This window comes from Lynx rufus, unplaced genomic scaffold (assembly GCF_022079265.1).
Source record: "Lynx rufus isolate CCGP_SWC_20201006 ecotype Redwood Valley unplaced genomic scaffold, mLynRuf1.p SCAF_1, whole genome shotgun sequence".
NCBI lineage: Eukaryota > Metazoa > Chordata > Mammalia > Carnivora > Felidae > Lynx > Lynx rufus.
Genome location: NW_025814823.1, coordinates 196,654,185 through 196,793,032, shown reverse-complemented (window position 1 = coordinate 196,793,032; position 138,848 = coordinate 196,654,185). Strand labels below are relative to the sequence as shown.

Here is a 138,848-nt window from a genome sequence, read left to right as displayed (position 1 = left end):
TAATTTCACCACATCTCAAGGCAAAAGTAAAACGTGAATCTCCTTCCCAGCCTGAATTCTGACCTCAGTTCCTGTGGGCACTATGCCTCCCACAACCACGCCAGGCTCCCGGGGGACCTCGGGCCATGGTCCTGGAGAACAGAGCAGAGGCCAGGGCTGGCGATGACCCCAGAGTGATACACAGGGTGCCGGGGATGCCGATTAGATTTCCTACCTCTCCTTAGGGCCTGGATAGGATGATAGGGTGGATGGCCCGTGGGGGCCACTTTTCAGGAAACAGCTACCTTGCAGCTAAGCCCTAGCCCTTCTGTCTCTTACCAGCCTGCCCTTTCCTCCTGAGGTCATCAAAGGTCAGATGAGTTCAGTTCTCTCTTCTACTCACTGGCAGGAACAAGTGCTCACCCTAGGTAGCTTACTTCTAAGGCAAGCCTGATGGCATGAACACACACACACACACACACACACACACACACACTGCACACTATTGCCTTGGGCCTCAGGCCACAGTGGCTACCTGGCAAGGCTGGGGGAACCCTCCAGGGGACCCTCATCAGCAATCTCGGGTTTGGGGTCAGGCAGGGGGATGATATAGTCATTGTCACTCTCGTTGGGCTGCACAGCAGTGTAGAGCACAGAGCTGGTGTCCAGGGGGGATCGGAGTCCATTGAAGCCGGGAAAGCGGGCTTGGGACCGAAGGACGGCTGGGTGGTCGCTCCTCAGAAACTCCTCATCCACCTGCTGGTACTTCTGCTCCACAGGGAGGGAGAACCCAAGAGAGAGGGATGTTCAGACCAGAAATGCCCGTGGGGATCATCTAGCATCAGACTCTGACCTGGCCCCTCCTGCCTAAGGCAACTGGTGCTCAGAGAGGAAGGAGACCTACCCAAAGCCTCACAGCCGGGAGGCTCTCCCACCTGGCATCTCACAAGACCAGGTGAGCTCAGGGCCCCCCAGGGAGGGGGCAGTCGGCAGACTAGTGCCCGTGACCCTCACACTTCCCCTACTTCGGAGTAGACAGGTGTGGGCTCTCCCCCCGCCTCAACCTCCTTCAGTGGGGCCTCAGTTTCCCTAACTACTGAATGGTGACAACCCACTCCATCTCACCGGGCGCTGAGCTGGGACAAGACGTGGGGGGGGAGTGTGGTTAGGAACGGACAGGGGACAGGGAGCGTGCATCACCCCTCCCTGTAACTCCCTCTGGTGGACAGGCTCTACTGGCTTCATTGGCCTCAAATGAGCCCGCAACAGGGTCCAAGCGGTCCGGCCCTTAGCAGACATGGAGCCTGGGGTTGTTCAGACTTCTGAAGGAGACCCAGGCCGTGGCATGGGTGCAGAGACATGAAAAGGGAGCAGGATGAAGGGGGCTGTAGGCATCGACTTCCAAGCAGGACGTCATCTCAAAAACCTCTGTGCTGCTAAAATAAATTCCACTCGTAGCTCCAGCCCATCCCGTACTAGTACCAGCAGGGAAACTGAGGCCCAAGAGGATACAGGGTGGTCCCTCAAATACCCAGTGTCTGACTTCTGGACCAGAACTCTCCATTTCGCTGCCCCGACATACCTTCTTGTACCCCTCACCCAGCAGCCTCTCGAGAAGCAGCACCAGCTGGGAGAAGGGAGGCCGGATCTCAAACTTCTCTTCCCAGCACTTCTGCATGATCTCGTAGCTGGGGAGAGGTGCACAGGGGGTCAGGGTCTCTGGTTCAGAGTCTGCCGCCTCCCAGAACGAGGTGGGTAATGAAGGGAGTTGGGGAGGACAGGTGGATGGGACTGTTTTTCCCGCTCCCTCAAGGCCCTCCCTCCACCGGTGGTTCCATGGGGTTGACCACTCCTTGGTGAGCACACGGCCCAGGCAGGTCTAGCTGGTAGGAGTTTTCATGCCCTGCTCTGGATGGGTGGGCACGAGACCCCAGCTGAGCCCTTGACAGTCAGCTTGGGGCCTTTTACTCGAACTATGGTGGAAGCAGTGAGGAGGTAGCCGTGTGGCCTGAAATCCAGGCCAGCGCAGGGGACAGCAGAGACCAGGTAAAACAAGAGATTCCTGATGACGGTGTCTGAATGCCTAGATACAGCTATAGCAAGGTTTTTCTAGCTCCCTGAACTAATCTATTTTCACCTTAAGCTGGCAACATTGGACATCTATGGTTTGTACCCCCCAAAAAAACCCTCCCAAAGGCTCCACTCACATCTCATCGGAGGCATGGGCAGGCTGGGCCATTCGGTAACCCCGCTTGATGGCATTATAGAACTGCTCATTCATGGGCAGCTCTGGGTAAGGGGTGCCACCTGTCAGGAAGCAGAGACAAGAGATACACAGGCTCAGACGTGTTGGAAAAGTGGCAGGTGCCCTATTCTATGGCACAGGGAGAGGCACACCAGCCCTTGAGCGGGCGAGGGTGCGGTGGCCTCGGCACTGGGAGATGTGGCTCTTGTAGAGGCTCTGGACAGAGATGACCAGCACCCCCAGAATCAGAGAACCAGAGAACGCCAGAGTCAAATAGACTTTTTGATGTCACTTCCAGACCCCTCGAGAGATGGAGAGGTAAAGAGACCCAGGGAAGACAAGGGACTTGCCAAGCTCACACAGCAGCGAGACAGCAGCAGCACCGTGACTCGAGCCAGAGAGCCCTGACCCCCCTCGCAGAGCCTGCCCCATGGCCCCACCAGGCTGGGGGTGTGAGTGGCCAGTGTGCCGTGCAGCTGAGGGCTGGGGGAAAAGGAAGCATACCCAGGGTGAAGATCTCCCAGAGTAGGATCCCGAAGGACCACACATCACTCAGGGTGGTATAGAGGCTGTTGAAGATGCTCTCGGGAGCCATCCACTTCAGAGGCAGGAAGGTCTGTGGGAGGGCAAGACGGCACTAAGTACCAGGAGGGCAAGCCCCACTCTGTGCCTGGGCAAGGGGAGGAGGTCTGGCCTCCTTACTTAGTAAGGCCCCCGCGCCTTACTCCCCAGACCCTGAGAGCCCGCCTCTGCAGGCACACAGATCCCACGCTCATCCCAGTGCTGGCCAGAGGATCAGAAGGCCATGGTTTTTCACCCACAAGCTGGTCACATGGCAGCCTCTACCCTAAGGAGGAGCCCCAGGGTCTGAGGCCTCTTACAGAACGGCCCTTCTTCCTGATCCCAGTAGAGGCCCTGGCCAGGTTGGCAGACAGCAGGGGAGCCAGGGACATGCCAAGGTGCCACCCAGCTCTCACCCGGCCGCCTTAGATCTCTTGGGTCTAGAGACCCTCCATCTCTGGGGTTCACTGTCCCCTTATGGAAAGTGGGAACATGAGTGGCAGGCAGAATGGTCACCAAATATACACTTGACCTGCTTCCCTCTTCCCAGAACCCATTACAGCTGGTCCCTCGCCCCCTGCCATGACCAGTGAATCTGAGCCCTGGGCTCACCCGTACAACCTTAACATCTCTGCCCCCTCCTGCCCCATGCACAGCTGGTGGCAAAGCCTGTCACCACTGGGCAGGGTAAGCCATGAGGAACTCCGTCCTGACCTCCTATATGCCACAGCCACGCTGACCAGGAGGAAACCTGTTCCCAGGTCACACGGGTCAGGGAAGGTACTCACGCTGCCTTTGGAGATATAGTTCGAGTCCCTCATGATGTCACGAGCCAGGCCAAAGTCACAGATCTTGACCAGCTTGCCCTCACAGATGAGCACGTTCCTGGCTGCCAGATCTCGGTGGACGCACTAGGTTGGGGGAGATGGGAGCTGAGGCCTTGGGGGCAGTTGTAGGAGAAGACCTCCCCGTCAAGAGCTTTGGGGAAAATGCATCGCCACACAGGCGTGAGAGGCCACGCGGTGAGAGCTTTGACTGTCCTCACCCACCAGAGTTGTGGTGAGGGGACGTAGCTGCCATATGGAGCTGTGTACTTGGAGGACCCTGGCTGGCTTGGGTTGCCCACCTCCCCATGACCCTGCTCCGCTCGCTGCAACCATACGTACGTTCTTGGAGGCCAGGAACTCCATGCCATTAGCCACCTGGTAGCTGAAGCCCACAAGATCTGTGTAGCTAAGCACCGGGGACTCGTTGATCAGAGTTGCCCGACAGGTCCTCTCGGGAGCTAAGAGAGAGAGCAGAAGTTCACCTACTTACTGTCTGTGTCTCCACATGGCCCACAGAACCCCTGCCCTTTTATTCACCGAGGCCGAATGTCCAATACAGGTAACTACTAACCCTCTAAGTCTCCTGCAAAAGGAAAACAATTGCCAAATATCTAATGTAAACCTCTCCTACCTTATCAGTGCTCTCATTGGCCGGAAAAGCCTTTGGCATTAGCCCGAGGCCTAGGCCACCTTTTCTCAGCCTGACCTGCCCGCTTCTCAAGGATACTGGGTCAGCCTTGTGCCTGTGGTGTGCCAGCACCCCAGGAGGCCAAGTACTCCTCCAACCCAACTCCTCCCTGCTGGATCCAGAAACAGAGGCTCCCGATGGGGCTTCACCACAGGACAGCTTTGGGCAGGTGGCTAACCTCGGTTTCTGCATCTATGAAATAGGTACAAGGCCACCTTCCTCCCAGTAAGAAAGGCTGTGATAAGAAAGCATGATTACATAGGCAAGGGGGCGGTGCATAGGCGTGCACCCACCTGTGGGGACGTAGTTGTCATAAGGGGCCACGTAGCTGGAGGACTCAATGTCTGCATATTTGATTCCTCCTTTCATGTCCAGCATGGGCACGTAGTCCACCGACTCGTCCTTGCTCATGTCCATGTAGCCGCCGTCACTCTCCCCAGGCAGGGACACGTGGCTGGGGGAGAGAGGAACATCCCAGGAGGAGCCACAGGCTGTCCTTTTCCTTCCCTTCCCGTCCCTGCTCGCCCCCAGGGCCCACCGGGCACTATCACTCAGGGATTTCTTCTTTCCACTCATCCTCCTTCAGCTAGTCACAACTTGAACAGCCACGCAGTGAGCTCTCTCAGCCAGCCGGTGGGGCCCTAAGCTGGGCACTGGGGTGCTAAGAGGACACAAGACCCAGTGTGTGTCCTTAGGGAGCTCACACCTAGGCATGATCACAGCACCCCAGCATGAGGGTCATAAGAAGAGCATGAAGCACGTGCCTTTCTGTGACACCATCCAGCCGTGATGTCCTGGGAGGCCTCAGCCACAGCCCAGAGAGCTATGGGACCGCGTATACACGTGTCTCTAGAGGTAGGGAATTGCCCTAATTCCCTGCAGCACCTGCTCCCCAGAGAGCTATGGGACCGCGTATACACGTGTCTCTAGAGGTAGACCAAAGACCGGAAGGAAATCGATCAAATTTGGGGAGGACAGGGGTGAGCCGTAATGTCTTTTAAGGATTTTCTGAAGTTATGCTTGTCTCTGCAATAAACCCATCTTGCTGTTGTCATCAGCAGAAGTAGGAAAAGTTACTTTTGGAAAAGAAGAAGAAAGACGCTGCATTGCCCACGGGACACCGCACACCAGAGACTGCGTGCTAGAGACTGGTGTGCCCAGCAGGGTGCAGAGCACCGTGCGTTGCGATGGGAGTCGGGCCTGGGACCGGAGAGCCCCAGGTGCTCACCGTGAAAGGAGAGGGTGTCACGACACAGAGGGAGGGGCCGAGGGGTCACATCCACAGAGAGTGCCCAGCCCAGGGCGGGACCCCTGTAGGCAGTCCGTAGGTGGCAGCCGATCCCACCAACACCATCACCAGAGTGATAAGCCAGGTCCGGGGGAGGCCAAGCCCCGGGTCCCAGACTGACCCGTGCGTGAAACAGCCTGGGCTCCTACACCCTGTCTGCCCACCCTGGCCTCGGCTTCCGCCCCAGCCAGGAGGGAGCGAGCAGGTGCTCCTCGGGGCTCCCCGAAGATTCGGGTCCCCGGCCTCCTTTGGTACCTGGGCAGAGGGAGCCCCGCGGGCAGGGCGTTGCTGTAGAGCTCGGCGCTGGGCGGGCGGCGCTTGTCAGAGCAGCGCTGCAGGAAGGTGTGCTTGTTGCGGTGAAGGTAGTCCACCAGGTCACCGTAGCGGCAGTACTCCGTGATGATGTAGATGGGTCCTAGGGGGGCACAGGCTCAGCGACAGTCCCCGGGGGGCCACAGACTTCCCATCGGGACCCTGAGGCCGACCACCGGCTGCACGTCGGGAAGGCAGTCGGGTAAGACGGCCGAGAGGCTTTGGCACCAGGCGAACCTGGGTTCTCTTCCCGCCTCCGCGACCATGAGCGAGGTACTTATTCTCCCTGAGCTTCACTTTCCCCATCTGTTAAATGGGGCTAACCGCACCCACCTCCAAGGGCTGTCCTGAATGTTCATAAAGTAACGCCTTCGTCGGCACGGCTCAGGGCCTGGCACATGGCAAGTACACAATGGTACATATCACTAACTTATTCTGGAGTCCCGTATATAAAGGAAATCAAGGCAACTATTTATTATCAGGTTATTGGATCAATTCAAATGCAACACATTTACTTGAAGCCAATCAGTGGGAACGGGAAGATATTGATGAAAACAAAAATTTTGAAATGGGTGATCTTGCGGACATAAATTGGCCTATGTACGCAATGTACTTCTGTATTTTATTTTGGTTGCACAATACTGAGGAAAATTCCAAATCTCACAATAAGCAGCTGCAAACAACGATAGCATTTTTTTTCTTTTCTTTTTTTTTTTTTTTTTTTTTTTTTTTTTTTTTTTTTTACAGCCTAACTTGCAATCAGAGCTTCAAATAAACACACTGGCTAGAGAGGCTTTATTCTGTGATCTGAATGAAAGCCACTGCCAATCAGCATGCTGGTGGCCTCCAATTGTAGGGATATAACTCACCTCACAGGGGCCGTGATTGATCAGTTTGTAAAATGTATTGTGAAAATTTAAAAATGTCAGAGGAACTGGGGCGCCTGGGTGGCTCAGTCAGTTAAGCGTCCGACTTCGGCTCAGGTCATGATCTCTCGGCTCGAGAGTTCGAACCCCACATCGGGCTCTGTGCTGACAGCTCAGAGCCCGTTTCAGATCCTCTGTCCCCCTCTCTCTGCCCCTCCCCCACTTGCGCATGCATTTCCCCCTCTCTCTCTCTCTCTCTCAAAAATAAATAAACATGTGGAGAAAAAATGTCAGAGCACCCCCGGGGTTTGGAAACGGCTGACCCGAGGAGTCTGTGGGCCTTGAAAGTGTTGTGATTCTGTGAGTTTGTAAACCCCACACCCGTGTGGGTCTGTGAGGTGAGGGCAGGATGGGCGCAGACCCTCCAGCTGGAGTGTCTCGTTGTCTGTGGATTGAGGAGGGGTGGGGAGGGGCCAGGCCTGGGCTGCTGGCATTTTATAGAATCCTCTGGGGGAGTAGTTTTGGTACCTCCTTTGGTGCAGGCCCCCAGCAAGTTGACCACGTTCAGATGGGGCCCAAGGTGACTCATGATCTTCAGCTCTGACATGAGGGCCTGCTTCTCGCTGCTGCGGGCTGTGGCTGAGGGGGAGACGGGGCCTCAGGCCTGCCCTGTCACCGAGGCCCCAAGGAGGCCCTTCTGCCCCACCCCGTGCTGGAAGACCCAGATGGCCGAGGGTGGTGAGGACCCACGTGCAGGGGGAGGAGAAAGAGGATGGGAGGACGGTCAGGGAGGGAAGGAGGTGCCAGGAGGAGGGGGCAGAATGAGGAAGCCTCTTAGCCAAAGCAGAATCTGGAGTGGTGCTGGCCACCAGGTGACCGGACCACTTGCGCCCAGCAAATCAGAATCAGGGAGTGCCTGGATGTGCGGGCAAGGGGCAGGGGAGATGTGGGGCCCAGACGTGAGGGAGGGGCAGGCTCCCAGGACTCACATTTCAGCATCTTGACCGCCACTTTCATTGTGGCCTGAGAATGGCTCAGGCCGTGAGCTGTGGCCTCCACCACCTGCCCAAAGGCCCCAGAGCCGAGGGTGCGTCCTGGGGTAGAGACAATCCCTCAGCTCCTGGCCCACCAGGAAACGGCATACCCCATCCTCTCTGAGGTCAATCCCCCAAGCCACCTGGAATTAAGGTGTTCCCCTAAAGGAGTCTCCTAAGATAAGACCTCAGTGTTTGGCAGGCCTTCCTGGTGTCTCATCTAAGTTCTGCCTGCTTTCTGGACCATCTTTTGTCCCTGGAAGCCTTCTTCCCACCCCAGAAGGGTGCTCAGCTCCTCTGTATGCCTCACCCTCTCCAGCTAGTCTAAGCACAGGCCTGGCATGCAGGCTGTCTTCGATGAATACTTCCTCTCTCGCCACAAAGGTCTCCCAGCTCACAAAGGCACAGGATCATAGACCTCAATGCTGAACGGTCCCTAGGGGACCACCTTGCCCATTATATGGCGGCGGGGACACTGAGGGCCAGAGAACGCAGCACGGCAGCCCTAGGTCTCAAAGCTAGTCATGGCAAGGCTGAACCACACCTCAGACAGTCTTCCCCCCCGCCTCAAGTACCCAAACTGCTCCACGACTACTCCCTGGACTGACCAAGCACAAGCTGGTCCCGTGGCAGCTCCCAGGTAGAGTCATAGGGCAGCTGCATAGGGTCCACGTAGATGTACTCATGGCCATCAGAGCTCACAGATTCAATCACCTTCCATCGGATCTCATAACGTGGCTTCTGTAGGACCGACACCAGGGATGGATCGTCAGAGGAGTTCTGGGCTTTGGGGCCCACGAGCCTATAGCCCCTTACGGAACAGATGGAGCAGGAGCCCCTGAGGCCAGGGAGGGGCAGAGGCATATTTGAAGTCATGCAGCAAGTTACTGATAAAGCTCAGCTCCGTGGGCTCAGTGAGAACAGATGACAACAGGCCTTAGCTGGGCAGTGGCTGAAGAGGGGCTAACGGCCAAGGGCCCGGCTCATCAGAACCTCTTCACCAGCTTCTCCCAGAGCACTGGCTGCTCCCCAGATGGGCATAGAAGGGCAGGCAGCCCCGGAAATGGACACAAGCTAGGGGCACTCGGCTGGGTATGGACAACCCCTCCCCATGCTGGGTCACTCGCAGCAGGAATCTCAGAAGGATGTAAGCTTAGAATGTCGAAATCATAGCATGTTGGAATCATAGAATGATAGAATCATGGGTGCTGCAATCTTAACTCGGGAATCCTAAAATGTTGGGATCGGAGAATAATGAAGCCACAGAACAGGGCATTGAAATTACAGGTTAATAGGACGCGAATGCGTTTCATTAGAATCCTGGGAGTCTCTGGGGGTGAGAGGTGGAAGAATTCTGGAGTCCACGGTCCACCCAGAAAGTGCCTTGCCCTGTGGCTGGGAGGGGCAGGGCTGATGTCCAAGTAAGACCCAGGAGGGCAGAGCAGGGGCAGGGGACCCTGGATGGCCTGGACCAGGCCTGAGATGGCCCTTGCTGCTGGGGGTGGAGGCAGCTCGGACACCGGTGCCGTTCTATATCATTTTACACCTGCCCTGTGTGCTGGGCTGGGACGTGGACAGATCCTGTAATATTCAAGGATGGCAGGGGCCTCCGTGCAAAAAAAAAAAAAAAAAGAAAAAGAAAATGGTGTACCAGTCTGCACCCATTAGGCAAGGATGGGAGATTACCTTCTGCCAGAGCATGATGAGGATGATGAGGGAGATGATTGTGAGGACCACCAAGGCCAGGATGGCCGAGATCACCACCACCTTGAAGGGCAGAGCTGGAAGCAGAGACAAGAGCTGGCCGTAAGCAAAGAGGGAGCTTAGCAGCTGCCCTGGCCACCCCTCACCCCACCTCCAGAAACACGAACCCTCTCTGCTTGTCCCCCTCTCCACCAACCATGCCCGTGACATCAGACTCACAGCCCCTCCCTCTGGGCCAGAACTTCAGCCTCTCCCATAAGTACCCACGTCCCTAAGTAACAGCTGTAGCTCAGCTCACTGTGGGCCCCCATATACCTCAGCCCTTGCAAGGATCAGTCTGGCCTGACCACGTGTGACATGTCTGACCAGGCCTGACGTGTCTGCCATGGCTTCAGACTAGATGCCAGCTCCTGATGACTAGACTCACCTCGAGTCTGAATCTCTGCCCTTGCCGGGGCTGTCACAGCTGGGACAGAGCCTGACCAAGTGGCCAATGGACTGAGTGACTGAGCTCACACAACCTGATGAATCCAGACTGTTTCCTCCTCTGCTTCCCCTGAGTACCCAGTGGCATTGGGGTAGTGACAGTAGTTATAAGGTGTATCCCCCAGGGAGCAGGGGTAACCAGGTAGGGCTAACTCGGGGCCCCCAAGTCCCAAGTCTCCTCCCTAAGGCCTCAGCCTCTTTGCTGCACAACTTCCCATTCTTTCCCCCTCCCTCTGCACCCACCCAGGCCAGACCCTCATCCCCCCTGCCCTGACCCACTGGCCACCCATGGGATCCCTGAAGAACTCATTCCCTCCCCCTCTGTCCCCCACCTGCCCCTCTCGGCTCCCCTGGAGGCCCTGTCCTTCCTCCCCAGGGTCGCAGACCAACATCACTCCTCTCCTCCCTCTCCCCACCAGGTCACACATCGCAGTCCTGGGAAGGAAGACTGAATCTTCCAAGGAGCCATCTGAGTACAAAGAAGAGGCTTCATCCAGCCATGGTCGTTTCCCCATGAGCTGGTACACAGCTTCCCCTCCGGGTGGCACATGAAAGCTTTACTCCTGTCTCGCTCCAAGTTGGTCGGCAGGTGCCCACTTGCTCAGGGATATGTGTGCATGTGTGTGCGTGTGAGTGAGATAAGGTATGAAAACCTCCACCTATCCCATCCCAGGGTGGGGGGCTGGAGGCAGCTCTGCGTACGGAGACACATGTGTGGGCCAGCTCACCGACCTGTCAAAATGCCTCACACAGCCCTCAACGCTCTGCTTGCGCTGGCTTCTGCCCACCCCTGCAGCTCCTCCTTTACCACTCCCTTGCCTCTGTCTCCTCTCTCCAGCCCCTAAATCACACACATACTCTGTGCTCCAGCCAAGATTTCTCTGATCCCATCATGCCTCTGGGCTCTTGCACAGGCCATACCTTTTTACCGGAACACCATTCCTCATCAGCTAACTCCCAGGTTATCTTTTCAGGTATTGACCTAAAGCTTCCTTTTTCCAGGACACTTTCCTGAATCCCATAGCTGGACACGGAGCCCCCTCCTCTCTCTAGGCTTTCCCCCACAAAGTACTGACCCCGGCAGTGGGACTGTCTGTTTTCTTCTCTGCCTTGTCTCTGGGCTGTGGGCACTAGAAGGGCAGGCAGGGCTGGGCCTTCCCCAGTGAGAAGCTGGGGATTACTATTCCGTTATTATTTACTGAATAAGGAAACGAGCGGGTAAACGAAGTACAGACAGGTAGATGCACACACAGGAACTAGCAGGGAGCAAGAGCATCCAGGTACTGGAGGAGACTATTCACATAGACAAGAATCATGCACGTCTGTGTATCTTCTAACAGACGTGCATTGTGCAGCAGGCATCTGTGTGCAGATTGTGTTTGCACGCTCTCGCGGAAAGGTGTGCTGCAATTCCATGTTTACACAGACGCACACATGCGTAGGAATTCTACATGCATTGTTTGCACGCCTGCACGGGGATTGTGCATGCGCACGTACGTGCATACAGACATACACTCCTGGACTTATATACGTGTCTGGGGATTGGGCATATTCATATACGCGGTTTATAAACATACACTCGGTGGGCTGACACACAAGGTAGGTCTCATGCACGCTGACAGACATGCACTCCAGCTTTACATGCGTGTCTGGGGGTTGGGCATTCTTCATTGTGTGGTTTACAAATCTACACTTGGAAAGTTTGCACCTGCGTCCAAGGATCAGGCCTACTCATATGCATGGCTTATGACATGCATACAGCGTACATATACTATAGCCATGATTTATATCAGAGACCCATGGATGTACACACACATGCCAATACTGTGTTGTTCTGTGAGTGCGTAAGAGCACACACTCTGGTGGGTTTCACACACTCTGGTGGGTTTCACAATGCTCCTGAGTGCCTACAGACACACTGGCTGCAGCCCACTGGGCTCACAGGCACGGATCCAAGTATGGCAGGGTTGTGATGGGGGTGAATGGTCTTCAGGGGCCACCAAGGCGGGAGGACTCACAATGTGGCACCACGGTGACCTCCTGCATGTCGTGGCCCAGCAGGTTGTGCAGAGTGCAGCGCACGGACAGAGGCTGATCCACACGGCGCAGGCGGAGCGTGCTCACCACCTCAAACTCCTGATCCTCAGGCCAGTAAGTCACGTTAGTCTCCAGCTGGCTGTCCTCCTCGGAACTGTTCCCCAGTGGGGTGGGCGGCAGCTCGCGCGGACATCTGCCGGGAGAGCCAGTCGGGTCAGCTTCCAGTCCCTTCCCTCTTCGGACTGGGAAACTGAAACCAAAGGCAAGCAGCGCCACAGGGCGGTAGTGGAAGGAGGCTCCCCTTACCTCCACCCCTCTGCCCCCCCCCCCAACCCCCCTCTGGTTCCTGCTTCTTCCCAATGCCTGGTCCTGAGCTCGTTCCTCTTGTGGCCCCTAGACTGACCGGCAGAGGGCGCTCCTACCCCAGAACGGAAAGCCCTGGATGGCAAAATCCGCTCCATTCATTTGATCATGAGTCAAGGTAAGGAAACGGACACTTTAGGTCATACAGAGAATCTCCAAGAAGCCACATCTCCTAGGACTGGGCTCTAGCTTGGAACAATGTGCCCAGAGAAGGGGCTGATCTAGACGAGCTCCACTGGGTCCTTCCAGCCAGCTGTGGTTACCCTGGGAGACAGAGGCCCCAGGTCTGCTCACCTTTTGAGGTCACTGCAGGTAGACCAGGTGAGGTGTGGCTGGGGCATGCCCCGGCCGCGACAGCGGACTGTCTGCTCCCCGCTGGCAGGATGGTTTTCACTTAGCTCCAGCACACGGACAGGCACTGTGTGGAGAGGGCAGGAGGCCAGGAGGTGGGGAGGTCAGAAAGGACAGTGAGAAAGGCCCTCAGGAAGGACCTGGCCCAGCCTCTCCCCCCGGGTTTGGGGAAGGGAGCTTCAGGCTGCAGGTGAACATTAAATACCAGGAATCACGGTGTGAAAACTGACAGATTCCCCTTCTGGGTACTTCAAAGGGGAAGCCTCAGTGGGGTGCTAGTCTGTCTCTAACACCTCTCTGAGACTCGCTAATCTTCCCTTTTAACAAAGACAAGAGCAGGTCTGAGGGTCAGAGAAAGCCCTGGGAAAGAGCGAGCATGGAACTAGAATTTAATAGCATTGCTTTGTTTCCTCAGAGTTTATTTTAGTGGTTGCTTTCTATTTATGACATGTGATGCTGATTTTCCATCTACAATTGAGAGGTTAAATTCTCTTTCAAAATAAATTTATTTTTAGACAGTCAATTGACAAAACAGTAAGTCTTCAGTGTGTCATTCCCTTGCTCCAAACCCTGCAGTGGCTGGTCATTTCCGTCATAGGAAAAGCCAAGGTCCATACGGCAGCTCTAGAGGACTGTACTGTCTGCCCTCCTCCCAGCCCCCGACTGCCAGGCCTCAGCTCTGACCTCACCTCCCACCACTCCCCCCCGCTCTGTTCCAGCCACACAGGCTTTCTGCTGTTGCTGCTGCCTTCGTACAGCGTGGTGGGCCCTTTCCCACCAGCCACTTGCCTGATGGCAAGTGCGTGAAGTCTTCACGCAAACGTCGCCTCCCTGAGGCCAGCTCGATGAGGCTATATGCGCCCTGAACTCTCAGTCCTGTCTACCCAGTCTCTTTTTTTCTACAGCATTCCTTACCTTCTAACCTTCTATGTAATTTGCTGTGAGGTTTTAGAAACACCAGTCTAGCCCAGTGGCCTCCTTGTATAACTTGAGGCCCAAAGAGGGGATATACTGAGTTCATCCAGCAGTGGAAGTGTTGGAGCTCAGCCTAGAAGCCAGCCTCCTGAGTCCTCAGCTCCTGCTCCTGCTCCCCCTATGGGTGGGTGGACAGTGTAGGGAGGGAGAATTGATGGAAGCGGGGGGGTTGGGGGTTGGGGGTTGGTGGGAGGCAGGGTGGAGGGCCCCTCACCATTGACCTGCAGCTGGAAGGAGATCTGGGCCTCTGCATCCTCGTGGAAGGCCCGCATGGTGTAGTAGCCAGCCTCAGCCACCTTCACCCGCACCAATGTCAGTTCTGACACATACCTGGGGAGCAAGACAGACCCAGCTGAAAGAGCTGGAAGGACTCTTATGGGAACCACCCCCCCCCCACCTCCTTGTACAGACAAGAAAAACAAGACCCAGGGAGGGACAGGGGCTTCCCAAAGTTACACAGGCATCGGTAGCAAAGCCAGGACTCTCATGAATCCCTACCTACAGGAAGCTGGCTCCACTGAGCCAAGAGGGAGTGTTGGGTAGGAGGAGGAGGGTGGGGGGAGCACCCCTTCCCTCTCCCCCTCCCCCCCCACATCTCCCCCTTGCAGAAAGGCCTGGCATTGCTTTATCCTAACATAGTGCGCCTGTGTCAGCCTGCTCATCAGCCTCCCGGCCACCATCCATGCACAGGTGGTAGTGGCCTGCCTGGCACCCTCTTCCCTAATCTCTGGCCTTTTTCTCCTCAGCTGCTCCCTGCTGGCTCCACCCATCACAAGGACAACTACACATCTGGGTGATCGTCAGAACAATGTCTGTTTCCCCCATAGACAGGAAATTCTAGGAGGCATGGAGCAGTCTATCTGGATCTCTGCAGCACCCCCCAGTGCCTGGCATGGCACCTCGCACATAGTGGGCTCTCGGGAAAGGTGGGTCTAGGTTTATCCAGTGGCTGAAGGCTGTGGGCTGCCTGGCAGCTGCAGAGAGTAACTTCAAGAATGGGGTGGGTGGGTTGCTGCTCACCGGGTCTCAGACACATTGCGTGTGGACAGGGCAATCTCGCCTGCGCTGGAGTCGCCTAGCGTGCGGTTGTCCTTGAGCCACATGACAGTAGGCGGCGGGTAGGCCTCGAACAGCACCTGCAGAGTCCGGCTGCGGTGCAGCTCCGCGAATTGTACGGCGTCCAGCTCTCCCAGCAGCTGCACGTAGCCACTCTCTGCAAGGGGCGGCTGTCAGGGGCGATGCCCCGGGGGCGGGGCTATGCCCGGCTACCAATAAGGCAGCGCCTCCTGGAGGCGGGGCTCCCGGAGGCGGGGCATCAACTGAATGCCAAAGGAGCCCAGCCTTCTGGGGGCGGCGCTTCAGGCTTTAGGAGCCGGAGGAGAGATGGAGTTACAGGAGCTGGGGTTGACCTTGGAACTGAGACGGAAGCAGGGGCCAAACTGAGGGGTGATACTGGTTTGGGAGCCAGGTTTGAGATTGGGACTGGAGTTGTTCTTACCGGGCGTGTTCTGGCTCAGGATTGCAGCTGAGGTGAGTTGCAACATGGTTGAATTTGAGGAATGGGCTGCCTGGGCCTGGGATGGCAGTTAGGTTTAGAAATCTGGTTGGGGCTGAGGTTCTGGCTAGGCAGAAAGCCTAGGCTGGGATTAGAGTTGGATTTGGGGCTGACATTGTGTTTTGGTTTGGATTTATCCCGGAAATAGGCTCTGGTTGGTACTGAATGAAGCTAGAGCTGTCCTTGAATGTGACTGACAGTACCCCGGGGTTGTGACAGTGTCTAGGTCCGGCACAGAAAGAGGGTCGGGGCCAAGCCCAAGGCACGCACCAACCACAGTGACATTGATGGACTTTTCATCTCGATGGTCATTCACACTCTCCGATACATTGCAGATGTAGGTCCCTGAATCGCCAAGCTCGGCATTAGGGATGTGCAGGATGGAGCGTATGTGGGAGGGTACATTGAAGAGGAAGTCAGTCACTGGCTCCACCAGCCGCCCACTCTGTAGGGACAGGTGGGGAAAGCCCCCCAAATCAGGCCGTGTCCAAGAAGTTAGGCTGCAAGTCAAGATATCCATCCCTCCTTGGCCCTTCCTCCAACCCCTGGCCCAGCGTTACCTCCATGCGTGGGTATGTCCATTCAAAGTTGACCACCTCATTTCCGGTCACAATGCACATGATGGTGATGTTCTCACCCTGGCGGACCACAGTCTGCACTGCATTCACTGAGACATTGATGGACGACACTGATGGAGAGAGATTGGCTTAGGGATGAGGAGGCCACCACCAGCCACCAGCACTTCAGCTTGGGGATGGAGTGGGGGTTCCGAGAGAGAGAAGGGATGACTGGTGTAGAAGATTCATTCATTCAACAAATATTTATTAAACATTTCCTATATGCCAAGTACTAGTCTAGGCACTGAGGCTTTAGCAGTAAACACGACAGACAAAATTCCTGTCCTCATGGAGCTGACATTCTAGAAGGGATAAGAGACTTGAAACCAATGTCCTCTCTGGGCATCTAAGTATAGGAGACATGCATTGAGCACAACCACGCACCAGGCAGCCTCTGTTTTTAATCCTCACAATAATCCCACTAGGCGGGCAGTCACTATTTCCCCCATTTTACAGAGGAAGAAGTAGGCTCAGAGAGATTGTATGCCTTGTGCAAAGTCACTCAGACGGGAAGCGCACGGCTGGCCTTCAAACCCACCTGGCTCCAAGGCCTGTGCCTTTGCCTGACCCAGTGTACAGCCCAGCCCTGCCACTAACACTTCCCGTAACCTCTGAGTGTCAGGTTTTTCCTCTGTAAAATGGGGAAACACCACCTGCCTTCCAAGACTACAGTGAAAATCCAGTGAAAAACGGAATTGCACGCTTTGTAAAACTGGAAAGGGCTATACCTCTGCGGAGGGTCATACTTGCCTCTGCTGAGCATCAGGCCAGAAAGGGGGCTCACCCTGGAGACTGTAGACATAGTAGGCTTCAGAATCCACTTCCCTGTCCCCGATGATGGTTTTGCAGACATAGGTCTTGTCCTCGAAGATACCAGAGAAGCCACGTTGGTGGTCATAGGGGATGGGCAGTGGAATATCCACTTTCTTCTCGTGCAGTGTCACCACCAGGCTCGGATCCGTCACTCGGCAGGGAATTGTGATCTCAGATATTTCCGTGAGAAAGATGAACAGGTCCTCGGGGAAGACGGGAAGAAAGCCCATAGTCGGATCTGCCAGGTGTGGAGCCAAGAATGAGGGTCAAGGTGGCTGGTTTTCTGGCTATCCCCTGAATTTCTGTGTGTGACCTTGAGCAGGTGTCTTCCCTTCTCTGGCCCTCAGTCTTCCCATTATAGAATAAGGCTGCTCTCAGAGGTCTCTTCTAGCTTTCACATTTGATACGGTCAGCACCAGGGTGAGAAAGAAAATCAGCCACAAGTCAAAGGGCAGCTAGTACCTGGGGCTTGGAGAATGGGAAAGTTAGGACGTGGAGGCCAAAAGAGAGCATACTGGAACCTGCTGAGAATGAAGAGTTCTTGGGAGCCAGGAATGGGGTGGGCTGGCAGGGAGGAGTCAGATATCCAGACCAAGGGGTGGGAGTAAACACAGTCCTGGACTGAGCCAGGCTGGATTCCATGATTTGTCTGCATTTCTAAGCTGGCTGTGCCTCACAGTGTTCACTAAGCACTCTCAGCTTCCCCCAGATACCTGCAGTTGAGAAGTCAGGGAGTGAGCACACAGGGGGGGGCCCTTACCTGGCACAAAGATGTAGAGCCGTTTTCGCTCAGCAGGCTCCGGCCCGAGGGAGTTTTTGTAGGTGCAAAAGTATTCTCCCGTGTCTAGCCCAGTGACATTGGTCAGTGTCAGTGTGCTGGAGAAGGTGCCATCCTGGTTCTTGGCCGTTTTCTGCAGGGGCTTCTGGGACATCCGTTCCCACACCACCGGAGCTGCACCCGAACAGGTCAGAACGAAGGTGCTGGAGATATTGAGGACAAGCTCTGGCCCCGGAGGTGTGATGACCAGGCCCCAGGAGGCCTGTGGTCCCAGCAGCAACAGCAGGGGCAGCAACAGCACCTGGCCTTTGGGAGAAAAGGCACCGGATGTCAGGGCACAGGCGCGTCAGCACCTCCCCACCGCGGCTGACCCTGGAGGAGGCCATATCTGCACAGTCCTTGAAGAACACACCTCCCTAATCCAACAGAGACTGGAACCCGTGGCTCTGAAGCCTGCTTGTCCAGTGCCTGGTCCCCAGGGACTCCTTCTAGCCTCCTGGCCTCCTGATCTTAGTGTCTCTCCATCCTAAGCCTCAGAGTCCTTCAGCTATGCTGTGCGCAGGCTGTGGGCATGTTCTCCCGAAGGCCTCAGGAAATCCTCGGGAAGCAATTCCCAGGCCTCCAGTTCCTGCATTACTTCCCAGGTCACTTTCTGAGCCCCTTCCCTGCAGCTGCCCCAGCTGCCCGGGTTCCATCCAAAGCCCAGAGGTGGCCTTGCTCGGGGAGGGTGGAGCACAGTAGTTCAGAGTAGGTCAGACTGGGCAGGAGAGACTCAGCAGCCGCTGGGAGCCAGAGGGAACCGGGGTGTGAGCGGGAGGTGGGGGGGCGGTCAGGTGATTGGTTCCCCTCCCCCTGCTGATATCCTCCGGGAAAGGTTCTATAAGCCACGTCCCCCAGACCTATGGGTGCTCAGCCAGCCAGTCAGTCATCCTTCATCCTTGGTAGGCTGTCAGCTGGTCACTGATTGCCAGTGACCATTGATTGACTAGCTGGTCGGCCGCCCAGCCCCTGGAGCACCGACGGCATGTAACAGGCAGCAGTGAGGGAAGGGTGTGCTAGGAGAAGCCCAGCCAGGCCTTGGGAGCTCGCAGCCAGTGAGAGATCCAGGCAGGGGAGGGGAGTCCCAGACCGGAAGCAGACCAGCCAGGCTGATACCAATGAGTCCTCAGAAGAGGTGGGAGACGGAGGTGACTGTTAGCAAGTGGGGTGGGGGCAGCCGGTGAGGGGCCACGGGGTACGGAGGACCGAGCAAAGGATTTGAGCTAATGGCTCTGGACAAGCAGGGGTCCACCGAGGTTTCTGAGTTGAGTGGGCAGTAGAAAAAGGACTCCACTGAGAGCCACTGGAAAGGCAGGAAATTGAGGTTCAAGAGCACGGCAGGGCCCCTGCCTCCCAGGCCCTGGTGCTATCATGCACCACCCTCCCAGGGCCCCCCTGCCCCTTTGACGACAGGAGCTAGCATGGCACTCAGAAGCTGCAGTGTACCTACCTTTGAGGACAGGAGCTGGCATGGCGCTCGGGAGCTGCGTGGTGTCCTGCAGAGTTAAACAAGGGTCAGGGCTCAGGGAGAGCCGAGTCATTTCAAAGTCTGACTTAGCACGTGGGTCCTACAGAGTAAACCCCAGCCCCAGTAAACCCAGTCTCCATGTCCATGGGGCTGAAGTCAAAAACCACCCATGTCCCATTACCAAGAGGCCACTCATGCCCAAGGGTCCCCTCCCCCTGCACGGGGCTTGGCCTCGGGGTGCCTGGACCCTGCTTTGGCTCTGCCTCTACCTCTCCAGTGGCCTTGGCTGAACCCAGGCCTCTCTGGGCCTTAGTTTCTCTGTATGTACAGTGGGAGAGGGGACTTGGGCTGGATGGCGTCCAGCGCCCGCCAGCTCCAACAGCCAGTCCTCCGGGTGACAGTTCCAATACCAGGCTCTTATCTGCCAGGACAAATATTTGGGAAAGCGTGATGAAAGGCGTGGGGGAGCTGGAGGGGGTAAGCCAGAGCCCAGAGAACTCCCATAGGCTCCACAAGCACAACAGGAAGTGGAGGCGGCTGTGGGAAGGGAAGCGGGGGAGTCAGGACTGCGGAATGTAGGGGGGCACCTCCGTGCCTGGCCCCCTCTACTCAGCCCCAAGCTACACAGGGAGGCCCAGGGGAGAGGGGCCAGGGGGTGGGCCCAGGGGAGGCCCCACTGCACGGCAAGGCTTCGAAGGTCCTTGGAGACTACTGAATCCAAGCCTCCCACCCCCAGTGTCCGGATGGGGAAACTGAGGCTCTGAGAGGGAAAGAAGTTTGTCCAGGGTGACACAGCAGAACTTGTCCGAGAGGGAGACAAAGACACCTGGGATGATAGAGGCAGAGAGAGACAAACACAGAGACCAAAGGAGGCAGCGAGAGACAGAGGCAGGAACACAGAGACACAGACTGCATTAGGTGGGTCTTTGCTCGATCCCTGCCCTTGGCAGCCCTATCTGAGGGTCCCAAATAACCACCAATGGCCAGGCTTACAAGGGTCTGCCCACGGCATCGACAGGAAGGAGGCCAGAAGTGGACAGGATCACAGAGCAAGAAACGTGAGAAGTGACCACATGACCGGGCAACAGGGAGCCTCCTGGTGCTGCGGGGCTGCTGACTTCCCTGAGGGGCTGCCCAGCCAGGTCCTGCTCCTGCGGCCAAGCCTGGCTTGCCCCCACTCCACTCCCCATCTTGGCCCTTTTACTCTCCAATCCAGGGCCAGGGTCCCCGTTCGAGCCCCGGCGCGGCTGCCTCCTGTGCCACTGCTGTCCCTATGTCCTCAGTCTCCAACTCTCAAAGAGGGATGACAGGAAGCTTACCACTCACAGGGCTGCATTGACACATACTAGTGGGCCCCAGGCTCCCCTCTGCCCAGCACCCCACGAAGCTCCCTGAGCAGCTCTGCTCTGCCCTTCTTCCTCCTCCTGCCCCTTCAGACTGGCCTGCCTGAGGTTCCCCTCATTTCTCCCCTCTCCTCTCTCCCCACTGTCCCGGACCCGAAGCTCAGCCCTTCCACACACCCCCACTCCCTTGCCTCCTGCCCCAGCCCCTCCAGCTGGATGCCAGGCCTCCTCCGGCAGGAGGGAGCCAGGCCGTGGCAGAGCCAGCAGCCCCCACGGAGGCCCATCTGCCCCTCGGTGGGTGCCCCTCTGGCTCCCCCCTTCCTGCCCGAGATCTCAGCCAAAGAAAATCATTAGCAGCCCAGGCTGGGGGAGGGGGTCATTTCAGCCTCCCTGCCCCTCCCCTCGCAGCCTCCCTGGCTGGCCACACTGTTTATTATTCTAAAGGAGGAATTTGGTCGGCTGGCCTGGAGATGGGAGGTCACTGTAACCAGGGCTGGCCTGGCTCTGGAAGGCTGGGCCATGCCGGCTGGGCCCCCAGTTCCCCTGACCCTGGCTCCTCTCCTGCTGGGCCTCGGGCTGGGGGCAGCTTAGAGTCTTTGAGACTCTAATCCATGAGGGGCCTTCTCAAACAGGCAGTGGCCCAGAGAGGGACAGAATCATGACCTAGTCACACAGCAAAAAGGCAGAATCAGGCCAGGGATAGGATAGGCCGGGCAAAAGAGCTCAGAGCGAGTATAGATGCCCCGGGGATCTTGGACTGACTTCTCTCTTTAGGCAATGAGCATTTTGGCTCTAGTCACAAGGGACCGCAGACTCGCTGGGAGACTCAGCAAGTCCCCTGCCTTCTCTGGGACTCAGTTTCCCTATGAATATAGGGAGAGGTTCAGATGGGTCAACTCAAAGAGCCATCCTGTTCTAAAACTGCTTTTTTGACTGGCCAGGGAGAAGGTTCTAGTCACTATTATTCCTGCTGGGGTGGTTTAGGGAGGTGAGGGCTGATGAGAAGGAGGGGGCTACATTAGTGAGGCTGGAGTCACGTGAGAATCCATAACCCATCTCATTCTGTGGATTGAATCTCCCTGACCATTTGGTCACAGACATGCCGTGTGGACTTTGACAAGTTGTTTCCCTCTCTGGGTCTTACTTTTCCCATCTCTACAATTAGGAGTTAGACGGTCTTTCAGGGGACTTTGAGACAAGTAAGCTGGTGATACGGAAACCCCAGAGGTGGCATGGACAGCAAGCCAGAGGAGGACGGGGAAGAACCAGAGTGGAGTTTGGTGGCACCCAGACCTAAGCTCCTAGGCCATCTTTAGATGACTCCCTGACAGGCCCAGTTATCTACCTAATGCCGACGGACCTCTGTGCTTCCCAGAGGCTGCTGTGGTTCCAGCCAACCCCAGAGAGGTCCAGGCAGCTGATGTGGAGGTTAGGGGCTTTCCTGTGACAACTCCCCCTTCTTTAGGGGGAGGGCTGCAATCCAGGAAGGAGCCACCCGGGACAAGGTGGATGTCACAGTCAGGAAGCAGGCACCCTCCGACCTACCGTACTCTCCTGCCTGGGGAGGCCCCTGAAACAGAGAGAAGGAGGAGACTCTCAGGGATCCCCCCTCTGCCCATGAGGAGAGTGCTGAGGACCAGGAAGGCCTCACGATTCCTCTTATTTTGGCCCGGTTAGGGGGACAGAGGTCAGTCCCAAGATGCAGTAATTGCCCAGCTCCTCACAGTGAATCAAGGACCTCAAGTCCAGGGGAGCAAGCGTGCTTGGGGATCCCTCGTGAGCCCAGCCTTCCCTCCTCCCGGCTCTTCTGAGTCTCCACTCCTTTCCCACCACCTTAATCTAAATAAATCCAGTCCCTCTTGGCCACATCCGCCAGCAGCAGCTTCCCTCCCTCGGGGTCCCGAGACTCCCACGACACAGGGAGGCCAGGGAGGAGGGCCTCTGCGGCTGCCAGGGAGGGAGGCTTGCATACGGTGAGCGTGGACGCACACGCACACACCCCCGCCTGCACATTCACTCGCACGCTGCTCCGAAACACATCTGTGTGCAGCGGGCCATGTGTGTGCCCAGCCCCCACGCAGGCACTCAACATGTGCCTGCCCACACAAGCCCCGCGTGCACACACTCCCCTCCCTCCCCGTGCCCAGCACATGTGCGCACGGCACAGACTGCCGCCTGCATGCCTCCCACACGCCCATGGGAGCGTGCACGTGTGCAGAGCTGTGTGCACACGATATGCACAGAGCGTGTGCACGCAGGCCCAGACACACCTGAACACACATCCACGACACCGAACACAAGCCAGTGCGTGTTCTACATTTACTGTACCAGCGGCCGTTCTGAGCACTTAGCCTCTTTCGACTTTACTTGCTCCTCAGCAACTCTGGGAGGTGGATACAAGGATGATTCCTGTTTTCGATGGGGACACTGAGGCAGGGAGCACTTGGTGAACTTGCCCAGGAGTGCAGAGCAGAGACTGAACTCTCTCTACACCACCACCTTCTCCACTTACTTGGTTTGGGCTGGCGAGAGGGTGGAGAGAGACAGATGGCAATGAGACTTGTTTAGCCGAGAAACCACAGGACTTGGTGATAGGTGCCGGGGCGCTGGAGCGAGAGTAGCTTAAATGAGCCCCCGCTCCTGTTTTGGACATGGAATATTGGGGGCCAGGAGCGTGTGTGTCCTGGGGGCACAATGCCATTTTCTGAGATGAGAATGGGGCAGAGGGGCAGGACTGGGAACTGCCACCCAGCTGCTTTAGGGTTTGGAGTGGCTGGGGGCACCTGAGTGGACAGAGGTCCCCTCAGTCTGGCGGCAGGGGACAGGCTGGGCACAAATAGCGGCGAGATGGGGATGGGGGGGAAGGCACGCTGCGGGGAGGAAGGGGTCGTTGGGGCAGGCAGTCCCGGGCGGGCCGGGGATGCTCCGAATAAACAAGATGCCAGAGGGAGGAGGAGGCCTAGCCACGGAGTCTCGGGGTTAGAGTCATGGAATCTCAGAGCTCCACGGCCCTCGGGGATCATGTATCCAATCCAACCCTCTTCCTGTGCCCACTGTACAGGTGAGGAAACTGAGGCTGAGAAAGAACCAGGGACAGGTCCCAGTGTTTTGACCTAGGCAAGCTCAGGTCCCTGGCTCTGATGTGAGGCTGGTGGCTCGAGGCCCGGGGGCTCAGACTGTCTCAGTCCCCACAGAATGCCCCCTGCCCTGCCATACATAAAGCTTTATATCAAAGTCACTTTCCCTGCGCTGTCCCAGCCAGGCAGGGAACGGGGACTGAGACTCCCAGGAGATGGCTTACTAAGTTGCAGGCAGAAGCGGGACAGCGGCTCGAGTGGCTTGCAGCCTCGTCCTCTCTTCTATACACCTCTCTCCACTCTGCGTCCCCTGGGACAAACTGGCGCAGATCCCTGGCTGGGGAATAAGGGGATGTGGGTCCTCGGCCCAGCTCTGTCACCCACCTGCAAGGTAGTCCTGCCCCTTTCTGAGCCTTGGCTTCCCCGTGTACGCACAGGGTGGGCAGGGCTGTCCTGGATGCCCCTTCCAGAGCTGCCATGCTGTGGCCGTCGGGACCCTGCTCCGGAAGGCGGCTGGGCTGGGCTGGAACGCTGGGGTGGGGGTGGGGTGCCGGGGAGGGGCCCTGGCCTGGATGTCATGACTCAGCTCAGAGAAGGCAGCCAGCTTCGGGCCTGGGAGTGTGTGGGGGCAAGAGGCATCTGCAGCCAGGGACTGAGCCCTCCTGCCAGCAGCTGGGAGGGCACGTGAGTGAGGGCCACACCGGCTGGACCTGGCAGACTGTGGTCCGTGTGGCCTCAACCCAAGTGAGCTGAGGCCTACGTGCACTCCTGCGGCGTGGGTGGGAGCCAGGGAGGACTGCAGGGTCCGCTGGGCAGGGACACAGTTACAGGTCGGGGGGGGGGGGGTAGAAGCTTTGGAAGGGGCTCCCACCTGCCACCCTCAATCCTATGCCTCACTTCTGTCTGTTCGTAAAGGTTCAACGCTCCACCTCTACACGATGACTCCCCCCACAAGCCTCAGGATCACGTCAAGGCCAGAGAGGGTGACCAACCTGGCCCAAATCACACAGCGATGCAGCTTGGTCATCCAGGCTCTACTCTGCCATGCTGCTTCTAGACCCAGAGGACCTTCAATGTTTTCAGGTACCTATGAGGTCCGCCAAACAAAGCAGCAGCAGTCGGCTCAGTTGGAGCCTGGCCTGGGCGCTCGTTGTTCTGGAAGTCCAAGTGGGTGGAATTAACCGTGCCAGTTCCATGGACTGTTACTCTGTTGCTTCTGTCGGTCCTGCTGCACCTCCCCGCTTCTGTCTCCTCACCGCCAGTCTGTCCCCTCCCTCCTGTTCTCACACCCCAACCAGAGGAACCTTTCTGTCCCTAGGAAGGGGCTGGCTTCCTAACTCCGCCTTTAAGAACCTTGGTGCCCCCGGCCGGCCCTGCCGACAGCTCATCATGACTGACACAGGGAGGCTGATGCCCTCCCAGCTCCCCAGGGCCCGAGCGAGGCCCCCACACTCGTCACTCACTCTGTGTTCCTCGCCCCAGGAGGCCTCCCCGGGGACACAATGGAAAGAAATGACCTATTTTCTGGAAGTTCAAAATAAAACGAAACATCTGTCTGGATCAGAGCCAGGCTGATAAAGAACGGACCGATCCCCCCCAGCCCCAGCCCCCCCCTTCTGCCACACACCCCCTCACCCGCCAGAGTGCGAGTGCTTGGGGGTGGGGGATACTGCAGGCCCAGCTACTTGGAACAGTTCGTGGGAAAGCGCTCAGTGTGTGCTTCACGGCCACTGGGGGCCCAGGGGAGGGGGCCTGGGTCCTCACACAGGCTGGGAACCAGCCTGAGAAGGAGGTCAGTGAGGGAGGGAGGATTCTACATGCTCCCGTCCACCCGCCTGCCTGCCTGCCTGCCGAGCAAACACTTCCTGCCTCCTCCGGCGCCTCTCTGGCCTCCCTGCTTGTCCCCCACGGCTGCCCACCCCCACCCCCGGGGCCATATGGCCTGGCTCTACCCAGGCCCAGTGGGCCCCTGGGCCAGAGTCCTATGGATCCCATCTGGACCCCCTAGAGCGCCTACAGAATAGAACAAGGGCTTAGAAGGCATTGAAAGTAACAAGAGTAATAATAGCTACCTCTGATTTAGTTTGTATCCAATGCCTGGGCTAAGCCGTTGATGTGAATGATCTCAGAAGAATCCATGATCTCTGTGTCACCTCTCCATTTTACAGAGGAGAAAAGCAAGGCACAGAGAGGTTAAATCATTTGCCCAAGGTCACAGAGCTTGCCGGCAGGGGAGCCAGTGCTCAGTCCTGGGCGGACTGACCCCAGAGCGCCCAGGCTCAATGCCCACGTGACAGCCTCTCAAAGGCAGGAGGTAAAGACGACAAGCCCTTGCCTGGCACACAGCATGGCCTCAAATGAGCCACCCGCCTTGGTCTTTCGCCCTCTGCTTTCCGACCTCGCCTTTCAGTGCAGGCCCTCCTTGTAGCAGGGTGAGCCTGAAGCTGAGAAACAGGGTAGGAGACAGGCAGAGAGCCCCACAACCCGGGGGCTGGAAGGGGCCATAAATACTCCCTATTTGCGCCCCCCCCACCCCCCCACCCCCCGCCAATAGGCTGTGTGGTGCACAGTGACCAGCGTCTCACCACCTCATCCATAACCCATTCCACTCTTGGAGGGCTCGGGATCCTCAGAGGTCCGGCTAGTCAGAATTTTTCATAACATGGGGGGGTTTTGTTCTGTCCTCACAACAATGCTGAGAGAGGGTTATAATCGTGCTTTCTGTTTCATGACAAGGAAACTGAGTCTCAGAGAGGTCTAGTGACTTACCCATGCTGACACAGCCAGTAAGCCACGAAGTGGGGACGCAAACTCAGGCTTGTCTGACTCCAAACCTGGAGGCTCAACCGCCACGAGAGCCGGCCTGTCTCCCACCCAGAAACAGGTCTGTCCACGGAGGAACAGTCCGCAGAGAGTTTACCCTAATGGGGTCCGTACAGAATGCAGGCTCCCAAGGACCGAAGGATCCTCAGGTCGGAGCCCTGTCCCTCCCTCGCTAAGGTGCAGAGTGAGTGGGGGTGAGTCCCAGCTCGCCCAGTAATTTGAAAGTCAAGCTGGGGATAGAGCTCAGAACCTTCCTGCAACTTCACCGCAGAGCCTGCCGGAGAGTGCATGGGTGAGGAGAGGAGTCCTTGCTGAGGACAGCCTGGCTCTGGCCAGGACAGCCACTGCCTTGAGGCCCGTCCCGAGTATCAGTGAGGCGAGGTGTGTGGCCGGCTCTGCCACAGGCCCGCTGTGCTCAGGGTCCAGGCCTGCCCCTGCAGGGGCCCCAGCACCTCTGCAGCTGCAGAGTTCCGGGCCTTCACCATCCCTCACTGCCCTCCCTGCACCACCCCCCCCCCCCCCAGAGCCTCATCTCTGGCCGGTGCCATGGCAACAGAGAGCCCAGGTCCTGGCAGCCAAAGGAGCCCCTGAGAGGGGTCCCAGGCTGAGGCTGGGGAGGCGGTGGGGGTGGGGGGGGTGCGGCGGTCGGAGACAAGCAAACCTTCTGTTCCCCGGGCTGCTGCCAGCCCCGGATCAGCCCTGGGCCGGGGTGGGGGCCGCAAATAGAATGGGTCCTCAGAGCCAAGTGGGCAGGGGGCAGGCAGGCCTCAGGCCGTTTGTCCTGACCCACCAGCACGTGGCCTGCCCCCGCCAGCCCAGAGCCCAAGCCCACAGGCAGGCCGAGGGAGCTAGCGAAGAGCAACCCTGCCATTAATTGGAGCCAACGTGGGGCATTGAGATTCCCCTCAGGGGCGGCAGAGCCAGAGGGGAGAAAACTCCCACATTTCACTTCCCTCTCCTTTTCTCAGCGTCTGTCTCTCTCTCTCTCTCGCCCCTTCCTCCAGTCCCGCACCCCGCTTCTCCCCCAGACTGTTAGTCCGCTTCTCTCGGCCTCGGCGTTCCCATCTGGAAGTCGGGGCTCGTCACCAAGCTGTGGAGGCCATTGAATGAGTTCATACAAGTAAAATGCTTAGAACAGGGCCTGGCACACAGCCAGTCAGTGGCCTCGTTCTTCTTCACTCACGGGAGAGTAACTCACTCACTCACTCGCTCGCTCACTCGCCCAGGCCCCCTGGCCAAGCTCGTCAGCCAAGGATTGCACGTGACAAATGAGAAGGTAGGAAAGCCCCTTCCAGAAGGGCTCCTTAGGAAGGGGCAGCTGCTGTTGTGATTGGCATTGCCAGCAGGCTCAGCCAGGGTGGGGGCAGGGTGTCTCCTAGCATAGTCAGGGATTTCAAGGCCCACCCAGGACCACGACCCAAGTGCAATGACTCCCGGTCCCCTGTCTGCCAACCACTTCCTTCCTGGACCTTTGTCTTAATCCCTTCATTTGATTCCCCCACAAATGAGGAAACACACCTAATATTTTTTTCAGAGGCCTCTAGATTCCTTTTTGTTTTTTTTCCCCAATGTTTATTTTTGAGAGACAGAGAGAGTTGGGGAGGGGCAGAGAGAGAGAGAGAGAGAGAGAGAGAGACAGAATTGAAGCAGGCTCCAGGCTCCGAGCTGTCAGCACTGACATGGGGCTCGAACTCACGAACCGCGAGATCATGACCTGAGCTGAAGTAGGACGCTTAACTGACTGAGCCACCCAGGCGCCCTGAGCCTCCAAATTCCTAATTCAGAATTAGGCTTTACGGTAGATGCTTAATAGATGCCTACACAGCGTAAGGGATCAAATGGCCTTGTAGGGTCAGCCCTTCTGGTCTTCAAGCCTCAGCTGTCCCCTAACACCTTGGGGTTCGCTAAGCTGGGGAGCTGGGACGGGCAAGCGATGGGGACTCTTTCCCTCCAGGGTGGTAATGGGACCAGCTGACGAGAGGGCAAAAGGAGACCCTGATGCCACCCAGGGCATGGAAAGCACATGGAGCCCAGCCGGACCAGGTGTAGCAGTTCCATTCTGAAGCCACTTAATCCAGATCCAAGTTCCGGGCCGGCTCTACCACCTTGTAACTGTGTGACCTCTCTGACTTTCACTTTCTTGAGTCCCAGCCTCCCGGAAAATGACAGAAGAGACTTCCTTTTCCATTGCTGGGAGGGGTAAGATGATGACGAAAAGCACCCGTCACATAATAGGTGCTCAGTAAATGGCAACAATTATGAATATGTGATTATTTCAGTGGGAAGTAGGTGGCCTCCAGCTCGGCCTCCAGGGTTTAGTGGGGTTCTTTGGTGGGTGATGCCAGGGAAGGGCATTCCACAGCGGCTCTGCATGGGAAATGGGAGATCTCGGGGCACCTGGGAAAATAGCAGGAAGAAAACTTCTAGGTCAGAAATCAGGGCTCTTTAGCAAAGAGGTAGGTGACGGGCAGGGAAGGAGTGCAGAGGTTACTTTGGGAAAGTTTGGGGGTTCCAGGTGAGGATTTAGGCTTTACCCTGCAGGCACGAGGAAGCCAACCTTTCAGAGCATTGGTAGTGGGGAAGGGGGTGGCTGGCTGCTGGCTGGACAGCAATACAGCCCAACTCCAAGCACTATGGGAGGAGGGTCTCCTCAGATGGGAATGATAGGAGCAGGTTAGCATCAGTGGGAGGGCACGGATTAGAATGGGGACAGTGGAGGCAGAGACGCCAGTTTCAGACTTGAAGCCATCTCAAACCCTGCCTAAACCCCCTGGCAGAACCAGTCATATAATTTGTGGGGCCCTTGTTACAATATTAACAATTTCAAGTGTGGGGCCCCCGCAAAGCATGGGGGCCTCTGTGACTGCCCATGTCGAATGCACATGAGGTCATCCCTGCTCCCTGGACTAAAGGGGAGGCCAACTGTCCAGCCAGCCAGCTGCCCGTCTGTTTTATTCATCTCTCCATGCGTTTATCTATCACTGTTTCACTACCCATTCAGCAGATGGGCCCCAGCCTGGGAACCGATAAGGGCACAAATACAGGTAAGAGGGGAGAAGCCCACGGTCTGCTGGGTCAGATGTGAGCCTTTCCCTTCAAGCCCGGTGCCCTGAGCTAGGGCTGTGACAGGTTTGTAAAGTGGAGCCTTGCCCTGTGAGTTGACCCTGGAATCCCCCCACCCACCCAACTTCGGCTCAGTCTCAGGAGTGGAGAAGCTAGCAGGCCACAGTCTTTCAGTTCTACTTCTCAAGAAGGAAGGCTACCAGGGCAGCAACAAGGATTTGAAACAGCCACAGAAGCCTGGCAGGGGCTAAGGGCAAAGAGGGATGGAGCTTCTGGGGTCACTGAGCTGCTCCCTCGGCCTCCCCTTCGTGTATATAAAAGGAATTTATGGCCAGAATGGAGAAGTGATGTGATCAAAGCTCCATGGTCCACAAAACTACCCCGGGGGAGGGGGAGGGGGAGGGGGGGTCCCACCCCTCATGGAAATGGCACTTCCTCTTTAGCCCAAACTCTGCCCTGTGACCTCACACCGGGGAGGACTGGGGCTGAGTGAGCCTTGGATGACAGACGTGGATGGAGAAGCCACAGCACATGCCCAGCTCAATGGTCCCGGGTTCAGTGCTATCACGGATGATCTGTACGACTTGAGCTACGTCCCTCCCCTTCTCTAGACCTCAGTTTCCCACCCATAGAATAAGCAAGTTGGACCAGGCAACCCCCAGAGTCCTTTTCGTCTCTGACCTTCAAGAACGGACTCCCTGGCCCTGCTGCCCCCACTTCCTAAAGTACAACCGTCTCCATCATAGGGAGGAGAAGCTGGTACCTCCTGCAGATGAAAGGTTTTTGGGCACCTGAGACATCAAATAGCTCTGATCTGAAACAAGGAGAAGAGATGGCAGATGGCATTAATGCAGCTAAAGCAATACACTTTGATTTTCAGCCTCCTGCACTAGGCTGGGGGCAGGGTGCCCCAGAAAGCATCTGGGAAGGGGGGCTCCTGGGGCAAGGGCCTGGGGCTTCAGGAAGCCCTTCTGCCTGTGGGCTCTGAGTCTGAAATCTTGGGAGATTTCGATCTTAAGTGTGAGAGTCGCCTTAAGACCCTCACACTTGAAGCAACAACTGTGTCGATTCCACACCCGCGCCCACCCAGAGGTGGGGCGTGGGTCCCCACACCATTCCCTCGCCTCGGGACCCCATCATTGCTCCAACCACCACTGGGCCAAAGCCCTTCTTCCTCTTGAAATCAGAGCGTATGAGATTCGAAACATCAGCACTGGAAGGGGCCTAAAGGGTCACAGCATCCACACATCCGCACCCCAAAATGCACACCTCCCTACCCTTCTTCCTCTGTATCCCAGGAAAACGGGCTCCGCAGGCACACACCCTCAGAGCTCCCTGAGAAACCAAGTGCGTTAACAGGCTGCTCTAACTATAGAAAGTTCCCCCTCTTTATTGCAGGTTACAGTTTTCCATTAGTGGTCATCGATCCCGACCTCTTTCTGTAACGGGTGGAGAAAGGGTAAGAAAAACCCCTTTCATTGTGAAGTTAAATATGCATGATGCCTGAGTACACAACAGAGCTTGTGTGGCTGCCAATCCGGGCTGGCGTGGCTTGGAATCCTGGAATTGTTTGGGGCCTGGAAGGAGCTCAGAGATCATCTTGTTCAGCCTCCTGGTCTCACAGATGGGAAAACTGAGGCCCAGAGAAGGACTGACTCACCCGCGGTCACACAGAATGTGTTCCAGGGTCTGATGACCACCTCTGGAACTCTGAGGGGCCTCCGCAGCTGCGGCACATTCTCAGAGTTTGTGCTGCATCCCCAGGGGTGGCCCGTGCCCCACCCAGCCTCTCATCCTGCGCTCTGGAGTCACAAACACCCGGATGCAAATCCCAGTTCTATGGCTTCCTAGCTGTGGGACGTTGGGCAACTGACTTAACCTCTCTGGGCAGTTCCTCGTATAAAACAGAGAGGGTTTCTATCTACGCCTGGAGGTTGCTGTGATGATTATATTAGTTTGGCAAATATTTATTAAGTGCTTTCTGAATGCTGGGCCTGTTCGAAGCCCCAAGGAACCCAGCAGTGAACTTCACAGTAACGGATGGGAGGCACAACAGAACCGCTCAGGAATCGCTGTCCCTGTTATATCACCCTGCCCACTCTACTTCCCAGCTGAGGTGCTATGAACTCTGCCCTGGGGGGGGGTGGGGAGGGGGGGGAAGGGCAGGAAGGCCTACGGAAAGCAGTGGAGGAAGATCTCCCCCTATTCCAAGGGCCCACTGCCTACAGCGTTCTGAAACATGCGTGAGGAAGTAAGGTGGGCATGAAGGGCATTTCAGGGAAGTCTAGGGGACGCTCTCATTCCTTCCGCCCTCCCCGCCACACTCAGTAGCCCATCCCGAGCAAAGCACAACTCCCCTCCTTCAGTCCTGAAGGCAGCTGGTCTCAGAACCAGCCTGTGCCTGGAAGATGGAACTGGGCCTTTAGAATCCCCACGGTATCCAAGCCCCTTCTGTGGGCATTGCCCTTTGTGGATCGCAGACGGCTTTCACCGCCAAGTCCTGTGCAGGAGGCGGAGAGAGCAGCGACCCTCTCTTAGCCAATGGCATTAGGTCCAGCCCTGTAAAGTGCAAGCGCCTTACCTATGTTATACTCGCTCGGCCTACATACCTCCCTGCTGCTCACAGAGGAGGGGACTGATGCCCAATCAGACACAGGGTCACCCGGCCAGCCAGGAGCCAACTAGGGATTGATGCACAGTCATCTGATGCCCAAACCTGACGTCGTTTACGCATGGTGCCCACTGCCTTCGAGATGTGGATGCAGCCCGGAAAAAGGACATGGGGACCCGAAGTTGGCCACACAGTGGACTTGAGTTGAGCCAGGACAAACGCCAGGTCTCCTGACTCTGAATCTACGGTGCTTTCCGCTGTCCCACATCTGTGGGCAATTACAAGTCTCAGCTTTTCTTCCCACAGAGGAGGGAGGGCTGCCTGATCACCCCTGAAGGGAAGGTGCTGACCAGATGGTCTCCTTCCTCACTCAGGGCCAGGCCAGGCTCCTGGCGGACCTGGGAGCAGGTGGGGCCTGAAGCTGAACTTAACCGCCGCAGAAGGTGCCGGAGCCAGGAGCAGCCTATGTCGGAGGACGGAGCCTGTCTTCCTTCTGACCTGGGGCTCCCCGGGTAGCAAAGGGTTACGTCTTTGCTTTCAAGCAGACACGGGCCGAAGTACCAACTCTACTAACTGTGTGACACTGGGAAAGTCACATAGCCTCTCTGGGCCTTGGTTTCCTTGTCTGCAAAATAGGGGTAACAACAATACCAATTCCCAAGACCTGGTAGGTGAGGTCCCAGGCTCTGGGCCTGGCACAGGGCAAGCCCTCCTTGACAGTGACCAACACGATCCTCATCCTGGAGCACTGCGGGTTGAGGGCGTCTTGCATGGAGGCAGGGGAGGACTGTGTGACTTCAGATATCTCACTAGAGGCCTCTGTGCCCTCTGGGATTGCAGAGGCGGGCAGGGACACTCCTCCTTGTCTGACATAGAAAAATGCAGTCTGGAGGAACTACATGATGCTCTGGAAGGTCACCGGAGGGAAGGCTGGGGCCTGGTTCTGGTCTCACATTTGGGAACAGGAGGTATTCGGCGGAGCCCCTCCTCCCTTCCCCGGCACGTTTTCTCGGTTCCACTGACCGCCGGCAGATGCTGGGGGCAGAACACAGAGCACAAACAGGAAGAGAAGGCCAAGCAACAAGGCAAAAGGGCATGACAAACACTTGGAAGACTGGAAGAACCTCGGAAGACTGCCTGGAGGAGGTGAAGTAGGCAAGGTCCTTGAAAGAAAATGGAGGGGATGAGGAAGGGCATTCTCATAGGCAGGGTTGTGCTTACTCCTCCTGAGAACCCTGGGATCTGACTGACACAAGGCCCAGGTTTGGAGAAACGAGGCAGGGAGCCTGTTATCTCCCGGAGCTCTGCCACTTAGTAGCAGCGTGGCACAGTTTTGTAGCTGCTGTGAACCTCACACGTACAACCAACATAAAATCCGTCCCTGCCTCTGGAGCTGCTGGTGAGTTCCGTGAGATCATGCTCATAAAGCTCTCCACGCGGTCCTGGCATGCAGTAAATGTCAATCAATGGCAGCTACTATTAGGAGTTGGGGCTTTCTATAGGGGAGAATCAAAGAAGGAATCGTGATCAGATTCATGTTTTAGGATGGAGTGAAAGCAGCGTCCGGAAGGAGGGAGACAGCAAGGCGGCCTGAGCAGCTGCCTGAGTCCAGAGGGAAGGGCCCAGCGACTGACCCCCTTCTTCACAGAGGGGCCCCCACATCTGACGACCGGTCCCAGACCCCCAGCCCCACAGCCCCAGCTGCGTGACCGTGACCGCTAGCCTTGCCACAGCCCCCTTGCCTTCGCACTTTCCCAGCCACTGGGGCTTTGGAAGGACATCTTAGGAATCTGGAAAATTTGCAAATCCATTTAAATCCGAAGAGGTTGCCTGGCGGCCGGCTGGCCTGGAGCCAGATGGATTCTTAAGGACAAGGCTTGGGCCCAGAGACAGGGGCCATGGCTCTGAGGTCCCCTATCCGTGTACCCTGCTTGCCACCTCCCAATGCCCCTCTCAAGCTCCTTCCAGCTCTCCCCAGCCCCGTCAGGCAGTGCTACGTTTTGGAGGCCCTCCGTTGGCACCCAGAAACCTCTGGGGTTCATTTGATGAAGGCAGGGGGCAGCAGGGCTATGGAGACTGAGACCACCCACCCCAGAAGCAGCCTGAGCAGGAGAGGAGAGAACTAGCTTCTCCAGCCCTGACGTGGCCCACAGCCTCCCGGCCTCCTCCCATCTGGTTTTGTTAAAAATATTTTCCATTATTTGACCAACCCAAGAAGGCACAGGCTGGAGCAAGGGGACAGGACAAGGGGTTGGGAATCCCCCCTTCTCCCAGCACTTACCTTGCTGCTGATGCCTGCGGGTGTGGGCACAGTCCTAAGCTCTGGGCTGTCACCCCCTCCAGGAAGTCCTCCTCACTGGCCTCTCATTAACAGAGAGACTTTGCTGGACCCCAAATGGGGCAAGGGCTGGGTAGGAGAGCAGGGAGGACAGCTGCAGTCTCTGGGAGCCTCAGGAGAACGGAGGGGAGTAGGGGGCTGCAGGGATGAGGAGTGGCCTCAATCCCAAAGCATCCTGCGGGAGGAGCAGGGTTGCCAGGAGGGGCCGCCCTGGGTCTGGCCGTCGGTGTTGCGGGGCACAGCCGCTGGTCAGAGGGTGACCAGCTCTCTCCTTGCCGTCCTCCTTCTCTCTGCCTCCAACTCGTTCACAGAGGGATCCTGCGTCCCAGACGGGATGGGCAGGGACTGCGGGCGCTGGCAGCCCCAGGAGCTCACACTACTGTGGGCTTCCCTGCCCCTCCCCCACTTTGGGGGAAAGGCTGAAGGGCCGCCTCTGATTGGCTCAGCTCGGAGAAGGGGGGCGAGGGGGCGGGGAAGGTGGACGCGTGTGTCTGTTTTCAATTTCAGTTTCTTCCCCCCTCTCTTTCTTTTCCCCCAAGTTTCTTGTTTTTCTTCCTCGTTTCCCTCTGCTTGCTCCCTCCGTCGCCTGCTCTCTCAGGATGTGAGGGGATGTTTAGAAATTCCGCAGCCCACGCCAACCGCTGAGTCACTTTTATTAAAAAGTGGCCTGGCCCCACTTGCCTGGTGCCTTGCCGTGGTACCTGGGACCGAGTCCTCCCTCCGTGCCTCAGTTTCCCCATCTATAAAGGCAACTCCGATAAGTTACATGATTGATTCGGTCAACATCCATTTATTGAAAAGGCGTGTTGACGGGGCACCTGGGTGGCTCAGTGGGTTGAGTACCCCACTTCGACTTCAGCTCAGGTCATGATCTCCCGTTGGGGAGTTCGAGCCCCATATCAGGCTCGCTGATGTCAGCCTGTCAGCGCACAGAGCACACTTCGGATCCTCTGTCCCCCTCTCTGTGCCACTCCCCTACTTGTGCTCTCCCCAAAATAAATAAATATTTTTTTTTAAAAAAAAAGCAAGTTGAGCACCAACTATGTGCCAGATACCGTGCTGGGTGCTGGGAATGCGGTAGTGAGTAAGACACAGTCTCTGACTTAGGGGTGGCCCAGGCTAGTGGGAGAGACAGGGATGTACAGGCAGGTACCCCAAAGAAGGGCAAGGGCGCTGAGAGCGCATTTAGAGGGGTAGCTAACTGAGGCTTTTTTACGATCAGTCACTTTTCAGAAGAAGAAACCCAAGACCCAAGTGTGAATTGGTGCAGAGGAAAAGAGACCTGCCCAGCGTCACCCAGTATAGCTCAGAGTTCCAAACGTATCACTTCTTGTCATCTTGCAGCCCCTGGAGTACCAGGAAAGGATTATTTCTCCACCTTATAGACGATGAAATGGAAGTCTGGAGAAGTGAAATGAGCTTCCTGAGCTCACACAGCAATGGCAGAACTGGGGCGGAATCAGGCCTCCTGAGTTACATGGTGAAACAGACACGGGCAATCTGACCCCAATGGAAGACCCACACCGCAGTGCAGACTGGGCTTCCCATCCTGCCTCCTTCCTCTGTTATCCCTTTCCCTGCCTCTCATGCAGTCACTCAACAGGTATTTTCGAGTACCTGCTCATGTTCCATTTCCAGCTTCTTGCCTTCCCTTCCCTACTAGGGTCTGCCAAGGCCCCTCCAAAACCTGGCTGGATCTTTGGTTCCCCCTACCTAGTCCAACCTCATTTCCTCAGACCACAAGACGTCTCTAGTCACAGACTCCTGGCTCTTAGATGCCCGAGGACATCATTTTAAAGGGCTTTAGGGGGGTGCCTGGGTGGCTCGGTCAGTTGAGCGTCCAACTCTTGATTTCAGCCCAGGTCATGATCTCGCGGTTCGTGGACTCCAGCCCTGCATCTGTCATCATGGAGCCTGCTTGGGATTCTCTCTCCTCCTCTCTCTGCCCCTCCCCTGCTCACTTGCTCTCTCTCTCTCAAAATAAATACATAAAAATTGTTTAAAAGTTAAAAAAATAAAAATTAAAGAGTTTAGGGAGTTTAGTTGAGTCATCCTCTGCCCCAACACTTTATGCATTGGGGAAACTAAGTCCCAGAAGGGGAAAAGAAAGGTGTCCCAGGTCGGCTCACACAGGTAGAGCCTGACTCTGCCCAGGGCTCCTTCCTTCCTACTCTCCGCACCTCTGTCTACCCCCTTCTTCTGGGGTCCTCTGTTCATGGGGCAGGAGTGTTTGCCCAAGCTGGGATTTCATGCCAACCACAATAGCATATCTTGAGGTCATTTCTTGGTCTTATCTAAGTGGAGATTGCCCAACATCTGAGCATCTGGGCTGGGCCGCACGGAGGGAGAAGAGTTCTCAGATGGGTCCTAAGCCATAGCGTGCAGGCCGTGAGAGACTCCGAAGAGAGGGGCCTGGCCAACCTTGATAGCACTGGGGCCCTAGGGGATGAGAGGGGGACTCCAAAGACCACAGGGTCAGGCCTACACTGGGATTTCTTATGCCCGAAGACCCTACGAGTCCTTACAACTCTGAGCATTTGACTTGGCCACTCACCTCCAAAGCCTTGGCTTCTCTGCTGGGACCAGACAGTTTTTTGGGGGGGGGTGGGGTTCGGGGAGCAAAGAGGCATTTCAACCCCTAATTCCGCCCCCCCAACAAGTCCGGGAATGAGGACACCCAGATATGGACTTGATTTGTGGCCTTGGAGAGATACCTTTGCCTCTCTGAGCCTCAGTTTCCCCATTTGTACATAACGGGGTTGAACTCCTTGTGCTGGAAGGCGGTTGGGATGCTCTGTTTACAAGTGTCTTAGGTTGGACTCTGGCTAGGGAGAGGAGGCTGGTGGGCCCCAGGGCAAGGGGACAGCTGGGGGCCAGAGATGCAGCACAGAGGGGAGGGGGTGGCTGGTGGTGGCTCCCCCGGGAAGCTGGCGGCGGCCGGTTTCCGGCCAGCCCAGCCGTCCGGCTGGCCCATCTGGAATCATTTAGCCCCTACCACCATTAACCCTTGGCAGGCACCAGGGCTGCTGTGCCTCCTCTCAGCTGAGATGGGGCTGGGCGACCAGAGCCACACGGAACACCACAGGGCACTCCCCAAGGGCTGGACCATTGAGGCAGAAGAGTCATGATTGACAGGGCAGGCTCTAGAGCCAGAGACAGAACTGGGTTCAAACCTCAGCTTCTGCAATTCCCAGCTGCACATCTTGAGCCAGTTGTTTAAGCTCCTGAGCCTCAGTTTCTTCCTCTGGCAAATAGAGCTCATTTGAGGAATGATTTGAAAGACTGTTGCAATTTGTGATGCACTTAAAGGACTCAGTACAGCGTCTGGAAGTGTTAAGGAAATACTGAGTTTCCCTCGTTCCAGCTGCAGCCCATCACTGTGTGCTGCTGAGCCCAGCCGGTCCTTCTCTGGGCCTCAGTTTCCCCTGTGTGCTCTGAAGGGGTGGGCAGTGGGCAGTACCTTTGAGCGGTGTAGCACTGTCAAGCTGGGGTGGTCAGCACAGCCCCCCGGCCCCACCAGGGACAGGACCGGCCATGAATAGTCTCCCAGCTGCCCAGATGCTGGGAGCCCCGTCTAGCCTGGGACAACGCTGATGTGGAAAGGCTGGGCCGACAGTGGGCAGGCAGAGCATGGAGTGAGGGGAATCCTGCCTCAGGTGAAGTGAGCGGGATACAGAGGGAGAAGGGAGCTCTGGGTCTGGGGCTCAGCACTTCTCCCCCCTCCACTGCACGGGGTCACGCTCAAGGATTAAGAGCCTGAGCTCTGACACTGGAAGGTCCAACCCAGCTCTACCACTTGCTAGCTGTGTGACCCTGGGCAAATTAAATTACCCAAGCTCTCTGAGCCTCAGTGTTTTCGGCTGTAAAATGGGGATACATGTGCCTACCTCGCAGAGTCGTTGAGAGGCCTGCATGAGTGCCGCACCAGGTGTCTTATGCAAGGACTAGAGCAGAGCGAGAAAGCCCCACTAAAGGTAACGATTCTCCGGCGTCTCCTCCGGGAGCCGCCGTCGCAGAAGTCCATCACCAGGGCCGCAGGGCAGCCCATCCAAATGCTCATTTTACAGCCCAGATGACTGAGGCCAGGGCTGGAAAGTTGACTGAGCAAGGCTTTGTAATGCATAAGACCAGGACAGGAAGGGATGCTTTTTGTCTAGACTCAGGCCCAAGCTCTTCCCTGAAGGAGGGAACCAGGCTGAACTGAACCCCCCTCCCCAGACCCCCACCCACGCTTGTCAGAGCCGGAAGCCACAGCTCTCAGTGGGGCGGGGGGGGGGGCCCGGAAAGGGCGCCTGAGTGGGAGAATTCCCAGTAGGCCAGCTCAGCACTCACTCAGGCAGGGCCAGCAGCCACCGCATCTGGCTCTCCCACGCTCCCAGCGCTGCCCCCCTCCCAGGCTCCCCAGGCCCGGGGTGAGGAAGCAGCACACACAGCACAGGCATCGGCACAGTCATCTTGGATGTCAGGGCCTGAAGTGTCCTAAGAGTGCATCCATAGTACAGGCATGGACACCGAGGTCCAGAGAGTGGAGAAGACTTGCCTGAGGTTAGCTGAGAGAGAAAGGTCCTGGAACGCGGGACTCCTGACCCCCAGCTCGGTGTCCTTCCACTCTGCATGCACTGAGCAGGTAGATCCTGGTACCTGCAGCTGGGGAGCCAGAATCGGGGTACATTGGGAAAGGCCTCTTCCCCTCTTGGACACTCGACATAGTGGCTGGCTGGTTGGGCAGAAGAACTAAGGGGGGGGTGGACTTTGGGCCACACTCCCACCCTAGATTCCTTGGGAATGATTTGAAAGACTGTCGCAATCTGTGATGCACTTAAAGGACTCAATACGCTGTGTGCTGCCCTCCCTGGGCCAGACTATAGCCACCAAAGCCTGACAGGGTCCCTGGAGATAGGACCCTGCCTACCTCGCTCAGCCTCTCCCAGGCTCCATCTGACCTCAGTCTCAGTGCCCCAGAAATCAAGAGTGTGCCCTGGTACACACGGATGGTTCAAGGATCGTCAGAACAACAGGGCCCTCAGAGGACACATATGTCCCCCTCACTGGACACACTGGGTCCCAGAGAAGGCCGAAACCTGCAGGAGGGCACATAGCAAGAACCGGGCAGAGTCTGACCCACAGGCTCTGCTGTCCCTCTTACCATTCATTTATCCATACAGTAGAAATTAATTGAGCACCTACTATGGGCTCCACCCTCATAGGGCTCACAAGCAAACACCAAGGAAACCACAAATCAGTGATATCATATTGTGATCAGTGTGATGAAAAAGATGAAGAATAAGGGTGGGGGCTTTTGTCTAGGCAGATTGAGGTTTCTCTGGGAAAGAAATACTTCAACTGAAGCCTGAGGTTAAGAGGCCACACACAACACAAGAGTGGGAACAGTGTTCTAGGTAGAGGGAACAACATATGCAAAAACTTGGAAGCCAAAAAGAACTTGGTGTGTTTGAACAGAAAGAAAAGAATGGTTGAGAAACAGAGGAGACATGGTGGGGTAGAGCCTGGAGAGGAAGCCAGCGGCCAGGCCTCAGGGTCTTGTGGGTTTTGTCTTGAGGGTCAGGAGGGCCAGTGCACGATTTTAAACAGGGACTGATAAGATCAGGTCACTGTAGTGCACTGTGAAGGATGGGCTAACAAAGGCGACAGCAGGGGGCTAGTATGGAGGCTGTTGGAGTTGACTATGGACTGGCTGCCCTCCCTCCAGCACTGGATCGTAAATAGAGACTGTGGGAATGCACCCTATAGGGAGTTAGGACCTGTGGGCCCCAGTCCACGCTTAACCACTGACTCACGGAGTGACCTTCTTTTCCTTCCCTGGCTGCTGTATCTCCTTTGAACAAAGGGTCCGATGCGCTGCCCCTTCAGATGATTCTGCCCCTAGGCCTTAGGTTCTAGCATCCTTTCTGCTCCCTAAGTGGCGATGTACTGGAGGGCTGCCTTCCTTCCCCACAGGGAGCAGGAGGAGAATCAGGGAGTCTGGCAGGGGGTCAAGTTGGAGAACAGGCAGCCTGTGAGCCTTCCGGTAGTACCCCGCAGTGCCAGCAGGTGACGCCCCAGCCTCTGGAGGACGAGACGAAAGGTGCGGGAGGGGGAGGTGGGGAGAGGGGTGCAGAAGGAAAAGACATGTCGCAGGAGCCCCAGCACCCACCCGTGAGCCTCACCTCTGCCCCCTGGAGGTGGGCAGGGCAGGAACGGCCATCCCTGCTTTCACCTCAGAAATAGCTCAGGCTGGGTGGCTCGGTTGGTTCAGCGTCCAACTTCTGCTCAGGTCATGATCTGAGGTTCAAGCCCCGCAGCAGGCTCTCTGCTGTCAGCACAGAGCCTGCTTCGGGTTCTCTGTCTCCCTCTCTCTCTGCCCCTCCCCTGCTTGCTCTCTGTCTCTGTCTCTCTCTCTCTCTCTCTCTCAAAAATAAAGTAAACATTTAAAAAAGAAAGAAAGAAACAGCTCAGACAGAGAGAGTTCCTCACCTAAGGTCACAGAGTGAGTCAAGGCCCTTGGGCTGCAGTCTGGGTAAGTCGAAAGCCAGGCCACCAGCCTCTCTTAAGCAATCCACTTCCAACCGAAAGCTCAGCCCAGAACCTTTCCTCTTCCACGGCCATAAACCTGTTTAGAAACCGAGTTATCACCAAGATCTTTATGAGGCCATGTCTCTGCGCCCCACCCCTGGAGGCTGTGGTCAGGTATGTGAGAGTAGCCCAGAGGGAAGAGGGGCCACCGGGGAGCCAGAGGCAAGGAAGGGTCCAATAAACAGCTGCTCCCAGAGATAAGGGGCTATCAGAGGAAGAGGCTGTGACGCGGTGGACGGGGGCTTCTCCGCACAGTCACGGTACCGTGCTGGACCACCGTCTGAGACAACCAGTTCCCAGTGGGCAGATGGGGACACTGAGGCCCAGGGAGGCAGGTGCTCAAGGTCACATGGCGAGTCGGAGGCTAAGGTGGGGCGGGACCTGCCATTTCAGATTCCCCGCCTGGGACTTTTGAACAAGGTTACAGTGTTCTCAGGAGGGGGAAGCAGGATTCACATCAGGGCTGGTCTCGGGTCTCTGGTTGGAGGGGTCCATCTAAAGGTGAGGGTAACGGGAGAACTGAGGCTTTTTTGCATGACCCAGAGGAGGAAGAGGAAGCAGATATTTGTATAAGCAAAACCCCGGGTTTAAGAGAGAGACCCACACAGCGCACGACCTTCCCAGGCTGGAGAGGAAAGAAAAACTTCCAGAGAGGCCACCGACCTGCTATGTGGCCTCCGGGGAGTGACTTCACTTCTCTGAGCTCCAGCTGCTTCATCTGCAAGGTGGGGGTAACAAGACCCTGCCTCACCCTACCTGAAATAATACATGCAAATGACTTGGCCTCCTGCCTGCCACTGAGTGAAGGAGCGCGTTGGCTCTGTAAGGGTCTACCATGGTCAGCATGCGGCGAAGTCTATGTTGTCCCTGCTCTCCTACTCTCTTGGAGGGGGTGGTGCTTGGAGGATCAGCAGGGCTGGGCCGAGGACCCCTCGAGCACTCTGGGTGGGCAGCAAGAAAGGCCAGTGGGGTCTGGAGACCCAGCTTCCGGGCCCAGCCCCGTGCCTGTGTGACCTTGCCTAGATACCTGGACCTCTCTGTGCTTCCTCATCCAGGAAATGGGGCCAGCCTGCTTTGCCCCGCCCTTCCCAACACCCAGGGTTCAGGAAAGAGCAGGCCCAGGGAAAGGTGGAAATAGAGGCCTACCCCCAGGATGTATCTGTGGAGTAGGAGGCCTACCCCAGCCTCCACCCTGGGAGAGGACAACCCTGAGGGGGTTCCCTTGAGGGGATCACGAAGCCGGTGGGATGACTCCCCCAGGCCTCAGGGCTCCCTGGTCTTGATCTCTCCCGGATCAGGAAATAGGCCCCACTCTTCCCGAAAGGCCCTCATCTCTCAGCCACCGCCCAAGTCCTGGGCACCGTCTTCGTCATTTCTGGACCCCTGCCCGGCTTCCCCGCTGCTCTTACCAAGATGTAATTTCACCTTTATCTGTGATTATTTGATTCATACATGCTTCTCCCCCCCCCCCCACCAGACTATAAAACCCCAAGGGCAGGGCCTCACTACCATAATACATATTTGTCAAATGAATGAACACACGAGCAAATGAATTCCTGTATCTATTCCCGAGCTCTGATTTAGCATATTGTTGGAATTAGAGGGCACCCAGAAAGTACCAACCTTCCTGTCCCCCAGGATAGGCATGCTTTCTGCAGCGTCCGTGACCAGAGACCTCCAGCAGTCACTTGCATACCTCCTGTGATAATGAGCTCACTCTCTATTTCCTGACAGCCCATTTCCTAATGGATGGCCCTTCAGAGGGCACTCTATTATGGATGGGTTGAAACCTATGTCTGTCTATGCCTACAGCTTTCTCTCTCAGGTCCCAGGTCTGTCCTGCGCGGCTCCCCAAACTCAGAACCTCAAGTCCCATTCCAGATTTTCTCCTCCTGCTGAGCAATCCCGGTTTTGTCAACTCAGAGAGGAGAACCCTGTCTTTTTGGGCCTCTTCTCCCTTCTTTGTATACTTGTCAATTTTTGACTGACCACTTGAAAGAGTCAGAATTTCACCAACACGTCCCCTTCCTGACCTGAGAAAGGGAACCTTTCCCGCAGAGGCAACCATGGGCTCATTCCATGTCAGTGACAGGCAGCTCCCTTTCCCCACCGGCTTTCATTTTGTTGCAGAAACTTGGGCATGGCCCCTTTCCTTGCTGGGCCTCACTGCTGCCACCTGCACAATGGAAAGTTCCTCTGATCAGGAAGGGGAGCTCCGTGCTTCCTGTCCCCGATTCTGTTATAGTACCCATTGGAACCCCAGATGGACAAGATTCTGACCAGCGCCAGCTTCACTGGGTGGGTCACCTGTACAGTCACCCAAGGCCCAGTGTTTAGAAGGGCCCCATGGGTGGTTAAATCCTCTCTGTCGCCATCTTGCAATTCTGAATAATTTTTGAGCAAGGGACCTCACGTTGTCATTTTGCACTGGACCCTGTAAATTATATTCAGATCCTGACATCTGTCTGGATGTAGCCTTGAAATGATGCTGACCTGCCCTGGCAAACTAATGCAGTGACCCAAGGGAGGGACAGGTTGATAAGACCCTGATTCTGTCCACCTTTTGGGGGCCACACGTCTCTGCACAGGTAGGGTGTCCCCAGGAAATGTTGGAGGATCAAACACCATCGGGGGCTTCTGTGCAGCTCGTTGGCACCGAACCCCACCCCCCGTGGAAAGGGAACCCATCTCCCCAAGACTTCCTGACCCAGGGCCTTGTCCTTCATGAATCCTTCCCCAAATCTCTCAGCCTTGCTGCCCGTTCCGGGCTCCTCAGCTGTTTTACACACTCCCTCTTGGGTAGCTGTGAAATGTTTACCAGTCTTTCTTTAATAGGGGGAGGGACACGCATGAAGCGTTTAAAATACCAATGGGCCCCAGCTATAAGTGAACCAAAGCTTTTAGACCTTGATCACACAGGCCAACTGTTAAAAAAAATCAACTTGGGGCGCCTGGGTGGCGCAGTCGGTTAAGCGTCCGACTTCAGCCAGGTCACGATCTCGCGGTCCGTGAGTTCGAGCCCCGCGTCGGGCTCTGGGCTGATGGCTCAGAGCCTGGAGCCTGTTTCCGATTCTGTGTCTCCCTCTCTCTCTGCCCCTCCCCCGTTCATGCTCTGTCTCTCTCTGTCCCAAAAATAAATAAAACGTTGAAAAAAAAATTAAAAAAAAAAAATCAACTGGAGAATTTTGCATCCAGACTGAGTGTTAGATAAGACTCAAGAATTTGTGTTAATTTTGTTAGATGTGTCTAATGGCATATTATGCAAGAAAGTGTCCATGTGTTTTAGAGATGCATGCGGAAGTATGTAGGGGTGAAATGACATGGTGTTTGAAGTTTGTTTTAAAATACTCTGGCAAAAAGAGGGGAGTCGATAAAATAACTGTTACAAAAACTTGATAATGGTTGAAGCTGAGTGATGGGTATATAGTGGCTCATTACAAATTCCACTTGTGTGTATGTTTGAAACTTCTTAGTAAAATAAAGGGGGCGGGGGAGGGAAGCGCCTGCTGAGAGAATTGTGAAAAATTCCCCAGAATGTCCTCTTAAAGATGCCCCTCTTTAAGAACTTTCTCTGGAGAGTCAACTCAGGAAAACTCCCCGATTGTATGCAGACTCCTGTATGTGCATATGTGCATTTTCCCGGAAAAACCTCCACAGCTTGCTTCGGAGGCTCAGAGGGGTCGTGACCCCTCCCCCCCCAACATTAAGGACCCGCTACCTTACAGAGGGAACCCTGTTTGAAGTCGGGTTGCCCCCTCACCTCAGGCTGATCACTGCGGAGTGCGCCACAGGCCCGGTGTGGCTGTGTGACGCTGGCCTGGGGTCCCCCCGCCGGCCCCTCGGATCCCTTTTCTCCACCTGTAAGATGGGGTCACGGGCGGTCCACGCGGCCCAGGGAGAAGGAAGTGTTCGGGCCGCCAGGCCGTCGGCCCCGCAGGAGCCCCACACCTAGCGATGCCTCGACGCTCGCCCGGGACGCGTCCTCCGCGCCCCCGCCCCCTCCAGGCCCCGGCCCGTCCACCTCCCGCTTGGGGCAGCAATTTGTCTCCTTTTGAACCCCCCGCCCCCGACGGGTTTCCCCCTTTGATTCGCGGCGCGGAGGCTCCCCCCCCGCTTTGAAATGCAAACCCGCCCGGGCTGGGGCCGCGGGCGCCCGGAGCTATAAAAGGCCTGGGTGGGGCGGGCGCGGCGGCAGGGCCCGCGAGTTCAGGTGAACAGTCTGCTCGTCGGGGCGGCCGGCAGCGGCGGCTCCAGGGCCCAGCATGCGCGCGGGGCCCCGCGGCCACCATGTACGTGGGCTATGTGCTGGACAAGGATTCTCCGGTCTACCCCGGCCCCGCCAGGCCCGCGAGCCTCGGCCTGGGCCCGCAAGCCTACGGCCCCCCGCCCGCGCCCCCTGGGCCCTCGCAGTACCCCGACTTCACCGGCTACTCTCACGTGGAGCCGGCCCCCGCACCCTCTGCGGCCTGGAGCGCGCCCTTCTCTGCGCCCAAGGACGACTGGGCCGCCGCCTATGGCCCAGGCCCTGCGGCCCCCGCCGCCAGCCCAGCCCCGCTGGCATTCGGGCCCCCTCCGGACTTTAGCCCGGTGCCCGCGCCCCCTGGGCCTGGCCCAAGCCTCCTGGCGCAGCCCCTCGGCGGCCCGGGCGCACCGTCCTCGCCCGGAGCGCAAAGGCGGACGCCCTACGAGTGGATGCGGCGCAGCGTGGCGGCGGGAGGCGGCTGTGGCAGCGGTAAGGACCCCTCCTTCGCCCTGAGCCTTTGGAAGTTTCCCCTGGGCACCGGCAGGTGCTGGGGCCAGGCCCAGTTGCCCCCTGTCTCACCCCTGCCGTGGCCCCGCGTGGGTCCCCCCTTTGGGCCTCCCTGACCTCTCTGGTCGGGGGGATGCTGTTCTCTCAGCTTCCCCCCTTCAGAATCCCAGCCTGCCTGAGCCTTAGTTTAGGAAGCACAACCTGTCCTTCTGTATGGATAGGGAAACGGAGACCCTTAGAAGTGAAGAAGCTCGCCTTGTGGTTGCCTGGCAAGGCTGGAACTAGAACGCGGGTCCCCAGGTTTATGCCAGGGCTCTTTCAGCAACACTGGCCCTGGTGGTCATCCCTTTCTTCCACCCCCTATCCCAGCCCCAAGAGGAAGCTGCACACCATACCCAGAAGGGGCGGTGCACTGATTGTGTGAACACGGGCGGATCACTTTCCTTTCCAGGTCTCAGTGCCCCCATCAGTACAGTGGAGAGAGTGGCGGGCCATATCCTTTGGACTGAAAAAGAGCCCTCTTCGGTTGAATTGGTGTGGGGGTCCATACCTAGCCATCCCAGGGCCCTCCCTGAACTCTTGACCCTGGGGGAGGGGAAAGCAGGAGCAGTTGGGAAGGTGGCTACTGTTTGGCTCCTGAGACAGTGAACCTCCTGCCCCCAGGCAGGCCTCTCTGATCCACCCTCTTCAAAGGCAGAGGAGGGGGCAGGACAAAGGGCCAGCTTTAATGAGGGGCGGCCTGACCTCCTTTATAGGTCCCCCCTTTGTCATGTAACAGGCTGCCCCTTGGCTCAGTAGTGACTCCTGTTGGCCGGAAAGTGAACACGATACCCCATTGTCCCGACTGTGTCCGGCCTGTCCTGACAAAGGCCACCTGGCCTTAGGGGCGGGAAGTTGGCCTGCCCACCCTTTGATGTCCGACCCCTCCCCCCTTCCTCCAGCTGGGAGGGAGCCTGGGACTTCCCCACCTCCTCTCTCTCTTCACCCCCATGTCCCTACACACACACTCCTCACTCGCTGGGGCAGATGCTGGGGAGGTCTGGCTATAATTGTAGCACCTTCTTGGAAGGCCCAGGGACACAGAAGCTCCTATCAGCCTCCAGGGGCCTCAGAGGACTGGGGTGGATGCCCCAGCTCTGCCACTCATTTGTGTGACCTTGGCTAAATACTAACAGCTAACGTTTATGGAACACTTACTAACGGACCAGGCACTACCTAAGACCTTGCGTGCATTAACCCATTTAATTCTTACAACATTATTGAAGGTACTGTCATCATCCCCATTTTTACGATGAAAAATCTACGACCTAGAGGGGTTAAACCCTTATGCAAGGACGTATAACCAGTAAATGGTGGGGCTGGGACTTGAACCCCGGCCGATTGACCACCACGCCTGTGTTCTAATCCTCTAAACAATAGCTTCTCTTAAATTAGTCATCTTTTCTGGGTCTCAGTTTTACCATCTGTGACATGATAGGGAAGGGTCTTGTACCTTTGTTTGATTTTAAAGGGGCCCTTTAGAAAAATCTGGTGGAAAATACAAATCTTCCCCCTAGAAAAAAAGTGTTGCCTAATTCAGCAGATAATCCGAGGGATTCTAGAAGCTCCAAAATGATTTCTCCGTTGACCCTGGTTGAGAACCCTGCGTTAGATTGAATGAGAGGAGGTGTCTGGGGCCACTGACTCCCGGTTTTGTGCCCGTTCCCTGGAGAAAGAAGCCTGCTTTTCCTGCTTCTCTATTCTAGTTGTTGCTTCCTCCGGATCAGGCAGCTTTGGAGATGGATGGCGAGGTGGCAGCTGGGAGAGGTCCAGATGGAGGAGGAGTTCCTCAGGAGCAAGGACCTGGAGAGGGTGCGCCAGTGGGGGTCAGAGGACAGGTGGGAGGCCTGGAGGAACTTTCAGGCTGTGTGACGTCAGGCAAATCGCCGTTCCTCTCTGGGCATAGGATCTTCGAGGGAACCCGGCCCCAGCCTCTGGTCTCAACCAGTCATTTGAAAACTGTTGTCCCCAGGCAGATAGGAGGCCCAGCTGTAAGTCTGCCCAAAGGCAGAACACCTTTCCCCTTTCACTCCCAGAAAGTAGAAAGAGAGGGCCAAGGGAGGTTTCCAGGCTCCCAAGGAGAGTGGCTGCCCCAGAAGCCAGGTTAGACTTATTCTGCTGAGGACACAGGATCGCCAGCTTTCTAGAAGCTAGAAGCTGCTGCCTGTCTGCCCAGGGACATCTGACCAGTGTTCCTGAGATGGGGCAGGATTGGAATGGGGTTACAGACCTATCCTGAGAGAGAGGCCAAGCCCCCCCCCCCCCACCTACTGTGGCCTCAGTTTCTCCTTCTGAGCCATGAAGACCCCAGGGCTCTGGCGTGCTGCCCGTGTAATGTTGCTGTCTAGGATGGCAAAGGGAAGGTCAGTACCTGCCAGCACACCACCGCCCCCCCCCAACAAATGTTGCTGGCCACCTGGTTCTCTTGCCAGCCCCTTCTCTCCTGTACCTGAGCTTCTAGCACTCTAGAACATTTGAAGTGGACAGTTGGGAGACCAAACAGGCAGTTGGGGAACCGAAGCCCAGGGACGGCAAACAATGTACTTGTTTCGCGCCAGTGGAGGCTGAGCTGGGATAGATGTTGGGGGAATCTGTTACAATTTCTCCGATGGTTTCCCATTGGAAAATCTAGACTGCCTGAAGTCCACCAGACTGTAGAGCATCAGCACCTGGCCCCCGCCTGCCTCCCCAGCCTCGCCCCAGGCTACTTACTCTCTCCTTGGCCACCAAGCTCTAGACACTCCAGCCTTCTTTTACTTTCCCAGATGTGCCATGACCTGCCGCAGGTCTTGTGCATGTGCTGTTCCCTCTTCCTGAAAACTCCTTGGCCCTGACTCTTGGCAGGCCTAGCTCCTTCTCAGCCTTTAGGTCTTAGCTTGATGGTCATCTCCTCAGAGAGGTCCTCCATGATTTCCCAGGGAAGGCTCCCCCTATACACACACTGATAATCTTCACCATGTTTCATTCAGAGCACTAACCCTGCTATCAGTTTACCCACTTATGTGTGTGTGTGTGTGTGTGTGTGTGTGTGTGTGTTGTCTGTTTCCCCACCCACCAAGGTAAACGCCCATGAGGTCCAGAGCCACGTCCATTTGGCCCATCACTACATTCCAGATGCCATCTCAGTGCATGGCATTTAGTAGGGGCTCGATACATTTTGTTGAATGGATGAACAGGACAAGTGTGAGGAACAGTAAGACAGCTCTGAGAGAAGAGGGGGGGAGATGAGATCTGGGCTTTGACATGTTTCTGAGGTCCCAGCCCTGGAGATGGGCCCATGACTGTCCAGCTGATCGAGCTCTTGCCTGTGATGGAAGCCTGGTTGCTCCCCCTCTCCCTCCTGGGACGGTACTGTGGCCTCAGCTGAGGAGGTGGCTGAGATGAGACTGGGACTACCACCTTGGCTTTACCCTGAGGGACAGTGAGAACTGGAGAGAGGAGGGAGAGGCTGTTGGGCTCCATCCCATAATCAAAATATTAACCAATTCTGAGTGATTGCTGTCACTTGACTGGGACCAGGATAAGACAGGACTATAAGGGGTCCTATTTTGTGGTCTTCCCTGTTGGCGTATATAAATACCAGCTTTGTCATTAAGAGGGTTATACATCACCCTCTGTCAAAGGCTCAGCATCTATTCCTTGGGAATCGACAATACTTCGCAGGTTAGTGGCCTTTGGGGTGGTTGATGTCCCACACAGGCCAGGGAGATGCTCGCGGGGATGATGAGGCTGTTGCAGCAGGGTTTAGGTCTTGGGCCAGCCCCTTCAGATTTCAGACAGAGAAACTGAGGCCCGGCGAGGGGATGAACCCTCCTCTCCCCACCACAATCCAGATCCCCTCTGTTGTTGGCCCGTTGCCACAGCCACCAGCCTGGCCTCTCACCTTCACCCTCTCTCTGATACCCCAGCTGTCCTCACAACCATTACCAGATGTACCTTTTCAAGGCACATCGCCTGATCCAGAACATTCCATGGCTCTCCACTGCCTTTGGAATGCCCGTCTCGTTGTATGTCATTTCATTGCTTTCAAATCCAGCCCCATTTCTGTGGCATTCAGAGCCCTCTTGAGAGGGCTGTTGAAGACACTCTCTCACTAGTTGGTCTAGATACAGAAATGCTTACTGGGGGTGGCTTACGGCTGCGTTTGGGAGCCTCAGGCCTGGGACTGCATTTCTGTTAGAAGCTGCCGAGCCTCAGGCAAGTTAACTTGGATCGTCTCTCTGAACCTCAGTTTCTTCCACTATAACATTAGGATAATAATAGGATTGTACCTTGAAGCAATGGGGCCCACTGAGCCCAGCCCCTCTGCTTGGCACACAGTAGGTACTTAGTATATCAGTGCCTATGACTGTCTCTGCCTGTCCTTAGCAGGTGCACGGAAACACACACCTCACACTCCCTGCTTCTCCAGTCCGGGTCCCTCAACCTAAATTACCCACCCTTCCTTCCTACATCTTCACTAGTTCAAACGCTGTGCCTTCGGGGCCACGGCCACCTCCTCTAGAAAGTCCTCCTTGGTTTCCTCCCCTCCAAGCACTACGTCAGGCCCTTGTTTTCACAGCATTTACCACTGTCTTCTTTACCCCTTCCATCTCCCTCAAGGACCTGTCAGAGTCAGCCCCGTCCTTCTCACCATGCCTTCCCGGGGGCAGGAGCTCGTGGCAAAGCTGAGAACTATGGCATTGGTTGAGTCCTCCCTTGTGCACCAGGCAGCGTGCCAAGAACTTTGCACGGGTTTTCTCACTTAAGCTTCGTAACGACCTTAAGAGGTGCGAGGATCTATTATTAGCCTCATTTTACAGATAAAGTTAATGAGGCTCAGAGAGGGTGAGGTACCTGCTCAAGCTCACATAGCTAGGATGCAAACAGCACGGGCTTCAAACCCAGACTCCACGGCCTAGGGAGTATCTACCAAAGAAAGCAACCCACTCAGCAGCCCCAGACCCCTGCCCATGTGCGTCCTAGCCCGGGTGGGGAAAGGAGGCTGGTCAGGGAGGAGCTGGAAGACGCGGATGGGGGGAGGGTGGGCACAGCAGGGGCCAGGCTGTTTAAAACTGGTTCTCTAGGCAGAAGCTGGATTTGACACCTCGTCTCTCAGATGTAGCTGGGAAGGGGAATGACCCAGTTAGAAGGTGGCAGAAGGCTTTTTTTGGTTGGGTGTTTTTTTTTTCCCCCCCGCTTTGGCAGATATTGCCGCCGAGAGCTCAGGGAATCATTCTGAAGGTCTAAAACAGCTTTGTTAGCAGTAGGGTCTGGCTTGTCAGGAGGAAGTTATCTTCGTGCACTGGCCCTCCGGTTTCTGTTCTGGAGCTCCTGGGATTTGGAAACAACGTTTGCGTCTGGAGTCAACGTGGGTGAACTTGTTGAACCCTCCCCATGCCACACTTCAGCCCTCAAGCTTGTAGGGGTGCACAGGGAGGGGGCAGACATTAGTGGAAGCCGAGATTGACCCTTCAAGTTCAACACCTTCCCGTGACTTCCCGTTGCTCTTGAAACCAAATTCAAACCCCTCACCCCAGGGCTCAGAGCTCTGCTGGTCTCTCCAGCCTCACCATGTGCCTCTCCCATTCGTTCATTTATTCGTTCAGGCAGGCAGACTGGGGACTCTGGCCAGGAAGGCAGACTGGGGGCTCTCGGGAGCTGGAGCTGGCATTGTCTGCCCCTTGCTCTGCTATTCTCTGCCACAGGGCCTTTGCACATGCTGTTCTCTCTTCCTGGCACATTCCTCTTGTCTTTGATATAGAAACCTCCTCAACCTTCAGGTCTTGATTGAAATGTCACCTCCTCCAGGAGACCCCCCCCAAAACAATTAAAGGAGGTCGCCCCCCCCACCCCTGCAACTTATTCTGGCTCTCAGCTCTATGCTTACTTTCCTTCATGCTAATCCCAGTTTGTAATTATTTTGTTTGTTTGTTTTTAATCTGCCCCCCTCCCATGAAAGAGGGGAAGGAATGGTTTAACAAATCAATCCTGATCATCTACCATAGTAATAACGACATGAACTAGTACCTAGTAAGTACTCGGCACGTGCTTAGCATTTCCTCAAATGCGGGTATTTCTGACCCCAGAACTGCACATTTCTGCATTAGATTAGTGGCTTTGACTAAGGCTCTGGGAGCAGGGGATCTGGACAGAAGGACTGAGGTTGAGCTGACCAGCTGATGGGTTGGCTGTGGGGGCCGGAAGTGCCTCTTGGGCTTTTGGCCTGAGTATCTGGAGGGTGGTAGCCATTTACCGAGATGAAGGAGACCAAGGAGCAGATTTCTGTTGCATATTCAGCAAAGACTCATCAGGTACTCACTGTGTGTCAGGCACCATTGTGGGGCTGTGGGAGCAAGACGGCATCGTCCCTACCCTCACGGAGCGGACCGGGGGAGCAAGGCGCTGGGGGGAGGGGGCTTGCAAAGGTCACCCCGTGATCCAGGAAAGAGCTGGAGCCTAGAGCCCCTCCCTGCATCGCACCCAGAATGTGTGACCTCAGGACCCAGGCCTGCAGACAGTCGGGCAGGAAGTTGACTTCCAGGGTGACCCTGGTAGGGCAAGGCTGAAAGGGGCACCGGGAAACAGCTCAGAGAGGCCTCAAGCTGTTCAGGCCTGGGGGAAGACGCGGAGGGACACAGTCGCTGTTTGCCAGTCGTAGAAGGGCTGTTCTGGGTCAAGGGCCCCCCCCCTTATTTTTTGGCGCCCCCGTGGAAAAACCGAGGGAAAATACAAGTAGGTGGTGGATGTAAGAACAGGCTGCTTTGCAGATAGGACAAGCGCACTCCGCTTAGGATGCGACACAGCTGTGGGCATCTGGCCCGAGGGAGGGTTTTGGTCTAGGAGGGCTGTCCAGTTGAACTTTCTGTGATCGCGGAAGTGCTGGGTATCTCTTCTGTCCAGTCTGCTAACTAGCCACTAGTTAGTTAATTCGTGTCCTCAGTTTACAGGTGTATTCCTGGGATCCAGAGAGGTTCGGTGACTTGCCTGGGCTCACGTCGCTGGCCTGTGGCCAGGCTGGGGTGGAACAGACAGGTCTCCCCGACCCTGAACTTTTCTGTCTTTCTCACTGCCTCCCACAGCCAGGCCAGGCCGTGTGCCTCCACGGAGAAGACATGGCAAGGGACGATGCCAGGGTGGCCTGGGAGGAGAGGGTGCAGTGCCAGCTGAGTGCTGTGGCTGGGAAGGAGGGCGACAGTGGGGAGGAGAAGCTGGCCTAAAGCTGCAGGACCTCCCCACGCCCCTCCCCCCCCCCATGCCAGCCTCACCCCTGCTCCAGAGCTTAAATGAGGAACCGTGGTGGAGCAGCCTGGGCCTGGCCACACAGCCGGAACAAGGACCCAATCAGGGCGCAGTAGACACCCTCAGGGCCCAGGAAGGGACATCCATTCATCATGAAACCGGCCAGGTCAGGGCTGCCACAGCAGAGGTCCCACCCCTGCTGGTGGGATGGAGAATCAAGCCCAAGCCGAACATCCATACGCAGCGGCCGGGCCGGATCTCCCCGCTCGCAGGCCAGTGTGTTCCTTGCCCTGCAGCTCCCCATCGGGCCGCATTCCTCTGTCTCCCTAGGGACCCTTCCCGCATCCGCTTCCGCAAATAGCTCAGCTCTCCTTGACATCCCCTTAGCTCTTTGCCCTTTACAAACTGCTTTCCCGTCCAAAGCCCGAAGAAGTTCAGTCACTTGTCGAGTCCTTCGGCCTGGGCCCAAGCCCTTAGAGGAGGGCTCAGAGCTGCAGAGAACTTCAGAATCTACAGGCCCTCAGCGCTGATCTTCTTCTGATGCACCGGAGAAACTGAGGCCTGGAGAGGAGAAGGGACTTATTCAAGACCACACAGATGGCACAGAATTGGGGCCAGGAAACGCTGACTTCAGCTAGTGGTGCAGAATAGCGTCCGTGGGCTGCCAGAGACGGCAGGGAGAGCAGGATGCCGTGGATCGGGGCCGGAGTATTTTTAACAGGCCTACCTGCGTACATGTGTGCATACTGCGTGTGTGTTTGTGTGTTGGGGGGGATTGTGATGCACAGTCAGGATGGGGCTGGACCACACAGGGAGGGGGCATGGAGGGTTGAGGCTGGGTCGGTGTTCCAGGCCCTGAGGGCCAGAACTGGCAGTGGCTTCCCCAGGGCCACAAACCTAGCAGGAAGAGGGCAAAGGAAGTGCTGACCCGGGGGCCATTCGATTTTCCTGGAGCCACCCACCCCGCCCTGGGGACAGAGGCTGAACTCTGTCCTCGCCTGGCCCAGGCTGGGTGGGAAGGCCCCACCGCAGGCCGCTGTGGCTCCTGTCCCCTATCCTCCAGCTGGGCAGGCCCGGTATCTAGGCTCTCAGACAGGGAAATCGGTCTCAGAATTCTTTCGGCAAAAATAACAAACACAACCAGAGAATCAACAAACATTGGGAGCCTCATGTTTCCAAGTTGGAGAGGACCTTATAAATAAACAGTCTCATCCAGCACATCCCCCATTGCCCAGATCCATTTCCCAGCCTTTCTGCCACATGGCTTATCGTGCCGCTGTTGGAAATCAGCACGGTCTGCCCATCCTTGCGCACCTACTAAGTGCCAGGTACTGCGCTAGGCGTCCTCCGTTTATGTCAAGTGATCCGCTGTGCCCCCCGGTGGTTGGAGATAATTATGGGAGACCTCACCCTGTGTGAGAGGTTCTAGTGCTCTTTCTGAGGCTCGACAGACCTGGGTTGAAATCCCACCTGCCAGATGTGTGGACCTCTCTGGGCCCCAGTTTGCTTATCTGTACGTAGGGATAACAGTAGCCCGGTTTCATAAATTGTTGAGAGATGTGTGCGAGCACCTCACATGTGGACATGTTGGCCATTATTAGAATGTTAGTTGCCTGCATTGTATAGATACAGAACATGATGCTCAGAAAGCTGAGGTGACTGGTCCTAGATCACCCAGCCAGTGAGAAGCTGTACTGCACAATCCCAGAGGTCTGCTTGCTCAGACCACCTCATGCCTGGGGCACCTGAGAGCTGGTCACACATCAAATCCCTGAGTCCCATTTTAGCCCCACTGAATCTGAATTTCTGGCCTAGAATCTGTGCTTTTAAAGAGCTTCCCAGGACCTCCAGTGTGCATGCTTTCGGAGATGGGGACTCTGCTACCTCCACAGCCGCCCAGTGCACACGGATGGGCCATTCCTCGTGTCCCAAAGCCTGAGCAAAGAGAAAGCCTCTCATTTGGGTGAGTTATCCAAGGATCTTCCCTGGTGTGCTCACCACTGAAGAGCTGGAGGGGGCTCCCCACCCCCCCTCCCACCCACTCGCACTGGCATCTGGCCCGGAGGGTTATTCATTAGGTGGCTGGGAGCGGCTGGCCTCCGTCAGACACCTGTTGCAGGAGCCCGGACTTCCCTCTCAGCCCCAGCATCCCAGGGGCCTGTAAATCATTCATCCCAGGGCCCTCTCCCTGCCTGCTGCTCTCACACACCTCCCTGCCCCCTCCCTCCTAGGCTCCTGGATGGCACAGGTGCTCATAGGAGGGGGAAGGGAGGGTGGCTTGGGGCAGTCAAGAGTTCTGGCCTAGAGCTGGGACTGGAGCCCAGGGCTCCTGACTGTCATTAAAAATACAAATTCATATCGCACATGGTAAAAAAAAAAAAGAGAGAGAGAGAAAGAGAAAAGAGAAAGGAAGGAGGGAAGGAAGGAAGGAAGGAAGGAAGGAAAGAAGGAAAGAAGGAAGGAAGGGAGGGAGGAAGGAAAATAACAAATGAGGGGAGCCTGGGTGGCTCAGTCAGCTAAGCGTCCAACTTCGGCTCAGGTCATGGTCTTGTGGTTCGTGGGTTCAGGCCCCATTCCGGGCTCTGTGCTGACAGCTCAGAGCCTGGAACCTGTTTCAGATTCTGTTTCCCTCTCTCTCTCTCTGCCCCTCCCCCACTCGTTTTCTTTCTCTCCCTCTCTCTCTCTCTCTCCCTTTCTCAAAAATAAACATAAGAGAGAGAGGAAGGAAGGAAATAAAGGAGAGACAGGAAGGAAAGAAAGGAAAGAAAGAAAGAAAGAAAATGAAAAAGAAGGAAGGAAGGGATGGAGGGAAAGAAAGAGAAAGAAAGAGAAAAAAGAAAGAAGAGAAGGAGGAGAAGAAAGAAAGGAACAAGAAAGAAGAAAGAAAAAGAAGAAGGAAAGAAAGAAAAGAAGGAAAGAAAAGAAAGGAAAAGAGAATCCTCTCAAAGACTTACATTCTCACCTTCCTGAGGCCCCACAGCTTCTAGCTCCTTCTCCAGAGGCAGCCCCTGTTATTGGCTTGTATATTCTTTTAGAAAGAATTCTATGGGTACACATACATGTGTGAGTGTGTATGTATGTGTGTGTGTCTCCCCACTTTTATACAAAAAAAAAACAGTAATATGCCATTCACGATATTTTGTCTTTTTTTTCCTCAACATATCTTAGAAATCACTCCATATTAGTATGTAGGGACCTTTATAGTTTCTTTCTTTTTTTTTTTTTTTACCATTTTATTTATTTTTGAGAGACAGAGAGAGACAGAGCATGAGCAGGGGAGGAGCAGAGAGAGAGGGAAACACAGAACTCGAAGCAGGCTCCAGGCTCTGAGCTGTCAGCACAGAGCCCGACGCGGGGCTCGAACTCACGGACCGCGAGATCACGACCTGAGCCGAAGTCAGACGCTCAGCCACCTGAGCCAGCCAGACACCCCAGTATAGTGTTCCTCTTCGTGGACGTGCCGTCTCTTATTTAGCAAGTTCCCTACGTGTAGACATGTGCGGTTTTCAGTCCTGTGCCTTTCAAAACAGCCATAGCTTTGGGCACTTTTTCTGTGAGATCAATTCCAGGAATTGGGATTAATGGCGTGAGGGGTGCGTGTTAAATGAGGCTAGATAGTACCAAGTTGGGCTCCAAGGAGCATGTTCCAGTTATTACTCCGTGGACAGCATATGGGATCTGTTGGTTCCCGGACCACAGTGTGATACCAAATGTTTTGTTCTTCGGCAGAGCCATTTTCTTAGCAGTAAAATGGTGTGCTTTGAGAGCTTCACCAGATAGAGGTTGGCCAGTGGTTCCTGAGCCTACCAGCCCCATCTCCTGGGCCCAGACAGGAGGCGACAGGGTCTGGGGGCTGGGTCCGCCCTGGCAGGAACAGCAAGAGATAATTACGCGGCTAGAGCCCTATCTCCTATCTGGTACCCCCCTCCTCAAATCTGGGATGAGTCAAGCTACGGTTTGGGTGGCCAGAGCCCAGGGTTTATACCACTACCGGGCAGGATGGCCCTCGGCAAAGATGCCCCCCTTCTGAGCCCCAGTTTCTCCCCCATTACGAAACTGGGTGTGATGGATCCCCACTTGCTCATCAGAAAAAATGGGAAGGAGCCCTGGGTGCCTGAGGAAAAGGGTGTCTTTGTAAGCGCTGCTTGTAATCTCAGGCTGTTTGAGTGGGAAGGGAGCCTTACAGCCCCACTTCAGGCTGTGAGTGTTCTGGGAATTTTCAAGGGCCCACCCAGCCTGTGGACCATCCAGCCCCAGCCCAGGGCTCTCGGGGGCCTGCCCTCACCATGATCTGGCCCCTCCCTTCCCAGAAGTACAAGTATAGCAGTGGTCTGCTCTTTGAGCGTCTCTTGCCCAGGATTAGGGGGCCTCTTGGGGGGCTCTGTGGACCCTAAGCCTGACGGGGTGGGGAGTTGTGCCAGGAGCAAGGAGTGGGACTCTAGACCAGATGACATGGCCTTGGGCAAGTCCACACTTGCAGGGGGCTTCAGTGACCCCCGACTGTCCAGGGAGGTTGAACTAGAAGGACTCACGAGGTCTCTATTATTTGGACCTCCAGCAGTTGTGTAACCTGCTGGAACCCTCAGTCTCTTCATCCGTAAAATGGGAGGAGACTAAACCGAGCCCTTTTCTGGCGTTAGCCCAGCGAAGATGCAGAGCTCTGTTGGGCTCTGGGGGTGGTGGCATTAGGCAGAACTGTTTTTGAGTTGGCGTTGAATTTTCTAGGCCAAGGAAGGGCCCATCTGGAGCCAAGGCCTCGGCAGCCACTCCCTTGTCCCTTTCCTGGGCCAGACCTGGCCGAGGGCCGAAGTTGTCCCGTGCTACATCAGGCGGTGGGCTGAGGTCAGTGGATGTGGAAGCGTCCAGTGTGGTTCTGCCGCTCTGGCAGGAAACCCAAGGAAAAAAGCCCAGAAACATCTGCTGTCTCCCATTTTCCGCAAAACCGTTTGGCTCTTGGGGAGCCCGGTGGCCGTCCTGCCAAGCTGCGTGGGCTTAGTAGTGGGGTGGGAGCTGGAAGAGGGGTGGGTGGTTAGCACAGGGATGCTGAGGGACAGGCAAAGCCAGAGCTGTGACCCCGGGGGGGTAAAGGCCAGGCTGTGTGGGGGTAACTGGGTAAGATGGAGCAGGGTCAATGGTGATTCCAAGACCCGCCATACCCTGGTGGGACACACGTGTGGGCCTGAAAGTGCTTGCGTGTGCCTCCTATTTATAGCCAAGTTCTCAGCTTCTTACGAAGGAAGCTGGTGTTTAGTCAGGCCCCCGCACCAGCCCAGGCCAAGCATGACTCTTAATATTCTCTCCAGACAGACCTCTGATCCCAGCCCCAAAGAGAGCCCTGACATTAACCCCAGTCGGTCCTCAAGTCCAGCTCTTGGCCCCAGACTGAGCCCTGTAGAGAAGCCAAGCCACATCCTTCTCTCTCCTGGGTTACTGCGGGACTATCTGTGCTTCCCCCATCCTCTTGCCAATCTGTCCTCCATGCAGCAGCCAAAGTCATATTGAAACCTACATCAGACTTCCTGTCTCCTGGGCTCAGAACCCTGCAATGGCTCCCATCCCAGACAGAGTAAAACCCAGAGTCCCTTTCATGGCCTGTAAGGTTCTGGATAGCCTGCCCCTCTGTCCTGGCTCACTGCACTCTGGCTATGCCAGCCTCCTCACTGTTCCTCACACATGTCAGATGTCAGGCATGCGCCCACCACGGGGCCTTTGCACTTGCTGTTCCCTGCACCTGGAACCCTCTTCCCCAGACACCTGCATGGCTATTTCCCTCGCCTCCTTTAGATCTTTGCTTAAATTCCCCTTGTCAGTAAGACCTTCATGGACTACTCTATTTAAAATCACATACTCTCTCCTCCCCAAATTCCCAGTCCTCTCTTCCTGCCTTCTTTTTCTCTGGAATACCTATCAATTAACATATCATATACGTAGTATTAACATATCAAATTATTTTGGTCTAGCTCCCTCCACTAGAACCTAATTTCACTGTGAGAAGGGATTTTTTTTTTTTTTTTTTTTTTTTTTTTTTAGTTTTGCTTACTGGTATACCCCAGTGGTTGGCCCACAGCAGGAGCTCAGTAAATATTTGTAGCCTGAGCCTGAGTCACTGCTCTGTGCCCGCAGAAGAAGCGGCAGGGTGGATGGCTCTGGGCAGACCAACCCCAGCTTGGGGCTTGGTGTCTAGGGCCAGGGCCTTTTGAGGTACCTGACAGGTCCTCAGGGCCACCAGCTGTCTCAGTGCTTTCTGTTTGGTCTCGGGGCCAGCAGCCGCCAGGGGTCTGACGGAAATTGAGGAGCGCCCACCCCAGGACGGTGCGGCAAGCTTCTGCCTCTACCCGTGGTCGCTCTTCCCCACTCTCTTCTCATGCACTGGAAAGAGGGGCAGCTGACTTGTCATTAGTCTCCATCTGGCCTGGCCTGCCAGGTGACCCTCCGTGTCGCCGGTGTGAGTGCCTGTGGTCTCAGGATCCTGAATCAGAACCACCAGGGGGGCTTGCTAAAAATGCAGACTCTATCGCCAGGCTTTCCAGTTCACAGGGTCAGGGATGGCCGGGAAGCTGTGTTTTCCGCAAGCTCCCCAAGTGTCCATTGCACAGCGGCATCTGGAAACTGCTGGGTTAGAGCTGGTGGAGCTGGCGATCACAGTAGGGTCAGAGGAGCTGGACTGAAACCCCAGCTCCACCAGCAGCTTGCTGTGTAACCCTGAGTGAGTTGCTTCTCTTCTCTGAGCCTCAGTGCCTCCCCAAATGGGCATGAGAGCAGTGCCTGCCTCTCAGGTTGGGGGTCTCCAAGCCTGACGCTGGGGGAGTAATTGTTACCCCAGCCCTCGGTGTGTGTCCCTCCCCACCTCAGGGTTCTCCCTTGGGGGCCTGGATTTCTCCCTTCACAGGGCCCTGCCTGGGCCTTTTACAGGCCCCACCCCCCCACTCACCACGTCTCCTGGCCCCTCTGCTTCTCAGGTAAGACCCGGACCAAGGACAAGTACCGCGTGGTCTACACCGACCACCAGCGCCTGGAGCTGGAAAAGGAGTTCCACTATAGCCGTTACATCACCATCCGGCGGAAGTCAGAGCTGGCTGCCAATCTGGGGCTCACTGAACGGCAGGTGTGTGGGTACCCCCACCTTAACCACGGGAGCAGTACTGGGAGTCTGGCCTCCAGGCTGTCAGGCAGATTACGGACTCAGTCAAGGGAGAACAGAGAGGTTGAGTCTCTGGCCATAGTCACACGGCATAGCAGAAACCCAAACCCCACTATCCCTGACCCCCAACGGGGGGGATAGGGGATCTGCTTAGCTATAGGCTACAGCAGGCTATGATGATTCTTGTTTAAGTCCCAGGGAGCCCAAGGAAGTCTTCCTGGAGGAGGGGGGGTTAGAGCATGGCCTTAGAAAATGGGGACAGAGGAGGTTACAGAGAAAGTTGTCTTTAGGGTTGCAGGTTGTAGACGGGGAGGATGTATTCAGCGTCCATGAATAGTCCGGGTGGTGGTGCAGGAGGGAGGCCCGAAGCCCCCTGTGGAGGAATAAGAGCCCAGCTATCCTCCCTCTTCCTCTCGCTCTGCCTTTTGGTCTCCCCCCCTGCCCCCCCCCAGCCTAGCCCATCTCTGCTCTCTGATACCACAGGTGAAGATCTGGTTCCAAAACCGGCGGGCAAAGGAGCGCAAAGTGAACAAAAAGAAGCAGCAGCAGCAGCAGCCCCCACCGCCAGCCCACGAAGTGGCCCCCACCGCAGCTGGGCCGTCCCTGGGGGGCCTGGGCCCCAGCTCTGCCAGCCTCTTGGGTGCCTCCTCCCCAATGCCTGTTAAGGAGGAGTATCTGCCATAGCCCCCTGCCCCCGCCCCGCGGGCTGGGGGTCTGGGGACTCCGACGCTGGGCATGTGGCTCCCGTTAAGGCCTAGGAGGCTCCGTCTGAGTCCCAGCCCTGCCACTGACCTTCTAGGTAACCTTGGACAAGTTGCCCACCCAGCCCTTGCATCCCCTTGGCCCATCTGTGCAGTGAGCCTGTGGGAGAAGGACCTTTCCAGCTCCTGTGTTCTAGGCCTCAGGGGGGTAAAAGAACCCAGGATAGGAGGTCTCAATCCCCAGAGGGCTAGGTGAGGGGCCATAAGTCCCTAGGTCCCACCTCCCCTTCCATAGGTTCAAGGGTGGGAGGCCTCTGGAGGGAGTACACTGACTCTGGAGAAAGGGGGCAGAGCTAAGAGAAGATGGAAAGCTTGCAGCCCGGAACCGAGGGGGAGGGATGCGGTCAGCTCACACCTGCCTCTTCCTGCAGCCTCCCCTCCGGCTGCCCCCCACCGCAAATTGCCCTGACCCCCGTCCAGGCTGGATGCAAAACGCAAAGCCCACAAGACGGAACCAGAGCGAGAGGCTCTGATGACCGACCCCTCTGGACCGCAGAGCCATATCCCCCCACGAGCATTCTCAGTGGGGCCTCCAGATGGGGGGAGCCAGGGGGGCCCAGAGGGGCAGCGTCCACCTGCCTAGTTTCTGTCACCCCACTAGGGTGTCCCTTAGGGCCCAGGCCCCAGGGAGTCCCCGGGGGACTTCCTCTGGACCAAGCGGAGCTCACAGTTGGGCAAGCGTTGTACATAGAGTGGAATCTCTTGGATGCAGCTTCAAGAATAAATTTTTTTTTCTCTTTAAAAAGAAGTATAAAAATCATTGTACACAGCATTAAGGGAAGATGCTGAAGAAGCATAAACTGTCCTCACCCTCCCCTAACAATTGCGCGGTCCCCTCCAGTCTCTGTAGGCCTGTAACAAGGTCACCTTTAAAATGTGTTTGAAAGATCAAAAGAGGACATTGTTAGAGTAAGTCCATGAGACTATGTAAAATTTTAAGTGCATTTTCTAAGCAGAATCATCAGACCCAATATATCAGTTTTGTTTTTTTTTATTACTCAAGTATTTTCAGCTCACATTTTTCTTTCAACAGATGATATTCATTGGGAACCCCCATGTGCCAGGCCTGGCTGAGCCCACAAAAGTTCCTTGGCCCATAAAAGTTCCCAGTCGGAGCTATGCCCTGGGCATCAAAGGAACAGAGCATCCGGGGAGCCCAGAGTGGGCTCCCAGCTTGTAGCAGAAGGTCTGGGAGGCTTCCTGGAGGAGGTGATGTTTGGATTGAGGCCTAAAGGTCAAGTAGGTGCTGTCAGACCAAAAAAAGACCAACATACTCATAAAAAAGAGTACTAACAATGTGAACTTAAAATATAATTTTTTTTAACTCCTGAGACAAGCTACTGTTCTCAACTCCCTTCCAGGGGCGGGCAGAAGTCTGGGGCCTTCGCTCCTGAGAAGCCTCTGGTGCCAGCTGCCTGCCCCTGTTTACCGTTCTGGGATGTGGCCCAGCCATAAAAAGTGTGTGCAGCCTGCCTGCCTGCCCTTTGCTCCTGGGGCATGTGACAGCAATGCACAAGGTGGATCCAGTCCCCACACAAGCCCCTGGGAGCAGCAGGCACTTCCCCCTCCTCCTGCTGGTGGCCTGGGAGACAGCACAGCTTCCCCGAAGATGGTGGGCATCTAAGGCCTGGGAACAAGGCGGTACCAGGGAAAGGACTATGCTTCCAAGAGCAGAGGAGGAAGGTTGGTGGCAGGTGTGGTTGGCAGCGTGCGGATTCTGACCTTCACAAATATTTGCTGTGTGACCCTGGGGTAACTGCATCTCCTCTCTGGGCCTCATTTAAGAAGTGGCTCAGGTCAAGTAAGTTTGGCAAGTCCCGCAGACTCAACCCTTCTGGGGGCGAGAGTGGTACGTAAACACATCAAAGGCTCTGATATGTCCTGCAGCAAAGAAACCCCTTGACTTTTCTTTAATCCAGCGTTCTCCATGCTTTGCTACCCAGGAGCCCCCTACCAGCCCCTGCTAGCACCCCAGGGAGCACCACACACTCTGGAGTGTGGGGTGCTGTGAGCTGGAGGGCCATGCTTCAGCTGTAACTCGGTGTTCACGGCACGTTTTGTCACATGGCCTGGCCTCCGGCTTGACTACCTCCAAGCTCTGAGACTTCAGACAACTTACTTAGCTTCTCTGAGCCTCAGCCTCCTCGTTTGGCAAATGGAAATGAAATACTTTGACCTATCCAGAATTTAGCACAGGGTAGGTGCTGTCTTTTAGCCACCTGCTTACGGGGCTGTTGTGTCCTACTGTGAGATGCTGGCGGGCCCACCTAATGTCCCCACCACCCCAAGGCTGAGGACAGATGGTGGTGTGGAAGATCTGAAGCAGGGCAAGCCTGTCCCCAGCCACAGGAAAACCTCTGTCTGGCGGGAGGGCGGTGGCCGGGCCTGGCAGGCTGGGTGAGCGGCAGGTGGGGCCCACGTGGAAGGTCAGGGGGCTAGGTTGGGCCCACAAGTGAGGTTGATCACCTGTCAACCTCCAGAAAAGAGGAAACCTTTATCTAAAGGGACTTTCAAGCAGTGTCATGGGCTGCCTTGTGAGGCAATGAGTTCCCTATCACTCAGAGGGTCCCCCCAAAGCCTGGGGTGTTGTGGCTCAAGAAAGGGACCCCTCCTGGGGCGCCTGGGTGGCTCAGTCGGTTAAGCGTCCGACTTCGGCTCAGGTCTCGATCTCACAGTCCATGAGTTCGAGCCCCGCATCGGGCTCTGTGCTGACAGCTCAGAGCCTGGAGCCTGTTTCAGATTCTGTGTCTCCCTCTCTCTGACCCTCCCCCGCTCATGCTCTGTCTCTCTCTGTCTCAAAAATAAATAAACGTTAAAAAAAATTTTTAAAAAAAGAAAGGGACCCCTCTTGTCCTGTCGGACCCAGAAGCCAGCCCAGTGCTAAGAGGTATTCTAGCTTTCCTCTCGTGAGGAGCTGCTGTTACTTCTGTTTTGTATATAGCAATTTTATGTCCCCATTCCCCCTGGGGGGCAGGCGCCGGTGGCTGGAGACTGGGGCTCCAGACAAACATCAGATATGGCTTGGCCTGCCCCTCAAAGGCCCATGGCCTGGTCATGGTCTCCAGCAAATCAGACGCGTGCCCATCAGCACTATGTTTTGCATGCAATTTCATCTGCAGACCCCTAATGCCCCGCTGAGAACCTCAGTCTGTAGAGCTATCCTATCGACTGCCAAGAGATCAGTGTGGGCAGAGCAGAGAGGGCCACAGCTCCACTCTAGGGGAGGACTCAGCCCAGCTCTAGGAATAGAAAGGGTCTCCCGCCCCCCAGGGTATGTGTGTGCACACGCACGTGTAACGGATTGTGATGGGGATCTGTCCGAGGAAACCAGCGTGGCTCCTGGTGGATGAGGTGCCCCGCCAATGGGATGCAGAACCTGGGAGCACAGCAGGCCTAGGAGAGGGCGGCTTTGGAGGGCAATCCTGTCCCAGCACGGCCGCACCAGAGCCACTTTCTCTGAATCATACCAGATGGACCAGCAGCCTGGTTCCTCATTTTTTACAGTCGCCACTCGCTGGTGTAACAAAACACATGCTCTACAGTGATACAGTCTGAACGTTTCAGCAAATTAAAAATGTTTATTTATATGCATTTAAAAATATCTCCGTATATAATAAAAGGAAGTACATTTTCATCTAACACTTTCCTTAAATCAGCACACATCTCCATTAGACTTCTGGTTTGATGTGAGACCAGGAGAAATGAGAGAGAGAGAGAGAGAGAGAGAGAGAGGCGGGAAGAGGGAAAGAGAGATTATTTACTGGTTGGGATTCCTAAGTGCTGTCGTTCTGCCAAGTAGTAACCAAACTTCCTCTGGGAGAGGGGAGAGGGGACAGCGGCTGCAGGGGACGTCCAACACGCTTGGTGTTCTGAGGGTGACTGAGGGTTCAGTGGGCAGACTGACTTATGTGGACAATATCTTCTAGAAGATGTTGGGATTTTGTTTGTTTGATGAAGACCAGACTTTTCCAACAAGGGCTGTGGTGAGGCTTCCCAAAGAAGCCAATGCCTCCCCTCTATTCCCTCTTCCTGTGGTTCTCCGGACCTTCCGTAGGATCTGATGAAACCCACGTACCAATGGGAGGGGGTTGTTCAGCAAAGCCGGAGCCTGTCCTGTAAGAGAAGAGATGACAGTCCCTGGGGGAGGGGGGAGTGGGTCCCGCCTGGCCCTTCCTGGATTCAGGAGCTATTGGCTTTTGCCCTCTTGGCTTCTCTCCAAAGCCCAGAGATTCAGTGCTCTGTGTGGCCTTGGGCATATGACTTCACTCCTCTGAGACAGGTTCCTCAGGTGCAAAATGGGGACGCACAAACCTGTCTTCCCAAGCTGTTGGAAAGAATTACAAATTAGATATTAGATATAAGCCTTCATCAAACGAACACAGTAGGGTTCAATAAATGTTCCTTCCCTTCACATTCAGGCCCAAAGGGCTCCTTCCTCCTGTATCTGGAGAGCCCCTGGCCTGCCCTTGAGGCCGGACTTAAAGGGGCCTCTGGGTGAGCAGGTGTGCCCAGAACCCGCCAGCCCCTTTCCCGAAGCACACTTCAGTGTAAACCCTTCTTGCCCCTTCCAGACTCCAGGGGTATGAGAGGCAGCAGACCCTTATCCTCACTCTCCCCAAAGACCTCCCCATGTTGGCTGATGGTAGGGCAACCCTATGATTTAGTGTCTGAACTGGGACACCTTTGAGTGAAAGGGGCATGATTTGCAATGCATATGCTGGGTCCACTAGCTTATACCAGTTCAGGCCCATAGATGAAAGAACATGAATGCTCTAGCTAATAATTTCCTATCCTAGTCACAGGCTCACACGGACCCTCACGCTGCTCCGAGAGGTCAATCGGGCACGGGGTGGCTGATGGCTCATCTTAGAGATGTGAAATTCTAACAGTCCTGAGGTCATACTGCTGGTGGGAGAAACCCAGATGCTCACGATCTAAGTCACAAGCCATGACAACAACACGGCGACGCTTGCCCTGTCTCTTCTTGCCCAAACCTTTCCCAGGTTAAGGAGACATGTTCAAGACCTCCACCAGCCCAGAAGGTCCATGAGGCCTGACTCCGTCACTGGGGTCACTCACTAGCTCTGTGACCTTGACGCAACCTCTCTGCTTCAGTTTCTTCATCTGTAAAATAGGGATAGCACCATCTGTCTCTCCGGGTCCCTGTGTTGAGACAATAGGACCTAGCCCAGGATCTGGCACAATAAATACCGTGGGTGACTGAAAAATATCTGATTAATGGCTGCTGTGTCCTTTTCTTGGCAGAAGCGGGCAACCTCTAGTCAGTCGATAAACGCCAGCTGAGCCCCTGCTATGTGCCAGGCCCGGTGCTACCTGTTTTCTATGCACAATCTCCCTGGGTTCCTCGCATCATTGTAAGGGAGGGCAGGTTCTTAACCCCATTCTCCAGATGAAGAGGCAGCACAGCACGCTTAAGGAATGTGGGCAAGGTCACACAGCAAAGAGGAGGCGCTGCCTGGATCGCTGGAACCTAGAGCCCGGCTGTTAGTGTCCGTGCACTGCCCAACTGGGGAAAGGAAGGCCCAGAGAGGGCAGGTTACCTGCCCAAGGTCACGCAGGAGACGGTGGCCCGAGGCCTCCGGACCTCCGAGGGTTTCCGTCTCGGACCCCCCCTCCTCCCGCGCTCGGGCCCCTCCAATCCGCAGCTCTGCGTGCGGGGGCGCGCGCATCCCCCCGGCTGTCCGTCCGTCAGCCGTCTGTCTGGGTGGCTACGCGGGCGCAGCCGTGCTCCCCTCCCCAGCCCGGGGCGCTGCGCAGGGAGAGGCAGGGCGTTCGTGGCGCCCGGCGCGCGCGCCCCACGCCCCACGCCCCACGCCCGCAGCCGACAGACGGCAGCGCCTGCGCCCGAGCCCGCGCCCCCCCAGCCGGTGCGCGGGAGCCGCCGGGGCAAAGTCGCGGCGGCCGGCCGGCTGCGCGATCTCTGGCTCCCTCGCTCGCTCTCTGCTCTCAGGGGAAGGCAAGCCGGGAAGCCCCGGTAACCCGCCCTCCAAGATGAAGAAGCTCCAGGGAGCTCACCATCGCAAGGTAGGGCACGAGGGCGAGGGGGCGCACACGGGGGCGGGGGCACACCTGAAGGCGGAGTGCAGAGAGAGGCCCGCCCCCCGTCCAGGCCCCGGGAGGGTCGGGGAGGGCGCCTGGACCATTGCGAGGTTCTGGGGGAGTCCGGGCTGAGCTAGATGGCAAGGAGGGGCGGGGTCGCGGTCTGCTGGGGCAGGGGGGTGGGGGGGGGATGCGGTTGGGAGGAGGGTTGGCAACACGGCCTTCCCCATCTGGGCGTCGGGATGTGTGTGAGGGGACCGAGGTTCGTTGGGCCGAGTCCTTCGAACAGGTGTCTGAAACCCCAGGAGGCGTGGGGTAGGGCGGCTGGGGCCAGGCGCCCGCCCCTCCCCAGCCCCCCGCCTGTTTCCTCCGGGGGCTGATTGGGGTTGGGGATGTAAGAATAGCCGAGGGCCAGCCTTGAGCTGGACTAATCTCAGGGGTGGGGGGTGGGGAGCCGCCCTGGTCCTCATCGGGTGCGCTCTACACTGAAGCAGCGGCGGAGAGCCAGCAGGGGGACGCTATCTTTCCTGCCCGCGCTTTTGCCCTGCGGGGACCCACCACCTGCTTCTTCCCCACCGGCTTTAGCTTCCCTGCTAAGACCCCAGGCTGCCCCACTGCAGGGCTGGCAGGAGGCGAAGGCAGGGAGGGAGGAAATGGGAGAGCCAAGGGATACGGGGGTGGGGTGGAGGCTGGCATGAGAGAGGTGGGCAAATCTATGTTCTTGGAGCCCTGGGCGGGGACCTCAGCCCCTTCCCACCTCCTCCTGTGGGGTCAGACCTCCCGGCCCCGAGGAGCCTGTGTTGTTGGGTCAAGTTTTCTTGCTTTGGGCTTAAGAGTGGGGGGTGGGGGGTGGGGGATGTGGTGACCCCACAGGGCCGGTAGGTGTAGATATGAGAGAGAACTCACAGGGGCTGGTGTTATTGCCCCCCTCCCTCCCCTGCCAATTCACACTCTCTGCCCCTGCATCTGGGGCCATCGGTGTGTGTCTTGGGTCTTCTTGGGCCCTGCCCTCCGTTCTTTTCCATTCTCCTACTCTCTCTCCTTTCCTTTCCTCCCCTCTCCACTGCCACCAGACCACACAGTATGTAAATAGCCATAGTCTGTAAAGCCTTATCTCATGTAATCCTCCAAAATTCTGGGGGCTAGGTCTCTCTAGCCCCACTTTATAGACAAGGCAAAAACAGACGTGGGAGATGCAGCTAGCTGCTTTCCTAAAGATGGGCTGAGTAGCCCAGGACCAACAGGGCAGGGGTGGGGCCGCCTGGCCTCTGTGTCCCCTCCTTGGGTCTCAAGGTGAATGGGGCAGGGAGTGAGGAATGCCAGGTATCAGCAAAGGAACAGCGGTGTTCAGAGACGAGCACTGGGCTGAAAGTCAGGGAGGGTGGGTTCAGGTCTTAGTCTGCCCTTAACTTGCTGTTTGACCTTGGGCTCGTCTGTTTCCCTCCCTGAAACTCAAGTGTCTTCATCTGCACAATGATGAAGTTGGACTCCACATTTCTATTGTCTCTCGCATCCTGAAGAAGGTGTGAGAGCCTTGGCTTGGGGCAGGCTAACCTCTTCCGGCCCCTGCTGCTGCTAGTGACCTACATCTGTTGGTTCTTAAAAGAGGGGGTGCAGGTCTGGCAAACCCACGATTCTGTTTCTGCGTGACTCCGGATAGGCGGCGGGGGGGGGGGGGGACCGGGGGTGGGAGCTTCACACACAGGCGGAAGTGTGAAGCGACTCATTAAGCTTCCAACCCTGCCCCATTGATTTGGTCCCTTGTCTCCCAGCCAGTCCCATCCTCTTTGTGCCAGCCTCCTGGGATTCATCCATGGTGGGGTTGGGGGCTCCAGGTGGTCTTGAGATTGGCTCATCTTTGGAGGACCCAATCCCCTGTCCCTGGAGCAGGAGCAGGCTTCCCTCTGATCGGAGGAGGTGGGGGACAGAAGAGCTGGCAGCATCCTGCTCTTGGAACTCTTGTCACCATGGAAACAGAGAGCCGGGACTGCTCTGTGAGCAGGGAAAGGGCAGCAGCTTCTCAGGAGAGATCAGAGGAACCTCATTACTGGGCCCTCCTGCCAGCTGGCCTGAACAGGGTTGGGGGGGTGGTCACAGGGTGACTGGCCTGTCACACTACCCCATTTCAGGGGCCAATGTTAACTAGCTGCTCCTCCATACCTCCCGGAGCTCGCCTGGCAGGGAGTGATTCCAGAGAGCTAGGACCCACCCAGCTGGGGAGGGACCTTGTGGAAAGGGGCATCAGAGGGCAGGGGTGAGTTTCAGATCAGTCTGGGGGCCACTGCTGCCCTCAGCCCAGCATGTCTGAGATCACCGCAAGCCCAATTACTGGAAAGGGCTTTTTCACGCTCTTCCTCATTATCACCATCACCCATAATTATGCCAGGCTGTCCTTGCTGCCGCTGGCCCTCTGGCCAACAGCCAGCCTCAGGCAGGATCATTACTATGGTCGCCACTATCACTGAGAGTCACCTCAGTACTGTTACCCCCGTTCTGCCACCTGAACCCATTGCCCCAACCCTGTCACCGCAGCCAGCCAGACACCTCCAGTCCTGTGACACCTGCACTCTCCCTTCCCCGTCTTTATCCCTGCAAAGCCTCCTCTGTCACCACCCAGTTTGTGTGTAGACACCTACTTGGCTGGTGCCGGGAATGGGAATTTGAGGGGGGGGGGGGAAAGTATCTCATCAATAACTGATTACTGAGTCCCTGTGCTAGGACCTGATCTGGTCTTCAACCACTGTAAGTGCCTCTGGTGAAGCCTCCCTCACAGACCATTAGAACCAGAAGACTAATAGATAGACCTACACTTCTCTGCATAAAGCTCAGCATGCTAGCTTCTTAAAACCCTTTTCTTAAATAGAATTGCAGAATACTGTCTGTTCTAGTCCCTATTTGGAGAATTGCAGTGGGTATTGGTCCATTAAAGGATCTGACAAGTCTTGCAGTAAAGAAAACTTTTGCTTTGTGTTAACCCAGTGTTTCCCAAACTTCTTCTTCTTTTTTTTTTTTTTTAAGTTTACTTATTTATTTTGAGAGAGAGTGTGTGCACACAGGCCTGGGGAGTGGGGGGAGCGGGAGCGGGGGGAGGGCAGAGAGAGAATCCGAAGCAGGCTCTACGTTGTCAGCCATGTCAGCGTAGAGCCCAACTCGGGGCTCAGACTCACAAACCATGAGATCATGACCTGACCCGAAATCAAGGGTCCAATGCTTAAGCAACTGAGCCACCCAGACGATCCCTCCCGAAACTCCTTTGCCTCAAGAATCCTTTTTGCCGCTGAGCACCTGTGAACATCCAAAGGGATGTGTTTTTGGAAACACTGATTTATTCAATGCCTTCTGTGTCTAAATGGGGAAACAAGGCTCAGAAAACTCTTTCTTAAAGTCGCACTGTGAAGTGGCACCGACCTGGGACTAGAATTGTAGTCTCCTGACTCCCAGTCCAGAGATATCACTGTTTTCCTATAACCACTGCTGAGCAGGAAACAGGGCGTCCTTTCTCCTCTCTCAAAACCATGAGGTTTGATAATCGGCCTTCTTTGCAGCTGCATTCTTCTCTGCCAAGGGTCTGAATTTCAGAGGCAAGCAGGAAGGGTGTGGCTGTCCCTTTCTTCTGACCCATTCCAGGAGACACTTTGGGGACTGCTCTCTGAATTGTAGATAGTTATCCTGATATCTTTGGGCTCCCCTACAGGCTAACTCACCCCCAGGGCCAGCATTCTAAGCGGCTAGAAGAGGACCTCCATTTCCCAGCCCCAGTCTGAAGGGAGAATGCCCAGTGCACTTCCCCACCCTCCTTAAATTGCAGGAAGGGATCTTAGGGACTGCTGGTTTCCATTCCCCTCTGTGCACGTATCTCTCCTGTAATGACAGGAAGATTGTGACTTTCTGAGATAGACCAGAACTCAGTAGCCTCTTTCTGCTCGTGAACTAAGATTCACAGCACTCCATAGGCCTCCCTGAGCCACTAGAGAATGAATTCAATTCCTCCCTCAGGGGAACCCGTGTTCCCTCCAAGGCCTCTTCTTTCTATGCGAAGGGCCCCTACTTCTCCCCTGTCCTCTCGTGACTACTTCTCCTGAACACCGTCCTGTCTGGCCACCTCCCCAGCGGACATGCTCCAACCTATGTCTTTCTTAAAATATGGTGCCCAGGATAGAGTAACAAAAGGCCAGCACCACGGGCACCTGGGTGGCTCCGTCGATTAAGCGGCCGACTTCAGCTCAGCTCATGATCTCACCATTTGTGGGTTCGAGCTCCACATGGGGCTCTGGGCTGACAGCTCGGAGCCTGGAGCCTGCTTTGGATTCTGTGTCTGCCTCTCCCGCTTGCACTCTGACTCTCTTTCTCTCTCAAAAATAAATAAACATTTTTTAAAGAAATTTAATTCTCTCTCAAAAATAAGTAAACATTTTTAAAACAATTTTTTTTAAAAAGGCCAGCAGCAGTTGAAGACACGGGCTCCAGTGTCAGGAAGCTCTGGGCCCGAGACCCAGCTCTCCACCAGCCAGCCTCATAAAATCATGACACCTCTGTGAGCCTCAATGTTCCTCATGAGTGAAGCAGCGCTTAGACCAGTACTTACTTAGCTCGTAGCGTTATTTTGAGAATGAAATCAGGTGAAACGTTGAGTGCGCGGAGCGCGTAGTAAGAGCTCAGTCCACGGTAACTGTCATTAAGATCGTCATCGCATCGTCATCAACATAGGACCATCCCTTCATCTGACCTCTGTGCTAACCAAACTGGGACCCAGGTAGCTCTCTTAGTGCTTGAGCCATCCTGCTGGCCTCATACGTTTGTAGTTCCCTGCAACCCAGAGACGCTCCTGCATAGGACCACGTGAGCCCAGGCAAGAGCGGTTGATTTTCCCAAGCAGGAGAGTATCTTTGCATTTAGCCCTGTTTGATTTTATATTCTCATTTTTGTTTAGGGGGGCGGAGGCATCACAGTGCTACCCTGGCCTCACCTTTCTCCTTCACCCCTTTGGTCTCTCCTACTGGCAGCCCATTACCCCAGACCTACTGATGACCCCCAGTGACCAGGGGGACGTGGACCTGGATGTGGACTTTGCCGCGGACCGGGGGAACTGGACAGGCAAACTGGACTTCCTGCTGTCCTGCATCGGCTACTGCGTGGGCCTGGGGAATGTCTGGCGCTTCCCCTACCGAGCCTACACCAACGGAGGAGGTAGGGGCCCGAGGGCCTGCCTGAGGGGCGTCTAGGCTAGTAGGCCACGGCTGGGCGTGGAGTGAGGTTTTAAGTGGCCTTGGCCACCATCTCCCCTGCGACCTTGAGCAGAAATGAAAGCAGTTCAATTCTTTGAACTGGGGCTTTGAACGGGGCTGGGAGAAGCGAGCTCCCTCTGCCTTGTCTTTTTTCATCACTCGTCCCCTCCTCTGTCTCCCTCATGCCCAGTGCGGATACCTACTCGGCTCTCCCCCAAGGCCTTGGCCCTTCCCGGACCCCAAGAGATGGGCAGAGAGGCTTCCTCCACTTCTTGAGAGCAGCCTCTATCTGCCTCTCAGCCATCACTGTGCTTTCAAAGTTCTCCCATCCCCCCCTTCTCCCCCACCCCCGCCAGGACCTCACTCCATCAGTCATTCTCACTCTCAAATCTTCGATCCGCCTCCTGTCCTGGTTCCTTCCATTCAGACTGCATACGTGAAGTCTCCCCCATCTTCAACAAATCCTCCGCCGTCCCTGCTTCGCCATCAAGTGACTGTTCGATGTCTCATTAACAGTAGCTGGGGTTGAACACTCACCATCTGCCAGGCCCCGGGCTTGGTGTTCTCACTTAACCCTGACGACAACCCTCCTGGGCGGCACCATTGTCCTGATCTGACGGCCAAGGCTTGGAGAGGCCAGGTTCCTTGTCCAAGGTCATCTGGTGGCGGACCCAACATTCCACCTTCCATTCTGCTTCTCGAGAGCCAGCGTGTTCCCACCCACCCTCGAAGCCTCCTTCCCATTTCTGCCAAACTCATTGAAGAAACACCTATTGGCAGAGCGACAGAAATCCAAATAGGAGTAGATGAGGCAAGGAAAAGATGAATTGCTGTGACCGAAGTGTGGGACTGTAGCTGGCCTCTGATGCTCTAGGAACTCGATAATGGCCCCAGTTCTGCTGGCTCTCCCTTTCCCTGGTTCCTGATTCTGTTTCTCTCTGGGTGCTCACCTCATTTTCTGCTGGGACAGGCTCCCTCCTTGAGGTTGGGCTGGGGGGGGGCACAGACAACTCTGGAATGACTTTATCCTCAGAACTGTTCTCTCTGAGTGAATCCATATAGGACCGCAGGGAAGGTCTTGAACTGGCTTGGCTTGGGATAAATACATCTGAGGGGGTGGGGTGGGGTGGCTGTTGTGAGTGACAGTCCTCCCAGAGCCCTATAGTGGTGGGCAGTTCTCTAAAGGAGACAGCTACCGGTATGAGAAGCAAATGGGGAGAGATACTGGGCACAGGGGATGGCCCGTGGCAGCCACAAGCATCTAAGGGGGTGTGGCAGATCGGGGCCAGATTCTGCAGGGTGTTCATTCATTTCCATACTGAGGCGTTTGCACTTTTCTCCGGCAGGGAATTCACTCCTTTATTCATTCACTCACTCAGTGTTTGCTCGAGGCCCAACCCTCCTCTGGGCCCTGGGGCTGCAGAGGTGGGGAGATCCCCACCAGCTCCCTTGGCTCTCAGTGAGCTGGTATAAAAGGACAGTCCCAGTCCGCACAAGAAGTGCTCCGTGGGGTCGCAGGTGTCTGCCATCAGGGCAGGGGCGGGGCCGGAGCTGGGCTTTAGGGGAGCTGACCCACCCGAGACCTTCCCCAACCTCCTTCCTCCTCGCAGGTGCCTTCCTCGTGCCCTACTTCCTCATGCTGGCCATCTGTGGCATCCCCCTCTTCTTCCTCGAGCTCTCTCTGGGCCAGTTCTCCAGCCTGGGACCCCTGGCCGTCTGGAAAATCAGCCCCCTCTTCAAAGGTGAGGCCTCATCGTCCCAGGAGGGGTCCGGGCCTGGCGGAGGCAGGGAGGCTGCCCCCTTCCCCCAACCTCTAGGCAGACGGGGGGATGAAGCTCAGAGAGGGGATGGCTTCCGGAGGCCACACAGCCTGGCCTGCAGGAGGCCTCGACCTGAGGGCAGCCCCCACTCCCCCACCCCCAGGTGCCGGCGCGGCCATGCTGCTCATCGTAGGCCTGGTGGCCATCTACTACAACATGATCATCGCCTACGTCCTCTTCTACCTCTTCGCCTCCCTCACCAGCAACCTGCCCTGGGAACACTGTGGCAACTGGTGGAACACAGACCTCTGCCTTGAGCACAGAGGCTCCAAGGATGGCAATGGAGCCCTGCCCCTCAACCTCACCAGCACCGTCAGCCCCAGCGAGGAGTACTGGAGGTCAGGCCGCCGCGGGCCCCTAGCCGCCGGCAGCAGGGAGGGGGTGAGGATGGGCCGGCATCCCCCAGGGGCTCGGCGTGCACCTGGAAGGCCGAGTGCCGGTGCTGGTGTTAGGTGGACCCCGGTTCTAATCCCAGCTCTTCAGTGACCAGCTGTGCAACCTTACCCAATATATTTGGCTTCTGATGCTCTGCCTTTGCCGTGGGTCTGGTCATATATTTCTGAGGGTCACTGTGAGGATTAAGGGAAAGAAGGTACGATTGTGCCATCCAGCCTATTGGATAATCATGCTGAGTAAATGCTGGCGGACAGTCATGATGCTGGTGACAACAGTGATAGGAACCTTGCTGGCCACAGCTCTGCCCCGCGTGTGTGGCGTGTGGCAGGGTGACCAGAGGACTCTCAAATCTCCATCCCCCACAGCCGCTACGTTCTCCACATCCAAGGCAGCCGGGGCATTGGCAGTCCTGGGGAGATCCGCTGGAACCTCTGCCTCTGCCTGCTGCTTGCCTGGGTCATCGTGTTCCTCTGTATCCTCAAGGGCGTGAAGTCTTCGGGCAAGGTAGGGCCTTCTGGGAGGCCCTAGAGGCCTGAGGGGCTGGGAGGCGTGAGGACTTCCCAGAGGAGGCAGGGCATGGACTGAGCCTGAGAGGATGAATAGACTTCCTACTGGGAAAAAGTTCAGGGGCAGGGGCGTGGGGGGGGGGCGTGGAGGGGGGGGGTGGCTAGGGATTGGGAAGGGGGAGGAAGAAAGATGTGGCGGTAAGGGTGGGCAGTGGCTAGAAACTTGCCAGGGACAGGACTGATCTGTTACTCAAGTTTGCATCCTGACCCAGTGCTTGGCACTTTGAAGAGGCTCCGTCCACATGTGTTTGTTGAATGCTTGGAAGGTGGGTGTATGAGTCAGAGGTAACTGACCAGAACCCAGTTGTCACATTCGATTGCAAAGTCCAGAGGGTGTGCTTCAGGTACAGCTGGGTCTAGGGGTTCAAAGGATGTTATCAGGAATGTGGTTCTCTTGGTCTCTCAGGAGTGCTTTGTATCTTACCTGCTTGGTGAAAGGTTCTCCCTTGCTCCAGTTCTCAAAAACCCTAGAACTGGGTCTCACTGTGTAGGCTGGGTCATGTTCCCATCCCTGAACCGATCACTGTGGCCAGGAGGGTGGGGTGCTCTGCTTGGCTGGGTCTGGTCAGGTGCCCACCTCTGGAGCTGGGAATGGGGTCAGTCCCAGCTAGGGAAAGTCAGGTGACTGGTGTCTGAAGGAGATCAGATGGATGCGAGGCAGACAAAGCCACGGATGCCCACTTGAGGTTATGAAGGGTGGGAAGGACCATGAAGCTGTTTTAGAAAGACTTGGAAACCTTCTGAGTGGTTTCTTCACTCATTTATAAATTAGAACTTGTCCCTATGCAAAATGCTGGGAAGTGTCGCCCACGAGGAACAGAACCAAAAGAGACTAGAAAGGTAGGGTAGAAACCAATGAGAAAGAGGGGAGAAACAATCATGCTGCAAGTCGGGACAGTGACGAGCCTGAGACCTGGTGGCGTTTGCTGAGAAAATGGCTGGAGGTTTGGGAACAGGTGGAGACAGGATGGAGGGGAGTTTTGGAATGTGCAGTGGCTGCTGACCACGCAAGGTGGGCTTTCCTGGGCTAGGGGCACGGGGGGTGGACGCATCGGAGGGGAAACTCTCATAACTCCTGCAAGGCAAGGCTTCCGGGCAAGGGGCGAAGGCAGCCTGGACCAGGGCACTGCAGAGCTGGAGAGAGTGGGTGGGTCAGGGACTCCTTGGGAAGCAGCGACAGGACTTTGCTGAGGGATCCATGTGTGGAGGGAGGGGCGCAGGGAAGGAAAGAAAAGCATCATGAATGATGGCTCTTCTCATCTTGGCCTACCCAAAGATTGGGGAGGCGAGTTGGGTAAAATGGGGACTTCTGGAAAAGGAGCAGGGTGGAAGGAAGGTCACCCCTGCCTTCCCTCCCCACTTATCGTGCCTCAGGTGGTATATTTCACGGCCACGTTCCCCTACCTCATCCTGCTCATGCTGCTGGTCCGAGGAGTCACCCTCCCAGGGGCCTGGAAGGGCATCCAGTTCTATCTCACCCCTCAGTTCCACCATCTGTTGTCTTCCAAGGTGAGGCCCTCGGGGCTGGCGCATAGAGGGAGGGGTCAGGCCTGAGCCAGGGAATAGAAAGAGGGCGCCCCTGGGGAAAAGAAGGTGGGGGGCACCTGGGTGGCTCAGTCAGTTAAGCATCTGACTTGGGCTCAGGTCATGACCTCGCGGTTTGCGAGTTCGAGCCCCGCGTTGGGCTCTGTGCTGACACCTCAGAGCCTGGAGCCTGCTTCGGATTCTGTGTCTCCCCCTCTCTCTGCCCCTCCCATGCTCATGCTCATGCTCCGTCTCTCTCTGTCTCTCAATAATAAATAAAACGTTAAAAAAAAAAAAAAAAGAAGGGGGTAGGAATCCTCCATGTTATGGGCCCCTGCTACCAGACCGTGGGCTCGGCTCTGTGCTCTACACTGTGTGTCTTTTTCACTTATTCTTCACCATCCTATGAAGTAGACATTCTGGGGCACGTGGCTGGCTCAGTCAGAGGAGCGTATGACTTTTGATCTTGGGGTCATGAGTTTGAGCCCCACATTTGATGTAGAGTCCTAAAAAATATATATATAAACCTTAAGGGGCACCTGGGTGGCTTAGTCGGCTAAGCGTCTGACTCTTGATTTTGGCTCAGGTCATGATCTGGTTCCTGAGTTCAAGCCCCGTGTTGGGCTCTGCACTCATGGTGCCCGCTGACAGTGTGGGGCCTCCTTGGGATTATCTCTGTCTGCCCCCCCACCAACCCGTGCGAGCATGTGTGTGCTCTCTCTCTCTCAAAATAAATAAAACTTAAAAAAGAAATGTAAAAAAAGGGAAGACATTATTCATCCATTTTACAGATGAAGAAACTGAGGCCCAAAAGAGTGATAAGCTTAAGGTCACAGGGCTAGGGAGTGGCAGAGCCAGAATCCAACCCAGATCTGACTCCACACCCCAAGGAGGGCATTTGTAATTATGGAAACAATGGTACCGATGGCTTTAACACTTCTCATTTATTAACGGATGCCCGCCTGACCACGCCTTAGCACTTTGCACATACGTGGTCATTAGTCCTCACCACCACCCTCATTTCAGAGGAGGGGCCCGAGGCTCAGGGAGAAGCTGTGGCATGCCTAAGCCATACAGCTAGAAAGTGGGGAGCTAGAATCAAATCCGGGTCCCTCCAACTCCAGGGAGGAGGGAAAGGGGTTCCAATGGGCTTGTTGTCAATATGAATCTGAAAATTTACGTGAGACGCCACTTCCTTCAGAACTGGACCAAGCTTAGCGATCATCTAGATCCTGGATGGGGAAACTGAGGCCCGGAAAGGGACTTTCCCCAGTCCTGCAGTGTAAGTGCTGGAACAGGGTTTGCTCCCAGCCCGTGTCACTTGTGAGCTGGGCTCCTTACCACACCATCCCTGGACCTGCCGACTCGCTCTCACTCCACCTCCTTCCTCCTCTTTCCTTGGCCCTCTGGACGCCACGGTGTGCAGCCCCTTCTCTTTGCTCTCCATCTGCACCCTTTCCTGCCACAGGTGTGGATCGAAGCTGCTCTTCAGATCTTCTACTCCCTGGGTGTGGGCTTCGGGGGTCTCCTCACTTTTGCCTCCTACAACACGTTTCACCAGAACATCTATAGGTCAGTGCAGCCTCAGAGCCCTCGAGGCCAGAGCAGGGAGGAGAGTGGCTGGCCAGGGCGGGCCTCCTGGGGTGAGGGCGGGGCCCGCTCACTCTGGCCTGGACTTCTGTGCCCGGACCTCTCCCGGCAGAGACACCTTCATCGTCACTCTGGGCAACGCCATCACCAGCATCCTGGCTGGCTTCGCCATCTTCTCCGTGCTGGGCTACATGTCTCAGGAGCTGGGTGTGCCTGTGGACCAAGTGGCCAAAGCAGGTGGGCAGGCTGGCCAGCCCTGGTGGGTGAGGGGGTGGGGCGGGGGGGGGGGCACCGCTGGGGCTGGGGCTGGGCCAGGGAGCACAGTGTGGACCGGCAAGGTCGCGGATGGGTTTGTCCAGTGCGTGTGTGGGTTTGCGCGCACATGAACGCGTGTGTCTTTGCCGGTCTCTGGGTGTCCGAGTGCAAAGGGGGTGTGCGTCAACCTGAGTCCGGAGATAAATGGATTTCTGTGCGAGAGTGTCTTATGTTTGATCACGTCTTAGTAACTTGCCTTGTTTGTCCAAGTGAGTCATTTCCTATGTCAAGAGGTCTGTGTGCACGTGAACTGAGGGTTCAAATGAGGATGCGAATCAGTGTCTGGTGCCAGTGGACGTGTCTAAGTGTGTGTGTTAGTGGACTGTTTGTGTCAATGATGGTATACGTAAGTGTATGCAAGTGAGGTTTTATGTTGGGTCTTGGGTTTATTCATGTACTCATTTTTTTTTTATTTTATTTTAGAGAGAGAGCGGGGGAGAGGGAGAGAGGGAGAGAGGAGAGAGAGAGAGAGAGAAAGAAGAGAATCTTAAGCAGGCTCCATCGTCAGCATGGAGCTCGATGTGGGACTCGATCCCACGACCCTGGGATCCTGACCTGAGCCAAAATCAAGAGTCGGATGACCAACCGACTGAGCCACCGAGGCACCTCTCACACACTCATTGTTAATCCATTTATTTTATCAATCTATGTTTCTTGAGCACCAACAATGCACCGGCCTGCGTCCTAGGAGTTAAGTGTTAGAGGTGTGCAGATAGCGTGCGTCTCTGGGCTTGGCTGAACTAGTATGGCCCGGTGGATGTAAGCGACCGCGTGTGTTTGAGTGTGCATGTGGGGGGCCTGCCCCGTGCCCCAGGCTGCTGACTCTTTGTGCCCTTGGCCCAGGCCCCGGCCTGGCCTTTGTCGTCTACCCACAGGCCATGACCATGCTGCCTCTGTCGCCCTTCTGGTCCTTCCTTTTCTTCTTCATGCTCCTGACTCTTGGCTTGGATAGCCAGGTGAGCCTCGTGTGTGCCAGCGGGCCCCCTGTGGTGTGTGTTTGTGTCTGTGAGGTGGGTGCGTCTGTGTGTGTCCACGTGTGATGTGTGTCTTTGTGTGAGATGTGCAACTGTGTGTGTGTGCGTCTGTGTGTGCTGTGTCTATGCGTGATGTATCCGTGTGATGTGTCTGTGTGTACCTCTGGGGGTGTCTGTGCACGTGTGCTGTGAGGGGGGCAGAATTCTGACCCTCCTCCCCCCTCCCCCCAGTTTGCCTTCCTGGAGACCATCGTGACAGCTGTGACAGACGAGTTCCCGTATTACCTGCGGCCCAAGAAGGCTGTGTTCTCGGGGCTCATCTGCGTGGCCATGTACCTGATGGGGCTGGTCCTCACCACCGACGTGAGTGGTGCTTCGGGGCGGGTGGGCAGCTGGTGGGTGAGCAGGGGCAGGTGCCCGCAGCAATGTCTGTGATCATTCCCTGGGCTACCGGCTTGTTCCTGTTCGGGAGGAAGCTGGCCCACCCCAGGCGCTCTCCCCGAGGGCAGCTCGGTCTAGGACCCAGAGTCCTGGCTTGGAAGTATAAAAGACCTGGCCTCCAGCCTGGTTCCTGCTCTGGCTGAATGACCCCAAGACAAGTGGCTTCCCCTCCCGGAGCCTGTTTTCCCACCAATAAGATGGGGGTCTACATCTAGGATTGTTGTGAGACTCAGGATGGTGTGTGTAAAGGGCTTGGCAGGTAGACAGCCGTCCCACCGTTACCGTCTTGCTGTCACCGCTGGCCTGGCTGCTTCCTGCCCACCTCCTGCCTGGAGAAGGGGTTGCAGCAGGGAGCAAGACCGGGGTGAGGGAACCCCAGAGCTGTGACTTGTGTTCCAGGGGGGCATGTACTGGCTGGTGCTTCTGGACGACTACAGCGCCAGCTTCGGGCTAATGGTGGTGGTGATCACCACGTGCCTCGCCGTTACCCGGGTGTATGGTGAGAGGGGCCACGGGAGGCGGCGTTGAGGCTCCCCACCGTGGGAGGGTGGGAGTCTACTCTGGAGCCCACCTGCACTGGGTCCCCGGTCCCAAGGGCCAGGGTCTCCAGTCGGGGCAGTTGGGGTGGAGGAGGGGCTGCTGGTGGGGCCATTCTCCTCCCCTCCCCCGTGCAGGCATCCAGAGGTTCTGCCGGGACATCCACATGATGCTGGGCTTCAAGCCGGGCCTGTACTTCAGGGCCTGCTGGCTGTTCCTGTCCCCGGCCACGCTTCTGGTAATGGGTGGGAAAGAAGGCTGCTGGCTGGGGCCCCGGGGCTGAGAGTAGGGCCCCGCCCTGGGCACTCAGGCTGGTAGGGCTGCCCTGGCCTGGAGTGGGCCTCTGTCAGGGCTGAGGGGTGGGTGGGCACCAGGATCTTGGTCTACTCCCGTCCCCTTGATGTCCCCAGCTGTTATATCCGGGCTGGCCCTAGCCCTGCATTTGGTTGGCAAAATGAGTGGGGCATTCTCAGGCCTCGGGGCCTTAGGGCGGGGGCTTTGAGGCTCGTGTGTTTGCTTGTGTCTGTGCTTTCTTGGCCTTGGAATTGAAGCAGTTCAGGCACAGGCTGTCTCAGGAATTGGGTGCTTCAGAGCTGGGCTGTCTCAGGCCTTGCAAAGGCTCCGAGGATGGACCATCTTAGGTTCTGCACAGCTAAGGTTATCTCCGACACTGGGTGGCTCTGAGCTGGGCTCCCTCAGGCCTTCGGGTAGCTCAGACCTGGGCTACCCCAAGCCCTGGGGCCTGTGCAAAGCCCACTGTGATGCTGGGGCCCCCGCCTGCAGGCCCTGCTGGTATACAGCATCGTCAAGTACCAGCCCTCAGAGTACGGCAGCTACAGATTCCCAGCCTGGGCAGAGCTGCTGGGCATCCTGATGGGCCTGCTGTCCTGCCTCATGATCCCAGCCGGCATGCTGGTGGCCGTGCTCCGGGAGGAGGGCTCGCTCTGGGAGGTAAGTCTGCCCTTGGTCTTCCCGACCCGTGGCCCAGCCCCGGGCCCACCTGCTGGAACAGAACACATCTGCACCAGCACCTTATCCAGGGCCTTGCAGGCTTTTCCAGCCAATAGCCTGAGCTGTGAATCCTGCTTGGGGTAAGGCAGTCTCAAGGGGCTTCGGGTCCTGCCCTGTGGCCCCCGGGGCCACTCGAGGCCTCTGAGGGGGAGCACACTCCAGAGACCACCGATGTTGGCCAGTGTCCACGTGTGTTGGGGAGAGGACAAGGGAATGGCCCAGGGTCCCACTGTGAGTCGGGCAGAGGTCAGGACCTAGACTCCGGTCACCAGCCCAAAGCTTCCCTATGAAACTCAAGGTCAGAAGGCAACACTGAGGGACCCCAGAGGGTGGACTGTCACTCTTCTCCCTGCTGTAGCCCACGGGTGGCCTGAGAACGGGCTGATGGTGGGAGCCGTGCCCACGCCAGGCTTTGTGAAGAGATCTAGAAAGCACAGAGAATGCAAGCTGTCTGGGCACGGGGATCTGCAGGCCTCAGAAGAGGGGAGTGGGCCAGTGGGTGTGCTGTGATGCTGTGTGACCACTGCAGTGTTCTGCCCCTCTCTGAGCCTCATCACACTCTCGGGACTTCTGACGCCGTGGGTGTGGAGTCCTCTGGGGGCAAGAGGCTGTCATAGTGAGCAGAGCTGAGGGAGGCTACTAGGGCCTGGGAAGAGCCTACGGACCCCCAAACAGAGCCAGCAAGTGCTGGTTCATAAGAGCTAATTGTTAAATAGGGATATTGTGAGCCAGTTGTTAAACCATCGATAACTTGAAACTGACCTTGGTGGGAATATTTACACCACCGGAACTGGTGACAAATCGAGCCTCCTGTGCCCCTCCGTACACCACCCCCAGCCTGCTCGTCAGCTCCCTACTTCTCCCACCTCCCATAGAGCTCCACTGCACCTCAGCTGTCCCCCACCCCACCTTCACATCTCCACCTGGAGAGAGGCTCAGAGCCCTCCCCCTGCAGAAATGACTGCACCACCCAGACCACAGGCTAGTCCTGGAGTCCAGCCACCGCTCTGTCTCCAATTGCTGTGTGACTAGGAGCAAACGCCTTGCCTTCTCTGAACCTCGGGAGCCCCACCTGTACCTCTAAAGGAAACCTGTCTCCTTGCGTGACAGCCAGGGTGTCTGCAAAGGAAAGGAGGAGACAGCCAGGTGGCGGGGCCATGTTGTTGTGGGGTCAGCACTGCAGAGGACTTCCCAGGTCCGGAGTGCCACCTTCAGAAACCAGGGCTTCTAGCACTGACACACTAGGAGGAATCCTAGGTCTGCCTTTTGCCAGCTGCATGACCCTAAGCAAGTTAACACACCTCTCTGAACCTTGCTTTCTCTCTCCTTAAAGTGAGGACAGTGACACCTACCCATAAGGGTTGCTGTGAGAAGAAAAGAGGCTCGTCAGCATCTTCAGAACTGTGAGGGGCAGAAAAGCAGAGTATTCTAAAAGTTTAGGATGGAATCAGACTGCCTGGGTTCAAACCCCAGGATGACCACTGTGTGAGCTTGGCCAAGGTGACCGACCTTGCTGAACTTTACCTCCAGATAGTATCTGTGGGAGTAGAGGATGAAAGTCATAATGCCCCTTTCCCAGGGACTCTGTAAGGATTGAAGAAGCCCACATTTAGCGTAAGGCTGGAACATGGTGAATGTTTTGTTCCCCACCAGGGATTCTCGTGGGGGCGATTTTGCCCTCAGAAGCCATTTGGTAATGTCTGGAGGCACTTTGATTGTCGTAAGAGTACAGCGTGCACAGGGGTTGCTCCCGGGATCCAATGGGGAGAGGGCAGGGATCTGCTAGCCATCCTCAGTGTGCAGAACAGCCCTTACGCAGGGACTCTCCAGGCCGAAACGTCCACAGTTCTCAGGTCAGGAAGTCTTGATCTAGGCACTAGTGTGCAGCTGGGAACAGACCTAAGTCCTTGCCCTCAGGGAGCTTGTATTTTAATGTGGGAGACAGACAATAAACAAACAAATACATAAAGGTAGTGGCAAGTACTATACTTAAAAAAACAACAACAACACAGAAACAAAAACAAAAAACAAACCCTAAATTTAGGAATAGAGAATGATGGAAGGTGGTATTTTGGCCAGGGTGTCTGGGAAGACCTCCCAGGGGGGTGGGCGTGTGTGTGGGGACAGACACCTGGCCAAATCGACAGGGTGATCTATCTAGCTTTGGAAGGGGAGAGCATTCCAGGCAGAAGAACAGTCGGTGCAAAGGCCCTGAGGCAGGAGGGGCTGGCATGTTTGAGGGCAGCAAGGGGGTCGGCAAGACTGGATCAGAGCAGGTGAGGGCAGAAGGAGAGTGGTCGGAGCTGAGGTCAGGGAGGCAGGCAGGGGCCAGGACGTGGAGGCCATGGTGAGCACTTTGGGTTCCATTCTAAGTGAGATGATAAGCCACTGGCAAGTTTCTGAGCAGTGGGGTGACATGCTCTACAACAGTTAAGTGTCACCATGCTTTGAGTATGGAGCCATGCTAGGCCTTAGGCTAAGGGCACTGCACACGTTATCCTCCTTGAATCTGCACCCAGCAGGCTCCACTTGATGTTGGTTGTCCGTCTGCCTTCAAGGGTCTGGGGCTCTTCTCCCTGCAGCTCAGGCAGAAGGCTTTTGGGAATGTAGTTGGAAAAGGGAGGAACCCTAGAACGTCCAGACTTAGTCATTGTCTTAGTCACCTCCCTCCTCCCATGGAAACTGGGGCTTGAGAGGGAAAGGTCAGACATCAGAGTCAGAGCGAGGCCAAATGTTAGACACTTGGAAGGTCAGCGACAGTCCTGTCTCAGTTCTCCTGCTTCCTGGCTCTTTCCCAAACCGCCCAGCTCCTTAGGACTCAGCATTTAGGGGAAGGCACCCAGAGTGGGCTCCTGGATTGCAGTCACAGCAGACACCATTTACTGGGCCTTGCCCTGTTCCCGGCACCCTGCTAAGTGCTGCATCTCAGGGCCTGCCCGTGAGGGCATCATGATCCCCCAGTTACAGAGGAGGAAACAGAGCATGGAAAGCTTAAATTCCATGCCCAAAGGCCACCCAGCTCGTGACAGCAGAGCAGGACTCTCATCCAGGCGTGTGGCTCACTCCCCTGGGGAAGGTGCTACCGCCCGGGCCCCCTGGGATTCTTGCGCACACTGATCCAGGTGCCGTGGTGAGGTCTCTGCCCGGTGCCCGGCCCCAGGAAGCCCTGCACCACGAGCGCCGGCCGTTTTCACCGCTCTCCTTGCTCTGCTGCAGCGGCTCCAGCAGGCCAGCCGACCGACCATGGACTGGGGCCCATCGCTGGAGGAGAACCGGACTGGCATGTACGTGGCCACGCTCGTGGGGAGCCAGTCACCCAAGCCACTGATGGTGCACATGCGCAAGTACGGGGGCATCACCAGCTTCGAGAACACTGCCATCGAGGTGGACCGCGAGATCGCTGAGGAGGAGGAGTCTATGATGTGAGACAGGAGGCAGGCGGACAGCCTGCCCGGCCGCAAAGGGTAGCTGTGCCCTCTGGGGCTCTGAGAGGCCCCGAGGCCGAGGGAGGTTGCCCCGGGTGATGCCGGTCCCCCGTGCAAGTCCTTTCTTGTGGCCTCTGCCTCTCCTCCGTCTACCTTCTCCGCGCGTGCACACAAACCCACTCAGAGCTCAGCCTTCATTTCGCAGATGGATGAACTGAGGCCAGGGAGGAGGGACTTGCCCAAGGTCACGTGGCGGAGGGGACTGGACGCCAGGCCTGCTGGCCAACCAGCTCCCTTTCTCATGTGGCAGGTGGGAGCATCTTCTCATCTCCGTTCAGGGCCCAGACTCCTCTCTTTTCTAGGGGAGGCTCCCCATACACTTCGAACAGCCAGAATCCGAGCTGGGCAGGGACGTCCAGGGCATGGCAAGGCCCACGAGGCCCCAGGCATCAAGGGTTAGCAAGTCAGGTGGGAGAAGGACCCCTGAGGACTCATGTGCCCACCAGGTTTCCTGAAGGAGGTGGGGCCTGAAGGCCCTGGAGGATGGGGCAAGTTGGGAGGGAGGCCCCCATGTAACCCCCGTGCCTCCCCTGGAGCCCCGGGCAGAAACCAAAGTGTTCCCAGGTTACAGCAGGGTCCAGGTGGGAATGACGAATGAGGGGGAGGGGGAGGAGGGACGTGGGGTGGGCAGGGGTTTGCATGATCTGGGTGTGCTTTTGATAGAATATCTTTCAGGGTCAGCGTGCAGGGTGGCTTCAAGGGGACAGGGCGGAGGAAGCAGGCCTGTGGAGGGCAGGCAAGAGGGGCGGTGGCCTGAGTGAGGGGGTGGGGTGGGGAAAGGAGGAGGACCCCACGCTCCCCTCCCCCCCAGAAAAGGGCCGGCAGCCTCCCACACTGGACCCCCGCCCTCTGGTGTAGGGAGCCCTGGGCATGATTAGGACAGAGGACACAAGTGGACAGGTGGGAGTGAGGGGTCCTAGTCAGGACCCAAAGCCCCTGCATTCCCTTCTCCCTGCCCTGGCGGCCCTCACTGTCTCCTCCAGCTCCGGGCACTGCTGGGAAGTTGGCCTTGGCTGTGGACGACCAAGGCAACTAAGAGGCTTGGAGATGGTCTGCACACGTGGCTGTCTGGTCCTGATGCTGCCCACCCCTGCTCCGGGACGCGGGTCCCCGGGCCCAGGCATGGGGGGCGGAGCCAGCGAGCCCAGGGCAGCCGACTCAGCCCCGTGGCCAGAGGCCTTGGCATCTTCAGTCCCCGGCACAGGAGGGGCTGTCCTGGGGCCCCCACTCGCCCCCGAGAGATAAGGGTGGGGTGTGCAAATGCCTGAGTAGAGCTTCTGCCCACACGGTGCTCCCCAGCGGGGCAGAGCACCCTCATGCAGCGGGCCGGCCTCTGTGCCCTTTGTCCTGCTGTCTCCCCAGCCCATCCATGTTCCGTCCGTTTGTTGTCAATAAACACCAACGAGCTCGTCCTTCTCACCCCTTCTCCTTACCACTGAGAACCATGAGGTGGGCAGCCCAGGGCTCTCCGGCTCCTGTTGGACGGCCGAGGGAACCGAGGCTCAGCTGTTTGCTTCCCCGGGTCCCCCGGCTTCTGACACTTGCTCTGCCATTGTGCTATGGCTGTGGTGGGTGGGTGGGCTGAGGAAGGGTGGTGAAGAGGAGGAAGCCCTTGAAGACAGCTTTGCCCCCCTTGTACATCTGGGCAAACTGAGGCCCACCGAAGGGGAAGACTTGCTCGAGACTACCCAGCCGAGGCAGGAGGCCGTCCCCTTTCCCCCTCCAGCTGCTTCCCAGCCTTACCCACAGGTGCAGCTGGGGCTAGAAGACCAGGGTTGGGAGGGGCCCAGAGTTTCCCAGGCTGGTGAGACCCACCCCCTCCTGGCAGGACGTTGCCACATAAAAGAGTCCCAGGGCCTTTCAAATGCGAAGCCCAGGTGTTTGCAAAGGCTTTGACTGGGGGTGGGAGAAAAGGCCGCTGCCTATTTTGGATATTAATAAATTTCCCCTAACAAAGAGCCAGGCCCCCTCCTGCCCCTCTTTGGGGCCGTAGGTGGAGGAAGAGTGATGGGTTTGCTAATTTGCTGAGGGCACAAGAATGGCCTTCACAGTTCAAGGTGCCTCTTCCCACACTCTTGGGGGCAGGCTCCAGTCTTGCTAACAGAGGCCCTTGGTGCCAGCACAGTGGCCCCAGCCCAGGAGAGGGCACTCTCCAGGCCCCCCAGCTCTCTCTAGGACAGACCCCAGGCCCCGGGCCAAGGTCCTGTGAGTACTCCTTGCCCAGCCTCTTGGGTGCAGCCTGGGGTCCTGGGAGTCCAGAATAGGCGATCCTAGAAGTCTAGGTTTCTCTTCTCCCAGGTTCCCAGTCTGGATTTGGAGAATACCAGGAGTTTGTGCAGCCCACCAGTTTCACTTCCAGTCCCTCCAAGACTCACTTCCCCTTGCTCCTGGGCCTGCGGTTCCTGGTCTGCCCTCCCCGGTCCCATCTTCCAGTGTGTCCCGCTTTTCCCATTTCCGCTGCTCCCAGACAGGCTGTCCTGCCACGTCACCCTTCTCCCACCTCTGCCGCCAGCGCCAACCCCCAAACGCCCCCAGACCCAACCCCCCGAGTGCCCCCAGCCCCATTCCTTCGTTGACTTCAGATCTCCCTGGCTCAGAACAGACCCCAGCCGGGCCCGGCTGCAGTGGGAACTGACTGGGGACCAGGAACACCTGGCTGGAGGGGTCCGTGGCGACATAGTGGGCAGCTCAAGGAAGACGTCAGCCCCATCTGGAGTAGAACCCCAGCCTGGAATCCCAGAACGCCCTAGCAGGTGACAATCCAGTGCCTGCAGAACCCGGCAAGCAGGGAAGCGGGGTGCGGGATCGTGCTTTGCAGAGGCTGGTCAGTGGTGGGGACCGTGGGGCACTAGAGAACAAAGCGTGCCTCTCTTCGGGGGAGGCTGACCCTCAGAAGTAGGGGCCCAGGTTGCTGGATACCCTGGCTTTTCAAGACAAGCTGGGAGTGAGGATTTTTGTGAGAAGTTTCCCATTTTTCAACATGAGCAACTGATGGGAAGCAAGTGACACAGCGTGGCTCCGTTAGGGTGGCTGGCAGGCCCACTGCTCTGCAGAGGCAAGGGGTAGTAGGGCTGTGTCCTGTGGTGAGAACGTGGCATAGCGGAGGCCGGATCCAGGGCCCCCCCTCTACTCAGTGTTCTGCTCCCCTTCTCAGCTGACCTCTGTGTGCATGGACCCCTGACCCGGGGAGGCCAGTGGGGGGCCCTGGGAGGCAGCATATGTGCCTGGCTCAGGTGTGCTGAGGGTGCCCTGGGGCCCCTCATTGCTGTTCTAGGAATGTTCTAGAACTCATCAGGGACGGTGTTCTCTTGGCGGGCACTGGGAAGCGCTAAGATGGGGCGCTGACCACCTGCAGTCACTTCTGGTTCCAGCCTGTGATCTGCAAGAGCAAATATCTGGGAGGCCCAAGGGGGAGAGGGAAGCGGGAGGGGGCCCCGTTAGGGTCAGCCATATTCCCAAAGTCAAGTGAGGGTCAACAACCGACACGGGGACACACCGGGTACCTTGTGTTTGGTTCTCAGGAGGCCCTGCCCCCTGTGCTCCCTTCTACCACCCCAGCCAAGTTCACCTCGCATGGTGCCCTGAGCCGGCCCAAGCTTCCTCATCCAGAGTCCTCCCCATTCATCCATGGGACTCCTATCCATTCTCTTAGGTCTGTCCTCCACATACCCTCCATCCTCCACCAGGCGTGGGCTCCTCGCATCCTCAGGGAACCTGGCTCAGCCCTACACCTGGCGCGAGCCACGACAGCCAGCCTGGCTTGCGTGGGGTGCTCACGGCCTCCGGAGACACCCCACTTCATTTCTGTGCGGTTAAGACACGTGCAGCACTCTCCCTGGGGCCCAGGGCACCTGGGACTGGGGCAGGGCATCGTGGTGGGGGGCTTGTCACCTGATGCAATCCCAGCTCTGCCCCTCCCTGGCTGTATGGCCATCAGGGACCCATAGCATCAGGTCACCACTTTGCACATTGTGGCAGCAACTGAAAGCAGTTTGTTGGTAGCTCTAGGGACAGCCAGCGAAGAGTTAAGACAGTCCCAGCCCCTCTGAATTTCACGTGACCCTGGCTTGCTGAGCCTACAGTTCTGGTTCTGCGGTGGACACTCTTCTCCAGACTCATTTTTTGCTGGTGGCTCATGGAAAATTTGGCTCCTTGAGCTCCAGGCCACTCCCTCTGGGGCCTGAGGCCTCGCTGACGCTGGTCCTGCCCTGGAAGGGCGTCTAGGGCCGGCTGCCTGCCCTCGGATCCTTGGCCAGCACCCCCTCCCTCGCCCCCCCTCACCCCTCTGTCTCCGCCTGACTTCCTGCTGCCTGACCTTTTCCCCCAGGACAGAACGGCAGCCCGCCCCCCCTTGGCCACGCCGAGGCCTCCTCCCGGCACCCCATCCCGGATCGCTTTCTACTGGAGGGAAAGAAAGCCGCTTCCCACTGACAGCCACCGCATCTGTGAGCAGCATCCCTTCCAGAACTGTAGTCAGCAGGAGCCAAGGCAGGCTTGGACTCTGCCAGTCGGAGCCCAGTCTTGACTCAGCCGTCCACTGGCTGGACGACTCAACTGGGTCTGCTGCTTCATTGCCCTGACCCCCAGTGTCCTGACCCTCAGATGGAAGATGGGAACAATGGCCTTTCCTCTGCAGGGAATTACATGGGATAATATAGGTGCTCAGTGCATAGTTTTTAAAAAGCGATCAGTGCTTAGCTCAAACCGTGGCAGGCAGAAGGCCTGCAGGTGGGATGGTTCTCATGAGCCTGCTGTCCCTAGTTCAGATAAAGAAACTGAGGCCCAGCTCCTGCCTCCAACCAACAGAGGGAGAAGGAGGGTGGGGATTGGTGTGCTTGGAGCCAGGGTCAAGGCAATGGTGGAAGCCTCAGGGCGAGCTGGCATCTTCCAGTTCCATGGCAAGGGGCCTGGGAGGCTGCGCCTCAGTGTCCCCACCTGTAAAATGAATGGGTCGGAAAGCCACAGAGGGAAGCGGTGCTCATTCTTCGGAGCTGGATTCCAGGACTGGACCCTCTTGCTGGATGGAGTTAATGGTTAAGAACTCGGATGGCGTCACCAAATGGGCTGGGAGGTCCTGCCAAGCCAGCAGGAGGCGCAGATTCCGGGTGGGAGTAAGGCAGCACTGAAATCCTCCAGGCTCCGAGGCTTGCTTTGACCTTGACTCGGCTCACCCGGGGTCAGGGTCTCACAGAGTTTCAAGGATTGGGGTGGCAAGAGGCAGGGGCAGGGGAGGGGCCAATGGTCAATATTGATCTAGCTGAGTCAGGGGAGTGGATGGGGAAGCGGGCAGGCTGGGGTGGGGTTTACTGATAACTGGTCCTCCAGCTCCCAGCACGGCTGTGGGAACCGGAGAATGGGGTGGTTGGTGCAGAATCCCCAGACGGAGTGCTTATCGAAATTACAGCTGCCTGGAGGCCAGCTCAGGCTTAATGCATCCAGTCCTCTGTGGGGAGGGTCTAAACATCTGTATTTTTAGCATACTCCCTGGGTGACTCTGCATAGCCAACTCGGTTCCCATATTGGGGACCGTAGGCTCAACCCCCTCGTTGTAACAACGAGACACCTGAGGTCCACAGAAGGAGAGTAACTCACTCAAGGACACACTGGGAGAGGATGATGATAATTCTCCCCTTTTTCTTGGGCGAAGGGGGAGTCTACTTCTAGATAGCTCCATCCATCGTGCAGCTTTGGCCCAAAGCCCAGGAAAGAATGGTAAGGCCAGGATGCCCAGAGGGAAGTGGCTTCTGAGACCTTGGTAGGCCCAGGTAGAGAAGGGAGGGTGGGGCATGTCCCAGGAGGAAGGACAAGGAGGAGGGGCCATTCCCACAGGACTGACCTGCCCCGCCCCGCCCTGAGCAAACACTCCCAGCACCTGCTGGGGGATGTTTCCTAAAAGATTTACTGTGGTCCAGTCCGGGGAAGGCCATTTCCATTGCTGGGGACCTACCTGTGCCCTAGAAGGACACGTCCACATCAAGGGATATTTGGGACCCACATGGCCCTCTGACACTCTGGCCCCAACAGCCTCCTCCCTAGCCTCTTCTCTCCCCACCCCTCCCTGATCCACTGTGCTGGGCTCTCAGCCTTTGCTCTGGCCTCCACCCTCCCCACCATTTCACCTTGTGGGGCACGTGCACAAAGCCTCTCGGGCAATCCCAGTCGCTGCCACGCTTCTCCTGCTCCTTCTTCTGGTTCTGTATACTTCGCACCTCCAGACCCAGCCCCCACCCCAGCCCGTCCTGCCTTCTCCTTCTCTGCATGTCCCTCACTCTTGGGATGGCCCCTCTGGGGACGGGAGACATGCCCAGCTCATCACTGGGCCCTACTCAGAGCCCAGCTGGCTGCAGCAGACCCCAGCAGGTGTTTGGAGGGGCTAAAAATCCCGAAACCCACCTCCCTCCCTCACACCCTGGGCCGTCCTGGTCAGGTTCCTTCCCCTCTCCACTACAGTCTCTGTGTACATGGAATGAAAAGAAGAGAAATGTAGTGCCCAGCGGAGGGGCAAACCCGGGATCCTGAGAGCCCGGGAGTAAGGGGTGCCTGGTACCTCGTGTGAAGGAAGACTTCGCCATTGTTACTGCAGAAGTGGGGGAGTGAGTGGGAAGTTCCAGCCCCTGCACCAGCCATCCCTCCGTCACTGCTGAGGCACGCATTTGCCAGGAGTTTACTCTGAGCAAGCGTGATGATACTCTGTGCGTGTGGGGAGCAGCGACAAGATGCTGTCCTGCCTTCAAGGAGCCCTCAGCTTCGCAGACTCTTCCTTAGGTGACTTCAGCCCAGGGCGCTATGAGGAGATGGCTATGGGGGCTGGGTAAGCCCACAGAGGGCCCTAACCCAGCAAGTGCTGGGAGAGTGTGAGGGAGGCTTCCCCAAGGAGAAGACACCAGAACTGTGTCCTGAAGGGTGAGGGAGCATCGCTGTGCACTGAGCAAGAGGAGAGGAGCCAGCGGGTTTCACAGCAAATGGGCAGTGGGGAGGTAGGGACTGCGGGGTAGACTATGGAGGGACAGATGGTCAAAGATTCCTAAGAATCCCAGCCACAGTTGGCTGGCTGTTCAGAGACGGGGAAACACAGACTGGGTCACCAGAGGCCCTGAAGGGATTCCGGGTTCTGTCTGGCAAGAAGCCTTTTACCCTCTGAGCCTCATTGTCTTCAGGATAAGGCTCTTCTAACTGACACAAGAGGTATTATGAAAGCACTTTGTGAACTATAAAGGGTCACACTACTGTCAGACAATAGTAGTGTTTTGGGTGGAGCTGGTGCGTTCTGAGTTAAAGGATACCTCAAGGGGCGCCTGGGTGGCTCAGTGGGTTGAGCCTCCGACTTCAGCTCAGGTCGTGATCTCGCAGTCCCTGAGTTCAAGCCCCGCGTTGGGCTCTGTGCTGACCGCTCAGAGCCTGGAGCCTTGAATTCTGTGTCTCCCTCTCTCTATGCCCCTCCCCTGCTCATGCTCTGTCTCTCTCTGTCTCAAAAATAAATAAAAACATTTAAAAAAAATTTTTAAAGGATACCTCTTGAGGTCTACTGGGGACTGGAGGCACAGAGCCCAGGACTGCTGGAGCCTGCTCCTGTGCTGCCACCTGCTGGCGATTGTCTGCAATGGCAGCACAGACCCTCGGGCCCTTCCTCTTGCCCAGGTGGGGAGATCCGAAGGCTGTTTGAAGGCCGGAGCTGGGAGAAGCCCAGGCGCCAAAGGTTAGCAGACTCCAGGGCAAGAGGGCAAATAGAAGGCCCCACATTCCTCTGCAACCCACCCCCTTGCCCTTCTCAGCACTCCTCGTGGCCACCCTGCATACCGGCGGCGAGGCTAGATCCCAGAAGTGGCTGGTACAGGAATTCTGGAGTCCCAGATGTCCCAAGCATGGGCTAGAGGGGACTGTGGGCTCCAGAAGGCACATTTCCCTGATCCTGTGGAATCCAGGCCTCTTAGGTGGCAGCATGGCTGAGAGTGACCAGCTCACCTGCCTTGCCTAAGGCCGTCCCAGGTTTACTACAGAAAATCCTACATCAGCAAACCAGGACCGGTGCTTACCCTGTCGTGGCCTTGAGGAGAGCCAAAGCCTCTGCATCACCATGTTGGGTCCGCCTGACATCCTGGGCTCAGAACCAAACTGGCCTCTAATATGGCAGGGGCCTCCCTTCGGCCAATGGAGCCTCTCAAGCCATCTCTCTCTCCAGCCCCAAGGCCCCTGCCCCAGGCATTCTGTCCACAGATTGTGGGTTTGGAAGGTATTTCTCCCTTACCCCTTTCTCCAAACCCGTCTCCAGGACTTTGGAGGCCTGGGGGCTTGTCTGTGAGGTTCGGCTGAGGGGAGAGAATAGGTGGGGAGGGACTTATGGAACAATTTCCTCATTTTACAAGGAAACGAGGCCTAGGAGGCCTAGAGGAGAAGAGCCTCGCCCAAGACCCCTGAGGGAGGCTTTGCTGCTGTTTGTGGCAACCCACATCTACCGCCCCCCCCTCCCCTCACCCACTCTTGTTAAGGGCACCCCATGTGTCTGAGAGAAAGCCAGCCCCACCCCTGGCTCTAAGCCTAGGCACAGAGTCCAGACACAATCCCACTGCAATTGGCTCAGGCTTGAGCATGAGACCAAGTTGGCCCAATCAGAAGGGAGACCTTGGCTTTTATTTTGCAAATGGAGAGATCTTGTACTGGAAACAAACAAAACCCACCCAGTGCCCGTGCTTGACTGAGACAGGGAGACCTCAAGTGCACAGAAGTTTGTAGCTATTTATTGCACTGAAAACACCAATAAAACAGACACCCCGTTTCCCCCCCTCCCACCCAATAGCAGAAGTTTTGAGCAGTGGTCATTCAAATTCACAGCCACATAGTTTTAAAAAAAGAAAAGAAAAGAACTGAAACAAACGCCCCCCCCACCCCACCCGCCCCCAGACAAATAGTAACAAAGAAACCAGCATGGGGAGTCTGGCAAACACATCCCCCAAAGGGTCTCCCTTTGGGAGACAGGAGGCCGTGGGTCAGGATTAGTGCCACAGTGTGCGTAATCCTGGGAGAATACTTTGCTGTAACGGTGTTCGCATGCTGGAGCCTAGGTCTGGTCTTAGGTCTGGATTTTTTTGCGTCTACAGGATGTTTTAGAGGAGCAGAGTTTCACTGTCTGGTGGGGGTGGGCTCTGGGCCCCTTTGTCTGCCAGCCTCCCCTGCGTGCTGCCTCAGGATCCCACTGATGGCCTGTGGTCCCGCCCACAGGAGTGGCCTTCCTCGTGGGGCCGTTTCCTCCCGGGGTAGGGACCTTGCCTCCATTTCTCTGGCACTTGGAACTGGACACGGTAGACGGGAGGCACGTCAGCAAATAAAGATCGGGACACTGGGGTCCTCCAGCTCAGTTACCCCTGGTGGGAAAACCCAGGGCCAGAGCAGGAAACGGACTTGCCCAAGGTCACACAGCAAGTCTGGTCAGAACTGGGGATGGAATCCTACTAACCCCCAAAGCATGGCTCTTTCCCCGCAGTCCACTGCTAATAAGCAGTTGACGGGCACCGAAGAGGGGAATGAGGGGCAGGTGGGGGAGAAGTGGGGGCTGGTCAAGGCCCAGAATGAAGCAGGGGTCCAGCCAGTGGATCCTGTCAGTTCTTGCAGGTACATCGGGCTTCACTTCGCCGTCCTGTTTGATCCCCCATCAGCTCTGCAACATAGGCTGGGCAGGAATACTTAACCCTTTAACTGATGGGGAAACTGAGGCTGGAAAAGGGACCAGACTTTGTCTTGGTACTTGCAGCATCCCCTGTGAAGGCTGCACCCTCACCTTTGGCTTAGGGATGGCTGTGGGAGCTGGCAGCTCACAAGGGAGGCAGGCGGTTTTGTTGCTGGGACGCTGGGATCACTGGGCCTTACTGGGAAGCCCTCTGGACCTGGGGCAGACCAGGTGCCTGCCCCTGGGCCTCAGCAACAGGGTGTCTGCCAAGGATAGAGGCCGGTGATCAACCAGTTTGGAGACCAGGAGGCCCAGGCAGCCTCTATCCTGGCCTGCAGCCCCAGAATAGCCTGCCTCACCTGTCCCCAGGGCAGCAGCAGTTGTGAAAAGGGCCCAGCAGACAACTCATGATCAGGGAAAACTCAGAAAGTCCTGGATCAAACATCCCCCCAGTCCTCCAGCCAACACCCAGGACTCCCCAGAGGTTCGGGGGAACCAGAGCCTCCTCCAAATCCCTGGGGATGTGGCTCTTCCTCCCCTAAAATCCTCCAGAGGGGACAGTATCTCATGCTGGCAAAACACGGCCACACAGAGGCCAAAAGCACAGAGAGGCGGCAACATAATTCCGAGTCGGACACTGAGAATACAACCTCTATTTTTTTTTTTTTTGTCCAAAACATGTAGATTGGTTTTGCTGAGTGTTTTTTTCTTCTTTTCTTTTCTTTTTTTTTTTTTTGACGTACTTACTGCATATAAAGTCATGCAAAGAAAACAGTGCAGACAGTAGATCCTAGTGGATGTGCCAAGGCATTCCACATCAGAGTCAATCCCAGGGGAAGAGGGGAAGAGAAAGGAAAAGAAAGAGATTCGAACCCACGGCTGCAGGACGAGGCGCGAAGAGGAGAAATTCCAGTGCTCTGCTTGGACCAGCAGATACAGAGGGGAGAGGCAATGGAGACACATGCTCGTGAACCCCCAAAGACTGGGGGAGGGGCTGAGAGGGCACATAGATGCGGTGGAATGAAATCCGGGGAAGCTGGGAAGCGTCGTAGTAGGAACCTCAGTTTGGGAGGCAAGAAAAAAAAAAGAAAAAAAAAAAGATAATTTCCGTCTTGACAACCTCCCCCCGCCCCACCCCCCACCCCCCACCGGCTCTCTCTGCCCTGATTTGCTATTTCTTAGCTCTAACATCTGGTGTTTCTACAGTCCTGAAAAGGAACCTTAGGACCAAAATGTCAATGAGGCCCTCTTCCCCCTCCCTCCCGCACCCCTCCATCCCCGGGGACTGAGTCCACCTCGACCCCAGATAACCACGGGTGACAAAGTCCATCTCAGAGATGACATTAAAAAAGAAGAAGAAGAAAGAAAGAGACCTAGAACAGAAAAAAAACTACCCCTCATCCCTCTTCCCACGTCCCTTCCCAACCCAACCTGACCTTCCCCACAATAATTTGAGAGGTTTAGTTATCACATAGATATCCAGGAACGCAAAATCCATTTAGGAAACACACAGAAGTTTGGCTATAAAAAGGCATGCGGTCCAAGTAGAAGTGATACCTAAATGTTGCCTTCTTTGCCCCCAAAAAGCAATCAGATTCTCTCCCTCAGATGTGACGGAGCTGGAATTCTCCAGGGCTGATGGAAGGGGTGGAATGGGAGTTACTGTTGGAGGTGAACATCAGCTGGAGGAGAAGAGTGAGGGCACCCTGAGACGGTTGTGCTCCACACGCTGAGGGGAAGGGTCCGCAGGGACAGGAGGAGGGGACAGGATGGGAGAAGAGCTAGGGAGGCAGTGTCAGGTGGGGACTCCTGGTGTCTGCTCCTCTCTCACCCTCTCCCACAGAGAGGCTGGCTCAGGGGTTGAGGGGGACCCTGGAAGGAGAGAGACAGAGAAAGGTGGGGGCAGATCCACATTCCTCCTGATTCTGCCCCTCTTTTTCCTCAGCCCCTGGGGGACACACAGCTGGGCATTCTGGCCTATAGCCAAGGCAAGAGCAGGCTAGCGACAGCCGGGGGGGGGGGGGGTCCTCGGAGCCAGCACCCATGGCACCCAGGGCACCCAGGCCCGAGGAAGCCTCGCCCTGGCAGGAGAGTGACAGGTGGTGGCAGGGAGATGTGGCTATTTGCTCTGAAGTCGTGATAACTTTTGTGGACAGACAGGTTTTCTTGATGCAGGTGTGGCGGTGGTGGTGATGGTGATGGTGGTGGGATGGGGTGACGCGATTGGGGGAATTCCAGCCAAATCCAAGTGGGAGAACCAGCAGCCACATTCCATGAACGAAGAGAACATCTCTGCGGTACAGGGCCCCCGGCCCGGTCCTTCAACTGTAAGAAATGGTATGTCTGTGGGTAATGGCGGTTGCTTCCGAGGGCGTCATGCTTTCCTTGGGCAACCACCCCTCCCCCGTCCTTAGATGGAGTCGGAGCTGCTTCTGTGGGCCCCACCCAGCACCCTACCTGGCCCCCCCTCCCCCACCGGGGACCTGCAGGCTGGTCTCCTCCCTGTGGTCCTCCAGCCCCCACCCCATGGCCTTCCAGCACCCAAGTGCCCCAACATGTCCCCCTCCAGACTGACACCACCCCGTTCCTTTAGATCGCCCTAGATGACAGATGGCGGGAAGGAGAGGCTCTTACTGGGGCAGGACGGAGGGCGCCCCAGATCTGTGGAAGTGGACGATCTGCCATTTGCCATCCCGGCGGTGCCAGACACGGGTCTCCTCCGACTGGGCCGTGCGGGGGATGCCACCCGCATCCAGGTACTGCGTGATGCGGATGTAGGCGATGCAGGCCGACTCGTCACCCATCAGATGGATGTGGGGGTTCAGGATGGTGGTGTGCACGGGCTTGCTGTTCCGAGACCACACTGGAGGTGGGGATGGGGGGGGCACAGGAGATGCACTTGGGGGCCATCTTCACGTCCTTCATTTGCCCATCTCCCAGACGACCCTCTCAGCAGAGGCACTCCCCGCCCCCTGCTTCATTTCCACAGGAGGGGTGTCTGTGACAGGGCTCAGCTAGGTGTCAGGGCAGACCTTCTAGATGACTAGATCAGATCCCAGCTTAGAGACAATGGATTTCAGGCATGCCAGTTCTTTAAACACAGGGGAATGGGATTTTAGAATCACGGTATCTCAGACACACAGAAGTATAGGACTATGATGGTAGAATCAGATGAACTTAGACCAGGGTCTCAAACCCAGATTCCCTACGGGGGCCAGGCGTGTACATAAACGAGGCTGGTGAGCTGGGTGTAAAATGCTAAATGACAACAGACCCTTTGCCTCGGAGTCAGGGAGCCATAGGAATGGGGGAGACTGGTGACACCACGTCCCACCTACAGAGGGCACCCTGTACACAGCTTCCTTGGTGGCTGATATGCGAGTACGGCTGACCCTGGAACAACGAGGGGGCGCAGGTTAGGGCACCCACCCTCTGCACAGTTGAAAATCCACATATACCTTTTGACTCCCCTAAAACTTAACTACTAATAACTGTCCGTTGACTGGAAGCCTTACTGATAACACCAACAGTCGATTAACCTCTTTTGTATGTTATTTGTACTATGAGCTATATTCTTAAAGTAAGCTAAGGAACATAAAATGTTATTCGTTAATAGGGAAAGGGAAATACATTTACTGCACTGTGCTGTATTTATTGGGAAAAATGCACGTATAAGTGGACCGGCACAGTTCAAACCCATGTTGCTCAAGGGTCAGCTCTAAGTGGAACCCACGTTGCCACACCTTCTGAGTTTTCAAGAGAATCCAGAAATCTGGATGTTTATGTGAAAATGCTTCATTTTTTATTATTGGTATTTAACTCAAATTTAAAATATGCGAGCCCCATGAAACATATGTACAGTCCAGATGGCCCGTGGACCCCTCAGTTGCTATCCCTACTGGCAAACAGAAAGAATTATGGAAACCTGGGTAATATTGAAACTGCAGAATCTTAGGATCTTGAATTGTAAGGATGGAATTAGGGGTCATGGGGTGAGGTCGTGGAGTTCTCCAGAGTTAGGTGGAAATACATAACTCTTATGATCAGGACAGAACTGACAAAGGTACTTGAAACCAGCTTTCTCTATGCAAAATATGAGTTACTATTGTTATTAGTAGTAGTAGTAGGATTAATTATTTTGGTTCTTGGAACTCTCCATTTTTTTAGCAAGATAGAAAACAAAAGCACAGAAAGACAATGACCCAGGGAGGGGCTGGACAGGGGTCACCAGGGTCCCAGGCTTTAGAGGAACCCTCATGCCTTCTCTTGGTGTAGCCCAGATGTAGGTCCAAATCCCATAGAGAGCTGACTTAAAATATACACTGCCCATCTCTTCCCTTAGAGATGACAATTCAAAAATCTATACTATTAAAAAACCCCCTTCCCCTCCCCACCCTTTGATTCTGAAGCCCAGCCTGGTTTGTGAACCACCGATTTCCTAGAAAACATAAAATGTCTTTTTTGTTTTTCCAGGACTACTGGAAGCATCCCTAATATTATAATCTCACTATACCCAGGCTTTGCCTACAGAATTCCAAATCACTGAGTCTTACATATGTAGACTACACTAACAGACTGTTACAATGTGGGGCTCTCAGAGAGAATGTAGAGCGTTTGCATTATAGGCTTGGGAGAGACCTCCGAGGTCAAAGGTCACCCAGTGGCCTTCCTACCAAATGCAAGGAAGCCTCAGCAATTATCCTTGACAGCAATCAGGGCTGGAGGCACTCCAGACCGTCTAGTTCAATGCGTCCATTTTAGCACATCTGGAAGCTGAGGTCCAGAGAAGCAATCTGACTTGTCCCAAGCTGGGCCACTTCCTGAAGGAAATGCAGTAGAACCTAGAAGAAGTCAGTCTCCAGACGGGACTGAATTAGGACAATCTAGAACCGTCTCAGAAGGGACAGACAAGCTCAGCATTGTTGAGGGCACTGCGCCTTGCTGTTGTTGGCAAGGGCTGGGGTTCTGACGGACGTTTGTAAAGAAATGACCACCCTAATTTGGTGTCTCTGACTAGACTGGAGCCTTCTAACATCCACCCTTGTGGGCAGCGTGGGAGAAAGGGCCAGGTCCTCCAGCACCAGCAGGGAAAAACAGGCTGGATGGTGAGACTTGGCCTGGGGCGGGCCGTTACTCCGGGTCTTGCTCTCATGGGCCCTTCGGCGTTCAAACCTGCAGTCCAGGGGGCCGGTGCTGTGATGGGGCCCCCTGCCTGGACGCAGGCCAACAACTAGTTCAGCCTTCTCTTTGTGTTTATTTTCTTTTTCCCACCCCTGAGCCTTTAGAGCCAGCTCAGCCTGGTTTCTGCTCTATTGGCTGGGGATTGGGGAGTCCACTCTGGGGAACCAGCGCCCCCAGAGGACAGGCCTGTATAGAGGTGGCCATGGTGATCAGCGAGGGAGCTCCAGGGAGGTGGGGACACTTGGGGTCCAGCCACCTCTCTTCACATGAGAATTTAACCTCCATTGCTAGCCTTGGAATATCAGAGTTTGATTAATCAAGGGAAAATGCAGCTTCCTTCTCCGCAGCTTTTTGGGGGTGCTCTTGAGCCCCTAGATTGGGTGCAGGCAGGAGAGGAGTGTCCAGCTGGGGGCTGCTAACACATAGTCGAGAGGGGGTGACCCAGGGCAGGAAAGGGAAGGAGTGAGTCAGGCCTGGGTTCTGCTACTGACTTTCTGGGTTCCTTTGGATGAGTCATTTCCCCTCTCTGGGCCTCAGTTTTCCCTTCTGGGTGTTATAGAGTTGGACTAGATCCTTTTTCAGTCACTTAAATGCCCCCTTTGTTTTAGCCACCTACAAGTGCCACTATACTGACTTCATTAAAATCCTTCCTTAAATCAATACACTTTATCAATTTATGCCAATTTATTATAAAAGAAGACTTCCTGGCACAATCAGTAATGGACAACCAGTATCACAGAATACAAGTTTAATCACGAGTCCAGTGTAAATGAAATAAAGTTATGTAATCCTAGCTCCGAGCTCTTGCCCGCAAAGGATCTGAGCCTGAGACCGTTCTCTCTTTGATGAAGAGATAAATTAGAAGGTTGGAGAGATGTTTAAGACCAGCACCCAGCTGAGCCCTTCCCCCTGATGAAACCAGACGTATTGAAAGAGAATTTAGAAAGGGACCAACTTTCTCACTGTGTGAACCAATGTTGTTTCCAGTGATGCCCACGTGCACCGGAAATCATCTTGGGTAGCCTCAGTGGTATATGCCTGTCCTTTGGGGTACCCTGGATATGCCACTTCTCAGGTCCTGAGCTAGATGATTCTAACCTGCATGTGCTTTGGTTCGTCCCTGTCTGACCCCTGGCCAAGATGAGACATGGACACAGGCAGAAAGCGCCCTCGGTCAGGCCCAGCCTCAGCCCCCTGACAGCCCCTGATTGCAAAGCTGCCAGGGTCTCTCCTGCAGAGGAGAGGCCCAGTAAGGACAGACATGCGGACAGAGACCTAGACAAACAGGCAGGGGCACAGCAGTGTGAGCTCGGGTCCCCTCCTCTTCCCTGGACGGCCCACCCACAGGCCTTAACAGCCCATGAGCCGGCTTGTGACCAGTTGGACAGCTGGGGTGGCCCCAGGCGTCTAGATGGCTGTAACTTGGGTGCATGCTCCGGCAAGAAGGCTCCCATATCTGTAAAATGGGAACAAAGGTCCTCCCCCAGCCCTCCCAGGGTCAAGGGCCGAAGAGGGCTGGGAGTGCTTGTCACACTTGTCCCAGGTCCCCGTCCTCAGCCACCGGAGGGACAGCCGGCAGTCGGATGGGCCCAGGTTATGAGAGGGAACCAAGGTGGTACCAACCCCTGTCCACACGGGATCTTCCTCTTCGCTGGCTCCTGAGCTTCCCCGGGGGCCCTGCCTGTCACCCTGCTGTGCCATCCGGCAGGACATGGAACAGAGAGCAGACAACAGGCACCCCAGAGAGAAGGGATTGCTCACAGTTTTCAAAATAGAATCGATGGAAGTCCAGGCCCTCGACCAGGTTCCCCAGGGCCTCAGGTTCGAAGGCTGTCATCCCAGGGTCACACATCTTCCTAGGGGGAGGAAGTCAGAGGAAAGAGGAGTTGGGAGTAGCCTCTTGGGGCCACCCTCTAACTCCAGGGCCTGGACTGGAGGAGGGTGGGCCTGAGAAACCAGAGGGATGGAACCCACCTCACAGGATCAGTGATGTCAGCAGGTGGGACAGGGCTTGCAAACTGTGCTATGAGGCACCCACCACCATCCAGTGGTAGAACTGGGAGGCCAGGGTTCGACTCGGGTCCTGGCCCTGCCACTCACTGGTTATAAGATCCCCAGCAAGTGGCTAGTGGCCTAACATCACCCACCAAGCATGCCATGAGTGGCCGTGAAGCCTCGTGCAGAGACCCCAGGTGGGGGCTGACTCAGCGACTCAGCCTGTGCGGGCCTCTCCAACCTGCATCTCCCCACCGGGGGCAGCAGAAGCCAGAGGGGCTTTTCCCGGTGGGGAGGACCTTTTCCTTCACACCAAAGTGACTTCTGCTCACCAAACAGGTACATCCCTGGAGGGGGTGCGTTTTGCTACTTTAAAAATGGCCTTTTTGCCCTCAGCGAGAGTTTCCTCTTCTGTAACATGAGGAAAATAGCATTCCGTCAGGTTTTTCATGCCTGGGAGGGAGGCGCACAGGGCAAGGTGAGGAGGCCCTCTGCTGTGTGTTTTCAGCTCAGAGCACCCTTCCAGGTCTCAGCCTTCTGGGGAAACCTGACATCCAGGTTGAGGAAGGAAAAAGGCCATCTCCCCCACCCCACCCCCACCCCCAGGTCTCTAGGATCTGTGGCACGACACAGACCCCTGTGACAATGACGGTGAAGCCAGGGACAGGAAGTACCTCAGCACAAGCAAAGATCCCAACCCTGGGGAGGAACCGGAGACACTGGTGGATGGGTATCAGGCCCGGCATCGTCTGAGCTGGACATTGGCTACTGGAAGCCACTGTCTCCCTGCTCTTCCCTGACTGTCCTGTCCATGTGACCCAGACAATGCACTTCTCCACTCAGCCCCTCAAATTCTCCAGGCGGACTAGCCGGGGACTCTGCTCAGACCATAGGAGATGCTTGGAACCCTTCAGCTCCAGAATCCTCCAAGGCTGGGGGGTCTGAGCTCTGAGTGTCCGGGAGACTGAGCACCCCCACTGGAGAAGCCCCTGCCTTTGAAGGGACTCAGGGACCACCTTCTCCAACTCCATTATACATCTAGAGACACTGAGGCTCAGTGAGTGAGGGTTACACAGGGCCAGACTCAGGGTACCAAAGGCTCCAGGGGTCGTGGCAAGGGGTCAGAACCGGGAGTAGGCTACCGATGCCAGAGAAAGTAACATCACAGAGGTGAGAGCGGGTCCCCAGAAATGGCACTGGTGGGGGGCTGGGGTCCATAGAAGCCACCTCTCTTTCCCCCCTCCTTGGGTGCATCTTTCCAGAGAGACTCGACGACTCTTCCTGTGGCCGATTTAACATTTAGGGCTGGCCACAAGACGCATTCAACAGCGTGTTTCTGGGCTTTCATGCTTTACCCAGGTGCACACGTGCATACACACCTGTGCACGGCCCTTATGCACACAGTCACAAACATGCAGTGTAGACAAGTGCACACACACGTGCATACGTGTGGCCTGTCTCACACCTGTCCCTTCCAGAGTCCTTGTTCATCCAGACATAACCAGGGGATTGCTGGGGCCTTGCCATCATCGGCTGCTGCCAACACCCTCCCACAATTACCATGCACCTGGCCTGCCAAACCCTTGGGAGACAAACTTGAGCTCCTGGGCACAGTGGAAACTAGGAACCAGCTGCCCAAGAACCAAACCCCGGCTACAACTTTCCCCCTTCATCTGAACCCAACAGTCGAGGGTCATTCTGCCTCAGTTGGCAGCTTTTGCCCACCAAAAAGCATATGTGGGGTCTTGTCAGCCCTGCCTGAGTGGTGGAGACTCCTCCCGCTCCTTGGGGTCGGCTAAGGGCCCAGGTGGGGCCTGCTTCTGGGCCAGACCAGGGAAGGGGCGTATGGGTGACCACTAGGGGGCGCTCCAGCTCAGCCTTTGCACACAGCCGCCCCACGAAAGGCTGGTCCAGATGCGCAGGGGACAGTCTCAGACCACCTGTTTCATTTAATGTTAGTTTTGGACACTCTGCCTTATTCCCCCAGAGGATTTAAGGTTCTGTTTTGAGGTTCTTTTGCTCACCCCTGCTCCCTGGAGGACATACCCTACCCTGCCCTCCTGAGGTCAGGCCCATTGCAGCAGGTCTGAAGAGCGGCCCGGCCCACCTCCCTCCCCTCCTTCCCCACTCATCTCCTGAGGAGACCCATGCTGTGGTGGAGACCACCCTCTGTTTCCTTGGAGAAGCAAAGGGGTTTGGTTGGAGCCCCTCCTGAGGAACAAGATAGGAGGAGGAGGAGGAGGAGGAGAGGGAAGACCGAAATACAGAGAAGTACTATGAACAGAAAGCTTCACTAAAGCATAAAGTCTAAATGCAAAACAGACCTATGAGCTCAGTCTGACTCACAGCTCATGCAGAGGGAGTGATTGAGGGTCAGAGACCAGGACCCCCAAAGTTAGCCATCAGCACCCCCTCCCCCTGAACAAACCATCTGGACATGACATGCAGAATGGGCCCAGCCAACTCACGTGTAGGACTCAAAATCTCCATTGCTTATGGCTTCGATCAGCTGCTCTGTCACTTTTATAATCTCCTGTTTCCGCACTGTAAGGCAGGAGGAGACACAGAGAAATGATAGTAATAGAAATAGTAATGAAGCACCTGCTACCATTTTCTGAGTCCCTATCATGTGCCAGATCCTGTGCTAGGACCCGAGGGCCTCGTGGAGACTGTCTTCATTTATATTCACGTTATCCCTGGGAGGTAGGTATCATGACTCCCATTTCACAGAAGCAGAAACTGAGGCCCAGGAAAGTGGGGAAAAGGTGTGACGGTTCCCTCAATTGCAGAAGGCAAAGCCGGTGCTCCAGGTGGAAGCCTTTGTCTCAGTGAGGCGTGCATGGCAGACATTCTGACGTTAGGTCTCATTTGAACCCAGGTTGTCTCCAAAATACGCCCCCCGCCCCCATCCCCTTGCTTTGCCGCCTGAATCAAAGCCAGGTCAACGGTGGGGCTGGACCTAGTAGCCATGAACCAGGGCCCTCCCACCCCGGGCCCAAACTGGGGCCCCCAAGGAAGGTTTTAGGGCTTTACTCCTCCCTCAGGTCTGGGTGAGCGTTTTGGTCTATTTGGGTGCCTGTAGGAATCAGGCACTGAGCTGTTCAGAACTTTCTAGGCCTTAACGAATCCCAGTTGCTGAGACCTGGCCTCCCCTGGCCACCCCTGAAACACTACAAATAACTGGTCTTTCTAGTACAGGTTTAGGCATCAGCTTTCCTATCAGATGTGTGCTGTTCTGAGCCCCGGTTTTCCCATCTGTGAAATGGAAACACCACCACCTCTCATCCCTTCAGTGCCAAACCCAGACTTGAAGGCCAGACAGACCTCATGGAAATGCCGGCGCAGGTCCTTACACGCTGTGTAACAAGGCCACAGGGTTGTTTCCTGGCCTGTCAGACGGGGACAACAGTGCCCCCCCCCCCACCCCCAGTAACGAGGTAACAAGGTGGGATGAGGCGATGCACACGAAACCCCCGGGCCCACTGTAGGTACGCATTTTCAGCGCTGCCGTTTTCTGCCTTCTCCTACACAGGTTGCCACACCTGCTTCTCACAGACACCCCGGGAGGTCAGCAAGGGCCAGTGCCCCCCATCTGATCCACAAGGACACTGGGCCTCCGTGACAGAGGAAGCTGGAGCCGGGTGTCGTGGCTCCCGGCAGGGCTGTCTCACCAGAAGCCTCGCATGGTTCCCTGGCGGCAGGTCGCCCCCCCACTCCCCCGACCCCAGGCCCAAGCTTCACTCCAAACCCAGTCAGCTCTCCGGCCTACTGGAGCAGCCTCGGTGAGGTTCAAGGGCACACTGTCATTTCTCAGTCTGGGGCCGAAGGAGGGGACCACGCCTGGCTGAGGCCCTGTCCCTGCCCCTTTCCTCACCACCGCCAACGCAACCCCACCCCGTCTCACGCCAGGGAGCTCACCTCAGGCCCAGAGGACACAGGGTCCTACGACATCCAGGCTGAAAGAACCCTTGGGGACCAGGGACTCAGCCTCCTTATCAGACTTTTGGGGAAATGGAGGCCCAGTAAGGGGGGTGACTTGCCCGAGGACATAGAACACACTGGGTGCAGAATTTGGCTCCCAGCCCACGGCCTTTTCCACAGGACCCCCACACCCCACATGCTCCCTGACATATCAGGCCCGTAAGCTCATCTATTTCCCAACTCAAATATGTGCTCCACGGAAGCTGGGCCGTGGCTGCCCGTGTCGCACAGGATCCCTGGACCTGGATGAGACCCCTGGCCCCCCCCCAGGCACTCATCCCTGAACGAACGAGTGCATCAGGCACTGTGCTGTGTGCTCTACCTGCGGAATCTCGAAGCCTCACAGCACAGCTTCACGTGGCCATCACTTCCACATCAGCGATGAGCAAACCGGAGGTGAGAGAGGTCGGCCGGTCTGCTGCGGTGGGCTGACCTCCCCAACCAGAGTCGTCATACTGTTCTCGGGGCAGGGGCCCTGTGCCCAGCACGGCTCTTGGCACACAGTGGGTGCTCCGTAGACATACTGGTGATTTTCTCCAATGTCAGTACCACAGTGAGGGGCTAATTCTTTATCTGCTGGCTCTGCTAAGATTTACCAGGGCTGGGAATGAGCCTGTCTTAGACCTTGAGCTCTGCTGGCTCCCTCTGGGGTCTTGCCTGGGGCGGGGGCAGAGGAGGCTTGAATGAATGAATCAGTGGGTGGACCCAACACCGGGGCCTGGGGCTGCTGTCTTCACCCTGTGTACTAGAATTGCCCAAGTTGCCAGGTGGTCCCTGTCCCTAGGAGCCCAAGAGCCTGGCCTCCAGGTCGACTCTGCCCTCCTTCCTGGAGACAGAGGGTGGGAAGAAACCCATCCCTGCCAGGAGATGCCTCATTCCACTCCCACGCAGAATCAGGCTGACGATCCAGAGCGGGCCACGTGCTCCGGGCAGGCCATGGCACCTGTCCCACCTCCTAGCCTTTTCTGTACAGACCTTACGATTCCTTCCAGCCTGACATTGCACGAGCCTGTGCTTAATTAACGCCCTGTCTCCTGTGGGCTGCCTCTCACTGCCATCTCAGGGAGGCTAGCGACGCGGTCAGGGGCATGGATTCTGGAGCCAGAGTCCCTGGGTTTGGATCCAGATTCTCTGCCACTTCATAACTGTGACCTCGAGCAAGGTGCTTCTGCGTGCCTCAGTTTCTCCGTACGTATAACGGAGCTACGGACACTGCTTACCTCACAGGGTGGTTCCCAGGACCGAGTGAGTTAAGAATGTCTCAGTAGGAATAACTAATACATAGATGGTTCTCACTAAGGACCAGCTACGGTTCCAAACCCTTTATATCAACTCATGTATGTAAATAATGATGCATAATCTAAAGCGTTTAGAGCAGTGCCTGGCACTCCGTAAATAAGAGCTGTGATTATTGTCATCCGGAAATCTCTGAATTGGACGTTTTCCCTGAGGACAGCCTCTGGTCTTCAGCCTGGGCAGGGATGTTTTCCAGAAGCCTGATACGTGATGGTTCCATCTGGGTTGGGATTTGGGGGTCTGCAGCCTGCTGCCCTGTTTGACATCTCCCTCTCTTTGCACCCACCTCCTCCTTCTTTTAAGTCAGAATCTCCCCCCTGAAAGCCCCTTCTTATATTTCTCTTACCCTTTCTGCCTTCTGGGCCTCTGAAGTGTGCACCTGTTTCCCCAGACCCTCTGCCCTCCCCCTCTACTAGTCTTCTCTTTTTAGGGCTGAAAGCCTCTGGGTTGGGATTTGCAGGATCTGACGTAAGCTGGCCATCCACTCTTTGAGCATCCTTGAGCTATTTAAATGCCTCTCTGAGTGTGAGCACACAAACCTCAGTGTGGCTTGAATATTGCAGCATATCAGGTCTGGGGTAACACTCTCTATCCCCTCCCTAATTCTGGACACTATACCTCTCTTAATGCAGCCAGAGACTATGGCTAACTTGGCTCTGCCTCCAGCCACTCAGGACATCAAGTTTGCCAGCAGTGGAAGTCTAGTGAGCAGAAATCTCCCTAGTAGCTTCATCTCTGGGATGGGAAATCTGGGAGTCTGGTGCTTCTGAGATGTGGAGAAATTCATTCTGGTTTTGGGTTCCTTCCATGTCCTCAGCAGTCCTGTTGCTGCGTGAGAGATCCATTCAGCAGCTGCTCAGTAGCAATCTCTGGCATTTCTCACCTACCAGGTGTTCATTCATTCAATCCAGGAGTGCTCCCCTACAGATGGGAAAGCTGAGGCCCCAGAGAGGTTAAGGCACTCTCTCAAGGTCACACAGCATGCCGAGACTGAGATTGGATCAGCATTCCTGGCTGGTATTTCCCAGAATGTCTCTGCCCAGATTCTGAGGCAGCTCTTTGGGTTTGGGGAGGAAATTAATTTTTCATGGAGTTGACCAGGAGGAGGTAGGGAAGTGGGAAGGAGCCTGGCAGGGCCTCAATGCAGCTCAGAGGGTGAGAGGCCTGTGCATGAAGCCTGAGGTGCTCTGAAATATTAATGTCTCTTTCTTTGCTCAGGGGGAAATGTTCCCTAGAGGATGACATTTCTAATTAACTTTAATGTTAGGTCAGAATCTACCCCACCAGCTGCTATTCTCACTTAGTAAGAAGACTTAACAAATTAACACCAGAAAATGGTTTTTTTTTTTTTTTTTTTTGAAACTTTCTCTGAGGCCCGAAGAAGCTGGGGGAGGCGCAGGGCTCCTCTCTCCTGCCAGACACGGGGAGAAGCTTCTGGCTGAGCCAGTGTCTCTTCCATCAGACATGGACTTTTACATGTGGGAGACTGAGCAGGGGACGGGGTCCCAGTTCTGCCAGTAATAACCTGGATATACCCTTTCTCTCTGGGCCTCAGAGTCCCCTCTACAAAAAGGGCGTAAGTGAACAAAAATTTAAGACTTCACAAATCTTCCCATCCTGGTCTCTAGAGGAGAGGGTAATGGCTGCACATGTGGGGTCTCAGGGACGCCAGCCAGAACCATTACTCCATGTGGACAATGTCTTCGACGGGTCACATTTTACACTTGTAATGCATACAAATTTTGCATTCTGTTCCAAACATTTCTCTGTCTAACATATAAATATTTGTCTCAAAATAATCATTGAGTAAAATCAATGCTCCAAGGAAATGTTATGTGGCCTCTTATCATTCAGCCCTAAGCTCCAGTTTGAAAATAAAGAAATTAGGGGCGCCTGGGTGGCTCAGGTGGTTAAGTATTGGACTTCAGCTCAGGTCATGAACTTGTGGTTTGTGAGTTCGAGCCCCATGTCGGGCTCTGTGCTGACAGCCCAGAGCCCGGAGCCTGCTTCAGATTCTGTGTCTCTCTCTCTCTGTTCCTCCCCTGCTTGTATTCTGTGTGTGTGTGTGTCTCTCTCTCTCTCAAAACTAAATAAGGAATAAAAAAAAATTTTTTTAAGAAATTAAAATTTATTAAACAATAACTATGTGCCAAATACTGTGTAGCCACTTGATACACAGCCTCTCATTTCATCCCCACAGCAACCCGCTGAAATGGATACTATCGTCATCATCTCTTTATTGAAGGAAACTGAGGCCCAGAGAGGTTGAGTTTGTTGCCCAAGGTCACCCAGAAAATGGACCGCAGTGAAGAAGCACGGAGCCAGTTTACATCCGTGACCCCCGTCTGCTCTGAGACCAGCATTATGAGACCACAACGAGCCTTTTCAAAATCCCAGTGCCTCTCATCATTAAGACAGTGAGCCTCTAATGTGGGGAAAGCCTTAGAAATGCCATGTCTTGTCCACCACAAACCTATGGAATCAGAATCCACAGGGGCAAGGGCTGGGAATGTGGTTAGAAAATCATACCTGAGGGACTTAGGGTGCAGACTTGACCCCAACAGGGAGCTTTTCTTCAAGATGATCCATTTTTTTGGTAAGTTTTTATTTAGTTTTTGAGAGGGGGGGAGGAGAGTGCAGGCGAGTGGGGGGAGGGCAGGGAGAGAGACTCCCAAGCCGACTCTGCACTGTCAGTACTCGGGAGTCAGACTCGGGGCTCGATCTCACAAACCGTGAGATCGTGACCGGAGCCGAAATCAAGAGTGGGATGCTTAACATGCTGAGCCACCCAGGTGCCCCGAGGTAATCTATTTTTAAAGGGTGCCATCACGGAAGACTGGTTGGCTCTAGTCCCAGGCCGTGGTGATAGAGTGCCCCCATGCCCAGCTGGGAATGACCACCCAGGGACACACACAGGGTGGGGGCTGGTCTCCCAAGGCATCCTGGCAGAGACGGAAGGTAGCCATGGTGCTCTGTGGGTCACACTGACCTTAGAGGCGGAAATGCAACGGTACCAAAAAATCTGTTACATAGTAAACCGCTCTGTCCCCTTCATTGTATTCTTTTAGAGGCAAATGTTTACACTGAGAAACGTCGACACGGATATAGCTGCAATCTCTCCAAGCCAACCGTGTTTTTCTAAATTACAGACACCCCCCAGGTGTCTCCACCATGAGCTGTGAGAACGAACCCCCACCCACCGTGGCTGGTCTCCCTGTCCCGCGGGGTGGCCGGGCGCAGGCAGCACAGCGGGACATCACGAACTCATCCGGGGATTTGGGGTCCCCCAAGCAAAAGTCGACACTCGTCCTTTCTGCTCCCACTCCAAGCATGCCTGCCACACCTTTGAGCCATGGTTACGAGGCAGCATCTGGAGCCACGTTGCCCAGGTTCAAATCCTAATCCTACCCTTATGAGCTAGAGGACCTTGGGCCAGTTTACTCGACCCCTGTTTCCCAATCCATAGAAGGGGCTCAATCACAGCACCTGCCTCACAGGGGTGTTGTGAAGTGCAGGTAAATGTCAGGTGCGTGGAACAGGTCTAGCACGTGCCCCACAAAAGGCAGCCACTGTTCCTGTTACTGTCCTTGCTATTTTCTCCCTTACTAGCCAGTCCCAGTTATCTAGGTTCCTCTCCCTCATCCATCTGAAGGCTTTTGGGGACTGTTAGCCCCTGGCTACAGTAGGTCTTTCTCATACGCCTGTCAACTGAACTTTCTGAATTGTTGCTTCCCCTTCCTTTCCTATCATCGCTTCGTGTTTTTAAAATCAACTCACTTTTTATTGATTATTTAAAGTAAGCTTTATGCCCAATGTGGGGCTTGAACTCAGGACTCCTAGTTCTTTTTTTTCTTTATGAGCAACATGGACTTTATTTTTTCCAGATTTTGCACAGTGAATATCAATTTTCCGCTCCTTTCAGTAGCACTTAAGAGTGACGTTTTAAGAGTTATTTTATGTGCTCAGGACTCCAAGTTCAAGAGTCAAGAGTCATATGCTCCACTGACTGAGCTGGCCAGGTGCTCCTAAAATCAACTTTTTTTTTTTTTTTTTTTTTTTTGAGACAGAGAGAGAGAGAGAGATCAGGGAAGAGAGGCAGACACAGAGAGAGAAAGAGAATCTTAAGCAAGCGCCATGCTCAACATGGAGCCCGACATGGGGCCCCATCCCATGACCCTGGGATTGTGATCTGAACCAAAATCAAGAGTCAGACGCTCAACTAACTGAGCCACTCAGGCGCCCCCAAATCAACTCATTTTTTAAAAATTCAAAAGAAAACATCTACCACTGTGATACATCTATGACTTGGCTATGTTAATCCTTTCCCTAAAACGTACCAAACTACATACGTGACCCCTACAACAGGAAAAGCCTATCTGCACGCCACCAGTGGACCAAGCACCTCATATGGGGAAACAGTGCCCCGCAGCGTGCCCGGTCTATGAGCGGCCACAGCCACGTTCTCTGTGGAGGAACAGGACGCACGTTGGTACTGGGGCCCTTCCAAGCCCGGGCTGTCAGTAAAGGGGGCCTGCTGGGAGGCCCAGGGCGCCCAGACACTGGAGGCAAGGCCCCCCCTACCTTTGGTGTCTTCATCCTCAATGGTGGTATTGGTACTCTCTGAAGATTCCTGCCAAAGAGAACACGGGACACGGTGAGGCCTGCCTGGCAAGCGGGAAGACGCACGGCCAGTTCCGGGGCCGCCCCGGCTGCCTGATGCTGTGGCCCGGTTTCCGTAAGCCTCGCCGGCTCTGCCATCCAGATGCTGCGCTGAAAACCCTGCCAGACCTCCAGGCCTAAGGAGGGGGAGGGCCCAGCTGAGCGGGTGGCTGGTGGCAGGGGGCGTGGATGAAGGGATGGTTGCAAGGAGAACCCTGGCCTTTCTGGAAGGGTTGGGAGGGCTCCCTGGCCCTGTCAGCTTGAGGGAGCCAAGAGGGGGTGTGGAAGAGCAGAAAAGGCATATGGTGGCCACAGAACGGGGAAGGAATACACGCACTGGCAGGAGAGGAAGAGAGAGAGGCGGGGAGGCCCAGTGTGAGAGAGGCTGGGCCTCCGGGGGAGAAAAACCACACAACTGAGGGAGACAGCGATGGAGTCAGAAAAAGAGGGATGTGGGCCACCATGCCACCACTGGATCCCCTCGACAGAGGCAGGGGCTGGTGGCTCCTCTGCCACCGGCAGGCCCTGGGTAGCATCGAAAAGCTCAAGAAGGGCCTCTCTGGCGCCCACTCCTTTGGCCAAACCGAGCCCCCCCTCGCCGCAACTGGCACAAACCAAGCCCTGAGACGAGTTCCAGAGCGGAGGGCGGGGAGAAGCGAGAAGCCAAGGGCTGGACGTGGGATGGGGTTCAAATCAACCTTCATACCTGAGGGGGCTCTCAGGTCTGCCGCCAGGCTGCTGGTCTGGGCCATGGAGTTGGAGGTGTCAACAGAAACACGCCAATGACACGCACACACAACACACATGTTGTCGCACGAGGCACACACGTACCAAGCACGCCCTGAGCACCCTCTCCCCGCCCCGGGTTCCCAGTGCAGCCCTGCAGGAGGGAGGCGGGAGCGAGGGTTTGAGGCCCAGCATTTACCGGCGTTTGGGAGACGGCAGACACTCACCATTAACTGAACGCTGGAACTGGACTTTCTTTTCTGGAAAAACAAGGAGAAGAGATGGGACAGGAAAAGACACAGCGTGAAAACGGCAGGGAAGCAGAAGAAACGGCAGGGAGCAGAGAAACAAAAGACAGGGGAGGTTTGGAAGGATGATGGGCCTCAGGGTCACCCTCTGTGGTCCCTCGCCAGCGTGGCATTGGGGCACGAAGTCAGGGCCACCAGCAAGAGCTGCCCTAGTATGGCCAACCCTCTCTCAGCCTGAAGCTCTCGGGGCCTCGTGCACAACTGCCTGGGGCTCGCCATCCGACCGGCAAGCTCCAGGCCGGGCCTCGCCTGGACCAGGGCTCCCCCTACACCAAGCTCTGACGGGGGAAACCAATCCCAGGGCTTGGATGCCAGTTGCCTAAGGCCTCCGGAAGCCAAAGCTCTTGCCGGACGAGAGGGCGCTCAGGTCTGGAGATGAGGCCCCGTGTCTCCTCCTAGACTCCCATGTGTGTCTCTACTGAAAGAACCCCACTCCCCGGTGGGTTGAGCGTCACAGTCACTTGGGAAACTTGTCGAGAATAAACATCACCAGGCCCCCTCAAGGAGTTTGATAACTAGGTGTGGGGCGGGGCCTGGGCATCTCCGTTCTAAACAGTATCGCCAGGTGACTTCAAAGCAGGTCCCGGTGTGGAAACCAGTCCTTTAAGTAGCCTTTGAAATCCTGCTTCCCAGCGATTGGCCTGTTCAGCTCCTTTACGGTGACAGAGAAACTGAGGCCCAGCCAGACGCATGGCTGAGCCCAGAATTTGAGTCTTTAGGCCCTGCCCTCCCTCCTACTCCAGTTTTTGGGGGATTGTAGCTTCATTCCTATTATTGGCTGGGGAACCATGGGAAGGAGAGAAAGAGAGAGGACACGTGTGGATTGTCTTCTCCTTCGCTCACTCCTAAGCTAGGTGGTGCAAAGACTCACATTCAGGAGGGGCTGTAGGTCAAGACTGATGCTAAAATTGGACGGATGGGAAGCTGGGGTCCAGAGACGGGCAGTGACCTGCCCGAGGTCTCTCAGCCAGCTGGTAGCAGAGGGGAGGCTGGAACCCCTGAATGCAGGCTTTCTCCTCTGTCCAGGTCTCCAGGCCCCACAGCCTGATGGCGCTGCAAAGGCCCGTCCTTCCTGGACGCGCTTACGTCTAAGAGGCCTGGAAGCTGTTCTCCTCGCTGTACTGTGAGCAGGGACAGTCTTGAGATGCCCTCAGGGTAGGCCTTTGTGGGGGCGGTGGGGGGCAGCGGAGGCACTGGCTATTCTCTGAGGATCCTTAGGTCTAAGTCTGCACTCTCTGACTTCAAGATCCAGGATCCTCTGAGGGCCAGGAGGAGCCTAAGATCCTGTGCTCTCCGTCCAGAGCCCCCAAAGATGTGGCAGAAGTGGCTCACTGGGCACTGCCCAGTGTAAAGTCTCACAGTCCCTGCATCTGCCCCAGCTTGGTAGACTCCCGCAGCCAGCAGCCCGTGGCCAGCCCCTCATCCCCTCTTCTAGCAGAAACCTGAGGAACGCAGGGCCCGGGGTTCCAGGCGGGACACGAGGAGGGAACACAGAGCAGAGACTGCGTCAGATTCGGACATACAGTGACAGGATGGGACATGGGGGAGAGGAATCACGATGGCACGGATGGGACACCAACAGGGGGCAGTGAGTGGGGCTGAGGGGTGGGAGCGGTCGGCCGCTCCTCATAGAAGCAGAGGCTTAGAGGTGGCTGGGAGGCGGGGGTGGAGGGCATCACTTCTTGCCAACAGAAAGGCTCGATTTCCCCGGATCTCAAACGATAACGATGCTAATAATAACCCCGCACTGACCAGGGGCTTTCACCAAAAGCAGAGTCACATCTCCCAGAACCACGTGCAAAAGCATGGTTCTAGGGTTAGCAAAGATGGCAGACGTAAAGTAGGGTTGCCTTGCAAAGCCCATAAAGTACAGTACGGTGTTATCTCTGTTCCCCAACCAGCCCTTTTCCCGTCCGGCGTTGGAAGCAATCACTGGGGCTTCAGCAAAGCCTCCGATGAAGTCGGCGGTTTCGTTAGGGACCAAGTGGTAAGAAGAATATGTACGTCCCCACTTGGGCGGAATGTGTGTTGTTCCAAGCAGCACATGCTGTGACCCCCCCAGGGCCCACTCTGGTGTAGGGCCACTCACTGGCCACAGGAAACACCTACCATTCTCCCCTTGCACAGATGGCAGGACTGATGACCCAGATCGCCAAAGGAGGGCACGGTGGGGCCCATCAAACCAACGGTTCCTTGACTGGAGGTCCAGCATCACTCATAGTGAAACACACGACTGGACCCCCCAGAGCAACACATTGCAGGCTAGGCTCCCCAACTCCCGGGCAGGCCCCTGGTTAACTCTGGCTATTCCTGGCCTTTGGGTTTCTCTTCATCCACACCAAAGCCACCTGAGAAGCCGCTCAGGGTCTGTCCTGCTGCTGCAAGGAGTGGCTCTTTCTCCAGCTGGGCCCACTGGCACGCCTTGCGGTGACTAGCCAGAGTTCCGCCATGCTACGTGATGTCCTTGCCCCCAGATAGCCTCTGCCTCCTGGCCTGGGCTGGAGAGGAGCCAGAAGGGAGCTTCATCCCAAGACCCGCTATGAGGGAGGACCTGACCTCACACCCAACGGCTCTGTGTCAGCCTTTGCCAGGGCCACACCCAAGAGCCAAGCAGACGGGGCAACCCTCCCTCCGCCCCTCCTCCTCCGCTGACTTCAGCCACAGCCCACCTGCACCTGTGACCTCTGCCCTATGTCCTTCGAGTATGATTTTTTTCCTGGGGACCCCAGCACCCCCGGTGTCTACCCACTAGGGCCAAGAGGACCCCGGCTGCTCCAAACTGGGCCACCCTCATACTGTACCTCCCCCCATTACCCTTTCCAACTGGAGGGGGGAGAGCGTTTGACTCATGCATGACCCAAAAGAGCCAGGCAGCCAGAACTCAATTCTGGATTCCATCCTAGGATTTGGGATAGGTGTGTGTTAACTTTATAAATTGGGTTGGCTTTAGAGCTGTGTTTCCAAAGACTTCCTTGATCAAACTTTGTTTTCAAGGGAAATCTTACTTGCAAGTCCAATCTAGAAAACAGAAAAGATAATACTGACTAGCATCTCATGAGCGAGGATCACACGCCAGTACCCCTGCTGAATCCTCAGGATACGCTGGTTTGCTTCATCCTCACAAACAGCCCCGGGAGGTGGGAATCCCTTTTACTCCCATTGCCCAGATGAGGAAACACAGGCTCAAGGGATTGAAATAACCAGCTGAGGTCTCTAGCTGCTAAGCCCTCCCTGGCTCCCTTAACCACTGCGATGTCTGTTACATGGAGCGATTTGGCTGAAGTGGGTGTGAGAAGCCGAGAATCTTCTCCGCTCAGCCTCCCGCTTTCTATCCCGTGCTCCCTGCTGCTAGGGATGCCTCCCCAGAACCTTCAGGCTCCAAGAAGTTCAGTTTGAAAACCCTGACTTTGGCTGATAACCAACTAATTATGTATTATTCCTCACGTACCCAAGATGAGAAGGAAAAATGATTAGATAGGGTTTTGTTGGCTTTTTTTTTTTTTTTACTTTTCTGTTTTTAAAGCTTATATCTTAGAAATGATGGAGTCCACATGCCCCCCCCACCCCAACCCATTGCACATTGCACTTATGAGGAAAACTTAGCCCCCAGAGGACTAAGGGCAGAGAGGAGGCCCAGATCCTGGCCTCAGCCAGCCAGCCCAGATCTCCTCCCATGCAACCCCTAAACCAAACGAAAGCCAGTGGCCTGAGACCATAAATGCCACTACAATGAAGCCATGAAGCCACCAGCCCACCTGGATGGCTGTGTTTGGACAGCATCCCACACCTTCCAGCATCCTGGGCACAGCCCAGCCCTGGGGTCCTGGCCAGGCAGGGCTCTGAGCCCAGAAAAAGGCAGGGTCTCAAGAGAGGAGAGCCCACAAGGCAAGCCAGTGGCAGGGGAGGAGGGGGCCGGAGAGGGAGGGGGGGGCCAGGCCCCAGAAAGCAGAGGGAGAAGAGAGAGGAGGGAAGGAGGGGTCAGCAGGGTGTGGGCGGAAGTAGCTCGGGCAGGGCATCGGGGGTGGGGACAGAGGGCAGGCCTGGGTCATGGGGAGGAGGAGATTCTTGGCCCTGAGCCGGCAGGCCTTGACAGGGTGGGTGCCTCTGTCAGATGATTGGCTATCCAACCTCCATGGACTTCGTGGGTTGGACTGGGGTGCACACTGGGTCAGGGGCCCGTTCCAGCCAGCCCACACTCGGGGAGGAGGAGGGCACCCCTCATGATGAGCTCTGTCTCTTCTTTGTACCCTCTCACTTTCCAGTCTTCCCGTCCCAGAGAACCACAGGTATCTTCAGACCTGCCCCTTTCCTTGCGCCCGCCCCAACTCCCCTGGCCACTTGCCTCTCCCACCTACTTTCAACCCTCCCCTTCCCCTCCCCCCAGCCCCCCCCCTCCCCCACCAATCCTGGGGACAGCCCGGCCCCACGAGTGACCACATCTGCCCACAACACCTTCAGCAAGGCCTGGGTCTCGCCCCAGCCCTGAAAGGCAGGCCCTGTTGGTGGAAACGCTGCCTGACGCTGGCCCTGCCGGGCTCCCGGGGGCTTACCTTCACACCATCATTCTTCTTGTTTCCTCCGCTCTTCCCTCCTGCGGAGGAGAAAAAGTAGAGGGTTACCAACACCAGGCAGGGCACCAAGGCCCACAGGGTAAGGAACAGCAGCATCCGCGGGCCGGCGGAGGGCGCAGAGCCGGCTCAGTGATCCGGGGGACACCTCCTCCTTCTGCTCCTCCTTCCTCCTTGGGACCTGGCCTGCCGGTGGCCCCCTAGGTGGGCCTGGGCTCCCCCGTTCTCAGCAATCTTGAGTGTGACCCTCTGGCCCCATGGGTTGTAAGAGGTGATCAATGTGTCCCAGGCCCGTGGGGTTGCTGTTTCAGCCCAGGGATTCCCTCTGGATCCCAGTCACCACCCGTGCTGCTGGTGGCCAACCCAGAGGCCTGGCTGCCTGGCCCGGGGCTGGACGCTCCCTCCCCACCCTGGCCCACTCTAATTTTAGCCCCATGCTGCTGCGGAGGTCATGTGTCAGCCCTGCCTACTCACTCCGGACAGCTGCGAGCGTCGTTTTGCCGGTGATGAGAAGCAGATGCCCCGCTCTGGGGCCCATCCCTGCCAGAGCACCCACCCCTACAGAGGCCTCCCTACCCCTAAATTCCAGAGCCCCATGCTCGGGCTGGCTGTGTCCCTGGTGCTGGGAAAAGCAGAGCAGCGGTTCTCAGGGAGGCCCCTCCTCTTGTTGTTCCTCTTTCCCTCCCTCCCTGCCTCCTGGACAGAGCCCCTGGAGAGGGCAGCAGCCAGGAATCGGCAGGAATGCCCAGCCCTGCCCAGCCCGGCATCTGGCCGCTTCAGACTTCAAACAAATGCCTTAAGTTACGTGAGACAGGATAACTATAAAGTGCTTAGCACAGCACTTGACCTCGATGCAGTAGACGGTCGGTAAATGGTAGTCACTGTAAGTCCTTCTCCCGGACGCCGGGAAAGGGGGAGCCTGGGAAAAGGGGCGGCATGGGACATGGACGCCCCAGAGGCTCAGAATGACAGGTTCATGCTAGCCCAGCTTCCCAGTCCTTCTCACGTCTCTACCTGTGACCCCTTCCAGGCAAGTCTCCCTCTTAGAAAGTAAATGCAGGGGTGGGTGCCTCTGGATCCCAAAGCTGGGAGGAATGAGCTTCCTGGGCTGGACCGGGGTGTACGGAAGCTTCTATGAGCTTCGTGGGCTGGACTGGGGTGTACAGAAGAACAGGGGGAGTAGTTGCCCCTCCAGCTTCAAGGGGGCGCTCTCAGCTCCAGCCCACGACCGCAGGACTGTGGGTCCCATGAGGTCACATGTTCTGATCTTCAAGAGAAGACAGAAATCTGAGTTTTTCTATGAAATCGCCTAATTTTTAAGTGCTGGGAACTCTTTTCAAAAACACCACTGTTTTAAAACACCACTGGTCCCACAAGCCCATCAAGAGATGGGAACTGACCCATGGGCACCATCTGGACTAGAGTTTCTAGGGGCCCTTCAGACGTTAAAAAAAGACTCTGACTGTCTGGGTGGCTCATCTTTCAGTTTAAGGAACTGCAGGATCCTTGTCTGAGGAGAGAGTGGGAAGGCAGTTAAATGCGGTGGGGCAAGCCCAAATGTGAAGTTCCAGAGTTTTCCCACCCGTGGGTCTCATTCTTCCAGCTGGTTCAATGGGCAGATAGACTCTCTGGGAAGCCAGAGCCATAGCTTCCCAGAGCCGACCCCTTGCTGTGGAGCCGGCCACGTGTCCACAGCAGCCCTCTCCGACTGGCCCAGCCCCAACCAGAGGGCCCCTCGGGTGAGCTTTGCTATATCTGCTCAGCTGCCCCGTCAGCTGTCCGGGCTCCCCAGAGAGAAGCCTCTGGCAAGCATTGACCTGGGTTCTCTCCCATGCGCCAAGGGGAGCTTCTTGCTAAGCCCTGATGCAAATCCCTTCCTTTTCTCTTTGGGGCCACATGCCACAGGTCGTTGGGTACTCCCTGCCTTAACCAGCCGGCTACGGCCAAGGCCAAAGACCATTACCCCAGCTCCCTGGTGACCCGTCGTGGTTAAGGGCTTGCTCTGGGGTTGCTCAAAGCTGCACCAGAAGCAGGCTCTGCCTCTCTCTGCCTAGCAATGGCCCCCACTGCCTTGTCACCAAAGGCCACCTGAGTGAAAGCATGGGGACTGCTTAGCACAGGGCTCAGTAACAGCGGGGAACAGGAATATTGCTACTTCCTGGGCCTACTTCAGTCCTGCCTGGACGTGTACCCCAGTGTTTGGGAGGACTCCCCCTGGGGCTGGCCCAGCCTGAGAACCCAGCATCGCTGTGAGGTTGGGGCATTAGCCTTTCCTGATGGGCCTTTGGCCTGCTGACCTTTCACCTCTTGCCACTTGTGGGTGCAAGTGACCTAAGCCCCCAGTCTTTGGTCCTCTGTAGCCCTCACTCTCCCCAGGCCCCTGGCTCAAGGCCACCCAGATATCCAACAGGGCAGTGCTTCCAACAGACCTGTGCGGGATATATTTGGGGCTCTGAGGTCCCACCACCTACCAGAGAAGTTCCTGGTAGCCAGCATGGTGGTAAGGATGGCTCCCTGCAACAGAGAAGGAGGGGGCATGGGGCACAGGAGGTCAGAGGTGAGGGGGGGAGAGGAGAGACAGAGAAACAGGAGGGGTGGGGGGAGGGGAGGCAGGTGCTGCATTCAGACACAAAGCCAAAGCCTTCTGCCCTGCCCCTCCATCTGTTTTCACCCCACAGCCCAGAGACCGTCCCTGCCTCCCTGGGGAAGTCGGGGAGAGCTAGGCCTTAGCTGGCACAGCTCCTGGAACAGGGCCACCCTAGCAGCAGATATTAATAGGTTCCACTGGCCTGGTAAAAGGGCTCAGGGACACCTGTCAGTGGGGGCTCCTAAAGGCCAAGGAAATGTCCTGCCTGGACAAGGACAATAGACCTGTCCTCCCGGGCCCCCTTTACTCTCCACCCGGTGCATTCGAGCCCTCAGTTCATCATTAGTTTGTCCACTCGGGGCTCCTGGGCTCAGAGCCGTGGAGGGTTAACAAAGAAACTCTTTTGTCTCGATGAGGGGGCTAAGGCACCACCCTGCTGGTTCTGACAGTCTGATCTGGACACTCTCTGAGTCTGACAGTTCATGATTTTAAGACATGAAAAATGGTTCTGACATTTTGAGATTTCCTCTGCGACAGCTCCCAGTGGGGGTTGGGGGGGTGGGGGGCAGTGGGACTTAGTTCTCCTGGCCTCATGCTGCCCACCACCCCCTTGGCCCGTGTCCCCTTCCTGAGCTGCCACATCAGGCCTGGGAGCAGTTGGTGAGGAGGTTCTGAATGAGTTGAGGCCTCAGCACCTGTCACTCAGCGTTCTGATGGCTTCTCTGTTCCAGCGGGCTGGAGATTCCTCAGTCATTCTTCCTACCTGCTCGTGGGGTCCCTGGCAAGGTCTAGGCCAGTAGCTATCACAGCCCTGGGGGCACACATGACCTGCTTGAGAGGCTGGCAGCTCTGGGCCCACCTGGGTCCCACTGTGGCTTCCTCTGGGCCGTGACCCCTGACCACGTCTCTTGGCTTGTCATCTCCTGTGTTTGGCAGCCGGATCTCTCATGCCCCTGGCCTCCTGCCCCATCCCATCTCACCCCCTAGAACCCCTCACCAGCCACTCTGGAACCACGCTTCCGGACTTCTGCACGAGCTTTTCTCTCCGTCTGGAACATCTGCCCACACTGACTCCACACCGCTAATACCTGCTTGTCATTTGGGGCGTCTGCCTAGCAAGTCTTCCTGGGATGCTTCCGTGGTCCTCCCAGACCTCGACTGTGGCCCTGCTGTGTACTCCTCCAGCCCCAGGGTGTGCCCAGGCACAGCACTCACCACTGCCCCTTAATGTCCTGCTTCCTTGTCTGTCCTTTCCACCGCCCCCTCCCCAGCCCAGACAGTAGATGTTCAGTAAATGCTTGTTGACTCGGTGAAGGAAAGAACTTGTGAGGGAGTCTCTCGGCCTCTGCGGAGACCCGACCAAGCTACTCCATGTCGGGGGGGCTCGGGAGGGCGGGGACCCGTTACCTTCAGTTTTCTCCTGGCGTTGAACTTCTTCAGGCAGTCCACGGTCTCCTGTCTGTGCATGCAGGAGGCCACAGTGGACCGATGCTGGAGAAAGAGGGGAAAGGTCTGTGAGTGGAAGCCAGGCCCGCCCGAGGGCCCCTCGGCAGGGTGTCTCAAAGAGATGTGGTCGGGATTTGGGGGGGGAGGGGCGGGGGAACAAATCTCTGTTCTAGGGAATGCTGTCCACGCTGCAGGTGCTTGGCACCCCGGGCACCCGACATTCAATGCCAGTAGCATCACCAGTCATGATGTCAACGCCTCCCGTTCTCACTTCTCCCTGAGAACCACAGCCGGGCAGCGTCTCGTGAGCAAGCTCCCTTGACCCCATGTTGGGCCCGAGGGGCCAGGGGCAGAGCCATGGGGGTCCGGACCCTGAAGTCAGGAGGGGCTCCTGGGAAGGGCCCTGCTGAGGAAGGCTCACCGAGATCCAAGGGTGCTTGAGGGCCTCGGCGGCCGTGATGCGTTTGGATGGGTTGATGGTCAGCATCTTATTGATCAGATCCTTGGCTTCCGGGGTGACAGTGTCCCATTCTGGTGACGGGAACTGGAAGGGGCAGAGGGGCCAGGTTTGCCCAGCCTAGCCCAGGCCACCCCTGCGATCCCCCAGCCCCTGACTGGCAGGGGAGCAGGCAGGGGTCCTACTGCCCATCCACTCGGGCATCCACAACCAGGAGGAGTGGGGACCCTCAACGCAGGGACCCCCCTGGAACCAGAGGAGGGACAGGGTGCTTTGCCCCCGGGGACAAATCAGAACAGAGGCCACAGGGAAAGGAGGACTTCCTCTGTTGTTCTAAGGCTGTGCCTTGTCTGGGGAGCAGTAGGCCAGCGGCTATAGGCCAGACTCCAGAGTCGGAAGGCTGAGTTTAAGTCCTGGCTCTGCCTCTTAGGCTGTGTGACTCTGGACAAGTCATGTGACTCTCAAACTGCCTCTAGAGATGTTGTGAGGATTAAATATGACATGAAACCCAGAGCGCATAGCTTGATAGAAGCAGCCTTATTGAAAATCAGTATAGGGGCGCCTGGGTGGCTCAGTCGGTTAAGCATCCGACTTCGGCTCAGGTCATGATCTCGCGTTTCGTGAGTTCGAGCCCCGCGTCGGGCTCTGTGCTGATGGCTCAGAGCCTGGAGCCTGTTTCAGATTCTGTGTCTCCCTCTCTCTCTGCCCCTCCCCCGTTCATGCTCTGTCTCTCTCTGTCTCAAAAATAAATAAAGGTTAAAAAAAAAATTAAAAAAAAGAAAATCAGTATAGCTTGGTCCTTAGGAACACAGACGCTAGAGCCAAACTGCCTGGGTTCAAATTCCAGCTTCACCACTTTCGGCTATGCAGTGTGGGCAGTTATCTAACCTCGCTGCGCCTCAGCTATCTTATCTGTAAAATGGGACTAATACTCACACCTCTGTCATAGGTTGGTATGCAGATTAGCTGTAATATATATATATATATATATATATATATATAAAGCATCTAGAAGAGTCCTGTATCAGTGCTAGGTATTATTATTATTTATGTGTGCATTACTATTGGCGGGAGCAGGGTGGGGGGGAGTTGAGAGTCTGGCTTCTGGACCTACCCTCCACCTCTCATCCCACTTGGGTGCTGTTTCTGCCCTCTGGGGCCCCGGGCTAAATCCCGTCACACAGAGGCTCAACCATGAGGCGAGGCCTCACACATCAGCCCTCAGGCTCTACCCGCCCCACAATTAGAGAGTGGCAGGGGGCCTAAGTGGGTTGGGAGGGCAGGAGGGAGGCACAGGGGTTGACAGGGAGGCTGGAGAGAGGAGGGACACTCACATCATAGGCGCCGGCTTTGATTTGCTGATACAGGCGGTGCTGGTCCTCATCCCAGAATGGCGGATACCCAACCAGCAGGATGTACAGAATGACCCCTGGGAAGAGGACCAGGAGAAGCCTCACCCCCCTGTGGGGAGGAGCCATGAAGAGGGGAAGGATGGGAAAGGAGAGGGCAGCAGAGGGGCAGGTGACTGGGGGGATGAGGCGACTTCGGGGTAGACTCACCACAGGCCCACAGGTCCACAGGCTTCCCATACGGGTCCTTCCGCAGCACTTCCGGGGAGAGGTAGCCAGGCGTCCCTGCGAACCCTGCTCCCCAGACACCCAGACAGGCAGACACACACACAGAGGTTGGCACGTTAGCAACCCAGAGCAAGATCCTGCTGGAAGAGGGATGAGGTTGCCCTGGAGATGAGGAAAACACTCCCTGCCCCCAAGAGTGTGTCGAGGGCAGGAAGCTCTGGCCCGGCCAGGCAGCAAAGCCTCTAGACCAGGCTGGACAAGTCCACAGTGCACCTGTCACTACCCCCACTCCAGAGCCTATGGCAGAAGTCATCAATCAATCCCAGAGTCCTTCCCGTGGGGTCCTGACTCAGCATCCCTCACTTCTAACAGCCATCCTGCAGCCACTATCAAGCGCTGGTGGCACGCTAGACAAAATGTCCTTGCCGTGTCAGCTATAGCCGAGCAGAACCCTTGCCCACTCCCCACCCTTGTCGGAGCTGGTCCTGGGAGAGGAGGAGGACTCTCCCCAGCTCTGGTTTTGCCTTAAGTCTCTTTTTCTTCGAGGCCTCAGTTTCCTCATCTGTCAAATGAGGGATTAGGGACGCCTCCCTTCACCACCTCCCGGCATTGTTGAGAGGATCTCGCTGGCAACAAACAGGCATCCAAAGTACTTTAACAGATAATCCTAAGAACAGTGACTATCTCTTAAGTGTGTGTGCTAAGCACGGAGCTGAGCACTTACACGTCTGCTCTCACTCCTCACACAGCCCTGAGGAACGTGCTGTTATCACCCCCATTTCACAGGTGAAGAAACAAAGGCTCAAGCAAGGTGACGTGACTCGTCCCAAATCACACACCTCCTAAGTGGCAGAGTCAGAACTTGAACCCAGAGCTCTGGCTCTTAACCGATGATCAAAAGCGCCCACTAAAAAGTTTCCCCAGATAGCGGAAAGGACTTAATTATGCCAGAATCTCAGAGTGCTCGGGCTTGTGTGAGCTTAGATCCTGGCTCTTCCCCTTTTGATCTCCCGTGAACTCTTCCAAGTTTCTTAGCCTCTGTTCCCCATTTGTAAAATCAGGATAATTAGCCCCGGTACCCAGGCTGTTAGGGGAACCCGTGGAAACCCCCCTAGCCAGGAGGGATGGTGCACGTGCGTGTGAAGAAGCCACGTACTCTTTTCATGATAACCGTGTCCCTGTGCCTGAGTCCCGTGGATATAGGATGGGCAACACCCAGTGACCAGGGGCTGAGTGGCCTGGGACTGCTGCTCCCAGAGCCCTGGCTAGTGCAAGAGCCATCTCCCACTTGCCCCTGCTTGGGCAGGGCTCTCCTAGAGGCCAACGTGTCAACACAAGGCCGGCCCCCAGTGCCCCTGGCACCCCCTGCTCCCACTCACCGAACCATGCCTGCTGCTCCCCTTCCACCTCTATGGCCAGGCCAAAGTCCGCCAGCTTCACCGCGGCGCCCTTGAGCTTGGAAGCCAATAGCAGATTCTCCGGCTTCCCAGGACCAGAGAGAAGAGTGAAGTGGGGGAGGAAAGAGCCAGAAGACAGTGATGAGCAGATTCAGAACCTCACCTCCGGGGGCCTGGGCGTACGGAGGAGCAGCTGGACAATCCAGAGGTGCCCTGCACCCGCCCCTCCAGTCCCAGCCACGGGACCCCGAGCTTCAGCCCCCAGACAGGGGACGACCCTAGGGCAACACCGCCATCTACTGCACCAGAAAGACCTTTTCCCCACCCCGCATCCCCTCCTTCACCTCACCTCAGGGTTTGGGGCTGGGGCTGAGGTGAGGGCAGGGAGTTGGGGGAATAGCCACCACTATAATAGAGAAGAAGGAGTGATATTTACTGCGCCCCTCCTAGGTGCCAGTCACGAGGCTAAGTGTTTTGCATACATCATCTTACGGCCTCAACAACCTTTGGGGTCAGCATCATTCTCCCCGTTTTCCACAGTAGCCTTCCTACATTCCCCGAAACAGTCATGCTTGTTCCCACCTCAGGGCCTCTGCACTTCCCGCTCCCCCTGTCTGACTTGCTCCTTCTCTGAGCTCCACAGAGCTGACCTCTTCTCTTCATCTGCTCTCACCTTCATGTCACCCTGTCAAAGGATCCCTCCATGACTATCCAAAGGAGGAGCCCCCAGGTAGCCTCTGTCTTAGCAACTTGTGACTATCTTCAGAGATATCATCACAATTTGTAATGTTTCCCCATCTGTTGTTGTGCTTGTCCATTATCTGTCACCTCTATAGAAAGTGAGTTGCTTACCACTACATCACCCGCACCTAAGACAGGGGACAGCGCAGAGCAGACACTTAATAAGTATTTGGCATATGTATGAAGGTGAGGAAACCAAGGCTCAGAGAAGTTAAGTGACTTGGCCAAGATCACACAGCTGATAAGTTATAGAGCCAGAATCGAGGCAAAGTCAGGCTCTAGAGCTGTATTTTAACCACTCTAGGCTGAGAGAGGGCCTCATATCTGCTGCCTGGCCTCTGGGACCCCAAGGCTGCTGTCTTCTGCTGGGTCTGGAGAGGAGGAGATGCCCCTACACAGGACAGAGGGAAGTGGAAGTGAATCCTGCAGGTAGATAGCCCTCGCTTCTGACCCAGGTCCACCATTTCTATGCTGTGGAACTTGGGCAAGCCATGTCAATCCTGAGCTTTAGTTTCCTCTCAGAAAAATGGATCAAGCCCAGCTCACGGAGCGGTGTGCGGATTAATCCGTGTAGAGCCCTTGGCAGTGGCCTACAGCGTGTGCTTGATGAGCATTAGCGCTCCCAGTTTCTGCTTGGGGTGGGCTGGGGGCGTGGGCTCCGAGTCCCCGGAGACAGCTGGTTTCCTCTGACCCCCTTCCCCACTGGAACTTCCGAGGGGTCCCACCTCTGACCTTCCACTGACCAAAGTTAGGCGGGACCCAAACAAATATAGCTCCATCCGTCCCTCGTTAAGGCCTCTTTTATCCTCTGGAGACTGCGTTCCCAAAGTGTCCTGGGCCTTGGTAGCTGTCCTGCCCTGATTTGATGAATATGCCACTAATTAATCTATGCAGAGTGGCCTAAATTTGCGCTGCCTCTCCTCCTTTCTCCTCCTGTGCAGGGGCTGTAGCTATAATGGGAACAGGCCCTCTGGGAGAACTGCCCTGCAGTCTGGCAGGACCCTCCGGGAGTGCACACTCACCTGTGGGTATAGACTGATAGACTAGGAGCTCACGGGAGCTCAGCTGAGAAACCATGGACTGCTCGTGATAGAGGTGGGCAGGGGCTCAGGTCAGAGCACTGCATCCCAAAGAGGGACCTGGGTCCCACTGGAGGATGCCCAGGGCAGGCGCCCAGAGAGGGCGCCCAGGATGAAGAGGGCCTGGAAATCCTGTCCTGCCTGGGAACGGAGGAGAACAGCCTGCAGAAGACTTAGGAGGTACAACAAAGCTGCCCTAGGGTCTCTGGGCTGCTCCAAGCTGGAGGCTTGATCTGTGTGACCCCAAAGGGTAGAACTGGGGTTCACAGACAAAACTCCCACAGCAGGAAAGATTGAAGGAGCATTTCCCAGTGGTTCAAGGGGGATACCCCATAAGAAGCAAGTTCAGAGTCACCGAAGGCCAAACGCAGAGGTTCAAAGGCACCTAGAAGGAACTACTGTAGAAGCAGGAACTGCATTGAGGGGCTTTTTGGCCCAGGCCACTGCGGGCACAGGATCTGGGGTCAGAAGACCAGGGCTCCAGTCCTAGCTCAGACACAGCTGAACTGCGTATTCTTGGGCAGGTCCCTTAGACACTCTAAGCTTCAGTTTCCTGCTCTGCAAACTGGGGATACCAACCGAGGTAACCAGCCTCGATGCCATGAGGCTCAGCAGAGGAGAGCTAGGAGTCTGTGCCGACCAGGCAAGGCTATGTGGCTCGTGCCAACCCTAAACTGCACGACTGCTTAGGTCTGTCCATCTTCCCATTCAGGTGGGAAGAGGAAGGACTCTGAGGACCCCGAGACCTGTTTTTCTTCTCCCCCCACCTGCCAGAGACCCAGAAACAAGAATGACAACATGTCCGTGCACCAGACACTGTGCTGTCTCCTTTGACATCCTCAGCAACCCTGTGCAGAGGTTGCTATGGCAACCCCGCTGTAAGGAAGCTGAGGCCTTGAGGCTAGAGAGTGGCCTAGCTGGGCCTTGGACCCCTTCGTAGCCAGCACTGTCAGTCTAACTACATCTTACTCGGTCTGGCCCAAGGCACATGGGGCGAGGAGTCAGGACACTGGATCCTGAGCCTAGATACTCCTCCCTGAGCCCAATTTCCTGATCTGAACAGTGGCGTCTATATTCCCCACCCTGCCCAACTCAGGGGATTCTGGGGGCTCCTGGGTGGCTCAGCCAGTTAAGTGTCCAACCCTTGATTTCAGCTCAGGTCATGATCTCATGGTTCAGGAGTTCGAGCCCCGCGTCGGGTTCTGCACAGAGGCTGTTTGGGATTCTCTCTCTCTCTCTCCCTGTCTCTCTCTGCCCCTCCCTGGGTGAGCTGCACCCCCAGGTGGGTCGCTCACCTTCAGGTCCCGGTGCACCACACCCATCTGGTGGCAGTGCAGCACGGCCTCCAGGATCTGCTGGATACAGTGACTGGGGAGAGAGAGGAAGGGGTCACGGTGTGAACGCAGGCCTCTCCCGGAAAGCTGGAAAGGCAGGGAGGGAGGCCCCCTTGGCCCCAGGCACCATCACCAGGCTGCACCTGGCACTCACCTGGCATCAGCCTCGCTGTAATACTCCCGGGCCACGATGTCCTCAAACAGCTCCCCACCAGTAACCCTGAGGAGACAGGCACAAAGTCACCCTCCCACAAAGGCCCCAGGTGTTGCCTCTTCCGGAAGAGTCTCCAGGAAGCTAAGGACGGGACCCAGGGACCTCAGAACCTCAGCCCAAAGGGAGGAACCCCAGGGGTGTCTCCTGTTGGAACCCTCTTCCTGGCTTCTAGCCCACCCGTCCACCAACTTCCCTCCCCTCCGCCACCTGCCCTTCTCTCCCACTGGGTCCAGGCTGCACTTAGGACAGGGATGGGACACTCAGAACGTATCACTCAGGGTCATCAGGCTCCTGGAAGCCCAAGGACTGGGTTTTGTTGCTGTTACTGTTGTTTGTTTGTTTGTTTAGTAAACTTGATTTTTTTTCGAGGAACTTTAGGCACACCGCGAAACTGAGGCACAGAGATTTCCCACACACCACACATGCAGAACCTCCCCCACTATTAACTGGTTTTTTTTTATGGACGGGACCAGTGCCTTCACTGAAGTTTCTCTGCCAACCCAAGAACCTATCATTTCATTATTGTTTTTCCTTCCATTGACTGGCTTTAAGAACTCCACAATGACTCCAAAAGGAAACTTTCTATCACCAGCAGACACGCAAAGCCAGCATCACTGGCCACAAACAGAAGCAAAATGAAAGCTGTGCCAAGGAGAGGAACGGGTATGTGTCGCCTTTTCAGGGAACCCCACCTGCACTGCTTGGGTGGCGGGCCTACCACATTTGGGAAACTTCGGTCTCAGAAGAGGGAATTCAGCCCGGCCTGGGAGCATTTGGGAATCGGGCCGAGGGACCCAGCCAGGTCACCCCGGCTCCGGCTGCCCCCCTACCCCTTGTACAGCCCGGGGTGGGCCCAAACTCACAGGTCGAAGATCAGGTAATGGTGTCCCTCCTCAGAGATGCTGTCGTGGAGCCGGACTGTGGGAGGGGCCCAGGCAGCCAGTTAACCCGGAAGCACCGCTTCCTGCCCCCTCCTGCCCTCTCACCTCCCCTCCCCCGCCCCCCAACAGCCAACATGCCAATTTCTCAGTCACTGAGCACAAGCTAGGTAACAGGTGCTTTGACAAACGAAGTAAAGGATGGCTCACTGACTTCGGGCATCGTCAGAAGCGGCCCGGGTTTAAAGGTGAAAGACCTCTCCCCGCTTTGGTGAGGGTTTGACCCCTTTCTTCCCCCAACGCTTAGCTTCTTGCAGGGCAAGATGGCACCGTCGAATCAGCCCGTGGCTCAAATCTCTGCCACTTCCTAGCTGTGTGACTTCAGGCAAGTTGTTACACCTTTCTGAGCCTCTCTTTTCTTGCCTGGACAATGAGAATGAAACTTCTGGACCCTCAGGCGTGTTGTGAGAATTCCATGAGGCACCCAGCCGGTGTTCAACCAATGCGGCCCTGAGTGCCTAACCCCACTGTGTATCCAGGTCTGAGATAAGAGAGCTGGGGGGCGTGGGGGACAGTGGTCCCTGAGTGTGAGCATGCTGAGAAACTCATCTCTTCCTACCTCATTTACCAAGAACGGGGTCAAGGCTCCCAGAAGCCCAGAGCTCCCTAAATTACCCCCTGAGATTCTAGAAGGAAGGGCCCGAGGCCTGGGGTTGACTCTAGGGGGCTGCACCCTGCCAACCAACTGCATTTTCTCCCAGGACAGCTTCACATCCTTCCCTGAGCCACAGCCTAAAAATGTCCACAGAGTGGGGTGCGGGCTCAGAGAATTAAGATACATCGCACAACGGAAAATTACACAGCTGTTAAAATAATACGGCAGTTATGTATCCACTGGTTCAGAATCATCTCTGAATTATGTTGTTTGGCAAAAAAGCAAAGCGCAAAACAGCGTGCGTGGTACTTTTTATAAAAGATGTATTTAAGCCTGTCTGTGACATAAGCCTCTCTGGAAGGATACAGAGAAGTGGGCGCTGGGGTACCTTGGGAAAGGGAATCGGGAGAGCAGGGGTTGTGAGTTGTTGAGACTATTTTTTCACTGTGAGCCCTAGTGCCATCTGAATTCTTGCCATGGGCATGTATTTCTGACTCAATATTGAGTCCCCTAAATGGCTTAAGACTCTCCTATCTGCACATAAAGTTTGGAGAAGCAGGATCAAAAACACAAGAGTGGGTGTCTGCTATGGGGGAGGGGAGAATGTGACCAGAGATGGAGGAGGAAGGGAACACAAGTTTATTATTTTTTTTAAAGATTTATTTATTTAAGTAATCTCTACACTGAACGTGGGGCTCAAGTTCACAACCCCGAGGCCAGGAGTCACACACTCCACCGACTGAGCCAGGCAGGAACCTCAGGCATGCAAATTTAATTTAAAAAAAATTTTTAATTCCTAAATGATGATATGTGTTTATAAATGACAGAAAGAGGGGCGCCTGGGTAGCTCAATCGGCTAAGCATCCGACTTCGGCTCAGGTCATGATCTCAGGTTTGTGGGTTCGAGCCCCGCGTCGGGCTCTGTGCTGACAGCCTGGAGCCTGCTTCGAATTCCGTGTCTCCCTCTGTCTCTGCCCTTCCCCCACTCATGCTCTGTCTCTCTCTCTCTCTCTCAAGAACATTAAAAAATCTTTTAAATAAATAAATGACTGAAAGACGTGTTAAACATATGTTTATTTTGCTCTTAACTAAGCTCTACGCTCAACTTGGGCTTGAATTCACAACCCCGAGATCAAGAGTCGCATGCCCTACTGGCTGAGCCAGGCAGGCACCCCTGTTTGTAGTATATTTCAAAGCAAAAACAAGAAGCAGGTGCCTACAAGTACATATTATGTGATCCGGCTTTAATTTCTTCTCAACATTTTATTATAAAAAATTTCAAACATACACTCACGTGAACACCCGTGTACCCCCCACTTAGGTTCTATCATTAATCTTATACTTGTTTCACTACGTTTCTACCCATTCCTCTACCTATTAACCTGTTTCCATTTTTTAAGGCATTTCAAAGCAAAGGTAGGCTCGGTTTTTGAAATGTCTATGTGCAGTGGAAAGAGCATCCTGTATATTCTGTGTGCAGAATCTGGCAACCCCGTATTGGTGCCCTGGCCAGGTCCCCTTTGGTAAGATGGGGTCGCCATCCTGCAGCTGCCAGGGGGGTTAGCTGCTAACAGCTCACATTGACCCCCTTCTCTGGAGAACTCCCCACTGCCTACAGAGCCACCTTGTGTACAAGGTTACCTGCAGCATTCAGCCAAGGACTGACGACTACTGTGGGAGGGCAGGGTCGGTGCAAAGGGGCAGTCTCCTTGCTTTAAGGAGGGACAACCCCAAGACAGGATTTATGTTCCAGTGTGTACGCCATACACACACCTGGAATCGGGTCAAAGTTAGACTTGACCTGAGGCCACACCCTTGCTCAATTTCTTCCCTTTTTCCATCGTGCTTCACCCAATTCCTTGCAGGCCTTCCATGGGAACACACCCTCGATAAATCACGAGAACCTGAATCCCTGCCTCAGGCTCCGCTTCTGAGAAACCTGACCTGAGATAATATGTATAGAAATACTCTCAGGTCATGATCTCACGGTCTGTGAGTTCGAGCCCCGCGTCAAGCTCTGTGCTGACAGCTCAGAGCCTGGAGCCTGTTTCAGATTCTGTGTCTCCCTCTCTCTCTGACCCTCCCCCGTCATAATCTGTCTCTCTCTGTCTCAAAAATAAATAAACATTTAAAAAAATTTTAAAAAAAATACTCGAGAAGGTACAGACATCATATATCATATGGAAACATGTATCATACAAAGTTAGCATTGATAGTGTAACAAGATAAAGTTTTTAAAAAGACCCTTTCCTTGGGGAGTAGACTCCTTATTGCCTACTCGGTTCCTGGCAGGCATGTGTGTTTTTAACTTCTCTTTCCTGAGCATGAGAAGCTCTGAGAAGCCAACCTGCGGTCAGAACCATCTCAGAATGGGCTTTTAGAACCGGGTCAAGAGGCATTTGAGAGGAGCTCCAAGAAGACCGGGCTCCTTGATCTACCCTCTGACCGGAAGCCTCAGCCCCTTTAGAGAAGATTCTCAGGTTTCAGAGAAATGGACAAAATTGGGGGAGGGGGAGGGTCCTTCGGCATTGACTCTAGCTCAGATGGTACTTTTATGCTGATTTAAAAGGCTGCCCCTGTAAGAAGCCAGGCGACAGGAACACAGGCTGGATTCTAGCCCCCACCTGCATGAGGGCACTGGCGTTAGTCCCTGAGAGGAGGTGCCATCATAGCTACGAGCCCAGGAGACAAGACACATCGAACCTCCCCTCCCATCCGTGAAGGCTACCCTGAGAAAAAAAAAAACTGAGTCCAAAGCCAAAGAGGAAAGGAAATTTTCAAGAGCCGCCGCAGGGTGTGAAAGGGTCTCACCACCTGGTAGAGATTGACATGACTGTGGTCGTTGAGTTATGCTGTCAGTTTTTGACTTTTTAGAAATATTGTCATAGATCAAATAGATCTGTAACCTAGTTTTCATTTGTGTAGCTGAGCTCATGAATTTCTGACATGCCTTTCATATTTCCAACAGTTACCAGTTTTTTCTTGGAAATTAGAGGCTGGTGCTTCTTACCTATCCAATGCCCCCTGACAACACATTCTTGATGTCCACTTGGGAAGCTAAAGAGAACGGCTGGGAACCTGGGCTCTGGAGTCAATCTTGCTGGGCTCACCTCCCAGCGCTGCCTCTTATAAGCTCTGCAGCTTTGGGCAAATTAGGTAACCTCTCTGATCCTCCTTTCCTACCAGTAGCGGTAACACTACTGGCCTGCTTTGGAAGTTAATCGATGATACTTGTAAAGCCCTCAATACAGTGCCCGGCACAGGGAAGAACCTTGATAAATGAAAACACCATCATCTTCATTATCCACCAGCCCCCCTTCTGTTGCCCACCCAAATCACTTGTGAAACTCTAAGGTTGTCCCCTACTCCCTGGGATGGCCTTTGGGGTTTGCCCCATCAGCAGGTGGTAATACAGAGTGTAGGGCACTGTCCCATGTGCATGGCACAGTTGGGCCGCCCTGTGCTAAGCCACGGCCTCTCTGACCTGGTCCCCTTGGGGCTGGGCACCGGCCACACACGGGCAGCAGCCAGTAAGCATGCCTAGAGACACCAAGCAGGCTGGCTAGGACTCAATCTAGCTTCTCCAGGCACAGACTTGCCTCATGGGTTTTGCATCCACGGCTGTACCTCTTTGCATTTCTTTGGGCAGATTATAATCTATAATCTATTTAGAAGTGAGATATTTGGAGGCTCAGGAAGTAGCACCGTTCAGGGCCCTTCCAGCCCTAAGATAGCTCGGGTTCTTCCCCCGCGTCTTCCTGGTCTGGGTCTCAGCTCGGCTCTCCACTTCCCTGTGTATCAGCCACCCCCGCCCCTTCCTTTCCCCCTCCCCACCCCCATCCTCACTTCTTCCGCACATCCTCCACCCCTAGCAGAGGCCTTGGCACACGGTGGGGCCTCGGATGCCCTTGCTATCAGGTGAAGGAAGGAAGGAGTAAATGATTCAAAGATGACAACGATATTAAAGGTGACAGCCATCATTGCTGAGACTTCCCCATGTGCCAGGCTTGTGCTAAGTGCTTTACTTGCACTTTCTCATTTAACCCTCCAACAGTTGTAGAGGGTGGATATCAAGATTACCCTCACAGAGGAGGATACCGAGGGTCAGAGAAGTTCAGAGCCTGCCCACACTCAAACACCCAGTGAACAGCGGAGCTGGGATTTGACCCCACGTGTAAACCCCGTTCTCTTCACCGCCATGTTAAATATAGGGCCCCAAACTGTTGACCAAACACCTGGATGGCTCAGAGGAATGAGAATCGTGTGGAGGTTACATTTTCGGGTAAGGTGGTTTTGTGGAAAGGTGTGGACTGAGGAAAAAGGGGAGCAGTCTCATGATAATAAAGCACTTACCTCGGGACTGTCACTGTACTATGCTCTATCTAATCATCACAACCCTATGAGGTGGGTATCATTTCCATTTTCCAGCTGAGAAAACCGAGCTTCAGAGTGGTTAAGCAACATGTCCGGGGTCACACAGCAATTAAGCAGCAAACCCAGGATTTCAGCTGCAGTCTGTCAGCCCCAGAGCCCATGACTACTGCTCCCCATGCACAGCTGGGAATGAGAGGGGGAAGGAGGTGCAAAGAGGAGGCAGCGTTGACCTGAGACAGCTGCAGCACACCCCCTTACACACACCCTTACACACACACACACACCACCTCCTTCCTCTGGGGCTGACAGGCTTTCTCAGAACCGTGGGACTTTATCGTCAGAGATCACTCACAATCCTGTCCGTCATACAGCTGGGGAAGTGGAGGCCCCGCCCAGGCAGGAGCCGGCCTAGGGCTGCACAGTGAGTCTGCAAGCAGGTCGGGGATCGGGGGTCCAACCAGCCTCGCTCCCCACCAGCTGCCTTGCTGCCCCTCTTCTGATTCTGGCCCTGGAGCCTCTGGCTGCTGTTTGCACGGCTCTGCTCCCCTTCCCTGGGCACAGGGAAGGGGAGGTGCCTTTTGGGTATAAATACCAGATGGAGATGCTTCTCTCCAGCAGGAGAGTTAACCCTTGGGGCTCTGGGCACAGAGAGATGCTTCCTCCCCACGGGCGAAGGCGTGGCGGCTGTCAGAGTTGGAATATTCCTCAGAGAGCACCTAGGCCTTAGTCCTCAAAGCGTGGTCTGGGAACCAGCAGCCCCGGCATCGCCTTGGAGCGTGTTAGAAACGCAAAACCTTGCCCCCCGCCCCCAAACTCACTGAACCAGAATCTACCTTTTAACAAGATGCCCAGATGATCCAGAGGGTGCTTCCTTGTGAAGTTGGGGAGGAAAGTGGCTCAGAGAGGGAGGGGCTCCCACCCAAGGTCACACAGCCATTCCCTGACAGAACTCCATCTAGAATCTGCACTTCCTCCCCACGCCCCACCCCCAGCCGCCCAACTCAGAACCATGATGGGCAGGGATGCAGCCCCCCAATCATGTAAGGGGGAGGTGGGAGGCCAGCCAGTGACATGTGGTCTAGGCCCGGCCTCTCCTGGCGGCCTGGGCTCAGTCTACCCCGGGACCGGGGCCACCTTGGAGCCTGCCTCTGGGGGGCAAGCAGGCGGCTGGGCTAGGCAGGCGGCCCGGCCACAGTGCCAGGCTGACTCAGCATGGGGCAGGTTTGGGGAGTGGGGCGTGCTGGTCAAGGCCAAGCCTGGCCTATTTTCGTCTCTCTCAGAGCTTCGGGAGTTTTCCTGCAACAGCTTTTCCGAAGGAGGCTGCCGGCAGCTGCGTGGGCTGGGAGGAAGGGCCCCTTCTTCACCTTCCCCTCAACCAAGCTGGTCTCTGAGAAACGTGGAAACCATTAAAGGTACCCCCTTTCCCATAACAGGGGCCATGATGCCCAGAGAAGAGAGCAGCTGCCCTCCCAGCCCCCAAACACCCACCAGGCTGGGTGCCACCCACCCCCCTCCCCACAGCTCACCGATGTTGGGGTGCTTCAACAGGCGGCAGATGCGGGCTTCACGCTCCAGCTTCTGATGGTCTGAAACATAGATGCCCAGGTAAGTCCCGGGTGAGGGAGGAACCTTCCCCCACTCCATCTCTGCCTCTTCACGGCCTCTTATGATCTGCACCTGCCAGGGCAGCTCCTGGGCCCCGCCTGGAGAAACTCGCCTCTCTGGCAGGGGCCCTGGGTCCTCCAGGAAGGCAGCGGGATGCAGCAGAAGGGGGAGAGACCAGGTTGCAGTGCCTCAGAAGTCCCTTCCTCTCTCTGGGCCTTGGTTCCCGGGGCTCTCAACTGAGGTACCTCCCAGAGCCACAACCACGGAGCCCGGAAGGGCCCCCCAGGGCAGGCCCCTGCCCCGCCCCCAGCCTTGCCCCTCCCATGAGGCTCCAGCTGGGACTGAACCACTGACAGGCACTCCTCCAGACCCACCCTGCACAACCCTCTCCCTTGGGCTTGGGACCTTCACCTGTGTCGTTCTCTCAGCTTGGAACTTTCCCTTCCAACCTCCCACCCGGCCATCATTGGCCATCACTCGTTCATCCCACCTGTCTTCAGATACACTTTCTCCTAGCAGCCTGTCCTGACTGCCAGGCTGGTAGGGGCCCCTCCTCTGGGTTCTCAGGGCCCCTGGACAACACATCCTACCTTGTCTCATGGACCAGGACCTTGGCTCGTGCCCTTAAGGGCAAAAACTTGGTCTCTGTTGTACCCTGGCATCTACCCAAATGCCTGGCACATAGTAGGTGCTCAAGAAATAATTGAAGTAAAGAATAAACCATTGAATGGCGAACCTTTCTAAAGGAGTCTGTATTTGCTCTGCAGGAGAAGAACCGTATTAATTTGCAGGGGCCACCCCCCTTACAGGGGACTCCGGGCCAGGGACACAGAGAGCCCCAAAGAATCTGTAGTACAGAACCTGCATGTGACAGCGTCGGGGCTTACCCAGAGCTCTTGCACCTGCTTTCCAGGACTTTTGTCCAAACCCCCAGGGAGAGAGGACTTGTTCAGAATCTGCCCCCTCTCCCCCCCATAGTCACTGACTCTGGGACTGCTGGGAACAATCATACCCATGACCCCCTTCCATCCCCCCAACGACCCTGTGCTGTGGGCATCCCTGTCCCCATTTTATGCATGTCTCCATCTCCTTTTGGGTGCTTTCCTCACAGTTCAGTAGTTGATGCCTTAATTTAAAACAACAACAACAAAAAAGGAGGCGGTAGCAAATCTACAAGATTTACTATGTGCCCCGTGCTGTGCAGGGCACTTTTTTTTTTTTAATTTTTTTTTTTTAACGTTTATTTATTTTTGAGACAGAGAGAGACAGAGCATGAACAGGGGAGGGGCAGAGAGAGAGGGAGACACAGAATCTGAAGCAAGCTCCAGGCTCTGAGCTGTCAGCACAGAGCCCGACGCGGGGCTCGAACTCACGGACCGCGAGATCATGACCTGAGCCGAAGTCGGCGCTGAACCGACCAAGCCACCCAGGCGCCCCTACACGGCACTTTTATATGCATCTCAAGTGCTTACAACCGCCCTTTGAGGGAGGTGCTGTCACGTTCTGGCTTTACAGAGGAGGAGACAGAGGAACAGGGACGTTAAATACCTGGCTCAGAATCACAACTGTGGTGATCAGTGGAGCCACACTTTGTACCCAGGCAGGCAGACTCCGGGGAGGAGCTTTAAAACGCTGTATTCTACTGTTCTCTGCACCCTGACTCATTGCCACCCCCTCCACCTGCCCCCAATTTCTGAATGGGAAAATCGAGGCCCATGCCAGGGAACTCACGCAGATACTCAGAGGCAGAGCCAGGACTAGAACCCAGTCCCTGAATAGCCCCTTCAGGGCAGGCAGGCACCAAGGAAGATTATAAGGATGAAGCAAGTCCCAGCTCTTGTCCCCAGGCAGCCAGCTCCGCTTTCCCCTGCCTCTTTATTAGAGCAATCACTATTAGAACAATCACAGCCGTCCTCCATGGGCTGCAGAAGCCAAGATCAATACTGAAATGTGGCTTTTTCATCAGCAAAGCAATTAAGTCCAATCCTGTTTCCATAGAGCGTAAGCTCAGCTCCCCAGCTGAAGGTGGACTACAGGCTGGGGGAGGGGAGGTTGTGCACACGGAGGGGGGGGGGCTTCCCCTGGCCCCCCGTCCTTCCCAGCCTCCTTTCATATCTTCCAGGGCGGGGGAAGGCCGATTCCCACACAGAAGAGAAGAGGGGGATGCCCAGATCACACCGCATTGCAACTTCCAGCGCTAGAAGCATTAATTTGTTGAATTTACGTAAACATATAGGTTTTCCAATGGTTTTCATAACTGTGAAATGCTTTTATTTTCTAACATTCCTCGAAGAATGTAGGGACTGTGTTTCTCTTGACCTCTGAGGACTTGCTCTGTTATGTAGGTAAGGAAACTGAGGCCCAGTGATGAAAAGGGCAATCCCTTTATCAAAATCACTCAGGGGCGCCTGGGTGGCTCAGTCAGTTAAGCGTCCGACTTCAGCTCGGATCATGACCTCATGGTTCGTGGGTTCGGGCCCCACATCGGGTTCTTTGCTGGCGGCTCAGAGCCTGGAGCCTGCTTCGGATTCTGTCTTGGGCTCTCTCTGCCCCTCCCCTGCTTGTGCTCTTTCTGTCTCTAAAATGAGTAAACATTAAAAAAAAATTTTTTTTGAATCACTCAGTGGGGTGGTCAAGCCTTGTTAGTACTCAGAGCTTTGAGGAACTGCTCCTGGATGCTGTCCCTAATGCAGCCAATAGTCCTTGGCAGCGAAGAACCTCTTATTAAAATATGAATTAGTTGCTGTCACTCCCTGGCTTCAAACCCGTCAACAGTCCCTAGTGTACTTATAATCCAAACTCCTCACCACAACCAGCCAGACCCTGCTGGGTCCTGCCTCATCTCGGCCTTGGAGCTTCAGCCACAGTGGCCGCCTCCTTTCTGACCTCAGGCACACCAAGCCCCTTCCCACCCCCGGGCCTTTGCATTCGCCCCGTGCCTTCTGCCTAGAATGCTCTTCTCCTGGGTCTTCTTATGGCTGCCTCCTTCTCCCCTGGCAGGTCTAGCACAACGTCACCTCTTCAGAGGTGCCTTTTCTGAGTGTCCCCTTGCCCCATCACTTTCCCACTGCCCTGTCTTCTTTATAACACTCCTTGCTACCTGAAGTTATCCAGTTTATTTATATGTTCAGTGTTATTTTCAGTCTTCCCCCTTAGAAAATGGGTGCGGTGAGAGCAAGACCTTGTCTGTCAGTCGCTGCCGTGCTCCCGGGGCCCAGAGCCACTAAGCAGCTTGTCCAAAGTCCCATAGCTAAGAAATGGCAGCGCTGGGATTTCAGCCCATGTTAATAATTACTATACTATATATCGCCTCCCATTCTTATAATTAATTAATTGACAAATCAATCCATCCAGATCAATATAGTCCCACAATGGTGAAGCCTCCTGCCCAGGTACCTGGAAGGATTAGCCCCAATGCCCACTACAATACCTTGTGAACCTTCTCCCCCCCTCCCTGGG

At 55.9% G+C, this 138,848-nt stretch overlaps 4 protein-coding genes across 5 annotated transcripts in view; 2 read left to right on the top strand and 2 right to left on the bottom strand.

Moving 5' to 3' along the window:
• PDGFRB (platelet derived growth factor receptor beta) overlaps positions 1-17,648 on the bottom strand; it is a 20,656-nt gene extending 3,008 nt beyond the window's left edge. The window contains exons 1-20 of one of the 2 annotated variants that reach the window (XM_047073688.1): positions 17,462-17,648; positions 16,673-16,939; positions 15,832-15,959; positions 15,542-15,716; positions 14,737-14,929; positions 13,931-14,046; positions 12,685-12,808; positions 12,009-12,220; positions 9,487-9,581; positions 8,409-8,541; positions 7,756-7,860; positions 7,295-7,405; positions 5,844-6,003; positions 4,594-4,754; positions 3,952-4,070; positions 3,574-3,696; positions 2,729-2,840; positions 2,187-2,286; positions 1,562-1,667; positions 515-747 (exon numbers count right to left, since the gene is read on the bottom strand). In XM_047073688.1, coding sequence (XP_046929644.1) covers positions 515-747; positions 1,562-1,667; positions 2,187-2,286; positions 2,729-2,840; positions 3,574-3,696; positions 3,952-4,070; positions 4,594-4,754; positions 5,844-6,003; positions 7,295-7,405; positions 7,756-7,860; positions 8,409-8,541; positions 9,487-9,581; positions 12,009-12,220; positions 12,685-12,808; positions 13,931-14,046; positions 14,737-14,929; positions 15,542-15,716; positions 15,832-15,959; positions 16,673-16,939; positions 17,462-17,633 — 2,945 coding nt within the window. In that variant the 5' untranslated portion in view covers positions 17,634-17,648. Of the gene's footprint in view, positions 1-514; positions 748-1,561; positions 1,668-2,186; positions 2,287-2,728; positions 2,841-3,573; positions 3,697-3,951; positions 4,071-4,593; positions 4,755-5,843; positions 6,004-7,294; positions 7,406-7,755; positions 7,861-8,408; positions 8,542-9,486; positions 9,582-12,008; positions 12,221-12,684; positions 12,809-13,930; positions 14,047-14,736; positions 14,930-15,541; positions 15,717-15,831; positions 15,960-16,638; positions 16,940-17,461 lie in introns of those variants that run through there. The other variant, XM_047073690.1, reaches the window with a different exon arrangement.
• A 27,453-nt stretch (positions 17,649-45,101) lies between these two features.
• CDX1 (caudal type homeobox 1) lies at positions 45,102-60,649 on the top strand. The gene is made up of 3 exons (XM_047073675.1): positions 45,102-45,546; positions 59,784-59,929; positions 60,449-60,649. Exons 1-3 carry the CDS (start codon positions 45,102-45,104, stop codon positions 60,647-60,649), a joined length of 792 nt encoding a protein of 263 aa, XP_046929631.1.
• A 6,089-nt stretch (positions 60,650-66,738) lies between these two features.
• Positions 66,739-85,263, top strand: SLC6A7 (solute carrier family 6 member 7). The gene is made up of 14 exons (XM_047073662.1): positions 66,739-66,771; positions 71,790-71,973; positions 73,622-73,753; positions 73,935-74,169; positions 74,593-74,731; positions 76,168-76,302; positions 77,786-77,889; positions 78,020-78,144; positions 79,066-79,178; positions 79,428-79,559; positions 80,037-80,136; positions 80,312-80,412; positions 80,958-81,125; positions 84,402-85,263. Exons 1-14 carry the CDS (start codon positions 66,739-66,741, stop codon positions 84,609-84,611), a joined length of 1,911 nt encoding a protein of 636 aa, XP_046929618.1. The 3' UTR covers positions 84,612-85,263.
• A 10,319-nt stretch (positions 85,264-95,582) lies between these two features.
• Positions 95,583-135,505, bottom strand: CAMK2A (calcium/calmodulin dependent protein kinase II alpha). The gene is made up of 18 exons (XM_047092458.1): positions 135,462-135,505; positions 135,311-135,370; positions 128,741-128,795; positions 127,818-127,883; positions 127,625-127,697; positions 124,492-124,594; positions 123,095-123,178; positions 122,870-122,964; positions 121,500-121,622; positions 121,040-121,123; positions 119,517-119,559; positions 117,028-117,068; positions 112,397-112,429; positions 111,366-111,414; positions 103,976-104,051; positions 101,274-101,368; positions 96,966-97,194; positions 95,583-96,656 (listed from the first exon to the last, which is right to left on the bottom strand). The coding sequence occupies exons 5-18, from the start codon at positions 127,649-127,651 to the stop codon at positions 96,653-96,655; spliced, it is 1,086 nt and encodes a 361-aa protein (XP_046948414.1). The 5' UTR covers positions 127,652-127,697; positions 127,818-127,883; positions 128,741-128,795; positions 135,311-135,370; positions 135,462-135,505; the 3' UTR covers positions 95,583-96,652.
• Positions 135,506-138,848: the final 3,343 nt, after the last annotated feature.

Coding starts and splice junctions, on each gene's coding strand:
- CDX1 (XM_047073675.1), top strand. CDS start 45,102: ATGTACGTGGGCTATGTGCTGGACAAGGATTCTCCGGTCTACCCCGGC. Junction 45,547..59,783: donor GGGAGGCGGCTGTGGCAGCG/GTAAGGACCCCT, acceptor TCTGCTTCTCAG/GTAAGACCCGGACCAAGGAC. Junction 59,930..60,448: donor TGGGGCTCACTGAACGGCAG/GTGTGTGGGTAC, acceptor CTGATACCACAG/GTGAAGATCTGGTTCCAAAA.
- SLC6A7 (XM_047073662.1), top strand. CDS start 66,739: ATGAAGAAGCTCCAGGGAGCTCACCATCGCAAG. Junction 74,170..74,592: donor CCCAGCGAGGAGTACTGGAG/GTCAGGCCGCCG, acceptor CATCCCCCACAG/CCGCTACGTTCTCCACATCC. Junction 81,126..84,401: donor AGGAGGGCTCGCTCTGGGAG/GTAAGTCTGCCC, acceptor GCTCTGCTGCAG/CGGCTCCAGCAGGCCAGCCG.
- CAMK2A (XM_047092458.1), bottom strand. CDS start 127,651: ATGGGTGTGGTGCACCGGGACCTGAAG. Junction 123,179..124,491: donor GGAGCAGCAGGCATGGTTCG/GTGAGTGGGAGC, acceptor TCTGGGGAGCAG/GGTTCGCAGGGACGCCTGGC. Junction 97,195..101,273: donor TCGATTCTATTTTGAAAACT/GTGAGCAATCCC, acceptor CCCCACCTCCAG/TGTGGTCTCGGAACAGCAAG.